General features: G+C 40.4%; 2 protein-coding genes and 1 long non-coding RNA gene across 4 annotated transcripts; 2 read left to right on the top strand and 1 right to left on the bottom strand.

Annotated features, from left to right (window-relative positions):
- The first annotated feature begins 284 nt into the window (after window positions 1–284).
- On the top strand, window positions 285–39,218 carry EPRS1 (glutamyl-prolyl-tRNA synthetase 1). 2 transcript variants are annotated; one of them, XM_075749286.1, is made up of 34 exons: window positions 285–454; window positions 3,081–3,165; window positions 7,288–7,387; window positions 9,250–9,406; window positions 10,541–10,680; window positions 11,325–11,419; window positions 12,725–12,851; window positions 13,401–13,593; window positions 13,983–14,154; window positions 15,120–15,353; window positions 16,850–16,934; window positions 17,274–17,333; window positions 19,713–19,823; window positions 21,427–21,563; window positions 22,291–22,498; window positions 22,934–23,046; window positions 23,646–23,763; window positions 23,877–24,245; window positions 25,148–25,378; window positions 26,117–26,365; window positions 27,152–27,382; window positions 27,730–27,995; window positions 29,258–29,309; window positions 30,213–30,422; window positions 30,584–30,656; window positions 31,443–31,522; window positions 31,851–31,952; window positions 32,606–32,761; window positions 32,881–33,078; window positions 33,438–33,611; window positions 35,403–35,563; window positions 36,549–36,627; window positions 38,512–38,576; window positions 38,848–39,218. In XM_075749286.1, the coding sequence occupies exons 1-34, from the start codon at window positions 409–411 to the stop codon at window positions 38,996–38,998; spliced, it is 5,028 nt and encodes a 1,675-aa protein (XP_075605401.1). In that variant the 5' UTR covers window positions 285–408; the 3' UTR covers window positions 38,999–39,218. The 2 variants fall into 2 exon arrangements, with proteins under 2 accessions (XP_075605401.1, XP_075605402.1); XM_075749287.1 differs by lacking the exons at window positions 25,148–25,378; window positions 26,117–26,365 and having other exon boundaries at window positions 287–454.
- On the bottom strand, window positions 33,607–50,547 carry LOC142601110 (uncharacterized). Its single transcript, XR_012834714.1, has 3 exons — window positions 50,277–50,547; window positions 41,176–41,262; window positions 33,607–34,708 (listed from the first exon to the last, which is right to left on the bottom strand). It is a non-coding gene; the product is annotated as an uncharacterized LOC142601110 (long non-coding RNA).
- Window positions 50,548–55,411: 4,864 nt separating this feature from the next.
- On the top strand, window positions 55,412–66,121 carry SLC30A10 (solute carrier family 30 member 10). The gene is made up of 4 exons (XM_075749294.1): window positions 55,412–56,060; window positions 56,490–56,573; window positions 60,156–60,392; window positions 61,136–66,121. Exons 1-4 carry the CDS (start codon window positions 55,562–55,564, stop codon window positions 61,609–61,611), a joined length of 1,296 nt encoding a protein of 431 aa, XP_075605409.1. The 5' UTR covers window positions 55,412–55,561; the 3' UTR covers window positions 61,612–66,121.
- Window positions 66,122–121,896: the final 55,775 nt, after the last annotated feature.

The raw sequence follows: 121,896 nt of genomic DNA, 5'->3' as shown, positions 1-121,896 counted from the left end.
TACCGAGCTCCCGTACAGGACGGCTTCCCCGGTGCCTCAACTAGCGCGGCCAGGACGGCCCAGCGCACCGCCCAGTAGTCATCTCCCCTCCGGCTTCAACCTCACCGCCTCCTCCCAGCGGAATTCGGGCCGCGGCTGCAAAGCGGAGCCCCACACCGGGCCACCGCAGCCCGCACAGACACCGCCCGGCACCGGCGACGCCACCGATAAGAGCGCCGGCCGCCTCACGCGCCGCCTCTATAGCCTCTCCCGCCGGAAGTGACGGACCTCGGCCCCGCCCCGCGGCGGCGGGCGGGGCGAGGGGCGGGCCGTGCCGAGCTGGCCCTCACCGAGCTGGCGCCGCCGCGCGCCGCGCCCCGCCCCACCCTCTCCTTTGGTTCCGGCGCGGCGCCGGCGGTGACGGCCGGGATGGCGGTGTTGAGCCTCACCGTCAACGCGGGCAGCCCCCCTCTCGGTAAGTGCGGGCCGGTCCTTGCTTTTTCCACCCCTTCCCCGCTCCCTCGGGGGGGGGGCCCGGCGGGACGCCGTCCCCTCACCGTCCGCCCGCCGGGCCGTGCGCGGGGCGCGTGGCCGCCGTGTTGCATCATGCGGCGCCGCGCGCCGGCTGTCCCCGCGTGCGGGGACGGGCGAGGCGGGGGGGGGGGGGGGGGCCGTGTCCGTCCTTCCCGCTGCGGCCCGGCCCTGCTGCAGGACAGGGCCGTGTGCCCGCTGCGGCCTGGGCGCGGGCGGCTGAGGCACCGGCGGGTCCCCGCGGCGCGGGGCGAACCCCCTCTCGCCGAGGGGGACGGTCCACGGCCAGTAGGCCGGTGCTGAGGGGGCCACCTCGCCGCCAGGGCCTGGGGTCCCGCTGGCACTTGAGGTGCTGAGGAGACGGCGGCCCGGGAGCTCGTCTGCTCCCGGCGGCCTCAGCCGCGTGTCGGGCTCCGCAGCGACTGCTCTGCCGCGTCTGGCCGGCCCCGGTCTGCGGGGATCGGGCAGGGCTGGTCCTGCCGCCCTCGGGGTGGCTGGTCTCCAGCAGGCTGCTTTTCAGGTAGCTCTTCGGGCAGTGGTGACTGCTGCCGGCAGTTAACATAATTTACGCTAAAGAAACTGAGTCATGGGTAGACTCCTTGAGTGACTTAGCACGTTGAAGCTAAGTTTTCAAGGCAGCCCTAATCCAGATTGCTTGTTTGTGAGCTCTGCCTAATTGCTGATATCTTTTGTTGTCAGTGCTAATCTACTAAAATTCGGCTCTACTCGGGAGCTGATTCAAAGTTGCACCGCAAAATCATGCGTTTGCAGTTGCTTGCTGTCCTTCGATGTTATTTTGCCTTTAAAAATGTGAGAACCTCCTTCATTACACTTTCTGCCATCTGGAAACAGCCTTTTACGTGTATTCCATACCATTTCTCTGTTGTGTTGCAAGTATTCACATAACATTTTCTTTCCATTCTTCATCTTAGTTTATTGATTGCTTTTTCATGCTGTTACTCCCAAACGTGTTTCAGAGTTGAATACAACTTGCATGACTACTGATTTAAGGTATAATAACATAAGTTTTAAATAACATTTCTCCTCATACTTGTTTATATTGATTTGCTAGAAAAGATATGATGCAGTATGAGCTATGATTAACGTGGGCTTAGGGGCTTTGGAGGATTTTTTTCTTTTGATAGCTGGTGAGTGGCACTAGAGATTTAATTCAGGAGATTGCATAATTGTGTCAGAAATATTACATATGACAAATGGAAACACTTTAGTAAACATTTCTTTTAATTCAAGCACACTCATCCTACTCATTCCTCCTTCATACTGTTCATCATGGCTGCGCACTGGGAAAAGTGCGGTAGCTTTTAGTGTCATTAGTATTAATTACATAGCTTGGTGTGCATAATGCTTGTTATTTTCAAAGCATTTCTGTGCATGTTATTAAAATGCTTACATGTCTTAAACAAACATATTGCATAAGCAATGTCATCCTGACTTTCACAGATGGATAGTTGAGGGATGAAAGAAGAACCTTGACTTACTGTTGATAAAAGCTTAATGCCAGAAGAAGAGTTGAGCACGGTGAGAGCTAGGGAATTCCTAGCTCTAGTGCTTTGTATTTAGGGCAGTGTATTAATAGCTTACAATATCATCTGCCTTGGGTAGTCTGTGCGTTGTTCCAGGGAAGATACAGTGCACGGCACGCTGTGAAGACTGTAACAGGTTAGATCCCTTTCAAGACCTACAGTCCATTGTCTAATTTCATTTAAGTAATATTTGCCTGTGCAAAAGCTTGCTGTCTTTGTATGTGCTTCTGAGCAGAGCAAAAGAACACTAGTTCCTCTACTTATGCTCAGCAGGCTAAACCGGGACCTGAGCCAATCCAGAAATACAGCCAAGTTAGCTCCGTGCTTTGTTTGAGCTACTGTGTCATGCTATAGAGCATTGAGATCAGAGCAGGTTTGCATCAAGCCACTTTCAATATGGGCAGAGCTGTCTTCCAGTTGATGATGTAGCCTAAAACCTTCAGTAATTCTTTTATTTCCAGAGACCATCTTTTACTGTCACTGGTGAACTACTTACTCTGAAAACCCTGTATAAGCTTCTTGCACTTTTACATGGATAGAGTTTCTTGGTTTTGAATGGCTAATCTTTTCATAAACATTAAATCAGGTTAAAAACAGTCTCATCCTTGTTCAGAAAGTACTGGTATATTCAGTAATTGATCTCCTTTGATGCATATCTCAGGACTGGGATGTAGTACATTACTGTTCAATAATCAAAAGTAGTTTGATTATGTTCTCTGTGTGGGGGGACAAGACTAATTTTTATGATACCCTTAGGAAGCAAAATGTATTGCTTCTGACACTTGCTGAGCTCACTGCAGGTTACTGTATGCTGGGCTTTATCAATTTGAAGCTGTAAGGATTGCCAAGAATAAGAAGCCTCTTGCATATGAGATTGAACATTGATTTCTTCCCTGGGCGATCTTACTTGGGAGCCAGTTCAGTCACTTGGTCCTATTTGAAAAGAAATATAACTATTTTGTTGCTATTTTGAAAAATACATTTACTGGAAGAAAGTTCATTATCTTTTTCTCTTGTTTTTTAAAGGAGCTTTGCTGACAGTGGAGCATGTGAAGAATGATGTTGAAATTTCAGTGGAAGAAGGCAAAGAAACCATCCTCCATGTGTCCGAGTAAGTGACTTTGCATCTCTCCTTCTGGCTTTGGGTCAGCAGTTTTAAAAATCACGTGGTAGTAACATTGACAGTAACCTTTTCAAGTAGGAGGAGGAGAAGAATACAGTTTTATTCGTCACTGCATTACCGATGTCTCTTTGTAGCACAAATAAAACGTTTACAATATATTCTAAACTTGATCTTTATGGAAAGAGCTCTGGTATTGTTATTTGTATGCACTTAGGTCTAATTGTTTATGCTGTGCTAGTCACTTTATTGTTTATGTATTTGCCTTTGTGAGGTGCCATGGATTATCAAAAGCAAGGCCATTTTATATTAGGCCAGATTGGTATAGAAGATTCCTCGGACTTGTACATGTGTGGTGCAATGAATTTTAAAGGTTTATATGACATTATTTTGGGTTCACTGCTGCATGTAAGTGAAGGCATGATGTTGTCTCAGAAAAGTGCTAATTAACTGTGTCATGGTATCCAGTGTATCTGCATCCTGTAGAAAGAATCTTAGCAATTTTTGTAGAAATCTATTGTCTGTCTTTCTAGAAATACTCTGCCATTGGAATAAATATTTTCAAGTTCGGGGCCTGAAACTGGTTTTTATGATCTGATATGCATATCAGAAATGCAGGGCTAATGCTGTTAGTTTTGGGAAGCTGCATTGTCATCTTAGGTTCCGTATCAGGTAAGACACCCAGATATATCAAGAGGAGATATCCTAATATCTTAAGTACCACTGAAATATCGGTGAGAATCTCAGATGTCTAGTATCTACAGTAAGGGGCATATTTTGACCCGTAAACATTGCAATCCTAACTTAAAGTATATTAACGCTATGATGAGTTTGGAATTAGTATGGTAAGTGTAGTCTTTGAATACTGATTGTTTTTGGAAGAACAGGGGACAAAAGCTATTGTTCATGGACTTGCTGACAAACTTGCATTTTGTGAGCCGTTTCAGTAGAAGATGCTGTTAAAGCCATCAGTGCATCATAAATTGGTATTTCTGCATGTCTGTAGAATGGTTATAAAAACAACACGTTATTTTTACGTTGTGTTGCGGAGATCCTGACTTGATCCTCATAAATTAACACTGACAGCTTTTCCACTGTCTTCTAACCTTAGGGAAGGAGCTTGTCACTATGTACATACTTCTGCAAAATATCAAGCACAGGATGATTCACAGTCTTCAGTCATAATGATTGTTTTACTGGTTGCAAATATTGCTTTCTGTTTAAAATGTTAGATTTGAACTCAGATATGAGTTCTTTCCTTACTGTAATCTCTGATTTTGCTTGTTGTCTTTTGCTGTGCCTAGCGATGGCATCAAATTTGTGATTTTTGAATTGAAGCAAATGTGGCAGGTTGTATTGGGACTTAATTGGTACAGCATTAATAATTTTCAGAGTGGGTTATGCACATGTGGGATATAGCATGTGTAACAGAGAGATAATTGGGTATTTTTTAGTTGCATGAGAGTTTTTCCATTAAGTAGTCCTAGTCAGGTTTTGGTTTCATTTTCCTTTCTCAGTTTAGGCAGTGTGTGTGTATGTGTATTCCAAAAGATATACATGCCCATATACACACCTGTGACACATGGGGATGAATAATATAAATTTATATACTTGACTTTGACATAATATTTTATTCTATTAAATAATTTATATTACCGTGCCTTCTTCCCACTGCATTGCAAAACCCACTCATTTTAGCTGTCATGGAAATTGTCAGAAATGTAAAGTAAAAGCTCTTCTTCTGCACTTTGGCCATGTGTGGGTAATGTCTAGAATCTGATGATCCATCAGATGGAATTTTTTGTGTGTTAGTGTCCTCTCATCCCTGGCATTGGATTTTGTTTAAGAAGTTATTCCAAACCTCAGTCTTGCATTAATTTTCTCTTGCTCGGTTCTACAACCATTTTAAAAATTGATTCTCTATTTTAAAGTCTGTTAAAAGTGTATCTGTAACTTGAGAACCATCAGCTGAACTCGTATCTCAACTAATGCTTTTGGTAAATGGATTTCATGGCATCAGTTCTGCTGCAGCTATCTTATTTTGGCATGACGTGAAATTCACTTGGGATATTTCAGACTTTGATTTTTATATTTTTTTTCAGGAAACCATTAGTTCTAATGACTTGACTTGAACAAGAGAGAACATTTTATTTGCTATTTTTCTGGGTTATATTTTGAAGTGCAATTAAAATGTGGTGATAAACTATTCAGCTAACTAGCTGAAACTTAGCTGTCGGCTAAGTGTTTTGTTTTGTGTTTATTTTCTTTCCTTCTCCCATCTTGTCTTTCGCTTCTTTAATATTTGTCCTTGTATTTAATTAAGTGGTATTTCATGTCACTTTTGAGAGACACTTACTCTTTGCCTGTAACATTATATTGTCCCTGGTTATTCTTCTTTACTTACTCCTGGAGTTAGCAGGCACTAGCTGCAAAGAACAGCCTTAATGTTTCGTAATTTTTTCAAAGAAAGGAGGCCAATTAACACTGTGTTTGGGTGGAAGTAGATCTTTTTTGCCAAAGAAAATAAGCAGCTTTTTAAGCACAAGTAGGATTTTACTTGGAGCGACATTGTCATATTTCATATATTTATTCAGTTTTGCTTGAGTAATCATGGGCATTTGTTGTAGTATGAACTAGTGAAAACAATAAAAACACGTCACAGACTTTCCGTAGATGCAAATGTATTGGAAATGTTTTGTTTTTCTCAGTTTGAAAAAGCTCTATTAAAATCTGATAGCAGTGTGTAATTACAATATGGCATATTTTGTGTATGTTAACCCGCACACACACTGGGGGCTTTTGTTTTTAGTTGTAGTTTATGGATCGTCTGTATACTGGATCCTAGAAGCTTGCAAAGCTAGGAGCAGAAAACCTACAAATGCACTAAAACCTAAGGAACATAGTTTAATTAACCTAATGAGATTGGCTGATATATTTGTACTAAAAATGGGACTCATTATAATTGTTAATATATCAAGAAGTCTTCTATATATTTTTCAGAACTTTCATTGATTTTTGCAAGGCTTTTTGAGGGCTATAAAATTCTTTTAATTTTCTAAAGGACACAATAGGTGTAACAAGAAGTACAGAACAGTGGCAGAACAGAAATGAAACCTTGTTTGAACAAATTGAAGTATAGCATTCATTCCATTAAATTGAGTGGAACGGAACAATTACAGGAACTCTTTTTGTTGATGTCAATGCTTGTCTAGAAGCAATTGGAGCTCTAATTTTGTAATCTACACCTATGTGGGACTATGGAGATAAGTATTATCTGGAGAATTGATGTTTATGCTGCATCTTTCTTCTAAAGCTCTTCAGTAAATGTTGATGAAAATGATCACATCTTGGATGAATTTGAAGCTAGATTTCTGACAGTATGCAGCTTTTTGTAATGCTGTATGTAAGGTAGAAAAGGGAGATTAAAACACAGAAAGAAGTATGCTCTTGGAGAGCCTTTCAAATACAGATCTATTGAGAATTTTCAACAGCAGAATGGGAAAAACAAATTCAAATTAGTCTTTTATCTGGAGAAGGCAAGGTAAAAACCAGAAATACAGGCAACCGAGTTTGTTCAACAGGGGATAGTCTCTATGAAGTATGAATTGAGTAAAGTGAGTAGCAAAAGAACATTTTTTTTTTCTCTGATGCTAGCCCTTAAAACCACAGTGGAGACCTTTTGATTTCTCTGTAGATTTGCTAGTAATCCTCCTCAAAGTTATCCTTCTGGTATGAAAAGAAAACAAATGTTGATTTAGCTTCTTATATTCTGGAAAATATGTAGCTCAGGTTATACTTAGGCATTCTGTCAGATGTGGGGAGAGAGTTTTATTCTTTGAAAGCATAATCAGAGGGTTTTTTTCTTAATTTCTCTCTATCTAAACAAAATTTTTTCATGTTTAGAAGCTTATTGTTCTATCTGGTGATAGAAAAGCAAGGACTGGAATATTCTTTTGCTAGGTATTTTTTTTATTATGGTGACCCGGTACCTATTGGTTCACCCAGAAATTATTTTGTGTTTACTTACACATGTTTCAACTATGTGTATACAATTATAATTGAACTGGAGGTAGTAATTTAATATACCTTTATTTTGCCTCTTTCTCTTTTTAGGCATGTTTCATTTACCGATGTGAATTCAATAGCTCGTTATTTGGCTAGAGTTGCTGCTTCTGCTGGGCTATATGGTTCAAATCTGTTAGAACACACTGAGGTGAGAAGGAATCATGCCTCTTTTTTTTTTTTCTTTTTTCCTTTTTCTCCTCTCTTTTGGCCTGCAATCAAAGTTTGGTTGGGGTTTTTTGTGGGTTTTTTATTTTAGGAACTTGCGTCTATTGTTCTGTATTTTATTATTAAACTGAAGTTCCAACTATGTAGGATGCTGAGGATTTTGTTTTCTTAATCTTGCTCTTTATATAGAAGAGTCATAAATCTGAGCATTGAAAGGGTTGCCCTTTCCCACCCCTGCAACAGCAACTCCTAATCTGAAAATTCACTAATACTGGGTAATTCACGTTGGAAGATGGTATCTGCAATTTTCCCTTTTCACTTTCCTCAGCTCTGTTGCCATCAGTTGCTACATTGTAATGCTTCAGTGTAACATCAAGAAACACTGTATGACATTGAAATACTGAATTAGTTTTTGCTGTATATGATGGACAAAACCCTGACCCCGATTTCATTCACTGAAATGTGGTGAGACATCGCCATATAGATGGGCTGTTCCCTCGTGCGAAGTTCTACATTCTGTAATGCTTCCCTAGTGATGCCATGAGGGCAAAGAGGGAACTTTTTTGTCTTCCTTGCTTACACAGATTACAAAAAGTTATTAGGAACTGTGGATGTGATGTGAAATGAGAGGGAATTCTTCCTGAGTCTGGGTCAGAATAATCATATGCTGAATTTTAAGTTGGTAGCTGAAACTAACAGATAAAATTGAAATTTATTTCCTCTGAAATTGGGGAGGGACTGAAGGACTGGATTCAACTCCTTTCTACAACTAGTTGAAGCTAGTAATAATCACTCTTCAGCCCTTATAGGTGCTCTCAGGAGAAGTTTTGTCTTATAAGGCATTTAAAAAATAGGTTATCTTGTGGCTATTTAAACTTTCTGACCAAATCCTTTTTTTTTTTTTTTTTTTTTTTAAGTTACCCCCCAAGACCTCTGCAAACACACTTTCAAGATTGGTATTTCTGATAAAATACTTCTTTTCATTTCTGCATCTTTCAAAAATAAAGTTGTACTTCAAGAAGTACAGTGACAGCTGCAGTTGTGGTGCAAATATTTTGGAGCATGACTGCAAATGACTGAACTGAATTCTGTGGTGGTGTAATTACATCTGTGCCTGCCACGTTGCCTCGAATATTGGAAGGATTCCTGGTGCAGTTTACAGAACACTTACACATGAACTAGGGACAGAGGACTAGAAGAGATGCTCAGTCTCTTACAGTATTGAGGGATTCGATTTATAGACAAGGCTACATTATTAACCAAAGGCCTGATTCTTAATTTTTTTGTTTGTTTATGTACCAAGGTACATTTCTTTTTATGGTAGAATGTTTTGCAGGAGAGGGGGGAGGGAAATGCGGTGGAGGAGGGATTTGATTTCTTCAAATCTAAAAGGAGATGAGGTAGAGAAGATAGGGACTGAGGGGAAAATGGTATACCAGCACCAGGAAGATCATATAGGACACAAATGTGGTATCTAAATAGTTGAAGGGTAATGATGATTATTATATACTATGTGTGATAAATAAATACCTAAGAACTGCTGATTATTTTTACCAAAGGGAATAGCTTCAGTAAAGTTGGTATTTTCAGCAGTTTGGACACATCCTTAAGCAAGAAATTAAATTTCATCATTTAGTATAGTTCTGGGTGAATGTTTCAGTATATTTTCTTTTGAACAGTCTATAAGCATATATTATGATTTATTGTCCAATATATTTAATGCTAATGTTCCAGTTAATATTTTCTCTTCAGCTATTAAATGGATTGTACTTTACTTCAGTTTTTTAATAAGCTTCTTTCTCATTCCTGTAGTAACTGTGACTGTCTTTTGTCCCTTAAAACTAGATTGACCATTGGCTGGAGTTTAGTGCTACAAAGTTATCTACTGCCAGCCAGTTTCATTCAGCCGTCCAAGAGCTCAACCACAGCCTGTCTCTAAGAACGTACTTGGTCGGAAACTCTCTGAGTCTTGCGGACTTGTGTGTCTGGGCTGTCCTAAAAGGTATCAGTATATAGTCTTGCTTTCATTGGCTTGCAATCGGTGTATACCAGGACTCCTCAAATTTCCTTTTTTGTGGATGCTAGTAGTGACTCTTAGCCATATGCCCAGACTGTATACTATTGCGCATGCTGCTTTGGCCTGTGCATTGATAGTGATGGGAGTAGTATAGCTTAGGAAACCAGAATTTTTTTAAATTGTTGTTATATTTGGAAATTTATCCGATGTAATTATAGATGGGAATTTTTTAACTTCTTTTGTGTTAACTGTAAAAGTGTCTTTTTATTGCCCAAATATGAAAATTTGCTGTGGCCCAAAATTTTGGATTAAATGTTTAAATTATTTTGTAATACAGAGTAGAATTATATACACAGACCTTTCCATGACGTTCTCTTAGTAGAGGAAATTTCTTTGGTGTTCAATTTGAATTGTTAAAAGAGGTATATGTTACCCTGTGAAATACCTTTCAAAGGTTAAAAGAAGCTTTGATGATATATTTTTATGGGTTTGGGTTTTATATTCTCTAAGATGTATGTCTAAAGTTGCTAGGTGTCAATCTACCATTCAGTGTAACCAAATTCATCTTGAAAGTAAAATGCGTATTCAAGATTAAAAGCTAACATCTTTCGGTATTTTTTCAAAGTTCCTGCTCTTGAGAGAAATCTGAAGGAAATACCTCTTTGATTTTTTTTTTTTTCTCATTTCCCTGTCAGAATCTTTCTAGTGAAGTTGTGTTCCTTGAAAATTAGACTGTGGGAATACAGCCCCTCAAAAATAACGGGTAGTATTGATAAATGCAGACACACTAGAGGAATACCCTATATTTCTGTACTGAAAAAAAAAAGAAAAGTTGTTATTAATTTTGAGGTGGGTGATACAAATAAAAATCTATGTTCCCCAGTCTCCCCCACCTTCTGCTTTGATGAATCCAAGAAAGAATGCAGTATGGTTTTGGGGGAGTTTGTTTAATTTGCTTTAGAATGACTTGTGCCCCCATGACTAAATGTCTTTTCAGAAGAGAGTGTAAGTAGATCTTTTTAAAATCATAATCTTTTTTTTTAGTCTTAAAAAATTGCTGTTGGTAATCATTCCACTTTTCTATTTTAATAGCTTGAAAAATGATTTGTTTTCTAACAGATAATAACATATGGCAAGAACAATTACAGCAAAACAAAGCTCCCGTCCATGCAAAGCGATGGTATGGCTTTCTTGAGGTACAGCGTGCTTTTCAGTCAGTAGGAGCCAAGTGGGCTTCTGGTACACCAAAGGTTAAAATGGTAAGATTTACTCAGATCCTCTGGAGAGAGTAGTTTTATTTGTGTGACTAGAGTATAAGAATTTTTTTTTAAGCTAGAGAATTAAGAGTTAAAAGGAATTAGTTGTACAGTAAATTAATTTTTTGTAAACTCTTGCTTAAAGATAAAGCTGTCACTTTCATATTTAGAAAAGCATTAGTGGTGTAGTCCAGTGCTTAAATGGAATCATGTAAAAATGGCACTTCTTAATCAGCACTGCTCTTTAGATATATTGCTTGCTTTTTCTAAAAAGGATTTTGAGATCCTGATAGATCTGCAAAGATTGCAGTCTTTGGTTGATTGAACTTGTTGGTCACATTCAGGTTAAAAACACCAAGATGTGGAAACTTGGCTAGCAACTATTTTCTTCTAAATTAAACAGCTTGGTGGGACTTGAGTCCTGGATCAAATTTGAAGACAGAATAACTTAAAACTTCAGAATTAATCTTGTTTTGGTGTACTATGAGTAATGTGAAAGTTGTGAAGAGATGCATTTGGGATCCAATATGACAGCTTTTTGTTGTCTGGTTTGAAAGGAGACCTTGGTGCAGAACATATTATCTGGAGTTTTATATCTGATTATACAGCTAATGCGATCTGTAATTATGTCTCTGTTAATTTTTAAGGCAACAGAAAAGAAAGCAGATGTTGGAAAGTTTGTTGAACTTCCTGGTGCAGAGATGGGAAAGGTCATTGTAAGGTTTCCTCCAGAAGCAAGTGGGTAAGAAACATAAATACTTTGAGAAGGTTCTATTTGTGGTTTGTTTTTTTTTTTCTTTCAAAAAAAAATCCTGTGTGCTTTGGTAAAGATGTTAATCAGCTTATTAGACAAGACTTTTAAGCCATAAGAGTGTTTAAGGCTTTGTCTGCATCTATTTTAGAGCTGTATGTTTACTTCTCTGCACCTCATTGCAGTGTTCCCTGAACTTGGAATAGGGAGGTTAGTTGCCATCAGGTGACGTGGTGCTGCTCAGCAGTGGGATGAGGAGAAGCAGAAGGACAGCGTTAGCATGGATAATGGAGGCATGTGCACTGACAGGAGCTATGATGTGTAAATACAGCCTTTATGAGTTGGCTGAAAGGATTCATAGTGCTTCTCAAGGAAGTTTAGATTTGAGAAGGGGAAGATGTATTGGGCAGCCTCCCTTTGTGAAGCTTGACACCAGATGTGCAATGGAGGCCTTTGGCCCAGGGGTCCAGGCTGTTTGTAGTCCTAAACCACAAACTCCTTAAAGATCATACAGTGGACGTGCGATGAGCCAATTTCATAAATACAATTTTCAGCCAGCTTTTAATTTTCTGTTTCTTTTTAGAATTGCCTGATGAGCTGTAAAATTTCCATGATTGCATTTCTTCATTAAACTGGCTGTTCAGCATCATGTGACTTTTGTAGTAGTGCTTCTACTCTAGTAGTCCAGTATAAACTCTTGCTCAAATATCATAAGTTATGTGTTATGTGCACGTATATATATATAACATATATTGTTCTCATGTTACTTCAGTAGCTTTCAGTGTTTTAATTCTGATGTTTTATTTAAAGCACTATTCTTTAGGGGTATGTATTTTTAACTTTCTTTGGAAGTGGTTTTCATTTTTGTGGATTTGGGGGTTTTTATACTTAGTTTAAATTGACTGTAGCTTTTTAGCTTATGTTAAAAATATACAGCAACCACTATTTCAGAAAATTCCACTCTTCTGAATGTGGTAGGTTCAGATTATCTGGTAGCCACTACTGAGTATCATCAACAGCTGGTTTAAGTTAGTCTGTATAACTGGAGATAATTGTGTCTTTATAGCCATAGTGACACTCTAATTTACAGATTTAGGTATTTTTAACAGTTAACTACTAAATTTGTGGTAGAAAAAACATAATCTACTTTAACAAATGTATAGTATTTGAACAAATATCCTGGGTTGTTGGTTGGGGTTTTTTTGTTAGACTTTCCATTCTTTCTTCTTCCTTCACAAAAAAAAGTCTAGCTGAAATAGTACTGGTGTATATATTTATTTTTTATTTCTTTTTAAGATATCTGCATATTGGTCATGCCAAAGCTGCTCTGCTAAATCAGCACTACCAAGTTAACTTTAAAGGAAAACTTATTATGAGATTTGATGACACAAATCCAGAAAAAGAGAAAGAAGACTTTGAAAAGGTATGATAAGAGAGCAGGGAAATCTATTCACTGTGTAGCTAATTCAAAGGTAAATGACATGCAGATTTGCTCTTGCACACTTTTTTTTTGCACTAGATTTTTAAGATATAAGTATTACACTTAAGTCATATGCTTGGAAGAAATTTCCATCATCTTTACCTTAAAAGATGAAAGCACTTTTATTGGTATCTTATTTCTTCCCTTTCTCCAATGTTTATTTTACAGTATGTAGATATACAACTCTTGCAATACACTGTTGTTTTCATTGTATAAATACTTAGTCTGTAACAAGTAATTTCAGCTTTCGTCTCCTTTACTTGTCCTACCTCTTCCTTGAAGTAGTCTTAAGTCTGATCTCATATAATTATAGTCTGTAAATGAATGATAAGTGCCTGCCTCTTTTTTCTTTCATGCATGTCATATGATACTTAGGGCTTATCCTTTGTGGACAATGGAGCATTAAAAACACCACATCTGGCATGAAGAGGATAAAGGTTTAAGAAAACTGGCTTTCCTGAATATTACAGTATACAATTTCACTCTTTGCAGGTTATTCTTGAAGATGTTGCAATGCTGAACATCAAACCAGATCAATTTACATATACCTCAGATCACTTTGAAACAATAATGAAATATGCTGAAAAGCTTATTCAAGAAGGGAAGGCATATGTAGATGATACTCCTGCAGAACAAATGAAAGCAGAGCGTGAGCAAAGAATGGAATCTAAACACAGAAATAACTGTAAGATATTTTAAGCTTCTGTCTTGCTTTCTGATCTTTTTAATTTGGCATCAAAATGTGTTTTTTATTAACAAAGATGGATGAGATGACTAATTGCATATCTGTAAGGTCTTTATAGGAACTTGGAAGTGTTTAGTGCCTTTTTTTTTTTTTTTTCCCCCTCAAGGCTGGAATAAGTTTACATTTAGACAGGTGGAGTAAACTTGTGTGTATGTGTGAATTCATCACCATTCATTACCACTTTTAAAAAGTTCAAAGTGTGAAATGTGTGAAAATGAATTCCAGTGTCTAAGGAGGGGGGGTGACATTGCTTTTTGTTACTGCAGTAATAAAACGTGGTTATCAACTTCATTATACCTTAGAAAATGATTTATTTGTATTGTTCTTAGGTGTTAATAAGAATCTGCAAATGTGGGAAGAAATGAAAAAGGGAACAGAATATGGACAAACTTGTTGTCTACGAGCAAAAATAGATATGAGTAGTAACAATGGATGTATGAGGGATCCAACTCTTTATCGTTGTAAAAACCAGCCTCACCCACGGACTGGAAGTACCTACAAGTATGTTCACTTCCTCCTTCTGTGGCCTGTGATTTTTGCTCTTTTCAGGGCATTTACCATTCCTTAGAAAACTTCTTTTAATTCTTGGAACCTGCTAGCATTTTTCAGTCAGAATATGTAATAAGTCTCTTAAATTTCTAAAACTTCTGCAAATGACTTTTAAAACCTGTGAGTTGGCCATCATGGTCAGCAGTGAATATTATTTCAGTTTTGGTCCATAAATACATTGTATGTCAAGACTTAATGACTGTATCTTGGACAACAAAGCTGTTTGCTTTAGCTCTTGGAGCTTAAACAGAACCATGACGCTTTTACATTGTGACAATTTTATATTGCTGCAAAACATTCTTGATCTACTTACCTGAGGAGCTGCTTCAATCTTCACAGCCACTGCTGTCTTTGTGCAGAATGAAGAATTACTATACTGTGCATTGAAGTAAGCCTACCCAGTTGTTCAAGGCTATGGTTCAGTGGTTATTTGAAACCTCTGTTTCCAGCTATACAGCTCCCTTTTTGGAAACATTGATTTAATGTGTGTATAATAGTATAGCTATCTCTGTCTGTGGGTAGGGGTTTATTTTTAAACATGAAAGCTTTGCTCATTATTTAGTCAACTAATGATTTGTTTTGATATTTAAGGGAAAAAACCTCTATAAATCAGCATTTTATGTCTTTGAAAAGAACAGTATCAGCGTATGATTTATTTTTTTTAGTCTTGAATATTAAGGCTATGATCAATTAATTTCTTGAAGGCTTTATTTGTTTTAAAAATATATTGCCCACTGGGTCTTTTTATGGACAATTTGTTGTGTATGTGCCATTTTAGTCTTGATCTGAAAGTTTTCAGGATCATTGATTATAAATATTTATAATATATAAATACAAATTATGCTTAGTTTAAATGCTTACATGTGAGGAAAGTAGTTTGTTCTTCTGCCCTGCTAATTGAAGGTCTTTATTCTCAGGGTTTATCCCACATATGACTTTGCTTGCCCCATTGTTGATAGTATCGAAGGTGTCACACATGCATTGAGAACAACTGAATACCATGACAGAGATGAACAATTCTATTGGATCATTGAGGCGTTGGGCATAAGGAAACCATATATATGGGAGTATAGTCGGCTAAACCTCAACAACACTGTGCTCTCTAAGAGAAAGCTTACGTGGTTTGTCAACGAAGGGCTTGTGGATGGATGGTACGTTACTTGGTTGTAGTTCAGCATTGTTCCTTAAGATACTCGTGACTGAGGCACACATTCTCTGTTTTGGACAGTGCTTAGGCATCAAAGCAGCATGAATGTTTAAACTTTATTTAAGAACATAGATTAATTAAAGTGGCTTCTACATGTACAATATGTCTGTTTACTGCTCTACAGTAACTGTTTACATACATATTCATACCCTGTAATAAACATGAGGTAGCTTATTTTTGGACTCTGGCTCTTGCTCAGTGCTACTTACACATTTGCCACTCTGAGTCATCAGTTACATTCCTGAGCAATGCCAGAAGGGGGCCTGAATTGAAGAACTTCTGGTCCTATTTATCTTGTCAAATCCATCCTACTTCCCTCCAAATTGGCCCCCTCCCCCCCCCCCCCCCGCCCCCGCTCCTTTCTGTTCTTTTTTTCATGTTAACTGGATTTCTGCAGATAGTGCTTGATGATCTAGCAGCCTAAATATTGTCCTAGAAAGGGTGAGCCATGGGTTTACACTTCTGCAAGTAGTTCGGAGTCTAGAGAGGCACCTTTGTTCATTCCCACAATGGGCTAGCTGTGGGACCACACCATGTGAAGGCTTCTCCTCATAGTACAGGAGTCTGAAGAAATCCACGGATAATGCTAAGTCAGACAACTGCTTGTAGTGTTTTTCCTGGGCTAGTTTTAGGTGATTCTGTGCTCAGTCTTATGGAAGCATCATTTTACATGAGTTCCTAAGCTGCCTGGTTGTATTGCTTAGGAATGCTTGTGCCAAGTGTGCTTTTTTTTGTTGGTTTTGTTTTTCGATTGTGTTGGAAGCCTAGATTCCCAGCTTATGAATGGAGCCACTCTGCTAGAACCAAAATTCTCTCTTTTTTTTTTTTTTTTTTTTTCTCCTCAGAGGTGTAGCTGATTTTATGATGACCTCTCCCTCCTTAAGCCTCCCTGCTAGGTCCTCGGCAAGATTTGATTTATGTTCCCACCAACACATATTTTACATTTCAGATTAGGCCTTTTTATTTTTTTCAAAAGAGAATAAAATCATAGAATTCTATCTCTTATGTCATTGGGAGATAACATTGTCTTTGTCACTCATCTCTTTCTGGTTTCTCTTGAGCAAAAAAGAATCAAGCCCCATTGTTTCAGGTTTCATGATTTAGGTGCCATTGAAAAAGAAGTAATGTGATAGGGACATAACTTTTGCCTTGCCAGTTTCTGAGAGACTTAAGATTGAATAGAGATAGGAAAAGAGCCACTTCACCAAGAGATGGCTTCCCTCCCTGGGGTGAAATAGAAGAAAGTCTACACCATAGATTTTGTATAGTTAACAGCTCGGTCTTTTCTGTTAAGTCTTCTCATCTAGCTCTTAATTCACACAAGCGAAATACGCTGAAGCTGAGCCTCTCATGTGTGGGACTATGAGTAAAGTTTTTGATCAGTCTGACTAATAGGTAGAACTTAGCATGTGATAATGATGAAACATCTTTTTCTACTAGGGATGACCCAAGATTTCCCACTGTGCGTGGTGTCCTGAGAAGAGGCATGACAGTTGAAGGGCTAAAACAGTTTATTGCTGCTCAGGTGGGTGTTGTTCTTCTGTTCTGATTCTTTGAATCTCACTGGGTAAGGACTTTTTTGTGAAGTTTCAGTTAGAGTACTTGTCACCGGGACTTTTCTTCTCTTGAAGGTTTGCTGCTTTCATGTGTACTTCTTCAACAATATTAACACCTACGAGCAGGTCCTGGCAAAATGGGGTAGCAGGTTTCTTACTTTAAAAAGTGTTTATTTTGCAAGCTCAAGATGCCATTCTAAACTGTTTTGATGAAAACAAACATAGAGGGTTTGTAGTCTTTTAAAGGTCTTTGTTTTAAATGGGTCTAACAGCTAGAATATTTAATGTGGTTTGTTTTTTTTCCCCAGGGCTCCTCTCGATCTGTTGTGAATATGGAGTGGGATAAAATTTGGTCCTTTAACAAAAAGGTATGTGTCTACTTGAATTTGATGCTATTCCTGATTATCCTCTTTCTGGGATATGTAGAGAATCCAGCGTTCATTGGAGTGCTTATCACAACAAGTAGCAGTTGCAATATGTTGCATCATTTGGCACACTTTCAGGAAAATGGAATGTCTCCCCCCTTTCTAACCTGAAGTAGCACTAATTCTATTGATTCTCCTACACCAGTACTTACTTGCCTTACTTAGTAGTATGGGGAAAGATAATGATATTTGCTGTAAATCTGTTATGAAAACTGCATTTCATTTTTCTGCTTTCAAGCTGCGAGCTATCTGTAAGAAGGTATTACTTAATGCTTTTTACCTTAGCATATAGCTTACAGTGCTGTAAGCATACATAGCATAAGCTATCATTTTGCAGCTTCATAGCACAGTCACATTTGCTTATATAACAGGAGCTCTACAAACCCACTGAAAATGCATTATTCCTAGTTTTAAAAGGCTGCCCATTTCTGGTTTGGCTTATTTGTTAATATAAACACAAATCTTATTCAATTTGATTCCTGTTGGCCGCTTTTCCTTTCTGTGGCAAAAGGACTAACGCGCTGGGTATGCTGCCTATGTAGATAAAGCCAGCACTGCTGATGTTTCCGACTGAATGTCAAATAAGGAATATTGCATCTTGACATGGTTACTTGCTTTCTGGCAGCGGATGCTTGGACACTATAATAAGGCGAATTGTTATAATGCTGACTGCATATTTTGTGTGATTGTGGAAACACCTGTTATTTTGCATTGGGATTCCTGCTTGGTTTTGCTTAGATAGTACCCAGATCTGTTCATTTAAGTAGTTTTTGCTTGTCTGGCATGTGTCATGTATTTCTTCATGTATTTTGCATTTGGTCTGCTACATACACAAAGGTTTATGAATTGGTTCTTTCTGTTGCTGCATAAATATATTTATGACTAAGAATTGGATTTTGGGGAAGAATCCACAGTGGACTGTCAGGACTTATTTTTTGAATTGGCTTTTAAACTGAGTTTCTTAGACCGCTGACTCAACTCCTTGGACAGCACCATATTTATTAGCCAATTTTATTTACATGTATCGGTGCAGATAGTTTGCAATGTGCAATATGAGCGAAACCAATTGGTTGCATGCAGGTAGTTCTGAGCTCAAAGACTCAATCAGTGTGAGAGCTCTTATTTTATATTTTATCCCGAAGTATGCTACTGACTTTTTAACACCTGTCATTTGAGGAAGGATTGTGAGTTTTAATGAGTAAAATAGCGAGCCTGGTAATAACACATTAAAATTCAGTCATTTAGTTATCAAAATTATGATACTAAGTTACATAATACTTCTATATTTTGGGATACATACACGAGTCTTTTATTTAAAGTGTGTGTGTAACATTTCGGAGTCTGACTTCAGTGATTATGAACTTAGAAATGTGTGACGACTTGGAAGTACATCATCATATCGCCTTATACTTGCTAATGTCAAGTAATTAGATGCTAATTTTTTGTTTTCTACAATTGCCATGTAATTTTTCACTTGAGCAGGAATAAACTAAGGAGAAAAAAAAAGCACTTTATGCTAGTAAAAGCAGGTGTTTTCCTTTGTGTTAATTTCCGGTAAACTGGTAGATCTCCGATGTTTCTTCTGGACATAGACAACTGTTTTACTTGTGTTATTTTTTAAGTGCCTCTGAACAGCTTGTCAAACCAGTATTTCAGGTATGAAAAATGCTGTGAAAAACTACATCAGCTGAATTTGAAAATGGGCGATAAAAATACAGGAAGGCATTTTAGTAGTATCTTTTTCTTGCCAAACTCATGTTGTAGATGAAGTCAATGTTGTAATGTTGCCTTATTATAGTATCTAATGTGTCTGTATTAAAATTGCAGACTTAATTGGTGCTTTCTCTGTAGCCAGGTCTGTCCCTGATCCTGCTGGAGTACTGACCTGGAAAATTAGTATGGGATCAGGTCTTGCACTGGAAAAAGAATGAACTGCACTAACAAATTATGGCTTTAAGTTCAGCTACCTAGAAAGCGGTCCAGATGTAATAGCCTATGTGCATAGTAAAACTATATCAAAGTACATTTTGCTGTCTTCCCTGTGAGGCATTAGCTCATAATTCTGGTTACTTCTGGTGTCAGTAGTACCCAATCCATAGTTTTTACTCAAAGTAGTAAAAGATGGGAAATTGTGAAGTATTACAACTGTTTTCTCACTTTTCTCTAGCTTGGGATTAAAGTAACATTAAAGAAAACATAAAAAAATGCAGTAACATAAAGAATACCAGTTAATATTCCTTTCTGGTGGTGGTCATTTTATACAGCACCTTATTTCTCTGTCAATGTCATATAATCATGATCCCCCTCATTTGTTTTCTGTAGGTTATAGACCCAGTAGCACCTCGGTACACTGCTTTACTGAAAGATGCAGTGGTCCCAGTAAATATTCCTGAAGCTCAAGAGGAGATGAAAGAAGTGGCTAAACATCCAAAGGTTCTCGCTTTACTCTCTTAATATCCTTGTATTGGAGATCAGTAAGGTTGGAAGTGCCTTGGCTTGGAACAGTCAGCAGGGAGAGTCCTGCTTTTAACTTGCTCAGACAGCATGAGATAAAACCAAGGTGTACTTTTTCACAGAACTGTCAAAAAGTGGGCAACTACTGAACATGTTCTGTTAAGAGGATGTAGGAAACTGCTTTTGTAAATATATAGAGTCATATAGACAGTGCATTGAAAGGCTTCTCTGGGAGTTTTCAGAAGAGATGTTACAAGTATGGAGTGATGCTCAGACAGTTTTTATTATTGCTTGATACTAACTTCCACAGAAAAGTTTAAGTATAAAATTTTATTCAAGCTTTATGGTTATAATACAGTAGATACTGCTTATCCATAAGAGTGCGGAATGCAGGAGATTTTTTTTTAAATAGTTTATAAAATTAGATTTATGTAGAGAAGTGATATATTAACCTTTTAATTCTGCTAATCTCTGGATTTTTTAGTATGGCTTTTAAATGTGGAGGGCAAATAGTTATTATCAAAAGTTGAGAACTTGCTAATGTGATACTCTTATTATCCAGTAAACAGAATAATAGCCTTTAAGAAGGGGGATGTGTTACTGATTCAATTCTTTTTTGGCACTACAATTAGGAAAGATGCTTTCCTTTGAGCGTGGCATCTCAAATTGTACTTAAGCTTCACTGAAAGCATCCCTTAGAAATCACACTTGGACTGAGAAACAAGTGAATATTGTTGAGCATTTGCTTCATTTATTTGTTTTTATTTTGTTGCTCTGAGTGTTTCTGTAGCCATTTCTTATAACAGAGAGGTGGACATCTAGTTTGCCGTTTTCCCCGTGACAGATAAACAAGGAAAGAGGTTTTGAGTAGATGCGAGAACTGTGACTCTTTGAGTCAAAAGGTCTGAAGTTTGGTCAGATGCAAGCCAGCATACTAAAACATTGATATTAAAAATGCTGCCTCCACTATATAATGAAGTGAGTAGTGATCAGAAGAAATAAATTTCAAACTCCTGACCAGTTGGAAAAGTCTGAACTCGTAGCTGTCTGCCTTTTTTTTTATCTCCTTTGTTGAGATGCTTTAAAGCTGAGTATTTTTAATGTTATGAGTGACGTATTTCCAATTTCTACCTTTAAAAATCTGTGCAGCTGAGACAAGCTCCATATTTATTTCCATACTAACTATATAAAAAAGCGAAAATGAGAGTTATGAAATTCTTTTTGAAGGAAATTTGCATAGCAAGATGGAAACTTAAGAAAAACTCTGTTAGTTTTTACTTGTAAGATCTTAAGATGTATGGGCCTTAAGGAAACGGGGTATGCTGTCAGTTGTGTTGGAGCTAGCATTTGATAGGAGGTAGGATTTTTTGAGTATACTATCAGAGGAATGCATGCAACACTTACGAACGAGAAAGCTGGGAGAGTTGTGGAAGAATACTATAACTTTGCATTGCTGTTATTGTCCATCTTCTATTTTCATCTATTTTCTATCATAAATAAAGCAGTGTTTTGGTACTGCATAAAATTTAGTCAGCTTATATAATAACAGTTTCTCCTTTGAAATTAAAATTGTTATTCACAGAATGCCGAAGTTGGGTTGAAACCAGTGTGGTACGGCTCCAGAGTCCTGATCGAGGGTGCAGATGCAGAGACCCTGTCAGAGGGAGAGGTGGTTACATTCATAAATTGGGGCAATGTTATCATCACCAAATTAAACAGGTAACCTGTTTACTAGGAGATTAAATTAATTTTTGCTTTTTCAGGGTTTTTTTTATTTTTCTTAATAGGTAGCTTGTAACAGTAAAATATTAATGGTTGTCCATATATGTCCATTCTATAATTATATATGTAGACATCTACTTTGAAATATGCCACAAAACTGCATTTTAGCATAGAGCATATTTTACAGGTCTGGAATCACCCATCAGTCCTGATACTGCATGTCTCTCTCATCCATCATTCTGTATGGTAATATTTCCACAGTGAAACAGTTTTTTCAGACAAAAAACCCCACCTGGAATTTTTACAACTTTCACCCTGTAATGAATACCTGCTTTTGCATACTAAAAAACTAAGCCTATCACAGTTTCAGTGGCAGATCTGTTGAGGTGGGGAAGGCGACCATTGATGTCATCATAGTATCTTTGAAATGGTTGTGTTGAGACAGTGACAGAATGGGGTGAGCTGGGATAGAGAATGTTAAAAAAAAAAAAAAAAAGTAGAGATTTTTTTTTCCGCGTGTTCTTTACTGTCTCTTGATATTTAAGAAACCAAAATTAAAGGAGAACTTCAGCAGGAGTGAATACACTCTTTCATTTCCAGCATCTCTGATGCTTCAAAAATGAACTCTGAACACTTGCTTTTCAGCAAGTCTATTGATGGTCTGTAGTATCAAATGAGAACTAATAATTTAGGCTTTGCTCTTATCATTTCTGTTTTCCTGTAGAAATTCAAGTGGAAAAATTGTATCCATCGATGCCAAGTTGAACTTGGAGAATAAGGACTTCAAAAAAACGACTAAGATCACTTGGTTAGCAGAAACTCCACGTGCACCACTCATCCCAACTGTTTGTGTTAATTATGAACATCTGATCACTAAGCCAGTTCTAGGTAAAGATGAAGATTTCAAGCAATATATCAACCGAAATAGCAAGGTGAGTTATCTTTTTGTCCCCTTTATTCCACAAAGCTTATAGTTTGAGGGGTTCTTTTGCCATCGCTATTTGTAATTAGTTTGTTTTTTTTTTAATATAAAGATTTCATTTGTCAAACAAGTAAATCATGTGCTGGTGTATCTAGTTTCCATGTTTTCTATTTAACTTCTCATAATTTCTAAATTAAAATTTGACTCATGTTTTTTCTCGGGTGTTACCTGGCTTTTACACATCCGGGACCAACAATTTGAGTTTTTTGTCTTGATACATTCTTATGATATGGCATCTTTTTGATACTACTTGTTCTGCTGCACCTGGAATTAACTAACATTCCAACACTTTCAAAATCAGAAAATCACCTCTATCCTACATCTCTACTGTATTTCTTGCTATTTCTTGTGCTCTGTTAATTTGAACTCATTTCTTTTGACACAGCAAGAAGAACTGATGTTAGGTGATCCTTGCCTTCAGGAGTTAAAAAAAGGGGACATCATACAACTTCAGAGAAGAGGATTTTTTATTTGTGATCAACCCTATGAGCCAGTGAGGTAAGCTACCTGAGAATGGCCTAAACAGACTTCACAAAATTTGCTTTAGCTTGCTTTGTTTTAATGTTTTCACACATGCATTGGCAAGAGTAATGTTGCCTGAAAATATTTTCCCCTTTAACATCACCTTTCTGTGGATTATTTTTGTGGACTGGCATGGCTTTTAGCTTGTATGGTCATACATCTTCAAACTGTCTAACTTTTGGTGCACCCCAACTAACTTAAAGTTCAAGTTAAGAGATCATGGGTTCCTTGTGATTCTAAGTATATAAATTAAGAAATAATGTTACAGAATAAAACAGGTGTTTGCCCAATTAGAGTATGCACAATACTATTTAATTGTTACAGTTCTTTAGCAAGCTACCAAATTACTAAATTACACTGCATTTTGGCATATTATAACATAAAGAAAACTTGTACGTAACAGGAATCAATGCATATCTCCAATTATGTAAATTGGGTAACTAGTTGTGTACAAAGATAAACTTGCCGTTGTGTGAGAGCATCTTATAGAAAGAGTAGAACGCTTGTTTCAAGAAACGTTTCATATGTATCTTGTGTTTCCTTTATTGTTGTGTTTTCTATAATTCTTTTTATAGTCCTTACAGCTGTAAAGATGCCCCATGCATTTTGATTTACATCCCTGATGGACACACTAAGGAAATGCCAACATCTGGGTCAAAAGAGAAGACCAAAGCTGAAACTGCAAAGAAAGAGGTAAACTTATGTTTTTAGAAAAGTGTTATAAAATGTGTTACTGTACATCTTTTACTGTACAAGGTTGTCATGCTAAATACTTGATGCTGCTTTTCTTTATTTTTTTTTTTAAGGCAAGTTCAGCTGTAAAAGGAAAACTTGCTTCACTTGATGATACCTCTACTCCAACCTGTACTGTATCTGAAGGGCACCTGGTCATGTACAACAGGGTGTCTGCACAGGGTGATATAGTTCGTGACTTGAAAGCTAAGAAGGCAGCAAAGGAAGATATTGATAAAGCTGTGAAACAGTTGCTCGCCTTGAAAGCAGAATACAAAGAGAAGACAGGCCAGGAGTATAAGCCTGGAAATCCTCCAGTATCTGTAACTGAACAGTCCTCAAAGCTTGAGACCTCTGGTACCCTGGACAGTAAAGCTCTGTATGATAAAGTAGCAGAGCAAGGAGAAGCGGTCCGAAAACTGAAAGCTGAGAAAGCACCTAAGGTGGTTGATTAGTATTTTTTTGTTTGGGGTTGCATAGCCCATTGTCCTCTGTCTGTGGAGGTGAATGGGTGCTTATGGTTCCATGTCTTTATAGTGATCATCATTTGGACTGGGCTCTGTTCTGTGAAGACTTGTGTTTTCCACTTTTTTCTATCTTTTAGCTAGATATGTATGACAAAGTCCATGTTAATATTCATAAAGATGCAGATAAATTCCTATATTTCTTAGACTGCTCTTCTGAAATGTGGACAGAGTTCACCCCACAGCATGCTGATTACAGTTGATTAAGTATCCAAATCTGGTCCTTGGGGTTAAAATGTCCTACAGTGTTTATTTATGTATTTATTTAACTAAATATGGTCAAATTATGTGACTTCATAGGATTGACTTGAAGTTATTTAGACCTTAAAAGCAAAACAAAACCCCAAAACCAGAAAGGAAAAAAGAAAATAAAGATGCAAATACTACAGATATTTCTGAGACATCTTCATGTCTGGAACTGAGCATAGAAAACGTAGCTACTAGTAGCTGTGTTCTTTCCCTTCTTTCAAATGCAGAGCAAGAAAAGATGGGAAATAACACACTTTGCTTCGTGGTTAAATACTGTTCATAATAGTGTCTTGGTGGCACCATAAAATCTAAATAAATGGGAAGATCTAAACTAATTTGTTGTTACGATTTTACGTATGACTGTTAGGGTTGTATATCCCTTAACAAGAGTTACTTTGCTAAAGCAGGAAAGTAGTAGAGAAAACTCTGAACAGCTCTACTAAATAGTTCAGAAAATTGAATAGGTGTGTCTAAACTCAAGTCTTTTCATAATGTATATAAGGTGCACTTCAGAGTCTTATGTCTGTCTGTCTTTGTTCTTCCCTCTTTCTGCTCCTTCCTCTCTCTTTCAGGATGAGATAGGTGCTGCTGTGGAAGTCCTTTTATCCCTAAAGGCAGAATATAAACAACAGACAGGCCAGGAGTACAAACCTGGAAGCCCACCGGTGGTTTTTGTCCCGCCTCAGTCTTCTTCTGTTTCTACTCTTCCATCCCCATGTCCAGTAGACAGCAAATCTCTATACAACAAAGTAGCTGAACAAGGCGAAGCGGTCCGCAAACTTAAATCGGAGAAAGCTTCAAAGGTGTAATAGCAGTGAATACTTCTGAGTGGAATAATATTTTCAGTTTAGACTAAAACCTAATTAGAAGTTTTGTGAAACTTGAGGAACAAAATATAAGCAAGTACTTTCTTTCAAAATTCATGAAGTACTTTCAAATTCCATGAAGTGCTCTCCCAAATTCTCTTAAGCTGATATGACTGACCTCATAAGTTGTGTGATAGTGCATGGAGAACCTGGAAAATAAATAACGTTCTGGTGTTTTGGTTTGTTTTTTTTTTTTTTTTAGTGGTACAAGATAAGTGAAGCAGAATACAGGCAGTAACTTGAAATAAGGATTGTAACTTCAAAGCTAGAATAGCAATAATAAATTTGGTAGTAGTTTGATAGTGGCCAGGGAATCATTCTTTATTCAGACTCTGAGTACTTGCTGCCATTCTCCAGTGTACAAAGTCATGGACTGCTGTAACTGGTGGGAACTAAGGCACCTAAATGGGAAGATTTCATGCCACAGAAATCATCCCTTACATATACTGTAAGCCTGAATAGCTGCTTTGATGTGCAACTCATAGATATTCTAACTAAAAAGTTTAACCACAGGGCTCAATATGATAACTTATACTAACAAGTTAGCTCTAGAAGTTTTATTATGACAGCTATGTTAGTGTCATTCTAGTAAAGGTTATGTTAGCTCAGCTATTGTGTTGCATCTCTGTTGTTTCTGTCTTTATCTGCAACTGCTTTTTTCCTTTCTTGCTTCAGGAACAAGTAGATGAGGCTGTGAAAATTCTTTTAAATCTAAAAGCAGAATATAAACAAAAGACAGGTCAAGAGTACAAGCCTGGAAATCCACCTTCAGCTCCTCCTTGTATACCTTCTACTACACTTCCATCTTCTGTATGCTGCAGTAACTTGGCACCCTGTAGCTTAGTGGATGGCAAAGCACTTTACGATAATGTAGCTGAACAAGGGGAAGTGGTACGCAGACTCAAAACAGAGAAAGCTTCCAAGGTATAATAGTAAACAGAGAATAAGCAATTGCAATTCTTACCACGTTTTGCCACTGGGGGGAAGTCTTTCACCAAATAATGATCAAACAATGTACTAAACTCTCTTGTGTCTTAGTCATAGCTTAGCCATCAAACTTGCATGGTCTGATAATGCCACGCAAGGCTACTCTGATGCTGGATACTTTCTTTACTCTGAGATATTGTAAATTCAACTGGTGTAGAAAGTCAAACTTAACTGCTCACATCTAGATAAATAGGCACAAGCATGGCAGGTGTCAACCCTGCAGAAGTTTTTATTTTGCTTTTTCTTGTTGTGTTTGGGATGAGTGAAGATAAAAGTATCCAGTGTGCTACAAAAATAGCAAGACTTTTCAAAACTTGACAAATTCAGTGATCATTGTGGAAAAGAACATGAGACAAACCTGTATGTTTTCAGGAGCTGCTGGTTTTTCCCGCTTATATTTCTACCTTGCAGAATTGGTTTTGGTGTTGGGTTGTGGGATTGGTGTTTGTTTGTTTTAAAAATCCCTTTTCTAAAACAATTTGTATTTTTCTGTGTAAATTCTGCTATTAACAGGTTGTAGCTAGGGCAACATTCTGGTGCAATGTGACAGCTCTCAAACATACTCCTGTTGCCTGGGGGAGCTATTACTTGAGTCTGCCCCTAATCATGAAGCACTGTTTATTGCTAGATGGAAATTTATTTTCTTAGCCTGAAAATCAATGCTTCTTGTCCATTCTCTCTTTAATTCTCATCAGTACATCTTGCTCTTTGTCCTCCATATAGGATGAAATAGATGAAGCAGTAAAACTCCTCCTTTCTCTAAAAGCTGAATACAAGGAAAAGACTGGGCAAGACTACAAGCCAGGACAACCACCAGTAGCTCAAGGTGCTTTGCCTCAAGCATCAAACACAGCACCCAGTGGTCCAGACACACCTGAAGCTAAAGCCCTGTTTAGCAAAGTAGCTCTGCAAGGAGATGAAGTTAGGAAATTGAAAGCAGAAAAAGCAGAAAAGGTAAAAATATACTGTAACATAAAAGTGTAAAGTATGTATTTAAATTTTAAAATCTATTTTAAATTGAGTGTGATTAGGGGAATTGGAAATGTACATTTAGAATAGGCAGCATTTGAATTCTGAGATCTGAAATGTACTATTAAAATTATTCCTGTCAGACACAGTCCTTAAAATCTTAACATGTTTAAGTTAAGTATTGGCTTTTGCAGGTTTTCCCCCCAACACTGTACAGATATCCACAATGCCATACATAGATCCATTTTATTTTTTTGATAGAGCCATTTTATTCCTGTGATTTCTGTATGAATTTATCTTTTTTTGTTTGGTTGGTTTTTTTGTTCTTTAAGGAAAAGATAGATGCAGCTGTTAAGGAACTTCTTCAATTGAAAGCCCAGTATAAGTCTGTTGCAGGAGTTGACTATAAACCAGTTTCTGCTAGTGGCACTGATGACAAGGACAAGAAGAAGAAAGAGAAAGAGAACAAGTCTGAAAAGCAGAGTAAGCAACAGAAGCAAAATGATGGCCCCAAAAAAGAACCTTTGCAAGGACAGAGCAGTAATGAACTCTCCTCAAATGGATCAGGAGAGGGTCAAGGCCCTAAGAAACAAACCAGGTAAAGATGCAATCTTTAATCCATCTGCTAGAAACCTCAACTGTTTATCTCTATTCAGATTCAGAGTTTTGCAGGTTTCTCATTTCACTTGAAAGCATGGACATTTGCAAAATAACTGTTCATTTTTAGGATCAAGCCAAAAACAAGTTACCAAAGTTTATTTAGTGTCAGTTGTACCTCAGCATCCTGCTGAGGAAAGTTCTACCTAGCCTGTGGAAAGCATAAAGCAGTGTGCACTGTTACTGTGGGTACTGTTACTGTCATTGAGAACTTGCTATGCTTCATTATTTGCTTCTGCAAGTGTGCTGCTATATCTTGCTCACTATAAACCCTGGAGGAAGAAACCTTATCCTTATTTCATTGTACCAGGGTTTCCAAAATATTTACTGGGAGTGCCATAAGATGTAGCCCTACCCAGAGCAAGACACTGCTATTGTTGATGGTGGAACTTTCCAGTGATGATTGCTGTGCATCCCCTCTTCTGCTCCCACCCTGAAAGTTTAGAAGTTTTTCTACAGCATGTGTTATGCAGCACTATTTATTTCCTGTTTCAGATACATAAATCTCATGTTAGAGACAGAGATGTGGTTATTTTGTATAGAAATTATGCCAGAAAAACACATTTTTCACTGTTAAAACTTCTCTATTTGTAGAAATATAAAAACTTTACTTTCGTCTATTGTCATTTGAGTCTGGTGAGTTTGGCCTTCTTTAGAATCTTGTAATTTTACTATTTATTTTTATTTTGGTGGTAGGGTCAGTTTTCTGTCTTGAACAGTGTGACTGACATTCACGTGAATGGTGCATTCAAGTTGCATGTGTTTCCTGGAATTGTAGCCACTGGCTAGGTAAAAAATTTTTAGAATGAAGAGTAAGACAGCTTACACACAGGTCTGGTTAGTCTTAGGTTGTTATTGGAGGTGCTTAAGGCTTTTAAATGCATCATTATGAGGTTCTTTGATGCAACCATGGTGAGAATTAGAAGGGTTCAAACAGTAGAAAAGAAACGGAGCTGGTTTTATGAAATACTCTTGTGTTAACCAACGGAAGGAAATGCTAGCAATTCCTACTAGCCAATGTATACTGACCTGTCAGAAAAAAAATTTGGGAAAAGTTGGCTTTATGAAGTTTAAAATACTCTGTTCCATGCCCCTCTTTTTCTGCCATTTTCTCTCAAGAAAAAAGAAATAAAAAAGGTTAGGGTAAATGTCACTGCTAAATTGTGTCACCAGCACAAATCTGGTTCTTTTATAATACCATAGGCTGGGTCTAGAAGCTAAAAAAGAAGAAAATCTTGCGGATTGGTTCTCTCAGGTAAGTGCACATGAGTTTGAATTAAATAATTATTTAATTCTCATATAAATCAAAATCTGTTTTGGTTTTATATCTTAACTTGTATTCTGAGTTGGGGTTTTTTTGGGTGGGTTTTTTTTTTTTAAGACAAAGAACTTGCTCTTTCTATTTCTTACATTGCTATCATGGTCTTTAATAGAAGTATCTGGATTGAAGAGCTGAATAAATTTAGGAAGCTGTAAGAAGGATGAGCATCAACCATTTCACCCTCCCCCTGCATCTATCCATATATATATGTATATATAGGATTTTCTTAATTCATATATGAATTCCCCTTTCATCAAGAGTGCAGAACTTCAGTGAAATTATAGGAATTTCATGGACTTGGGAGTTTTATTTCACCTCAAGATGATGTATAAGGAAAGTTAGCATCTGTTGATAGGGAATGAGGTTGCTGGCTCCTGAGGTTCAAAACAACCAGAGTAGAGATGATTAGTTTAGGTTAGCCTACTTATGAAAGACTGTGAAGAGGTATCAGTGGTGTACATTGCCTCTCGCTAGTATAATTTTTGCATATAACCTAAGGAATAAAAATCTTTTCTGACATGAGCTAGAGATATTTCTTACAAAAGTGCAATTTTTTGGTTCCTGGAAATTAGCTACTGTCTCTTACTTGGATTCATGAAACTCAGTTTTAGTTAAGTGTTTACATTATTGAGGTCTATTATTAAACTTAATGTTCCTGCTTAACTTTCTCTAACTATAGGTAATAAAAGTGATCTCAAAGCATATCTTTGCTAACTTTTTGAGCACAAAGATTTTTAAATAGGAGACTTTTCTTGAATTTCGTGCCACACGCTTGAATTACTGAATGTTCTGTATGTATGAAGTTGAAACTTCAGTATCTAAATAATCTTTTGAAAGGTGATCACAAAATCCGAGATGATTGAATACTATGATGTGAGTGGCTGTTATGTTCTTCGTCCTTGGGCTTATGCTATTTGGGAAGCTATCAAGACCTTCTTCGATGCAGAGATCAAGAAACTTGGAGTGGAAAACTGTTACTTCCCGATGTTTGTGTCCCAGGCTGCCCTAGAGAAAGAGAAGACTCATATTGCTGACTTTGCTCCTGAGGTACACTTCAAAACATTATTTTAATCTGAGTACAAGAAAACCCAAACACTTAATCTGCAGCTGACTATCAAAGGAAAGGTTTTTTCCAAACTTGTTTTGTTTGATTTTTTTTTTAAATCCCCACACACACCCTTTTTTTTTTTTTTTTTTCCTTCTTTTAGGTTGCTTGGGTCACAAGATCTGGGAAAACAGATCTGGCTGAACCGATTGCTGTACGTCCCACAAGTGAAACAGGTAGACCTCTTTTCATGCAGTTTGGTTGTAAAGAAAACAGTTACAGGTATAGTTTAACTGATAGACAAACATCCCTTTTGAAAAGTGGAAATTCATTTTTTAGAATGTTTTCTATAACTCCTTATCAAAATTTCCTAAATTTGCTGCTGCTTATAGCAAATGTCACAACATTATATGTTCCCTTAAATGGACTTTACTAGGAAATGTACACTCTAGGAATTTTTTCATTAATATCCTGAAGGGTGACTTGTTTTGACTGAAAAACATGTTTGGTTGGTTGTTTTATATAGTTTATGAGAAAATTTTTTCATCTCATAATTTGCTTCAGTTTTGCATATACTTAGACTATAGCTGTGAAACTAGCTTTTGCTAAAATTTCCTCTGAGTAATTTAAACAAACATTTTAAGGCCTAAGGCTGGATGAGTTTTTAACTGAATCAAGTGTGGTATAGCATCCTGAAATCTCTAGGTCAGTGAGTTTTTATTTGTGAACCTAGATGTATTTACATACTCTAAGCCAGTGACTCAAACATAGTGTCATTAGATACTAAGCTTTGGATTGTACTTTGACCAGCAGTGAGCAAGCTATTTTGCAGAGACACAGGACAAAGTGAAAGTACTCCTTTTAATGAAAATAGTTAAGACAAAAAAATGTGTTTTAAAGAGAATTAAACGTAAAAGCTAGTTCTCACAGCAGAGAATGTTAAGCTCATATGTAGCAAAAAGAAAGGTTTGCCATAAAATGGCTATATTGTGCAGAGACCCAAAGCTGCTTTCTCTTTACAGTCATGTATCCTGCCTATGCAAAGTGGGTGCAGTCACACAGGGATCTTCCTATCAAGCTCAATCAGTGGTGCAATGTTGTGGTATGTGTGTACACGATTTCTGAGTAACTGTTGTATCATAAGTGCAGTGCAGGACAATTATTCTACGTGGACATGGCATGACGAAACTGATCACAGCACATATTTTGTGGCAAAAGTATGAATGCAGTTTGTGATTTGTTTTTCTCGCTGTTTTTAGGAAAACAGACTTTATCAATGTATATTGTTGATTATATTGTTTAAGTAGAAATCTGTGAATAGCTGACTTTTTATTCAGAATTTTCTAATATTTATAAACATAATTTTTAACAATAATTTGACACTTTAGTGTTAATCATGGTATTCAATTTTTTTTATTTCCCACCTCCAGCGTTGGGAGTTCAAACATCCCCAGCCTTTCCTTCGCACTCGTGAGTTCCTTTGGCAAGAGGGTCACACAGCATTTGCAACATATGAAGAAGCAGCAGAGGAGGTAAAAAGCAAATGCACTGGTGCTTTTGCTTTCAGAAAGTTACCTTACTCCATAGCAACACAGACAAATCATTTTACTAGGACCTGGTAGAAATCTATCTCCTTTTCTTTGGTAGCCCTCATGAAAAATGCCAAGTGTACTAGAACCCATTTTTTTCTCAGATGTAACCCATGGCTGAGGCTTTTGTTGCTTCAAACAATATGAGGAGCTTGAAGAGTGTGATATATAAAGAATGCTTTCCTTAAAAATTATTTTCCTTAAAAATCTAAACAACGTGTTCACATGTTAACTGCTAGAAATGCTAACACTTCCTTTGCCCCAAAAGACAGATGTTTCATTGAGCGTCTTTATTTACTTAGCAGGTGTCCAGATTTTTAGCTGGAAACCAGATGTCCAGATTTTTAGGTGGAAACTAGTAGTCAATATAACCACTGGACTGGCATTTCTGCAGTGATGACTCTTGTTTTCTGTCATGGTTTGTAGTTGTTGCTATTTGATTCATAGAAAAAAACAGCCAGGTCTAAAGCAATTGAAGAAATCTTATTTTTTAATCACAATCTCAAGAAAGTGTTAAATTTTTAAGATTTCAGACTCTGGCATATAAAAATACTTCATGATTTAGCAATGACTGAGTAACAGTATGTTCATTGTAGGTGATGCAGATACTTGATCTGTATGCTCAAGTGTATGAAGATCTCCTAGCAATACCTGTTGTGAAAGGACGGAAGACAGAGAAGGAGAAATTTGCTGGGGGTGATTATACAACCACTGTAGAGGCATTTATATCTGCCAGTGGAAGAGCTATCCAGGTATTTATCTATTAGAAGAATATTTTTTTCAGTAAATACAGTAAGATGAAACCCTTATACTGATGCTTGATAGACTTAACTTTCCATTGAGTAGAATTTTCTGTGTACAACTTTTTCAGGGAGCAACATCACATCATCTAGGGCAGAATTTCTCAAAGATGTTTGAAATTGTATTTGAAGATCCCAAGAAACCAGGAGAAAAACAGTTTGCTTATCAGAATTCCTGGGGCCTTACAACTCGAACTATTGGTGTAATGACAATGATTCATGGAGATAACATGGGATTGGTGCTCCCACCTCGAGTAGCCTGTGTTCAGGTGTGTGAAAATACCTTAAATTACCATTTTGTTTCGTTTCCTGTCTTGGAATTCATGAGCATTTCATATCTGGCACCTGGAAGACTTCTCATAGGACAGAAGCTGTCTGATTACAGAGCATGCTGTATACAGTTAATACACATCATTAGAGTACTTGTGGTGGACAAGCTCCTTTTAATAATCCATCTGTTTAAAATAATTTCATCTGTATAATTTGGATGAAAAGGGAAAAGTACCCTTTACTTGGAGAATTTGAAAGAAATTACTGGGGTGTAGGGCCACAATATTGTTTTAAGTTTTTTTAATAACTAGGAGCTAATCTTCTTATAATGTAAAGTACATGTTATGTCATATTGCAGGTTGTAATTATTCCCTGTGGTATCACAAATTCTCTTTCTGAAGAGGACAAAGAGGCTTTATTGAAGAAATGTAATGAATATCGTAATAGGCTGCTTAGTGTTAATATCCGTGTACGGGCTGATTTAAGAGACAACTATTCACCTGGTTGGAAGTTCAACCACTGGGAACTTAAGGTACGTTTCTTTCCAGGAGGTGTTTTGAAGCTTTTATGTGGGATATGTATGAGGCATCTTATGTGTGCCTTGTATTCTGAAGGCAAACGTTTTCTCTAAATGAAGAATTGCTGCCTGATAATCAGTGATCACTTTCATTTACAAATGAAGAAAAGATGTTTTCTGAGACTTGCTCTATTTGCTACGATTTGCGTGTCATTAGTGATTTTTGAACTTCCAAGTCTCTAATTAACTAGAAAATTAAATTAATAGTACAAATTACTTGCATGCTTAAAAATTTGTACTAATATTTCAGTGTCTCCAGGGTCACAACAGTCCCTTCTTTGTACACAGTGGAATAGAGAATATAAATCTGCACAGCATCAATGAAGAAAGGAGCAATTTTTTTTTTGTTTCAAAATTACTATGTTCCCCTCATTAAGTAGTTGAGAGAAACAGTTCTGCTTCATCAAATATAAGAGGTTTTTGTAAAACAAAAATAATGAACAGATGAAACAATGGTAATTAGAAATTGAATAATGTACTGAGTGATGTTATGGGATCATATTTTTGTTTTGAATTTGAAATTAGTTTCAATATTTTAATCTTCAGTATGATAGAAGCTCCCTGAGTTGTTGAAAATTCCCATTGTGTCCAAGTTCTCTTGCCTTTGTGTAACCTTCTGTTTTGTTTTTTTGGGTTTTTTTTTTAAATGGAGCTCTAATACCATGAATCCATGTTGGGAGACCTTTTAAATAAAATTAAGTTTATCAAGGAGGCACAGCATGGGGCAAACTTGATGTTTTCTATAAAACCTACTAATGTGTCCAGCACAATACATAAACTGCATCTTCAGGCTAATTGCAGGCAAACTGCACTCATTTTATTGAGTACTGATAAGGAATTTCATAGGGTGAAAAATACAAGGGTACCAACGTAAGAAGTACAAGAATGAACTGGAAAGTATTTTGCCTTATGGACTTTTCAGCTTAGCAGATTTCTGATGTTACCTCCAAAAAGAGCCAAGTCATTGGTACTTGTTTTATAATGTCTGGTATTAGTTCCATTGCTCTTTCTTAGGAAGTCTTCCAACGTGACCATTAGGCATCCTTCTTTCACTGGAAAGTAATATTACAATTAGAAATACTAGATACTTCCCGCTGAGTTTTAATTATGGAGATCGCTTTTTTGTATGCCATAAACCAACAAAATGCATTCATACTTACTCTCTTCATTCCCTGTGAAAGAATATGTGCAGCTTGGGACACATATTAGTGGGATATAGAGAAAATAAGACTTGGTAGACTCTTACTTGACTAGTAAAATGGAAACTCTTTTTGTCTGATGGTATATTGGAGATGAGAAATTACATGGTTCTTCTCACCAAAGTTTATGAAGCATAAAAAAGCTTTACATAAATAAAGCAACTCTGTATTCAAATATTCTCTGCAATTAATGTTGATATTAGGGCTATATTTAACAGAACTTTTGCTATTTGCTGTTCATACAGTTGAAAGTGTTCTGTGAAAATAGATTTAAAAGGTATTATTGGATGAACTAGAACATTAAAACAACTATAGAAGTCTTAATCATTCAGACTTTAAAAATCTGATTTGCACTCTCTGGGATAACTGTCTTAATGTAGTTACAATTGTGCTTTAACTGTCTTAATATTACTTGTGTGTTGGGACAGATCTAGTCTCCAAGCTAGCAAAAAAAAAAAAAAAAAAAAAAAAAAAACGGAGAGAGAAAATGCACTCAGAATTCTGAGAATGACCTACTCATTATAACTTCTAACTTTTTTTAATGAAGGGTGTTCCGGTCAGGGTTGAAGTGGGACCACGAGACATGAAGAGCCAACAGTTTGTAGCTGTTAGAAGAGACACAGGACAGAAGCAGACCTTTTCTGAACACGAAGCAGAAGATAGACTGAAGCAGATTTTGGAGGAGATCCATGCTAACCTTTACAACAGGTAAACTGAGAGGTACAGTAAATAGCTGTGCTAATCACAGATGCACTTTACCCATCAGAGGAATTTCTCACATTATTAGTTCATCTGTGCAGAAAGACAGGTTAGGCCCATCTCTCTGTTTGTGACACTTCATTTTTCTGCCTCTGAAACTTGTTCCCACACAGTGACAGAAGTTTCCTATTGTGCTCATAAAACAGAATATTAAAGGTTATGAACTTATTTTAAAAAATACTTGTGTGAATTCATGTAAAGTATTGATAAGCAAAGACACCTTAAATAGTTCATGGGATAATAATACACAGGATTCATTCCTGAAAGATGCTTTTGGTAGGGAATTTTGAAAGATACAAAGTTGTCCAAGAAACTCCATTAGTTGAAGTTCTGTGTTCAGAAGTGTGTTTTAAGACCCTATGTCCTATTGACTTTCATAGCATTGTTTTCTTATAAGCATTCAAAAGCTTTTGTCGCTGTTACTTGCAGTTACTGCATACGCCAAATCCCTTGCACGTCTGTCATTGCAAATTGTTGTTTGTAAGGACACCGAGAAAGAACATGGTGCTGATCCAGCACCATGGCAGATGCGTTTTTCTGCTTTCTTCTGTGGTGACCAAAGTTGCTTACAAGCAAAATATTTTTACCTAGTTAAAAACCGTTTTGCTATTTAGATTTAGGAACATAATTAGAAAAATCTGCATCTATAGTACTTATCTGTCAGTGTTGAACTGACATACACAACAGTATGAATTAACACGGTGAAATGTGCAGCCACCTGAAGAGCACCCCATCGGCAATTAATCAAAATTTTATCTCTTTGAGGGACGAAGTGGTAGAAAGACATAACCTGATTAGGAAGATTTGAATGAGTATGTAGCTTCTCTTCTTGTAACTTTTTGTTTTGACTGAATCTGAAAACTTAGTCCATTTGGCCAGTGAGGTTATGTGCATAGATCTGCCCTGACTGATTTTTTTTTTTTCTTTTTCTTAGAGCTTCTGAGGACCTAAAAAGTCATATGGTGGTGGCCAATACTATGGAGGACTTTCAAAAAGAGCTTGATTCAGGAAAGGTAAGGAATTTACTTTGTTCTATCCTGGTAAGTGCCTTTGCACACTTTCTGTCCCTTACAAATAAGTAGGGGCTAGAAATTCCAAAGTTTGTATATAAATACTGTTGTGGTTTTTATGGAACTCTCCCCTCACAAGCAGATGAAGCCTCTCCTGTAGAGCTGCACAAAAATAAATTAGCTTTCCCAAAATTTGTGATACACGTTGCTTTCTTCTTTTGCTAAAATGCCATATTTACTAAATACAGTGTTTCAGGCCACCACCATTCAAAATGTAGTCGTGTGCCAGAGGTGACAGGGTGTCTCGAAGCAACTTAGCAATGCTGCAGTTCGGTAATTTGCATTTAAAGTGTTACATTTTTATCAGAAAAGTGCTTTTCAGAGAGATTAATGTAAATATTTTATTCAGATTAAGATAAACTTACTGTTATTATTCTAATGCAAACAGTGAAAAACACTTGTCAGATCTCATAATAGGGTCCAAGCAAGAGTTTAAAGTACATGCTGTTTACGTCAAAGAAGTTTTGCCTTTATGACCTGAGTAGAAGCCATTGGGTTCGTTGAGAATTACTGCAAGTCAGAAACCTCCTTGGGTTGATAGTAAGAATAACCCATAATGTGGATGATTGAGCTCTACTGATCTAGAGATCTGTGAAAAAGTTCTGGCAAGTATTTGAACTTTAGATGAGAGATTAAGTCTTCAGTAGACAATTGAGATCTGCTACTTTTTCAGAGATCCACTGACAGAAATTCTTAACGCTGAAATTCTGTCACAAACATCAGCTTGTGAAATTGTTCATATATTTAGATGAATGTGTTCAAGTAGTAGGATCCCCAGGATCAATTGTTAAGGCTGCGTATTTTGTAAAGAGAAGTTGGCGGGGGGAGGAGGGGTGTACTAATTAGATCTACTCTGAAAATTTCAAAATTTCTGATGGAAAATGCACAAGTGTGAAGCATTCATAGCACTTTTGTTAACTTCAAAATTAGTTTCAAGTTAGGCTTGACCTTCCATCACACTCTTTGCTTGCACTTCTATTGCACTTAAATTCAATTTATAACAAGATTTAAAGGAATAATTATGAACTTCAGAGGAGGGACTGATTTAGCACGCTTAGGAAGTTGAAGATCCAGAGTTTTTAGATGTTCTGTGCATAGGTGCTAGAATAGTAGTACAGACTTATTTTCCTTGACAAAACTAAATATAAATGTGAAAGATTCTGTTTCCAAACAGCTTTGGGCTCTTCCTACTGACTGCAAAGTATCACTTTGTTGCTGCAAGTGTCTCTTAAAGCATCTGAGGAATCTGGTGGTAGATTTAAAAAAAAAAAAAACAAACACAAAAAACTTCAGTCTTTGCTTAACAAATAATTGTGCTCTGCATAGATATTCAACTAGTACTACTGCTCTCTTGTATTGTGATTTCAAGATGTGCTATCATGCATCTTTCATTTCTGGATTCAACAAGCTCTCTGAAACTATGCTTGACTGTCTTCAAGACAAAGAAACAGTTGAGGAAGACATAAGCTCTTAAAAGATATAGTAAATTTGTATGTACAAATGAACTGAAATGGAGAGTCAAGCTCATTCCAAGAGCAGGAATGGAATGTGAAGCTAATTCTGTATTTGTACATGCACAGAAGTTATTATGCTTTAATTTTGATGAAATACTATAGAACCCCCTTCCTTCTCCTACTGCAGAGGTTCCAAATGGTACCTTTTGCCTATGGAGAGGGTAGCTTGCCTGGTCTTCAGTGTCCAACACTCACTTAAGATCTTAAGGTTTAGGAATCTTCCAGAGACAAGGATGATTTTTATTTTTTTTTAGATATATAACTGATTTTTTTTTTTTTTTTCTTCCTCCCCACCCCAACCTTCCCCCTTCAGATTGTACAAATCCCTTTTTGTGGGGAAATTGAATGCGAGGATTGGATCAAGAAGACCACCGCCAGGTAAAATATAACAAAACTGGAAGGTATCTACCAAGATCAAAATCAAAATGTTTTGAATATAGAACAGGAATGTAAGATGCCTCCAGGTATAACACTGATGTACAATCCTTACCCTTGATTCTTGCTGTCCTGCATAATTCAATATGTTTACTCCCTTACTTCTGAAACTTTTAGACTAATTTGTGTGCTTTTGAGATTTTATGTGCAATACACTTTATTGCACCTTTATTTTTAAATCATGTATTTATTTATGGATATGCTTTTATTTCAGGGATCAAGATCTTGAGCCTGGTGCCCCCTCCATGGGAGCAAAAAGCCTCTGCATACCTTTTCAGCCTCTCTGTGAACTACAGTGTGGGGCAAGATGTGTCTGCGGCAAAAACCCTGCCAAGTTTTACACCCTATTTGGTCGTAGTTACTAAATTACTAGTGAAAGCACCTTTTCCTTTATCTGTGAATTGAACTTTTTTTAATAAGACTGAAATAGCCCCAAACTTAATCAGTTTTGCGACTTTTTAAATGATTCAAAAAACAAAGCCATAAACCATAAACCGCCCCCCCAATTGTCAGTCTTAGGCTAGCAGTAATTCACAGACTTTTCTGTAAACATGTCTAATAATAAACATGTATTGTGAGCTGTAATGTGCTTTGGTTGTTTTTTCGGTGTTGCTCAATGGGGAGGATAGGTATTCTTTGCTCATGTCTTTTTTCCGTTTTGGTGCATATATTTTCTTGCACACTGAGAAAATGCCTGAAAGATGGGAGAGAACGTCATAAACGCTCTACAGTACAGTTTAGTGTGCTAACATAAACTTTATAGATAAAACATCAGCTTTGAATTCCACCTTCAAATTTTTCAATTTTCAGTACAGACTTGCTGCTGACTTGCAGGCAAGGTAAATGCTACCCTTTTTAAAAACTCCCTCTGGAGCCAGGTCTTTCAAGGAATATTTTCACCCCATCGTAAAGTTTGAAAGGCTATCGCTGATTAAATGCCACATGGTTAGCAAGATGCAGGCGAATGCCATTTCTTGCAGATATTTTGTAAAGCCCTGTTTCTCTTATCTTATAAACTGGCATTTTATAGCTGTCTCTCAGTGATACTGCAATAAGTAATGCAAAGGCCATCTGAAGACAGGTATTTTCAGTGCTAAAGATTTTAGGCTGTGGTTATATCTATATGCTCCCTAAAACCCCTTTGCTTTTTCTGCACTTACTATGTGTTGCTTTAGCAGAGAAGGCTGGATGTTGCAGAGTTATGAAATTACTTTACAAAAAATAAATTGCTTCCACTCTGAGCATAGGATTGATTTTAAAATAATATGAGATAATCCTGGCACAAACTAACTTGGATGATGCATGCTTAATTTGTTCCTTGTTTCTCCTGTTTGTTTGAAGGCCATCTACGTAAACCCCTGTCCCTGAAAAGAATTTAGTGAAAACTTGGCAATTACCAAGGTGGACCAGTAAGATCATCCCCAAACTCTTCCTGGGACAATATTACGTGGCTGCCTGTTTCCAAACCCCTATTTTTATCTAGCATCAATAGTCCAAAAGTCTTAAGCATACAAGAGACTTACAGCACTATTCCCAGATCTTCACACTTCTCTGCTTTTCAAAAGCATGTGTGACCCAGGTTCCTGTGGTCAGCCTTCCTAGTCAAAATTTTGAATTTTAAATTGAACCAGTGGCCTGCCCAGTTTAGGATCATGCACCTTGTGATAGTACCCTAGTTTTTTAGAGAAAAGTGCAAAAGTGATTAAGTATTTCAGATCAGCTTGCTCAGAATGCTCGAGCAAACCTGCAGTTGCATCTTAAAATATCTATCTTGCATTCATCTCTCTAGGTATTTTCTCACTATAAACACAAAGTCTTGGGGGTAGTAATGAGCAAAGGATTTGGGGAATGGCATGTCAGTGCATGCATTCATCTTTCATTTTCAGTTGACATACCAGAAGAGCGGCCCTAATGTCTTTCTCTCCTGGTGTGCTGTCTCTAACCCTGTCTGGAGTTATACTTTGAGAAAGAGCTAAGTAGTAAGACCAGAGGGATGTTCTCCCAGGCTCAAATCATGGGTAGCTAAGACTGGTCTTCAGACATCTTGCCTACTGCAGCGCTCTCATGCTGCAGGAAGGGGAGCGGCAGTAGCCAGCAGCTTCAATCTCCTCATGCATGAGAGACAGCAGTGCACCAAGATTTTTTTGGCAGAGCAAAACAGCTTATTAAGAATAGATGAGCACTCTCAGCTCCCGTTGAAACACTCTACAACATCTGTATTTTAAAAATGAGATGTGGAAGCACAGCGCAGAACAAAGGAAAGGCAAAATTAAATGCAGTCTCCGACGCTGCCGCAACCGTGTCAGTTTGAACAAACAGCCAACTTTCAACCAGCTGACTCAAATTCATGAGTAAACATATTGACAACGCTGTTCTTAGAAATGAGTTGCTCTCAACCTACAAATGAGTTGGTTTGAAGCCAGAGGTTTCACGGAAGCCCAGCCCTTTTATTTTGTTTGTTTGTTTTTTTAAATTCAGTTCCCCAGCATGTTTCTTCCTGATGATAGTAGGGCTTGAAGTGTATGGAACGTGGATGACTCACCTGCAGATCTCTCTGTGGTGATCTTCCTGTCTGGAAAAGACACATCCATCTTGAGTATCCTTCCACCAGAAGCACAGTCTGAGCTACCTGTAAAGCACAGAAACATCCATACTCTTAATTATACTGGTATAAAAAAATCTTTCAGAATCTTAATAAATTGTGTCTCTTGGAAAATAAGTATATGAATCAGAGTAACACACTACAGTTGATTAAATGATACTGCTTTGTGTTTATACTAGAACTGCAATGCTCTTAGTGTTCTTTAGTTCTTATAGTTGTGTACTGGTAAATCTGGGTTAAACAGCATAGTAAGGTGGGATGTGGAACGGCCTTAACGTGTGGCGTTACTCCTTATTGACAAAACGGAGCACACGAGCATTTTAGCTCTGCTGCAAAGGGAATGCTTCATCTAGCTCAATCTCATGTTTTGGTAATCGAAACTTTGTGTAAGGCAGGACTTCTGGGAGCTGTGAAGTTTGACCTTGGTCTGTTCCCATTGAAAGGAGAATAACTCTTGGAAAAAATTCTCACTTTTCATGCTCTTGTAGTTCAGATAATAAAATAATTAAGTAGTTGAACATTACTTTAATACAAGAAGGAAGAAAACACCGTTCGACTAGCTGGAATAGAAGTAGTAGCGCAGGTGGGAGAGAATGAGGAGGAAGAAGAGCAAGTATCAGTTTTGATGTTGTAATTAGTTCTGCTTATTCACCCTACCAGGGTTCTTAAAAGGGGGGAGGATGAATCTCAGGAGCTGCAGTGTGTAGGTAAACGAATGACCAAATGTTAAAAATTACATCTGTTGGCAGGCAAGGCTTCTAACAAACTGGACTTTGAACATAAATATTTTGGCTGTTGAAACCCTGTGAGCAAAAAAATAAATGAAAATTGGGGGTGGGTGTTTGCATTTTTGACCTAAAGTTAATTCACCTTGGGAAGTCTAAGGCCAGCAGGGACAGTTGGTCAGCTCAGGTTATCAGTACTATTATCTTATCACTCTATGGCTGTACTGCATGTAATTTCCTTCCGTTTTATCTTGTAACTAACTGTGTATATATGTACACAGATGGGCATTTCAAACAAAAACTAGATCATAAACTTTTCAAGGAAGGCACCTGGTCTGATCATCCATATTGCCTAGCGTGCTATTAGTAGCTACATTTCCTTCACCGGGCTTTGTGAGTGTGCACAAACTCCTATGCGTGCACTCAAAACCTCAACGAGTACTACAATGAGTGACAAAAAAAAGCAAAAAAAAGTTACTGCTTCAGGTTCTTACTCTGTTCTGGAAATGGCACCAAGTACAAGCTAGGGCTTCTGCAGCTCTTATTTCCCCCCTAACTTCTGGTTGTGCTTTCCCCAAATCTGACTCTTCCTGGCAACTGGATGAGGATTACTTTGGGATTTTGAGATAGGCAGGGTTTTCTAAATGGGAAATAAATGATGCGTTTTGGGTTTATTGTTAAAGCTCAGCTTCCGTGTCTACTGGTTGCGTATTTAGAAAACAGCCTCCAACTTCGCTCCATATCCATGGACAACTTTAAAACGCACCAAACATACAAGCAGTTGAGAACTCCAGGTTGCTAAAATGGATGATCAATTAAGTTGTCTTTGAAACTTGCTCTATGGACAACATGTTCGACTACCCTCGCAGGCAGCTTATGTTTACAGTGTTATTAAAAATAATGTCAACCCAACATGGATTTCAAATGTTTTCTTCCCCAGTATTTTCTCAGTACTAAAGTAACTGGCGACAGAAATAGCCAAAGCAGATGTTGGAGGAAGATTTTATGCAAGAGAAATGCCTTCTCTAACTGCTTAAAATTCTGAGCCACCTTCTCACACTCTCCTGTCTGGGCCTTACTCAGATTTTGGGAGAGTGCCATTGGATAGAGTAGGAAGTGCTGGTGTCCCTGGTAGTCTCCCTTGGTTTATTTTTGGTTTTGTAGAAAAAAAAAAAAAAAAAAAAGCTTCCTGAGGGTGGAACCCCTACAGGACTGGAGCCTTAGGCTGCCTTCACATGACGAATCTTGCTAAACTGCCCTTTAAACTGATTTATTGCTTTACTGCTTCCAATAAAAGTGGCTCCCGCATGTGAGCAGCGCTGACAGGTGAAGGGCAGAATCGCAGGCAGCGAGTTGCTCCTCGCACAGCTCTGTCTTGCAGAACCTCAGAGTAAGGGAAAAGGAGCAAGAGAAATGGGACGCTACTCGGGCAGGAGCAGCAGGCTCATCCTCATGTGTGTGGTGAGCCTTGTGCTTTTTGCTGTTGAGATCTCAGTAGCCTACGTTGGCAATTCTCTTTCCTTAGCTTCGGATGCCTTTGCTGTTCTCTCTCACTTGATCTCCATGATCATTGGTTTGTTTGGTGTTAGGTTCAGTCGCATCAGGTGGCACAAGGCTAGCACTTTCGGCTTCGGCCGGGCAGATGTGCTGGGAGCTTTTGGCAACTCTGTTTTTGCCACCGCTTTGATGTTTAGCATCTTTGTGGAGGCAATCAAGAGGTTTATCAATCCTCAGAAGACTGAGAAAGCACTGCTCGTCCTCATTGTTGGGATTGCAGGTCTGTTCTTCAATGTATTCAACTATGTTATCTTCATGGACTGCTGTTACTGTCGTGCACCCCAAGAAGACACCGAAACAGGTAAATAACCTCATGCGGTTGCTCAACGTTCCCAGATCTCTACACTTCTGCCTAATGACTTTTCTAGAGACTGTTTACTGCTTCTCTGAGATGGGCGAGTAAAACGTTGTCGTTTTCTTCATTCTTTTGTTAGCACAGGTGATAGATTTTATGTCTGAACCCAGACATGTTTCTTGATTATTCTGCAAGGCAGCTATCGCCACACGTGTTCCTCAGTAAATAATGTTTAAGCAGTGTTTGCGTTAACTTTCTAAAGAGTACAGTGATCTACAAGCGAATTTTTCTCCCTAGTCCGCTGGCTGGCCAAACACGGGACAAGGTGTGCTACCACCCTAAGGAGAAGCTTATTAGGAAATACCTAATCCTGAAATACCAGTTGTCCACAATCAGTAATTCTCTGTGCTTTAGTAATTCTGCTGTAATTTTTGTGTAGGACGTGGTTATCTTTTGAGAAGTGCTCACAGTTTGTAGGAGACAAAAGCATAGGTAAGGGCAAAAGGAGAGTCTCGGCTTTCCTTGATTTGGGGGTAGAAGACAACTGTTTTGAGAGTATTTGAACGCCGACCAAAAACTTGTGAATAGAGAGCTGAAGTACGCTTTGTTGATATTTGTTAACTGGGCTTTAGAGAGCAGCAGGGGAGAAACAGCGATACTCTGCTACATAAGTCTTTTGCCGGAGGTTCTGTTGATTGCACAGAGGTTTAGCTTTTTGGTTTGTTTTTCTTAGCGTAGGATTTTCAAATTTCTACATTTGGGAAGAGGGATGGGGACTGGTTTTTATTCCTGCAGAAAATATCTCACTTTATTTGACATAAGATACACATGCGGGTTCTCTCTCTCTCTGCATGTGTATTTGTACACACATACAAACATATTTCTTAAAAATAGAAATATTTCAGTTGGGTTAGGAACCAGACATTTGCAAAACATTAACTGGACATCTGTGGGGCGGGGGGGGGTGTGTGTAAAGCTAAGCTGAGAGAACCCCTCTGATAAAGCAGCCGCTGTTCCGTACCATTCTAGGTGGGGTAAGGTAAGTCTTATATTTGACTTCCAGGCTGGACAGCGCTTTGGAGCTAGAAATTAAAAGTTTGTTCGTTTACATTTCAGTGTTTAATCTGTTTTCTGTAGGACTTAAAGTGGAAGATATTTCTGTTCATTATTAAAGATACCTCCAGACAATACTGAAGCTTTAACACTCAAACCAGATGCACAATTTATTTTGTCTGCCTGTTTGTTTAGATACCCAACTGTTTAAAATTTGAGCTGCTCTTAGACAAAAGTTGTGGTGATATGTAATTAGCAGAGGGATTTAATGGGCTTTTATTTTAGGAACTGTCAGCAATTCCTCACAAAAGCTTAGTCTCTGTTTGTGACAGCTTCTTGGAAGAACGATGGTTTCATCCTAGCAGAAAATTGTGCCTCTGGATGAAGTCAGGGAGGAGGAACACCTCAGCACTTAAAACCAAAGGCGGAGAGTGTCAGACAATTAGGGAATTAACTGAAATTAATGGCAGCTACGTAGGTAAATGCCATTTTCACTGAATTTCCAGGATCCTGCTCCTAACAACGCTGCCATCCCTCTCCCTCCGATAGACTCACATCCAAATGTGTGGCAACTCCCCTTGGCTTTCAATTGAATGTCTAGAGGAAGGGGCCAGACTCTTTTCAGTGGTGCCCAGCGACAGGACAAGGGGCAATGGGCACAAACTGGAACACAGGAAGATCCATCTGAAAATGAGGAAAAACTACTTCCCTGTGAGGGTGACCGAGCACTGGGACAGGCTGCGCAGAGAGGTTGTGGAGCCTCCTTCTCTGGAGATATTCAAAAACCACCTGTGCAACCTGCGCTAGGTGACCCTGCTTTAGCAGGGGAGTTGGACTAGGTGATCTCCAGAGGTCCCTTCCAACTCCTACCACTCTGTGAATCTGTGACTCTGTGAATTTCAGTTGCAAGAGCCAGGGATTAATTTTGTACCATCCCATAAACACTGTGTAGGTTTGTCGGTGGTTTTGCCTCTCTGATACAGTGAATCTTCCCTGCTCATGGTAATGCCTACAGACAAAACAATGCCATTTTCTAGTGTAGAGGGAATGCTCCTTTCTTCTGGACTTGAATTTATAATCCCCACTTAGGTAAAATGTCACATTTATTTCCTCTAATTCTCACTATATTCAACTTGAGTGGGATTTTTATTACATTTCTTTTGAAAGAAATGTTATTCCCCAAACAGCTGTACTCTGAAAAGTATACCGATATGCTTTATATATATTTCATGTCTATATTAAAAAACGTGAAAAAAGAGGGATTCCATCTCTCTCTCGTCATCCTGTGTATGAGGAAAAGATACTCCTTCCTGGAGATGGAAGTCAAGACAAATTTTCTAGCGCGTCAGCAGAGCTTCAAGTGGATGAACATGGTCTCTGAATCCTGCTGGTGCAATCCAGCTGTCCTTGGTGACACCTGAGCAATCTCCTGACATCAGTGACGGTTTGCTGGAGGGTAAAGGTTTGTAGAGTAGCCCTCTGTCTCTCAGGCTTTTCTGGGAAGTGGGAGAGCTGCTTTCAAATCTCTGTTCCCCATGTAGGGAATGGATTTAAACAGCCCTCTCCTCTCTTGTATGTGATTGTTTGTATCGCTTTGAAAAATACAAAGCAAAAAAAAAAAAAAAAAAGAACAGTTCAGTCATCTAGTGCTGTATTGTGGGCCCTGAGGACACTGGGAACACCTAAATCCACTGAAGCAAATTCTTCCACCTGTATTAGTGCCACAACTAATTGCAACAGCCAGCGGTTCATCTCATTCCTCTGTTGCGTGGTCTACCATCAGGGGTGGAAAAACTAGCTGGTGGTTTTCCTGGATGCTGCTGACAGCAGGAGCAGAGCGAGCCGTGCCTACAGCGAGCGTTGCTAGCCGGGTCTGAGAGCCGGTGGACGCAGAGGGTGGTGTTTACAGGTGCCAACCCAGCTCTCCATCCTTTTCCCATGTTCTTCATCTGTACTCCTCATTTAGCTTATTGCAACACCCACGCCTCAGGTTCTCAATACAAGTATTCCTGCTGAGCAAGTATAAATGTGTTTTCCCAAGTTGCCATCCCTGCGTACCCAGGCAGACCCAATTTCCCTCCTCCGCCCATCGGCTCCTACCCTTTTGCTCTGTGTCCGACTCCCTAAGTCTTCATCTACTGCCTCCCCCCTTTGCCTCTCTAGATCGTTCAAATTCCCATCTTGTCCTCTCTGCCAGCTGTAAGCACCCATCTCTTCCCACGAGGTTAAATTAAGGTCTCTCTGGTCTCTAGGTCCATCTTTGCACTCGATTCAGACAGCGTAGTTCTCCACACTACGTTAGGACTAAGAGGAGAGGTCAGGAAGAGTACGGGGAGGACGTGCCCCTGGTCTTTCTTTTGATGCTGGCCCAGAGAAGCTATTACAGGTATAAAATATTTCTACACTCTCTAAAGGAACTGCTGTGTAGAGACACTTGGCCAGCTGGGCCATCCACAGCAGCACGGAGGGCAGCACAGACTCGTTATTGCTTTGACTTAAAATCCAGGAAATACTTGTTAAAACATAGAAGTATTAAAGCTTCCCTAAGAAACTTTTGCCAGAAGTTAACATTCACAAAATGCTTTTCTTACTGTTGCTGTTGGAAATGACAGAGCAGCTTTAGCCAGAGTTTTCTGACAATTTTGAGGTCTTGTATCTTACACAGAAAGTCTTGGCACACAAATGAAGAATATGGCAAAGTAATAAGAAGCTGAAAAAAAATAAAATCAGGCTTTTATAATAAATACCAGACAACTTTAATACTGGCCATACCATTTATAGTCAGTCAAAAAATACAGAAGCCTGCTTTACTGCACTGTACAGAGATCAGCTTACTCCTGTTTGCGTAGTTCAGTGTAATTGTCTCTTCTACTCATTTATCTACAGTTTTAAACTGTTGGAGGGGGCACAGTTTGAAAAGCACCACATTAGTCTGCTGATAGTATTTCTCTGATGTTTGTTCTGAGAAACCGAATAAAGATTTAACGTGGATAAAACATTTGTCCTGTCGTCTTGTGATCTGTACGGGGAGGCGGCGGGGGGGAAGCAGGAAATGAAGAAGATGTCACCAAGCCCAACCCGTGTTAAACTGAGCCACCCATAAAATGGCTGGGGCTGGCAGAAACAGCCCTAACCTTCTCATGAGAGACCTCGTGGTCTTCGCATAGTTCACAACTCATTAAATAAAACAGGGTCTGTGTTTGCAGCCAAGTGGCTTGCTTTTATATTATGGTAGGTGCAATTTAGCAGGCATGTGCATGAGCTTTTTACGTGATAACACTGTTGGGTCTTGATTCTCCTATCTCACTGTGCACCAGCAGCCTGCCTCCCAGATAAGAGGTGGCATGTAAGCTAGCAGTCACATAAATGGAAAACACACTTTCTTTCTCCTCCTGGACCTTGTATGCAAAGCGAGTTTGTTTGTGAGTTTGCTTGCTGGGAGGCGTATCTCTTTTTCCAGGCTTTTGTACGTAGGAGAGAGTTGGGGGTATATGTGTGGCAATGAAGCGAGGTGAGCAGAGATAATCTCTGACCAGGTTTCTCTCTCAAATGTACTGCCGAAAGGTTGCCAGACTATGCCAGTTCGATGGTTTTGGGACCTTTCTAAGGAATGGGAGGGAACCCTGGCTGTAACACCTGTAACAACAAACCTCTGGCTTACGGGGCTTTTCACACTTGAAAAGCCTGAAAGCTTTTCCTCCAGATCAGCATTACTACCTCTATTTTACCTCTCTTCTGAGTATATCTTCACCAGGTTGATACTGCTTTTCCCCGAAAGCAGCGACCCTTCAGTAAACACTTCATGCCCCTTCATCCCCGACTGCAGTCACAGACTGAACGCGCAGCACAGGAGTTTACTCGCAGGCAGTTGCTTCATCCACGCGCCACATCCTCATGGATTTATGCTGCCTCTGTAGCGCTGCAGCATCCAACTCCTAAACACTTGCCAGCGCTTGCCAGGTCTAAGTGAAGGGACCTGTGCCTTAGGCATTTATTTCCATAAGTCCCGGAGGTGTGCGTGCGTTGGCATGCAGGTAACCAAAGCCCACTCTAACCAAATATTTAGATTTTTCTGGCTTTGATTTCTACAGCATTACTGGAGGTAGTCCTCTCAAACAGAATTAAAAAGGTCAGGGGAAGGTCTCAAAGTAATTTTAAGTTTTTATCAGGTACCTAAGACTGAACACGTATCTTTTCTGCAGGTCTTCTTTGGTTTAATAGCGTGCCAAATAATCCTCACCAAATTCTTCCAAAGCTTTTCTGAGCAGCTACCCCAAAGGTAACTAGATCTGTGTTAATTTATATTAGCTGAAGTTCTAATCCAGAGTCCTTAAGAAAGACAAGACAGATAGATAGGAAGAGACCGAAAGTCTATTTAGCAACATGCTTCACTGAATTTTCTTCAGATTTTTTTTAAAATGCTTCGTTCTCTTAAAAGAAAACTCAGAAGCTAATCTAAGGGAGAGACCTTTTACTTTCCGCAATTGTTTTCAAGGAGAAAATTTTGCATCAAAACAAGTAAAAGCAAATGTTTCGGGGCTCCTTTTTGGCCAAAATGGAAAGTGCAGAATGAAAATTTTAAGTCTGCAAGGAAAGCAAGCAAAGCATCCCTGAATGGTTTATGCAACAGCATAAAGGTAAGATCAAGTCTTCTGAACTTAGATTCCAACAGTACTAGTGCCACTGAACTTTGGGTAACTGCATTCGCTCTCAACCTTGAACCAATTTCATAGTAAAGGCACAGACAGACTGTCTCAGTCACATCACAGTATCTGTGGTGAGCTGTAAGGAAATAAAAGGACTGTAAGATAACTGGGTTCAAAGTCATAAACAGTTTCAATACAATGAGGGATTTTAAAGCTGACATGTGGTATACGTTAATTGCAATTGTTTTATTTGGACGACTGTTCTGCAGAGAGTTTGCTACAGGCACAGGTTGGGTATCAGCTTCAGTCTAGAAATGTTGCTGGGATAGAAAATGAAGTTTTTGCAGTAGGACTCAATGTAATTTACAATGATGAAATCAGTGAGTGCCTTTTTCCTCTTCATGTTCTTTCTGACATGCTGCGCTACCTCCCGGTAGGAAAAGGTTATATGGGTATATGTATATATATGTACATATACGGGTATATGTATATACCCATATATGTATATGAAACTTAACAGAATTACAGTTTTTAAACAGTGAATTATCAATTAGTTGAAATAGGGAAGCACTTATCCAGATACGGAGTGGATATGTCTTAAAGTATGTAAAAGGTTTATGGTAGATATTAAGAACAGGGAATGGTGGCTTGTAACTAACAAACTGCACAACTATCTTAAACCAGAAAAAAAAATCTAACAAAAAGAAGACATTTCAGGTTAGGAACTAAATAATCACACAGGTTCATCATTTCAGATTGACCTACCAGCGTATTCAAGCCCTCTGTGGAAGGGCATGAAAAATCCATTCTCCATGCCTGGCCAGCCCATGGTCTCTCCCCGGGACAGTTTCAGGACTCTCATGAAGAGTCACAGCTGCAATTAAAAAAGCCAAGAATATTCACCTCTGTACTCTGCCAAGGACGTTGATAAAACTTTCACCCAGACCGCTGAACTCTTGCTGGAGGGCTAACATTTAGGCTTCTGCTCCCTGGATTGAAGCAGAGCTAATGAACTGATTTCCCAGCCCTCCTGCCCTTCGGCGTGTGCCAGCAAACCCCGGCGTCCTGTTTCGGGTATGGTTCTGAGCAGAATTACAGGGATATAAATACAATGAGCAAACAGCTAGGAAAAAGCCAACTGCAAACAGAACACTCTTGTACTAACTATCTTCCACAATGAGATCAGTTGATTGGTGTTTATTTTGTGATTTGTTTTTTGGTCAAATTTATCTGCGGCAGAAGCTGGCGACATTGTTTCAATTTAGGTTTGCTATGAATTTGGCCCCGCTTTCCTAATTTAAAGAAACAAGCTCCATGAGAGCCTTCAGGGCTGTCACCAGGTCCCGTTGGCATGAAGATGGTTTAGGCTCCTTACAAAAAGAGAAATACAAGCTTAAAGGTCCATTCTCACCCACCCATTGGATTTCAGGCTCTTACAGCTAGGGATGCTGCCTTTAAATATAATGTGCTTAGGGTCAGCCTCAGCTTTTTAGTGCAAATGTAGTGTTTTTCACCCCACAGTCTTAAGAGGCATGACTCCTTTATCATGTACAGTGGTGAGTGGGCATTCTCTAGTTTCTTCCAGCTCATTTCTGAAATATCTTTTGTAAATAATTTTTATGATGGGTTAAAAAGTAATCTCTGCCAGGACTTTGATAAGCAGGATGAAGAGTGATCTGTCTTAATTATAGTGTTCAGAATTATTTCTTTATTTTCAAGATTTTTTTTTTTTACTATCCGAATTCTACAGCACCACAAAGCTATGAGTGATCTTATTTTCATTCTTCATGCAGCAGTGGAAGAACATTACTGCTGTTACTGTTGTCTAATATTTCACAGTAATACAGAGATAGCCTATTTTCAAAGGCTGATAATGGCTTCTCTGCAAGGAACAACTAAGTAGATTTTCACCTGTGACATTGAAAATTGGTAACTTAAGGAGGGTGTGACAGAAGTCTGCAAACCCAAGAGTGGCACAGGGAATGTCAGTAGTCATTGACTGTTCTGTCTTCTAATACAAGAACTATATCAAATGAAACTAACTGGATCCAGGTTCAAAACAAAGAGAAAGAGATGATTCTTCACACCATGGGTAGATGACGTGTGGAGCTTGTTGCCAAGCAATGTTGAATTCTACATCAGTGAGTGAAAGGCTGGACAAGTACATGGAAGAGAAATCCATTGACAGCTACTAACTACAGAGATACCTAGCTCAGAAACTCACTTGAGCTGACAATACTTGAAGGATGGAAGAGTATTCTGGGAAAGTATCATATATACTTACCCTGCTCCTACTGCTACCTAAGCATCCCCTGATGGCCACAAGTGGGGATAGCCTCTGGGCTAGAGGGTCTGAATGCCAATGACTAAGTGTTAAAAAAATGGTGTGTAAAGAACCTTAAAAACGTGGCATACAGAAATCTTGAAGCTTACGGGAGTGCTTTGCATCTTTGGGGTTCAGAAGGAAAATTGTCTCGTTTGTAAGAATTTTACCAATTCATAAGAATGTTACCAATTCCTGCTCCCGATTAGGATGAGGAAACTGCAATAACAGCTTTTTTAGCAGTATTGTAGCTGAAACTAAAGTTGGCAAATAATTCAGAAATCTAAGGTGTTGGATGACCTTTTCTGTACCTCCTAAGAGTGACTTGTTCAACTCAGCATAGTTAGAAACAGGGAGACTGGGAAAGGTATGTTGATTGTTTTGTTTAACAGTACATAGCTCGCCCGAGCAATCTCAGTCCCGGATGAGTAAGTGGAACTGTAACATTATATTGTTGAATGTCCGCAGTCAGTGTAAAACACACAAGGATGCTAAGCACGCTGCAAAACAATCAGAAATACGGTTCCTTTCTAAAAGGATTCGAGATCAAACGTTCTGATACTGCAAGTGGATCGGTGCAAGCAGAACGATAGTGCCCGCACGGGGGGAAGAGCCGGAGTGAGAACGCTGGTAATGGGGTCGGTGCCTCCTGCGTGCAGGATGGAGACTTTCTTTTGGACTACATGGAAGAAGACCAAGGTGCAAAAGAGCTATGGGGATAGCACACACTTTATTCTGAAGATTGAGCTAAATTAATTATTCTTGTTATTGAAAGCGATGACTTACTGAGCAAGAATGATCAGTGTAGCTGTGTTCAGATGACGCTTTGAGGAGTCATTTGTCTTAACGTGATAGTGGTACCTGGATGAAGAGGGCCAGGGAGGCTTGTATGCACAGTGGGGTCAGCAAAAGCTTGGATTTCCTAGAGGCTTTCTGAGCAGCCGTAGCGTGAAGGGAAGGGCGCTTATGCGGGTAAAGAACTGGTCAGAAGAAGAGAAACAAAAAGCAGGAGAGAATGATCAGTTCCATAAAAATGTTTGCTAAATGTTCAGAAGACAGAAGTGATTCAAATGTGAGGCAGTCCTGGGAAAGGAGTAAAGGAGAGCGTCAGGACCTTTGCTGTGCCCCGGTACGAATCTGTGGCTGACCTGTGTTTTGAAGACTGTGCAGGTTTGGTTCCCTCATCTCAAAAGATGTAGATGGGAATTGGAAACAGTTCAGAGATGGAGCTCTGGTCTAACCCAGCACAGATATTGCTCTGTTCCTATGTCCGTGTGCGGCTTGCAGACTGACGCGGTGTCGGGAACGGCAGGTCGAGATGCGTGAGCTTGACAGGCAGGAGGAGGAGGGAGCTGAGGTTCTGACACGTACTGCTTCTGACTTCTTCAGTGAGTCATCTGCGATTGTGCTCCATGTAAGAGGACTTACTCATAGCCTTATTTGCTGAAAATAATATTTTTAGCAGTGTTTCTTCAAAATAACTGATACTTTTATGTTTTTGAAGTGAGTTCAGGGCTATGACATGTTTTCAGTTTTTTTGTTTGTTTGTTGGTTTTTTTCCTTTTCAAAGAGAATTAATGTATATTTTGCACAGGAGGATTAATGATGTTCCAGCTACTGTATTATACATCTTCCTAAAATAAGAACCCCTGGAAATTCTTTTCAGCTCTGTGCAGGTGCAGCTGGGCTTCAGTGAATGTTTTTGATTGCAAGTGAAGTGCCAGAGGCAGAATTTTCTATCATTAATCGTAGTAAGGAAGATACGGTTTTTATCAGTAGACTAGTTAAGCTTCCTATTACTCTCATATTTTTCTTCTTTTTGTCCTACCTATGTCACACTGCTTTTTATTTGGCACTATTGTTTAAAATCTCTCATCACGTGTTGGTAGATGTAATGCTAAAGCTCAAATGTGCGTTGATGTAGTTATGCCATCTGCTCTCACTATTGTGTTTGTCTTTATGGTAAGGTTCTTTTCAATACATTTATTTTTATGCCTTTGTTAATTTGAATATTGCTGGGTACTTTTCATTGCTTGGGCATTGAATGTGTGAAGGACATGTACGAGAATCTCCAGTTAGTTGGGATTTGTGTTTTTTAGTCCTCGTAGTTACGCAGGACATCATCCCCTCAATGGCTACTGAAGTCCACTCCAGAGCTTACGATACATCTTGGGTTATATGCAAGAAAGGCTTTAGTTGGGTACACATAATTTAGGTGGAATTGAGAGGCCTCATTTAAAAGATGTATTCAAGCAAGGGATCAAACTCAATTAACAGCAGTAACAATGCAATTGCTTCAGAGTTAGAATGAAGAGGAAATTCCCACAGTCTTTAATGAATTTCTGGTTGCAGAGGTAGGTAGGTGGTTTGTTATCTGATAGTGATGTATGCTTTGTCAAGCGTGGTGAAATGTCTGATGTGGCACTTCGGTGGGAATTGTAGTTGCTGAAGCAGTACCTCCAGTACTGGTGTGCCTCTCGCGTAACTGAAATACTCCAGACTCTCGCAGGATATCATCCCAACAAGTCTGGCCGCCTCAGCCCTTAACGCCGCCGCCTGCCGCGCCAGGCCCTGCCCGCTGCCCCGCCAGATGTAATTTTAAGGACATAATTTTCTTTTGGTCTTATGTCTTTGATTCAAGTTTATTATTCTTGGGCCCAGTTTGGATTTTCTTTTTTTACCTACTTCTAAAGTCAAAGATGAAAAAGAATGGTATGATGATCCCAAGTCCAGTCTGGAGCCACTGTAAATCTAGTGAGAACAGCAGTTGGTTTTGAGAATGCCTTAATTTCCCAGCACCTCCTTTGGTCATCCAGTGGCTCCCAACATCTTGAAACGCGGTATTAGTGTCGGGCTCTGTCCTTTTTCCATTTGCATGCAGGGGTGTCACTTTCCCAAGTCATAACGACAAAAAATATTCTACAAATACAAGACAGAGGTTTATGCATTTGTTATGCTTCTTCTAGATTATTCTGCAGGGTAAAAAAAAATGTGTGAAACTAATTTTCTCATAGGCTGACGACAGATTCACGCACACGCAGGTACGCGGCTAGCGGCAGGAAATTACCTGGTTCAGTAGATGGCACTCTACCCTTTGATTTGGCACTGAAGCCATCAATAAAGCACCGAAGGAGTATAATTACTGGATCCGTCACGGACGTTTCACCGTGTTTGGGTAGCGTGGTGGTACCTGGCATCCCGGGGAGCGCGCAGGACAGCCTTTTGGTTTTGTCTGCATGGCTCTGCCTGTCCAAGCGGGCCCTTTCCCAGCCAGCGTGCCAGGTTTGCGCCTTTCCACGGGCGTTTTATTTCCTATTTATTTCGTATTTTATTTATGTCGTATAACCCACGGTCGTTTCTAACGGGGGCTGCGCAGCGGCGGGGGGCGGGCGGGCTCGGGGCTCTCCCGCCGCCCTTCACCCGGGGACGCGGGCAGGGGGCGCCGCGCCGCTGCCGGTGGCGGTCCCGGTGGCGGTCCCGGCCCCGGTCGCGGTGGCGGTGTGGCGGCGGCGGTGGCGGTGGCAGGGCGGGGCGGGGCGGGCGGCCGGCGCCTTCCCCGCGGGGCAGGGCGGCGGGCGGGGCCTGGCGCGGCGGCCGGCGGCGTTAAGGGCTGGGGCGGCCGCACTTGTTGCGGGTTGGCGGCGCCGGCGGCTCGGTGGCCGGGTATGCCTCGGCGCTAGCGCGGAGAGGGGCGCCGGTGGGACCGGCTGCCGCCATTGCCGTCGCCATGGGGCGGTACTCGGGGAAGACGTGCCGCCTCATCTTCATGCTGGTGCTCACCGTCGGCTTTTTCGTAGCCGAGCTGGTGTCGGGCTACCTGGGCAACTCCATCGCGCTGGTGTCCGACTCCTTCAACATGCTGTCAGACCTCATCTCCCTCTGCGTGGGCCTCTCCACGGGGCGCATCGCCCGCCGCAGCCGCCGGGGCCCCCGCGCCACCTACGGCTACAGCCGCGCCGAGGCGGTGGGGGCCCTCAGCAACGCCGTCTTCCTCACCGCCCTGTGCTTCACCATCTTCGTGGAGGCCATCCTCCGCCTCGCCCGGCCCGAGCCCATCGACGACGCCCAGCTGGTGCTCATCGTCGGCACCCTCGGCCTCGCCGTCAACCTCGTGGGGCTCCTCGTCTTCCAGGACTGGGGCGCCTGCTGCCGCCGCCGCCCGCCCGCCCCACCACCTGCACCCGCCGTGCCTGGCGGCACCCCGTCGGGGGAGGTGGATGAAGCAGGTGCCTTTCGGCTGCATCCTCACCGTCCAGCCTTCCCCTCGTGTCCCGCACCTCTCCCCACCCCTCGCACCCTTCCCCATCCCTCCCCGTCCCCTCTATCTCTCCTCTTCGCTCTCGGACCCGCCGAGCTGCCAGACCCGTCCTCTGGGCCCTTTCGGAGCCCCAAACCCACCCGTGGGCCCCCGGGGAATTTCACTGAGCTCACTCAGACACCCACTACCTCTTTCACCTTGTAATTTACACCGGGCTGCTGGGCGTCCCCTCGGGATGGGGGAGGGAGGCATCGCTCAGAGAGCTGCATGGAAAATGATTTGGCTTGGGTTTTGTTTTTTCTCTTGTCATCTTTGAAATAAGTTGGTTTTGAGAAGGATGATGTTTTTTCTGTTTGTAGAACTTATACACAACACAGCGTTTCTTCTTTGAATGCAGGTGATTCACCAAATGACCAAAAAAGCCCTGAAGAGGGGCCTGAGAAGAAAAAAGAGAGAAAGTCTGAAGCCTTGAACATCAGAGGTACAGCATGGGAGTATAATGCTAATACTGTATTAACTTTAAACACTTTCTGGTTTCCATTTCAGGGTTCCCCCCCCCCCCCCCCCCCCCCCCCCCCCCCCCCCCCCCCCCCCCCCCCCCCCCCCCCCCCCCCCCCCCCCCCCAATATCAGTAAGAAAGGGAGCAAAAGCCCAGGACTCTTCTATATGTGTGGACCCATATGTGTATGTATGTTATCTTTAGCAGAAAGGGTTTGGTTGTGTGAAATAGCATGGATAATAATAGTGTGATGCTGATTTGGCTCCAAGTGTGTTTACATTTTGATTATAATTCTTCAGAAAGAGTGCGGCTGAACTTTTTGGAAAGGAGACAAAGCCTCTTGCACTAAGCTCCTGTCACTAGAGGCCTTATAGGAAGGTAAAGCAGGTATCTATGAGGCACTTCTTTGAGTGTCACTGCTATAGTAGTTGAGCAGTTTTCAACTTTAAAATGCTTTTGGGCAGAAAACAGAATTTCTTTAAATCCTGAGGTTAAAAATGCTTTGTAGTCAGCATGAGGAAAAAGGTGCTGAAACTGGTGCTTCAGCACAGTGTTTTTACAGGTCCTTGAACTGTGAACCTGTCCCTGAGACAGAGTCTGTGACAGTATCAACCCTTCTTACGTTGTAATTTGGCTGGCCTCTGGCTATCTGCAGAGTGAAACTGCGTAGCTGCTTCTAGGAATATATTAACCAAGCGTCTCACTCCCTCTCTGTGTAGGTGTTTATAGGCATACACATGTACATACCTATTCTGAGCAGAGCCAAGAGCAGTTATCTTTGAGTACATTAAACATTGAGTTTGTCCCTCAAAGAAAGGGCTGTCAGAAAGCTGAAACATGATGGTCGTTTCAGGCTTCTTATGGTCACCTATCAGCATCTAATACTCCTCCAAAGTCGTGTAAGTCGGCAGCACATGAATTCAACTTAAAGAGGTTGATGTTGCAGTCAGGCTCTTGGGTTTGTGTTTTTTTGGGGTTTTTTTGGTGTGTGTCTGTCTACGTGTCTTTCAAAAGCATTTTCAGAGTTACATGAATGTGTCTGTAAGGGAAGACACTTTGGAAACAAACCATGTGCTAGAGCCACAACACTTTCCTGAATGTCTAGAAATTGGTGTCACCGGATGTTATGGCATTATAGTGGTAAGATTATTGGAGCAGGAAAAGCAAGCTGTCACTTTCAGGGATGGAGGAGAGAAGGATAAGAAACCGATGACTGTATTTTAGAGAAAGCCTTACTTGCCTAAATGACAGTGCTTAGGCAGGATGGTGCTGGAAACTTTCAAAAAGGTCTGAAGGATAAAGAATTTTCTACTGGTCATTTTAAGATACCTGTCGTCTTTGATTATTAAAATGAGACTTTTTCTCTAAGTGCTACTTCAACTTTTATATGTCATCTTTGCAAAATCTGTTTTTATTGTCCTTACAAATATTCCTTGCTTCTTTCACCAGTGTTACAGATACGTGTCTTTAACATTCTGATTCAAAATCTATGTTTTTTCTTTGCTGCTGTAAGTTACATAGCTATACTTCATAATCACTTGGCAAAAAATTCTGTACATTGTAGAATTAGAGCCTCCCTGAAAAACGTGGCTGGACAAAAAGGATTGGTGGAGGAATTGGTTCCTTGATTTTTAAAAGTGGTAGGAACAGGAATCCGGACATTCTGCCTGATGAGGTTAATTATTGTCATGCAAAATTATTCCTTTTGTTTCTTGAGCATACGCAGAGTAGTTCAGACTTTCCAACACAAGCTGTTGGAAGCTATGCATTACCTATGGTCTTACCATACTGACTTTATTTATTAAAAATTAATTTTCGGTCCCATTTTATAACTGTAGCTTTTGGGGGTCTGTAGGGAAATGGGTTCATTTCTGTCTAGGCCCTCATTGTGTGATGCGTAACCAAGACGTACATATTAACAATGTTAATAATGTAAAATAAGCATTTTCCAAATTCCATATTCACAATTCACAATTTGTCATAATTCTGACATGCTTTTTTTTTTTTTTTTTTTTCTTCTTAATTCAAAAGAAGACTTTCTGGAACAGTTTCCTGTTCTTTTTAAGCTGTGCTCTCCAGTTAGCTGCCTTGGCAATTGCATGCTGCCTGTCCCTCTTGTTGGTGCAATAGCTGATAGCCCATGCTGAATCGGGATTATTTGTAAATGAAAAGGAAACACTGCAACACTGTTAGGAGGAGTAAAGCCCCGCTGGAGTCTGCCAAAGGGCGCAGAACATGCCTGACTCCAGCAGAAAGAGCTGCCCTCACTGAAAGTTCGTACTTTCTTATCTGACCCGAGTGATTCGGAGGAACTCCAGTGGTTATTGCCTTCATTTCTCACGCTGAAGATCAATGTTCACGCAAACAGCAGCACAGGCACCGCTCTAGGTCTAATCCAGTGTCCAGCATCACCAGAGACTCAAAACTCTTTGCTGTGTTGTTAATAAATTTCAGAGGCAGCCTTTTACAGCTTCTCCAGCCCAGAGGAAGTGATTAGATTGGAGTGAAGCTCTTGAAAGTGCTTGTGATAAGGACGTTAAAAGGAGATGGTCCATTTTATTCTCTCACAGGCTCCGAATAAAAAGTATTGACCAAGAAATTAACTTTGTATAGTTAGAGATGTTATGAATTAGGCATGGGTTGGAATGAAGTCTGCGTCTGAACAGTAAGGACTGACAAAACTGGAGTGCATTTGAGCAATGACAGGAAGAGGGAAGGCTATGTAAAGTAATTTGAAAAGAAAAAAATGGAAAAAAAATGAGTTTTTAGATTATTGTAACTTTATAGCAGGAAAGCCACTTTTGTTATTGTAGTTGAAAGGGCAGCTAAAAATGTTTTGTGTCTTTACCTTTTGTGTGAAATCTATGTATAGATGTAGAAAGTGGTACCCAGCGTTCCTCTCAATTTAGAGTAGTCCAGGCACACATTAAACCATGGTGTCCGTGTGACTAACTCTCCAACCAGATTCTGATTTTTTTGGGGGGGTCTGAGGGCTAGTAGTGTTGGTCGGGCAAGGTTTAATATGACTAGTAATCAAGCTTGATCCAAAACTTGGAGTTTGAGGCCATTTGGAGCCATGGGAATGGGCTTAGGTTTCACTTAGGTAATTTTTCAGATTTCAACAGTGTCATAGAAACTGATGGAGGAGAATAACTGTTACTGGGCTGAGGCTCTCCTAGCTTCCAGGGTACAACAGATACATTTAGTCATCAATTTTTAATTGAGAATTGAGATTTAATGTGCCAGGATCTGTTAATAATATGCAGGCATTTAAGCAAACGCATTTTACGTTGCCATGGCATTGCAGTTGGATTGCAGTTGCTAGCATACCCTACATATTTAATAATGCATCCCACTTAAGCAGCTGCGGTTCAGAGTCAGTATTTCCCTTGCTGTTTTGTTCTGAAAGCTGTTTTTGAAAACTTAAGTGATGACATTGGTGCTTGGAATATTGCGTTTTTCATGGGAAGTAGAACAGGCTTGAAAAATGCAGCTTTAGTCTCCTTCTCCTCCCAAAAAACCTCCACAACAACCCACTAATGGAAATTGTGCCATTTCTTTCAGGTGTTCTTTTGCATGTTATGGGAGATGCACTTGGATCTGTGGTCGTGGTAGTTGCTGCTACAATCTTCCATATACTTCCTTTGGGGAATGCTCCGTGTAATTGGCAGTGCTACATCGATCCAAGCCTGACAATAATTATGGTGTTCATCATCTTGTCTTCTGCATTCCCGCTTATCAAGGAGACCTCAACTATTTTGTTGCAGATGGTTCCCAAAGGTGTTAATATGCAAGTACTGAGTAAGTCAAATTTGTTGTTGAAATGCTATTAATTTTAATGATATATTTCAATGCATATGTTATTTCTGGAGTGACATGTTTGGATTATTTACTCATAATAGCTCTAAATTCTCAAGAACTGTGAGAAATAGTCACATGGCTGTGTCCTAGCAACATGACTCAAATCTCTCTGGATTAGTTAAAGCATGCATTTTGAGAATGTGGTATTCCAACAATACATCAAAAATACCAGGTCTTGAGCTGTTAATGCTTTGTGTGGGGTGTTTGTGAGAGAAACAACACTGAATTACAATATTTTCCAACCCTGCAGCGGCTTCTTCCAAAACACCTCAGAAATTTCCATTAAGGCTGGTAAATTTTCTAGCTCTGGCATTGTTCGCACTGGTTAATTGTGGGGTAGCACTGGTTATTTCCAGAATTCCAGCATGCTCAGGGCTAAAGGAACCAGGAGATGTGGGGTCTCGGCCGAGGAAGTGATGCTCTAATGTTTTTTCTGTGAACGGCTGGTAAATTGCCATTAGGGAGCCTGAGGGATGGGGGGAACCCTAAAGGAAAAGTGGCCTGCTCTTGTGGTCATCTGGAGGCTGAACTGAAGGCAGCTGGGAATAGACATGTTTTACCAAGTACAGCTCTTTTAAAAAGATAGTTTGGAGACTGCTGCTTTCAGATAGGGCTCTGAATGGGAAAGCTAGTAATTAGCCAGTACACCAAAACCTCTAATATCTTTCTCTTATGTCTTCCAGCTGACAGACTAGCTCGTGTACCAGGGGTTAGCAGCCTTCATGAGGTGCACGTTTGGGAGCTTGCAGGTGGGAAGAATATTGCTACTCTTCATATCAAGTGCCAAACCCCTACTGATTACCAAGATGCTGCTTATAAAATACGGAAGGTTTTCCACGAAGCAGGGATCCATTCTGTGACCATCCAGCCCGAGTACATTGACCACAAGACCTCCCAGCTACTGTGCAGCTCGCCCTGCATCTCAAAAGCTTGTGACTCTCAGCTGTGCTGCAGTCAGCGGGAGCCCCCCCTGGCTAAAACTAATGGCTATACTGAGAAAAACGATAGTTGCCTTTCTGCACTGCATAAAGACAATGGTTCAAGTAAAAATGATATCGAAATCCCTATCGAGTACCCACTGGCAGAGGATAGCGTTAAAAACGTGAAAAATTGTGGCGTGTCAGATAACAAATCACAGTTGAGTAGTACACGACTTTAGGCAATTCCCTCTACTCCGCGTCATGTTTTCATAGAACAAACATATCCTGGCTGGGAAGGGGGTCATCGGTGGTTGTAGCTGAAGTTGGTGTGGCAAAAAGATTTCTGTGCTTTAGCTGTAAACCAAAATACACCTAAACCCCCCTTGTATCTGAAATGAGGATTAATATTTCCACAAAGGGTGTTGCATTCATCTAAGATTTTTCTGATACAGCCTAACCCAGTTCCTTACCAAACTACGTGTGAGTTTCTGTCGTTAGAAATTTTGTATTGCTGTCTGCACTGATGCTTGCAGTTAATGGCCAGTGGCACTGGGAATGAAACTCTGGCCTTTTCTGCTGAAGTGAGCTGTTTCCTGAAAGCCCTGTGGCCAGTTCATGATTGTACTGGGCTGAAGTACTGTATATTTATAAAGGACTTCAGTAGAGATGCTTTACTGATCCTTAAAACCCATTTTTGCATAGACAGTTCATGTTTAACAGTAACGCTTGTGCTTCTGGCCAGTGGGGTTTTGTGAGTGAAATTGTGTCTGAGGGGCAGGGGAAGCACTCAGGAATTTTGACTTGCATTGTTTTCTTGATTGACTCCTGTATTGAGGGACAGAGCAGAAGCTGGTCTTGCTTCTCTGCTAGTAATACTGGAGTCTTAGCCTAATCACAGATAAGTATGCTAAAGAATGGACTTCTTGTCATGAAAGCAAAGAAATACTTACTAACGTTGTCTGTACTGATTTAGCAAATGGAAATGCAAGCAGTCATCCAGTTAACTTTTATCTTGTTCACTGTTGTGATTGTACAACTCCTTTTTTTTTTAAAATTTTTATTTTTATTTTTTGTCCTGGCAGCAGAAATTACAATAGCAACGGTCTTAATTCATCATTGTGTGGGATGATTGCAGTATCTTTAACACTGAGTATCTGTCATTATTCATGCTGAATAAATAAGCTAATGTGTTTGTTATGAACAGCTAAAATTCTGCAGTTCTATTATTAAGACACAATTTAATATTGTATTAATTAAGAAAGTCCCTTTAAAGTTTTATATGCAGTATTATCACTTGGAGGAAGCTTTAAAAAATATTACAGGGAATTTTTCCTTGTTTAGTCTTGATTATTGTTAATTTGTTTTAAAGGTCTAAGCCCTCTCCTCTGCCCTGCCCTTCCTCCCCCTGCCCAAAGGTGTATTTCAAAGTGTATTTAATGAAGCAGTTCCTTTATCTTTTTTGCTGCTTGCCTTTTTTTCAAGGCATGCAAGGGATGCTCTAAGGAAAACAAGATGACGTGCCCTGTCACCAGTGCTGGATTTAGGTCAGGTCTGTTCTCCAGGTTTCTCGTAGAGGAGACCCCACTACCTAATCCACGCGGAGTGTAGTGCTTAGCCTCACCGGCTATGCAGACCAGATCCAGAAGCTTTCAAATACATTTTGCTCACAACAGTAGCCTTTCAATGGTCTGTGTGGCCTGGGCAGGCTGTTTTATTCATTTATTTATGGGGACCTCTCTATAAAATAGCGGTGTCTTTACCTCAGGGACACCTTAATAGAAAGGGAAAATTGATTTCCTGCCTGGGCTGGGACCATACCTGGACCTCCTTGTATGGCTGGCTAGAAAGCAGCTGACTCCTTATTAATAAGGACGGTTACATTAAGTCAATGAATATTAAAACACACAGCAAGCTATTTCACTGCTTGAAAAATGGTATTTACTGAAGTAGCGATTGCAGTCTAAATAGCACATTTCTAGATTTGTAGGTACCCCTTTTGAACAGACTCTTGGGTGAATTAATCTATTTTATAGCATTCCATCATAAGTGTCTATTATATAAATTAAACTATGTGTTAGTATAATTAAAAGCTTGAGCCTCCAGTCTGTTTGAGTCTGTTGGCAGCAGCAGCAGCGGTGAAAGCAGCAGGATCTTGCTTGGCAGTTGTTGCACGAATTAATGTAAATCCGGAAACATTTTAAGAATTGCTCTGTCTTTTAAAAGCGTGTGGCGTAAAGTAAGACAGCCCTTTCTTCGGTTCTTTTTGTCCTTATTTTCATCTATGATGATGTTTCAATGTCAGGGTTTAGATGTAAATAACAAATATATTTATAGGTTTTTTTGAGAACTGGAATAGAAAGCTCCCAAAATAACTTGCTTCCCAGATATCCTCTAAACCAAGCACCCTTTCATAATTATGCATTTGTGTCTTAAATCAGGTAATCTTTTTATATGTACATTTTATTAAATGGTTGAAAGATGGAATGGCAGTATTGTTTATTCTGGAATTAGAGAAAACTAGTATGCGTAACGTTGAGGCATTTGACAAAATGGACCGTCTTTTTCTTTATCCTTCCAGTGTTTGTTAAAACTGTGATTATCTATTTTTTAAGTTTTTAAAAGTGTTGTAACCTGAAATTACAATGAAGTAACATTCTTAAAGATTTTTCTTGTCTGGTTGAAAGTACTGTAATTGTTGCCTGTGAATAAATAGGAAAATACCAGGGATTAAAGAAGTCTTCAGGTCTAGAAAACAAGCAGATTTAAAATTTGCTTTATTACTTAAGCAAGCAAAACCAACAGAGCTGTATTATTTATGAGGTGAACTTTGTTTTTTCTGTGTAGAGACTTTCAGGGTATCCAAATAAGGTTTCTGACCCAGCATCCTTGTTTTCCTTTGAGTCCAGGAAGAAAATATTTTTTTCTTCTGTTTGAAGTGTTTCACAACTCAGCTCTACTGGGTGACCCCTCTCTACTGCTGTAGACTTCATTCCCATCAGTGTGTGTTTTGTACTGGCTTATTTCCCTTCAGTTTTTGGCATATCTCTTCTAATTCTCTTGAAGTAAACTTACCTCATTTTGAAATAGAGTATATTTCAGTAGTTGCCCTTATCTATGGGCACTTGCTCTAAATTCAGTTTTTAGTGTATTGCACTGTTAAAAAATCTCTTTTCTGGCCTCTTCAGCTTAATTGCTTTTTCCCCCCTTCCAATTCAGTAATGTAAAATTTCTGACGATTGCAGGTTGATTGTGCTACCCTGTCCTCTTCAATTACTCCCTTCTGATTGCAACATTATGGCATTCCGTTTCTCTTGCAGTGGTTGCCCCGATCTGTCAATCGCTGCCTGATTTTCAACCGGATTTCCAGCCTCTGTGGCCCTCTGATCCATAGCCAGTCATACATGTGACCTAGTTGTATGACAACAAAACGTTTGCTAGCCTTGGCAGATAGTTTTGGAGCAAGAGTGAAATCATGAATGAATTAACCTGGCACTGAATGCAAAAGCAATTTACTGGCCTTCATCAGCCATCGCCCTTTTCTTAAAGTGAATTCAATTGTTTTGTCACCTTTCGTATGTTATCCTTTAACCAAACATGTCAATTTGGTAGTTAATTTTTCCTTCTTCTGTAACTCTCTAAATGCAGATCTTGCCTTTGCTTTTCTATGTAAAGAAAAATAACTGATGCTATTTTGGGGAGTATTGCCTTTGTTTTGCCAAATTTTCAGTTGACTTCCTTCTCCTTGTGTTCTGACTTTGACTTGTAGTGCAACCGTGGTTCTTTCCTCATAATGTTTTTCTTATTTTTTGTCTCTTCAATAAAAACAGTATGGTTTTGCTAGCCTTCTGGTCATGGTGATGTACCTATAATACAGTTTAGAAATACCTCTTTTATGCACCGGTTTAATTTTTGCACTCCATTTAATTTAAATTCACTCGCTTTCTGGTTTTGCTTTGTGATACATTTCACCATTGCAAACTGCTTTTTGATCTTGTTTAGTTCTTCCTAATCTTCCCCCCTGCCTGTACCTGATTACAGCACGCACTGTCCTGAATGCTCCCTTTTATTCTGAACTTTGAAGGGAATATGCTGGCATCCAAATTTTCCCCGAAGTGAAGTTCACCACCCAAGGTCTATGGATGGCTACTCCAAGGACTGTTTTATGTCCTGTGATCTGTGTCAAAGTGTTGTCTAAGTAGTCATCCTGAGAGATATATATTTAAATTCTTTATAAATACTCCACCGGAACCAACTTTTTAAAGAAAGTTGGTTTCTAAGCCTGAGAAGGTATAATGAAATCACTATGGTTCATTAGTCGTTCATTAACACCTTAGGGGGAAGCTTGGATCCCTAATTGGAAAGCAGATAAAAGGGACGTTTCTGAAAAGATAATCCAAACACTATGAAGATTTCTGTAGGTTCTGCTACTTGCTCTGCTGTACAGTGGAAGCACTTTCGGTGTTAAATACTTTATTTGAACAGTGATACCTTGATATGAGGATGCCACTGTATAAAGTTGTTACATTTATGGAGTTGTGTTGCTTAAAAGTTTCCTCCAGTTTTTCTGTTCATTATGTGATTTAAATAATGTGCCAAAATGTAATTTCCATGATTGCTGAATCAATGAATGGAAAATCTCACTGTGGTTTTATTAACTTAGTGAAAAATTACTTAAAGTTTTATGTACAGTTATATTTTTTTCAAAATGAAGTTTGAATGTCTTGTAAATAAAGTGTATTTTTAAATAAACCCGTTGTCCTGAGCTTGGTGTATGTTAGCAATAGGGAGCTTGTGTCAGTTTGGATAATTTGAAGACTTTTGTATGAGTAAAGTTTGCTTTTAACCTGTGAGCTTGTTAATGTCAGGATTAAAACAGCACACTCCAAATCTTTTTCTTCTTGTCCTAAAGCGGTGTTTTTCAACATTTATTAATCCAAGCATTACTTTCTCTCTTTGAAAAGAAATGCCAGCATCACCTGGGCAGCATTGCTGTGATGGTTTTCATGTGCAAGCAATAACAGGTTATGACCGTAATGCTTAAACAGGTTATAAACCATCAGCTCTCCAGAGAAGTCACTAGAGCAGCCCTGTAGGTTTGTGGCTGAGCTTCTCTCTGCTGAAGTGTGGTCAAAGTTTAACGCTTTTAAGCTTAAAGTGTGGTCCCTTGCTGTGATGGGTTTATCTTCTTCTTTCAGTGGGGTAGCTAACATGCTTGTGGTCAGTAGCAGGCATTTGAATAACCATGAAGCGATATCGACTACTTCTATATTATTAAATTAAATTTACCTGGGGATATTTCAGGGCATAGTGAACAACTTGAATAGAAGAGCTTGCATCTATGCTTGTCAAATGCCATCCACTTCAAAAGAGGGTGGCTCCGTGCTGATGGCTAAGCGAGATTGGGCCCTTGACTCTGGACTGTGCCCGGGAATGGCTTGGGGGAGCAGTAATTGCCACAGGCCATGAAACGCTTGAACAGCTTGCTAATACACATGATTATGGTTCATCTCCAGTCACTGTTTAATTTGCTAATATTAATGAGGCCTTTGGTCCTTGAGCCTCTGCGCTGTTTTGCAAGGTAACGTTACCTGCAGAGAGAAAAGGCGATGAAGCCGGTGGTGGTTTCTTGGGATCAGGGGTCGAAAGGTTTCCTCGCTTTCTGCACCTACGTGGTGCTGTATCAGTGTGCAGGGTGAGCTGGGAGGTGAAAGGCTGCCTGGATCAGCAGTGCAGTCAGCAGATAATGCTATCATCACGGCTGCTTGCATGGCTCTGGAAACAAAAGGTGCAAGGCAAATGGCACGTTTGATATGGCGTTGCACTTTGCTTTACCTCCTTCGAGTCCTAGTACGTTTATTTTTTTTCAGCATTCACCCATGTTTAATAAAGCTCTGTGTCTGTTTAACCACATACTGCTGACCACCCTGTTGTGAGGAGACGGAAACAGAACTACAGCACAAGGCTTTGGGGTACGTATGGGAAAATTAACCCATAAAGACATTATACAGGTCATTGAAATGGCACAGGAAGTCCATAGCTTAGTGTACAGAAAGTTTTGTAAGTAAGGGATTTCATAATTCAAGAGAGAAAACAACTCTTTTTTCAATATATACCTTAAAAATCAATCTTGTAAAAAGCATCTGATGTGGGTGAGATGATCCCCCAAGTTTTAAAACAGCAGTACAACAGGTGGTGGGACATGAGCACGAGTGCCATGACATCTTGCAGAACAGCGCTTGCTTTAATTAGCTATTTCTCTTTAAAATTGCCATATGAAGTAGGGATGGCAGTTTGTCTGCGTGCCCTGGTTTCCTTCGCTTGCCTGAATTGTTCACAGAAAGTGTTTTCCTACAGCACGGTCTGGCTTAAGAGCCCAGCAGCGTGCAGGGTCTACCCTGTGACGAAACATCCGCCGGCAGCGCAGCGCCTGCAGCTCTCGCGCTGCCGGTTGCACGCTTCAAGCATTTGCACCCAAATAGTTTTGGGGACATGGCCATCAGGGCATCACTTTTCTACTTGTGAACGTTTCTGGCATTGTGTAATTTCTAAGAGTGTAAGTAGGTGTTCGGTCAGCCCTGAATTGTCTGGGTGTACCTTGATACGTCACAGCAGAGGGAGATAATCAGGGCCCCCAAAATAACCGTGAACCTTTGCGTGGTCCCGAAAGGAGCCCCAGCCCTCACTGAGGAGCGAGAGGGTCCTGCTTCTCCTCCAGCTTGCAGTGGTGGAGCAGACCTGTCCCTGTGCTGCAGCAAAGGGACATCATGCATCCCCCAGCAGAAATCACTTCAGCCGCCCCCGGGGAAGGGTTCGCTGAGGCTTGCAGAGAGGGAAGAGTGGGAACCGGTGCAGCTCCCTCGGTGACCCCCAAAACCCTGTTCTCTGAGTACCAGCTGTGATTTCAAGCACAGTTTCTGAGGCCATCCAGAAGTGGGCAGTGGTGTATACATCTTCTTTCTGCCTCCTACTCCTGGGTGCTTTTCACGTGAGAGGAATGGACTTACTTGGAAAAGTGTTGAGGATTTTTTACAATTATTTCCCTTAATTCCCATTGTCTCCAGATGTGAGCTTCTTCATTTGTTTGCAATAACTCTAATTTGCCTCTGTGCTTTAGTATCTGAAATATGAAATCTCATCTTAACCGACCAGCTCCTTACATTCACAGTCACAGTAAGTCCATTTACCCCTGAAAAGTAACACTGGCTCATCTTTTATGCTAATGTGCTGGTGCTGTTGTGTCTGCACTGAAAAGAAAGGAAAAAACAAAGGCAGAGATCCCTAGGGCAATGAAGTTCTATAAATGATGAAATGGATTATGCTTCCTCCTGGTTGTAAGGCAGGGTACTGCTCCTCCAGGAAGCAAACTGATCATTTTGGGTTAGTGGTTGGGCTGAGGTGAAGGTTATTCCTAGAGCCTGCCTTCGGCAGACCGAGCATCACTGTCCTTGTGGTTCCTTCAGCTTTGCCAGCCCAAGAAGGAAGGGATTTAGCTCCTGATGCAGGAATACAGGAGCAAATTATCTGCTGGTGGAAGCAAGCACGAGTGTGTTGGCTAGAAGGAAGTTCTGGTTATTTTCACCAGCTGAAAATGTGGCACTGTGCTCTGCTCCTCGCCGTGCGGCAGGGAACTGGGCTGCCGGCACAGCAAGGAGGGGTTACACAGCGGCTCAGCGGTCACCTTAAGGGGATGAAAATTTATTTTTCTGGCTACAATGGGGATCTCCAGCGGCCATGGAGCAGTAAGGCAATGACCCCCCCCTCCTGCTGACAGTGACGCTCGTTCCTGTGCATAAAAAAATATATATATATATATATATAAAATTTCTGGCAGAAGTCAAAGGTTTCTGCTAATTATGTTATATTTGCAACCCCCAACTAACACTGATGTTAGGTTTCCTTCTGAAAGACAAATAGTGTCTCTCTTAAGCACTCTGTGTCCTGGCCAAAGAGTAATCATGTGAGGCAGCAGCAACGGGAGACCGAGGGGAACAAAGAGGAGCCTGGCTCACAGAGCTCTTTCAAAGTAGTCGTTCACTTGGCCGAGGGGTTCGGCAGCTTGCCCGTGCCTTCTTTGTATCCAGCATCTCTCGTACAGCCCCGTGCCCGCCGCTGTGTGGGTAAGGGTCACCTTCTTTGTATGGGACACACACACACACACAAAGCGAAAAACAGTCTGGGCAAATGTGGCCTCAGGACACGGAGCTGTAAGGAAGAGAGGGATGGAGCACGTCTCTCTCATAGGATGGAGGTTGTTTCCACAGCAAGCACCAGCAGAAAGGCAGTCAGCAGAGAGGGTCTGACAAAATGGAGAAATGTCTTATATTTGACATACACACACACACATACACGTATATGCCTGTATTTATTTTTGCACCCGCACACACGTGTATACGCACACACACACACATATACTGACATATATATGAGTGCATAATACTGACTATATATGACCGTATTTATTACCATTCAGCAAATGTGAGTTTTTGCTTTAGTGACAGTGCCGTACAAATACCGCTTGCTGGGTATCCCCGATACTGTCTATCTGGTATGCCCTTCCTGCTTGTCACCTTGAAATTGGACCTATTCGGTATGTCGGGATTGCATAGTTGCCCTTTAAATAGTTGTGTGTCTGCCTGGCAGAAACTGCCAGGGTTGTGCGGCAGGGTTTTGTGTGCATTTGGTGTATATTCTGTACCATTAATGAGCGCTGCTGTGTGGATCCCAGCTGTGCGAGGCAGCTTTCTGCTAGGTACTGAAGTTGTGTGAAGGGCAGAGGCATAATGAGTGGACTTTCCTGGTCGTGAGGTTCATGCTGATTTTCCCTGCTGTGGTTGATCTGGGCAGAGAGGAGCACAAAAGTGGTCTTTAAAAGTTAGCTAGGCATGCACAGGGAGAAAAGGAGAGGGCATGGGTGGCCAAATACAGCCAGTCTACCAGGGACAGTCCTCTTGCTGCTTCCTTCAGTGGGTAACTGCTACTGCAGTGTGGTTTTGGGCTGGCAATAATGGCCATAATCTGACCAGCTGTTATCGCCCCTCCTCAAGCGTGCCGGGTCCTGCTCCACCCTGACTCTATCTGGGGGCTCCAGACTCCATCCCCTGTGATCCCTTCGATTATTTTCCTTCCACTTGCTCTTCTCAGACGCTTTCTCCCTTGTCACCCAGCACCTCCCTAATCTTCCTTCTTCCTTGCCCATCCATCCAGGGCTGCCAATCTCTCCCTCACCGGCGTGCTGCTGGCCACCTTGCGCTTGTTGTCCTTCTGCTTGGAGTCCTCTTTAGCTTAATCCTGGAAAAGGTCAAAAAAGGGAGGTGTTCAGAGTGGCCATGTCTAGGGCTTGAAAGAGTAGCCAGCTCGAAAACTAAGTTGCTCTTTACAGAACTGCTGCTCAATTTTATATCTAGACCTGGAGGTTGAAAATACACTGCTGGCCAATTTTCTCTTTTTTATTGAAAACTATCAAATGGTGTGTTAGAGATTAGAAAGTTTGAAGATATGAAAACTCATCTCAGTTACTGTGGCTAAGTAGAAGTGATTTTTACTACTACTACTACTATCACACCATGACAAGGAAACTCTGTGGTGACTAGTTTCAAGCAATTTAGAGAAGGGGATCAATACAAACATAGCCTGCAATATTGATACTTAAGGAAATGTTTGTGAAACTTCAAAGCTTTTGTGGGAAACCATGTAAATTCAGGGGTAAGGGAAGAATTTGGCTAGACTATTTTCCGCAGCCTCCTTCAGGGTCACTCAGTGACTCCTGAGACAAAGCTCCCTCCAGCCGCTGGGTGCTCTCCCTTTGGCAAAGACCACAGATATCCTCAAGACCATCTTTGAGGTCCTGCCCATCCACAGCACTGCCGAGCCACCCCTTTTTTAAACTTGGTTTTCATCTTATTTGAGACCAGGCTGGCTAGATTGCAGCCGGATGGGGCTGCTGTGAGGCGGACCTGCGCTCAGCCCGTTCCTTTCTGCCTTTTGGTCCGCTGCCTCCCAACAGCAGCGCTCGGAAAAAACCCAGAGCATCCTTCTGATGTGTGATTTTTCTCAAGACATCAAAAGCATTTTAGAGAGCTTGAGGTGAATACATGATCAAGAAGGATGCACCTGCGTGTGTCTCTTGTTCTCAGTTTATTGTTTGGGTGGGGAAAGAAAGAGGGTGTTTTGGGTTCATTTACAATAGAGATTTATACGTGCTCTTTACTCAGCACTATGTGCTTTAGCATAAACCTCCTGACCCCTAAGGAACTGCTGCTGTCATGATAACAAGCAGACATTATGAGTTAATGCTTATAATAACATTTCATATGGTAAAAGATTTCCAGGGTTTACAACTTTGAACCTGTTATCCTATACCAGATTAATACAACTGTATTTACAAAAGTGATTACAAGGGCACTTGTCTTGAGATAGGCAACTTTTCTTGTATGAATGATTAAACAATTCTGACTGATTTGACTGCCGTTACGCTTTTTAAGGAAAGAAGTCTAACAGATCTTGAGCAAAGATTCCAGGCACTTAGCCTTTTAATTGGATTAATTTAAAATGAAGTTCTGCTGATTTGAAAGAGCGGTGATTCACAGAGACCATGGGTATAGCAAGAGATGTGGGACTGAACCTCATGAACCTCCACTATGACACTCATCACTGCTGCTTGCTTTGCCTCTGTCCTCTCAGATTTTTTTTAATTCCCCTCCCTCCCCCCCCCACCCCGTCCTCCGGGCTTTCAATGATAAGACTATGATAAGACTAATAAGGCTGTATTTTGTTTTCCCAGCTGAGCATTGTTAAGAAACCCTCTGAAGTCTTGTTTGACTATATACTAAGGAGTAAATGTTTAAAAGTTAATCTCTATAGAAATGTCCTAGAGTTTGTTGCTCTTTAATATTGCTAATTGTTTCTTTATTAGGAGAGCACCTGAGAACAGGTGAAGGCCAGAGCCCTGTTTTTCCAGACATACTAGAAACATAAAATGAATGGCACTTCTGAGTCCGAAGAGTTTAAAATGTAGACCAAGTTCTCGAACTTCCTGCTAATTTGGGGATTTTTTTGGTGGAGTTTTAGTTTTAGTGGGCTTTGGTGTGAGTGGCCAGTCTAGCTATGGTGAAAGGTGTGTCAGGAGCACGTGTAACTTTTTTGCTTCTTGGTTGCTTTGTCTTGACTTCAGATTTAGTGACGTTGAGTTCAGTTACGAGTTAGTACATCAGGATTTATGCACATAGATATATTTTAATCAGTGAACTCATTGATCAGTTGTTCTATAAATAGCTTAGGCTTAGTAAAGAGACTAAGAAGTTAATGTGTCCATTCTTCAGCTCTGACAGGAGAGCTCAGGCTGGCTTCCAGTCCTGCTGTCTATGTCAAGCTTCGTGCTTCACCTGTGGATTCAAAAAGGAAGTTCTTTGGTCCCTGGCCCCAGGCCTGTGGCAGTCAAGGGATGAGATACCCTTCTGTAGATTTTTGGGTTGTCAATAGAATTCAATTCATGCTTTTCAAGAAATATTTCATGAAGTCCTACATGAAAGGCAATCACAAAACAGCCAGGAAACAACCTTTACTTTTATGGAAATCGTGCTGAATTGGAGTGTCTGGGAGTATGGACTCTATACTATCAGGAATATATTATCTGCCTGAACCAGTTCTTTTTTTTCTTATCTGCTTACCGCACTGTGTAGCCAGAAATCTGCTTTGTGTGCTGTACACAGAACAACTTAGGCATTTATTTTAAACAATGTGGGTTTCTTAATGAGCTGTTTATGGGCTACTTAGTCTGCCTTTTGGAGGCACGCACCTCTTCTTTAACACTGCCCGGGGACCTTCTAGGTCTGACTTTGGGTTTTGGATTGCACACTTAGGGCTGGGAATCCCAGTGCTGCTGCTGGAAGTTTCTAATGAGCCTCGAGCTCTCTAATCATATAACGGGTTTCAGTAGGACAACAAAGAGCATCAGCAAGGTATGCAGCTATACCAAAGCTGGAGAGCTTCTTCAAGGGCGAGATGAAAGAAAAGCCTTAAAATGAAAAGCATGGCAATTCTTGATTACTTGTTTCTCTGCTTTAATGTCATTTGTTGAAGATGAGCCTGTTGAAACAAGTGGCAGCTTAGTCCTTGTGTGTCAGAGTAATGCTAGAAGGGTGTTTTGTGAAGACTGCAGGATTTCTAAACAATAAAAATCTTTGCTACTCCTCTTTTCAGTACAGGAAGGACTGGTACAGGGAGCCCTGTTGTGGAGTGGCCGCAAGGAGTCAGCAGGGCTCATCTGGTGTGCGTTGACTTGACTGACACGAGGACAGGCTGCTCTCTGGAAAGCTGAACGTCTTCACACCAAGAGAGATGTCGGGAGAGGGCAAGAAACAGCAGACTACTGGCATTTGACAGCTCCTGTTGAACTTGCGTTCCTGATCAGAAGCTGCTTAGTGGTGAGAGAAACATAAACTTTATGTGGTAATTCCCTGGCACTCTTCTGTGGTACTTAAAAGGCACAACCCTGATGGAGCTGCCCTGTTCCTGCTGTACACTTTCAGTCAGGCACTTGCATCTCAGGGTGAAATAAGCCAACTTTGTAAACTGACCACAGTTTAGTTTTCATTCAATGGAAAAAAATCAGAATGGTTTATGGTATCACTCTTATCTTAGTGGTGTATTTGGTTACACATGCATCTGTCTGGGCCTTGATGCAAATAAGCAGAAAATACACGATGGATCTGATGTATTTGTCCTTCTGCAGTTGATACAGTAGATCCTCCTTTATCCCTGCATACTCAAGCTTTCCTTCTTACTCATCTTTTCAAGCTCTTAAGTGTTGAATGCCTGTCTTTTTCTAACGCTTTTCTTCTTTCTAACACTAGCACTTCAGTAGGATGAAGGGTTTTTTTGATGGTGAGTTTCACAGACAGGCAATGAACATGCCTGTTGGAATGCACTCTTGCCAACAGTATCTCCATCCTTGTTTCGTTTTGTTTTTCTCTTTCTTTTCTTTCACATCTCCACTGTCATGAGTAGTCTTTATTCATCTGTTTTTCTTATGCCTGTTTGACCAGAAAGTCTTGTATGCTCTGCAGTCCCCACATCCCATTCCCAGTTACCTCCTCTCACCTTCTCTCTTCTAAGTTCATCTAGTCACAGTCTTCTGAGTGTTGGGTTCACAACCTTGACAGCCTTGAGTCAGTGTGAGCAGTATATACATGTTTTTAGATTTACAAATAAGCTCAAGGAACACGCTGGGATTGTAGGTGGGAATCGCACAGCTCCTGGCCAGGGAGCCAGACTTGTCATGCCACAGGTCCCAACAGCCTTGTTTAGGGTGCTAAATACGCTTCTGCTGAACAAGGAAGGAATCCATTTCACCACATGGCTCGCTGCCCTCCAGTGAAGGTCCAGTTTGGTGCTCACTTTAAGACATTTAAAGCAGCCTGCTTAGACTTTGGGTTTATTTCTGGGGAATGGAAGGTGACTAATATCCCTCCTCCCCATCCCACACCTATATACAAAATCCCCCAGGGGAAGGTGGGATGCCAGTAAAATAGAGAAATTAAATGGGAAGTCATATTAAATGGTGGGAAGATTGAGAACTGACATAAGCCAGAGATGCAAGCCTGATAAATATTGTACTGAGTCGAATCTTTCACTTGCACTGCCTTCGTATTTGTGTTGCAAATGGAATTAGTCTGGCTTCATGCTGGAATAAATCAGAGGAGAGCCTGTGTCATGGTATCTTGAAGTCTCAGTAAGAAGTCTAATCTGAAGTGCAGTAGATTTAAAATCCTAGTGAGCTTACTAGGTGCTGGATCATGGTCAAAGTTAAAGTTTATGATGACTAGTGTACCTTTGGTATCACCAGGGGGTTGGTTCTTGAGTCACTAATAATTAGTAATAATGATTCACAGAAGAGGCAGAAGGCGGTGGTCAAAGGTGAGATGAATCATGCTGCCAGTGAAGCTCCATTTTGCTACCGATCCATGTCTTCCCAAGCCTTGGGGCCTTCCTCTTTCAGAAGAAATAGGAGTCTCTGAAAAGCAGCCGTGAGAATGGCTTAAGGGAAGCCTAAATTTTTTAACTCCCCATGTTTTGCAAACAAAAGCATCCTGCTCTTGTTTAAACCCAGCATTTTCTCTCCTCATTGCCAGTCCAAAATATACTCATGGTTCTATATATTTATACGTTAACCTCACACAGAGCGAGACAGGCAATGCCACGCTGTTGACTACCAGGGCTGTTCCTCCAGCTGTGCACGGGAGGAGCTGCAGCATGGAGCAGGTTGTGAGGTACCTGGGACCATGCTAGCTGCTGTCCCTCTGCCAGGAGGGCCATAGCCTCATTATATTTCCTCCTTACTCTTCATTTTAATCTCTTTATTAAAGGTGCTGCAAGCTGAATTGTCACCTCCGTTGCATTGCCAACTGCAGTCCTTTCCCTCTGCAAAGGTGACGTCAGGTCTTTGCTAACATTAGTTGAATTCAAGTCTGTTGAAGATCCAGGTTCACTGAAGTCCTTACAGGGAGTCATACATCACTGTCCTGGGGATCAGGAGTCAGATATATGGGGTTTGGATGTGGGAGGGACCTCTTGCTGGACTCGTCGCTCATCCTTTAGTTCAACTCGGTATTTGAGGGAGCAGATACACTTGTTCAAAGCACAGGCAGGTTAATGTGTGCTAAAACCCCCTTCCAAAATAGCAGCACTTATGCGTGCTCATTACAAATAATCCCAGAGTAATAAATCAAATTCTTTCAAGATGTTGTTGGATAAAAGCAGATGAAACAGCATAGGGGAGAAGATATGACATGCTGGTTGACTGTAAGCTGACTGGCACATTATCTCAGACTATTCCTCATATGGTATTCTTCATACAAGGAAATTGTAATGAATAAACTAGTGACCTTACACCCAGCCTTCAGCTGAAGTATGCAGCAAGGCGTGAAGAAGTATGTAAAGGAAGATCTTTGCACAGTACTGGTCGTTCTTAACTTCCTTTTCCTCCAAAATATGATTTAAAAACCTGTTTAGTGAAATTTCTCCCACAGAAAGAATATCCTTTAGGGAGTTCATTTGCAGTATTATGAACTGCACACATGTTCATCTAGCAAGCAGAAGCATACAAGATTACTTAATAAAATATTTAATAAGCCACTGTGATTATTTAACACCACTGAAAACAGGTGGTGTTAAAACATTTCTTATTGAAAGGAAAGCAATGCTGCAATTCTCTCAGATGAACGTAACAAATTTCAGGTCTGAAAATCTTAAGAAATTGATCAGCCGGGGTAGTCTTTGTTAAATTAGATCTTTGTCTCAAAGAGATAGCCCGAGGGAATACATTTTATGTTTGCATTAGGAGACAGGTTTTTTTAGATATCTGTCCATTTACCACTGAACTCTGATGAAGTGTGGAGTTCAAAGCATTTTCAAGATACATTTCTACATGATGCTGTTAAAGTTTGGGAGATGTAAAGAGTCCTAGGAAGGCTATTTTAAATTCAATTGCAGCAGAGTAATGATCCTTGTTGACAGATGTAGGTTTTTTTCTTTACAGTCATTGCTTTCCTTATTCTAATTTCTGAGAAGACGGGAGGTTTTTATTCAGTCTCTACCTTGGAACACTAACAGTCTTCCCGAGGTGATTTGCTTGGCAAAGGATTGAACATGTCTGGTGGGACAGAGTTTGTGATGATGGAGGTGAGACCAATGTGCTGGGAAGACTGGATTTTAAGAAGGAGCTTCCAGAGGAACTTAGAGCTCTTCCACAGTAAAAGTGGTAAAATATTCCAAGCATACGAGTAAGTATTAGAAAGCAGGACAGAGCAGGGAAAAAAATATTTGAAAGTCTGGGAACTAGAAGGTATAAGAAATATTAGCTAAAGGCTATCCCATTTCCTTTTGTCTGAAACCTTTCCTCCAAAAACTTTTTGAAAATGGATTATTTTGAACATTCATTGTCTTTTGGCCTGTCTACCTCTGAGTTGGGAGAAAACTTGGCTGTTTCAAAAGGCCCAACACAATTATGAGTTAAAAAGTAAACCAGACCAATCCACCACCCCAAGTACAGTCCCTTTAATTAAAGGTACTTCAAAAATCTTTTCTTACAGTCTGTTGAAATTAATTTTTAACCATTTCTTCCCCAATGTGCGTGACAGTCCTCATTTCTTTTCTGTTCTGTAAACTAGAAAACAGTAGATTAGTTATCATCATTGCGTGCTACCACAGTTGGCACAAAGGTGGCGATGCCTGTGATGTGTGTGATCCACACACATTTTTGATGTTTGAGGCATTTTAAAAGAAAAAAGAGAGATATGGCAACTAAACACAAGATCACCTAGGGTAATTAACACAGTTTGAACTCGGTAACTCTCATAACTGTAATAGGCAAGAATTTTCCATTGCACTTTCTCCTCTACAATGGACATATCTGTTTTTCTTTAGAGATGGTTGAAGTATTGCTGGCCAGACGTAAGCTACGGCCTCTTTTACCTGCGAGGAGTGGGATGTCCTGGACACAAGTTATGTGCGTCTTCTGACTGCAGGACGAGCCAACACTGCTGAGTCTTCCATGGAGGCTGGGAGGTCAATCATTTAGCTACTCTTTCTGCCACTTTCCCTACATTAGATTTCTCTAGTGTAGTATCAGGGCCAGTTTCAAGTGGAAGTGATTTCTCTTGCAGAAAGCATTCCTTACTTGACTAGATAAATGCTGAGAAAGGATGGAAAATTACTTTACCATAGCCAGGGGATATGGTGTAGGGATCTGCAGCTAGAAGTCGATGTTGCAGGGTCTTTCAGAAAAAAAAAGAAAAAAAAAATACTGTTTGCTGAATAACAGCAATAAAACAGAGGAAGAATGAGACGCTTTCTTACCAAAACGCAAGACACCATGACAAAATCTCTGCCTACACAGCAGTTTTCAGATTCAGATGACGCAGATCCCGGAGCCCATTTGTGCAAGTTATCAGAGCAGTCTGGTGACAATGAGTTTGCTCCTCTGCTATCAGCCTTTCCTAGTAGCCGTTGGGTTCACCTTATGGTTTGAGTTCACATACGAGGTGGCTAACAACCCTTTAAGAATTTGCTCTTTGTATGTAAAGATGAATTGTATACCCTGAACTCTCTTAATCTCTGGATGCTATAAACGCTTGTATGTCCTTGGCGCGCACGTTGCTGTTGCAAACAAGGCCCATTCAGTGCTCACCTTGAGCGAAGGCATCAGCCCCTGGGGTATCTGCATCCACGGGCTCTTTTTGTCTTCCTAGAACAGAGGTCATCGCTGGGGCACGGTCAGCATCCACTCAGCCCATTCCTGCCTCCCGTTTGTGTCATTCCCCAGTGCCCTGAATGAGATCAACCTCTCACTGTACGGACAAACAAGAAATCATTTGCTCAAGGGTCAGTCTCAGTCCTCACAACCGGTCTATTTATCTCATTTACAGCTGCTTTCCACCAAAGCTTCTGAGCAGAGTTCCTGAAAAATCAGTAATGATAGCAAAGTTGATAGTAGATTTTTTGGAGTGTCTGGCGTTTCACACGTCTCAAAGAAAATCCGTTCTTTGGGATGAGTTTTTACCTCCCTTCAATTTCGTCTCGTGCATCCTTTTCACTGATCTCATTTTTGAAGGTATTTTTTTGTCTTGAGAGGATTCATGCTTCTTTGCTAGCAGTTTGGAGTGTTGCATGCTCGGGTATATTGTGAGTGTGGTTCTGAGGGGATACAGGCCACCACCTTGCGTTAGAAAGCGAACAGACGGAGAGGAGAAAGACAGGGCTCCTACCCTGTGGATGGATAAGGAGCCTGGTGCCCAGCGAGCTCGTGCTTTGCTAAAGACCCCAGCTGCACGAACTGCTCCGCTGGCAGGAGGGGCTCTCAGCTCCCTCCTCCACCCGGGACCTCTCAGGGTGGGCTGCGGGCAGGGAAGGGATGCACGGGATGTGTAGAAGGACCATTGCCTCTTGGCGCCGGCAAGGGTACGTAGTCACAGAGGAGGGGGGAAGGATCCCTTAGCCTCCAGGATGTGCTTGCTTCAGCTTTTTCAGTTGCTTTTGTCCCCCACCAGTAACATGAGAAGCCTCCTTTCTCCCAACTGAAAGCTGAAGGCACCAAGGATTTCATCAGGTGGGTGGCTTAATAAACCCAAGCAATGACGTGAGACTTGCCATCATTTTATGCCTGCTGGTGGCACTATGGCTTGTGCAAGCTCACAAGCCAGCCCAGCTCCGTCGGCAGAGCTGCGCAGGGCAGGCGATGGGTGCGTGGTCTGAGGGCACAGTGCTGCCTGCTGCAACTCTGTCACCTGGTCCTGCTCTGGGCTGTCGTGGCATCTCCTGTCAATGGGAGCAGCAGCCAGTTTGCAAGCTTCTGAGATTCAGGTGTCATTCCTTATGAATTAGTGTGGCTGCGAGGAGGGCAAGCTCCTTAAGGGTAGTTTGATCTCCAGAAAGCAGAAGGTCTTGTGCGATGGATGCTCAGGCAGCGAGACTAATTTTTGTGTTTCACACTTCTTGAAGGAGACTGGAAATTTTACAGGATGAAGAATTACTGCCAGTTTAGTGAATTTTCACTCCTGTCTCAATCTTAACTACGTCTCATTTTGTCAGAAAAGCCTTCCATTTATTTCAGCGGGCTTTAGACACATATATTTGTATGCCACCTTGTCTTCCCCCCACCCTCCATTTAACTCTGCTTTATTACTGGGTTGTATCAATCTTTTACTCTGAGGTTAATTTTAATTGTAAAAGACCATGAAGAACTGAGTCGAATAATTCACACCCATAACTCATGCAATAAATATGCATCGGGTAACTGATCTGTTGCTGAATCATTAATACTCCACAACAGCAGAAAGGCGTATGTGTGTTGTAATGGCATGGTTTGACTGACAGGGAATCGGATGCTTATAAAGAGATTTGCCGTCTGTGCAGCTGTAGCCCTATGGAAACGAGTCCTCTAGTGGGCACTTGAAAAATTAACCGATGTTGCTGCTTTGCAATGTGAGGAGCCTAATGAAAGAATGAATGAATGAACAAATTGCTCAATATGGGGGGGAAAGAAAAAAAGAACAACAACAAAAAAAGACAGACACATTTTCTTAAACTTTACCACTGAAAAAAGATTTTAAGATGATTGCTATGAGAAGTGATAAATATCACCAAAATGCTTATTCAGTGACTTTTGAAAAACTCTTTAAAGCACTTTTACTTAGATTTTTTTTCTCATTGAAATAATGAGATTGTTTTATGTGTTATCATAAGTATCATCTCCTTGGGAGAGAAAAAGATTTGAATATTTATGATGTACCTTCTGAATGTTCAGGGGAAAAAAAAATCTGTTGTGATTTCTTCCTCAAGGAGAAAGCATAAATATTTTATTGAAATGAGTTTCTAATTTTTCAATCTTTTTCAAAGGATTTCAAGGAATTTTTCAAGAGATTCAAACAATTTACAACCAAGAAACAAAGTCAGCCTTTATGCTCTAACAAGCATTGCAGGCACCACCTGCATCTGGGCCAGAGACATCATGTGCCTTTCATTACTATCATTACTCATTGTTAGCACATCTTGTTAAGAGAAAAGCATAAAAGATCAAGCTTGTTGACTCCTCTAACATAGAGGTGTGTACTGAACCTGCTGTGTGTTCTGCTTGTGTGTGGAAATGCCTAGACAGTGTGTGATGGAGCTCTGAGGTGTCAGCTGTCTTTAGCTGCCTTGAAGAAATAATTTGTAATTAACATTTTTGTATTGCTATGACAAATCTTTGCAGGATAGCCTGTGGCAGCCCCTATAGCAAGTTCCTCTCTGTGTGACCTGGTGGTGCATCGCTCCATGCTTTCCTATAGGATCAACAGTGTCACTCTGTGTTGCAAGATGTGCTCCCTTGTGTAAGTATAAGCCTGACAGCTTTTGGGTGAATCTCCAGGTGACCCTACACCACCCCTGGAGCATAGCTCCTGTTGCCAGCCCCTTTCACAGCTTACTGGTAGAAGGGGTGGCCTTAGACAGGAGTTATGCTACTGAAATCTGGTTCCTTATGGGTTTGTGCTGTATCTGCAGTATTTCCCTCCACAGGTCCTCTACCCCACAGCTGCTCTGTGCCTCACACTCACCGTGGTGCTCCCAGGAAACAGTGGAGCCTGCTCCACCAAGCAAGCCATGAAAACCTACCCCATTCCTGACCCAGTGTAAGCTCCTTCTTCAACCCATCTAGGTGCCTGGCCAAGGGTAGACCTCTTGGAGCTGTTCTTCTCCAAGCCATGCAGCCACATCACTAACAGCTCTTTTCAAGGTAAGAGTTTCAAATGTTGTTTTTTTTCAAATATGTCTGTTTTCAGACTTTTGAGATGTGAGAAGAAAAGGCAAGACCCCGAAAGGAGGTGTTAATGCACCAGTTGAGCAGACAGTGGCAATTTTGTTCCCTTTTGTGTGGCTTCACAGGTCTGTGCTGATAAGCTGTGCCACTCATGAATTCTGCTTGTCCATGCTGCTGCTCCATAAAGCTTTAGTGGAGAGGATCCATCCTTAGATCTATACTGCAGCTTCCATGTATAACCTATACCTATTTTTGTTCTCCAGACATGTCCCTGTGCTCTGTTATTGGAAGGTCTCCTCTTTACCTTGTGAGACTAAATCTGTGTGATTTGGAGGTTAATATAGCAATGGTTTATACTCCCAAAACATAAGCTCCAGATGACAATTTGTGTGTGTTGGGGGCAGGAAGAGAGAAGAAAGAGCTGAGGGGTGGAAAAGAAAGGCAGTGGCTTGACATCAGCCTGAGGCTGAGTGATGACTTGATATCACTACGGAGTCTCATGTTCCCTGGAATTACAAAGCAATTTCTAAGATGGAGTGGAGTAACATGGTTTTAAGTCACAGGGAAACTGGTCCTACCCTTGACAGACAATAGAGAACTCTACTGTTAGACATTGCATATTAAATGTTTCAGAATAGAGATGTTTGAAGCTTTGACAACAGTTGTAACTTTCCTTGATGTCACACACACAAAGTTATTATCTTGTGGCATTTTAGTTTGGATTTAACTCATGACTGAACTATAGGAGTGTGTTGCGTTCATGGTTTGCTTGACAAAAGTATGAAATCACTGAAATGCATGGAATCGGCTCTTTCTGGGTATTGATTGCAGAATAAGTGTTTGGATCACTTAATCTTACCAGTCTTGCATTACATAAGTGTCTGTGGAAATCTGTTTGGTTTGCTAAGAACTATTAAAATATTTGATCAAGCTTTGACTTCAACATACCAGTAAGATTAAGGAGTGAAGTTCCAGTGAGTGGTGCTGGTGGAGTTCCCTGCTTGCTTCTCTCTGTGGAGAGGATGCTTTTTTAAAAATAGTTGAGATTTCTTCTCTCCTAGTCTGTGGATTTTTCCCAAGGCGCAAGGGAAGCAAAGGGCTTTTCATGACTGTTTTGACTGTACTTCATGAGAACCATTTTCCCAGAGATTGTGCTGAATTCAGCTGCTCATAGAAATCCTATAAAAGGGTAGTCCATGTCATGGAGTGCAAAAGAACGTGAGTTCAGGCAGCAGTGAGTCTTACAGTAGGGCAGGATCGCAGCTGACCTCTTCTCTCCATCTCTGATCAGGGGCATCTTGCAGTGATTCTTTCAAGTAGAACATGGTTTGCCGGCAGAGCAGGTTGTTGGTTTTGTAGATGCTCCTTTGTGGTGTGTGGAGACCTTATTGTTTTGTCTATATTTGGCTGTATGTGGTTGTTCTATTAATAAATGTGCAAATTTAGTAGCAACCTTTTCATCTTTGCTAGAAGAACTGCATCAGGTTCTGATGGAATTGAACCCATCTGTTGAAGCTGTATGCAGGTAGCTCTGTTATTTTCCTTAGAAGTATCAGTTCCAGAAATTAGTTCTGTGTTTGGGATTTGGATTCAGGGAAATCAAAGCCTAACACCCTGTCTTGGACAAGTAAAGGGAATGTCAGTGAAGCTTACAATGCATTGCCCGCTTATCTTAAGACCTGCAAAATTTGACTTCCATACAATCTATTTTTTTTGCAAACTTTTATAGTAGTATTAATTGCCCTACTGTACTACGCAATGCTAAGTAATCAACATGAATATGTTAATTAATGTAATGACATGTTTGCACTAAGGAATAGGGTCTATGGGCTAATAATGCCCAATCTCTCCTCTTTCAACATTTGAGTTGTATACAGTGTACAGGAAGTGAAGGCAATTTATGCAATTATGTAGATCATCTAAGCGATCAGACTTGACAGACCATGGGTTTTGGGGGAGCGCTGTTATGTGCCTCAAATGTACTCTAAGGCAGGCAGTTGACTCCAGCAACCTAAAGAATCCATAGGCCACCCCAACATAATCACCCACAGGGTTTCCCTGCTGTTGAGAGTGTTTATTGGTGGTTGTTTTTTTTTAAATTAGAGGTTATACCCTTGCAGTGAACTAGGAGTGCAATGCAACCTTGTAATTGGCAATCACAAAGCTCTGTGCCCTGCTTTCTAAAATCATGTCAACAATGTAAATGTCAGATGCTCCCAAGGTTGCCATAAAGTGAACCTGATGTGAGGATTTTGAAGCACTGGTAAAATTTTTCACTGTAGGTACAAAAATCAACTTAGTTCCACATTATTTTCTTTTAGAAGTCCTGGAAAATATTATCACTGAAGAAGAGTGTTCGCTTGTAAGGTCGAGGATGAAAAACTAATAAATTTCTGAGCATGGGTGACAATCCAGTCTTTGATGGGTTCACAGCACTTGGATGACTGGGGTATTGGAAGAACTAGATTTGAAAACAGCAGGCTCAAGACAGGGCAGTTTGGAAGAGAAGCCATGTAGGCAGCTGAAAGAACTCAAAGGAACAGACTAAATTTGGGCTAAGTTTTAGCTGAGTAAGGCATGACTAATAGGATTTTTAACAGAGCATTTTTAGAGTCTATTGAAAGCATCTATTTCCCTTGAAGGAAATCAAACAAATGCTTGCAAATTTTTCACTAATTCTAAAGTTCACTGTCTCACATTTAGCTTGTGTGGTGAGAAACTGCAAGCAATTCACTTTGGAAACCTTGCTAGGATTTAATCATCAGTGAATTGAACTAGTTAAGTCATTAAGCATTCAGCTGTTCTGCCATCTCAGTGTAAAACTGGGTGCCTGCTTTTCATGTCAGCTGGGGTGAGAATGTTGGAGAGCAGAATACAGAATTAATAGGAAAATTAGCAAAGATTGAATTACACTTGTGGAAGCTGTAAGTGACTTGGATAGGAAGGCTGGAAGCATTTACTGGGGGATGCAGCAGTGTGGAGAGTAGCCATGGGTTATAAATGCACAGGGGCAGGACGATGTTTTGGGATGTGATAGCTCTTGAGCTGGAGAACAGGTGGAATTCATGCCATGGGGTTACATGCCATTATTAAAGCTGAACAGTCCCATTGTCGTCCCCCCGAGGCTTTGTGTTTTGGGGCAAGGCCTAAAATAGAGGATGACTTTCACTGACAGCAAGTGTGCCTCAGCTGACTATTGATTAAGGGTGTGATTGTCTCTAGTTTACTTGGGGACAGTGTTTAGTAGGGTCTGTAGCAATAGGACAAGTGGTAATGGTTTTGAACTAAAAGAAGGTAGATTAAGACTAGATAAAAGACACTTTTCACAAGAAGGGTGGCTTATTTTTAGTCTTCATGTGAGAATATAGATATTCTCACTTCAAGTCTGCAGGTCTACCCACAACACAGTAACTCTCTGCCTGTTGCCCATGGAGACTGTTACTCTGCACTTATGCTTTGACAAAAAGATAAGTGGAGAGCATTCCTGGGTCACTTAAACGCTACAGACACATAACTCTGCAAGGTGATGGGCATTTTGATGTTTATGGTGCTAAAGTGATCACATGTTGGTGTTTTTATGGGTTTTGGGACAGTCTAAGTATGATATGAGTGTTAGCAATACTGAACATTATTTATAAGGCAGACCCTGGATCATGTGAGGTCTCTGCATTTGGTTGGGTATGACTGATGTGAGTAGACTTGTACTAGAGTGGGCTGTGTCTCTGTAGAATCTTTTCATGTAGCATTTGCCTGAGGTGACTGCAAGTGTGTTTCTTGGAAACAGTTTTATGTCTATTTTCTCTTTCAGATTCTGGTAACTTTTGTGCTATGTAAGTTGCATAAGATAGTATGTTCTTCAGTTGTTTTTGGGAGAGAACATCAACATCTTAGCTAACATCCTGATACCTCCACATTTTGGATGTGGAGGATTGAAGACAGCTGTGAATGCAATGGCTTCAAAGATTCAGCATGGAAATTAAAAAACAAACTTCTGTCCTATTTGCTATTTAGTTTGGTGTTGCCAGGTTAGCTTAATTTCTAAGTTGGAAACATCTGAGCAAATAAAAATAATTTTGAAAGAGGAGAATGGTTTATAAGTTTCACTTATACATATCTCTGTGTGACTGAATTTTTAGTGATTTTTTTTAATCTATAGATGGAGTTGATATGCAGGTATGCTAAAACAGTTTAAGATTGCACATGCCTTTTTTTTGAGAACTGCAGAGTTTGGTGTGTAGTGGTAAGGGATGATATTGACCTAAACAGAGTGGATGACTAAGTTGCTGGGGTGATACTTCAGGATCTTCACTGGTGTTAAGGTAAATCACAGCGCTCCCCAGCCTGGATTTGTCAGGATGCTTGGAGAACAGTGTCCAGTCTTCCAGACTTCCAACAGTTTGGCTGGGCACCCTCACTTGGTATTTCTGGTTTCAGCCTCCAAAGGCACAAATGGAATTTCTAAGACTGTACTGAGCTGACCTTGGCTTCTGGCAGCACTTTAGTTTTGGGGATCTATCTTGAGTAGCTCTCCCTGGAGTTCTCTGAGGAAATGGGGTGAGAGGAAAAAAAGGCTAATTGCTTCTCATACACAAAACAATTACTTTTTTTGTAAACAAATGATACTGGAAATTTCTATTCTTTAGAAAAACCTCAAATACTTCAACTTTTTATTCCATATTGGAATTGGGTTGTCCTCAATTTAAGGCATTTTCCAATGAGTTCCGACTGGCTGTAAGCATAGAAGGGCTGGGAAAAGTTAGGTTACATGTCTTATGTATTCATAAGATCAGTTTCTGCTGTTTACTTTTAAACTACACACTTCAGATCTTAATATATTTTAAGAGAAGGAATGATTTACTATGCAAGTGATCATAGTGATTTGCTAGGTATGATCACGCTGGCCTTTTATGTGGCAGGGTAACATAGATGTCCAGTTCACTGCTAATGCTTGTGCCTGTAGCACGATGTTACTCTGCATACTGCACAACACGAGGCGCATGCATTCCAAGAGACACATGATGAGATTTTAATGGGGGGAAAAAGTTAATTGCCAATTGAAGTGTGAACATAGCTTTCCTAGAAATATGACTGGATGGAGTACAGTTCAGGAAACTGGGATGTCTTGTATATTTTTATAGGACAATTGGGTGCAGTTGTGACTAGCATCAAGTTAAAGATTCAGCCTTCTTGGCGTTTGCATGGGAAGCCGTACGTGACTCCCTGTCTCTGATTCTGCAGCTTCATCCGTGTCACAGCTGAGCAACATTATTCTGCGCTGTTTAATATTGCCTGCGTAACACAGAAAGAACCTGTAATGCACTCTCAGTAGAAGCAGGCTTTGGGTCTGCTTTAGTCAGGTGAGGTATAGCATCTTCATTCATGTCATGCCAGTGTAAGTTGAGAGATGCAGTGCATGGTCTAGTCTGCTGTTGCACTAAAGAACAATTGTAACAATTTTTGCTGTCCCTATTACAGGTAAAGAAATGTACAGTTTTGACTTGAGCAATAAAAGAATAAATTTTGAACGTTGAGCATGGTAGTGCAAGGAAAAAAGGTGTAAAAAATTGTAATAAATTGTTAATGGGAGTGTGACAGCTATGGAAAACTTCTCTGGAAACTGGAGAAATTGCTTGTAGGAGCTTCTGTTAGGATTTGGAGAAATCAGGAGTGTAGTAAGTGTATATAAAAATATTTCCTCACAGTTTTGAGGGGAAGAAGTAGGAAAAAAATCAAAGTGAACCAGAAATGGATAGGGTTATTACAGAAATGAGAAGTTTCCTATGCTGGTTTGTTCTGAGCAAGTGAAATGCATTTTCACGCTTTTGTGGTGTTTGGAACAATTTGTATCTTCACACTTTCATTTTTAAGTAGCTGATATTTATGACATGATTTTGCTATTCATTTTATAAAATGTATATTTAAAGTATACTTCAGTAAAAATGGAAATGTATTTAAAACATAAGTATGCATATAAAGTTCATGTAAAATGTAGGTGTTGACTATTTTATTCAGGTTGCTGGTTTTGTCCACATATGAATATGTGTATACATACATATGTAAAAGGTTAATGGATAGTCTGGATTTTCCAATATCACACTGTACATTTTCAAGCATATTTTAAGGCTCAGCACGTCTCTCACATTCTGTCCCAAAGCCATAGAGATGTCTTTGTCCAATGATGTGTATACATTTATGGAGGGTGTGAAGTTTTTTACAATTTCCTTGGCAACCTAACAATATTTACACCACCACAATTTTCTTATGCAATAAACATTTGCTGTTCAGCTGGCTAGGGCATCCCTGTTCTTCTTTTTGAGCTGTGTGACTGGGTTTCCCAGATAACACTTTTGAATTGTCATTTACTGGGCAAATGCATGGACAAGGGACCTGTTTGGTCTCTAAACTTTGTTTCATGGAAATGCAAGCAAGAATTCTTTGTGGTCCCATAAAAATTATGTCAGGGTGCTTATAGGAAACAGAGAAGACTTCCCTGGCAAAATACTAATTCTGTGGCTTTTCTTGTTGCTATTTCATATTTCCTACATGAAGTCTTCCCAAGTCCTTTGAAGTCTCTCCTCATTTGCTGAGGGCTACTTCAGTTCTTCATTCATGCAGCTTTTCTTCTTTTCAGAGTGGACTCCTTAAAATCCAGAAGACTTAAGTACATAATCAAAGGACATGATCAAATAGATGTAGGAGGGTGTTCTTCAGCTCACACAGATATGCATGGATTCAGAAGAGCCTTTCAGGAGTGGGTGTACTAAGGCTGTAAAGGTTTCTCTTCCATCTCACTTGGGATCCAGGCTGGATAGCTAGCAGAAGTCACCTTCTTCCTCTGCAGGATGGTGCTTCTATTTTGAGTCCCCAGTGGAAATTTGAGACACTGGGCAGGTCTGGAAATATAAGTAATAATAAAAAAGATTAGTTTAGAAATTGGAAAATTCCCAGTCCGTGGAGAACTTACTTTTGAGTTACCTAACAGTTAACCCTTCTCCTCTGGCCTGAGAAAGCTATGTTACCATGCAGGCTTACATTAACCATTTTAAATAAACAGCTAACAGCTCCAGAAGTTCATGGTTCTGCTGTGGGTGTTGGTTTGTCCGTGTGTCAATATGTATCATTGACCACAGACTATCAACATGGCCCAAACTTCTCTGCCCTTTTTCTTCATGATCACTTTATGCTCTGAAGGAAACAGCAACAAATTATACTTTCTGGAGGGGAAATATTTCATTGAGGCACACAAAAGGTGAGGGCTACCTCAGCCGGTAGAGGAATGATAACGGCAATGGCAGGATGCCACACAAACATAAATACCAAATAACATTCATAAACAGAAGGTCCCGTTGGTCAGTGCCGGATGGACAGAAGGAGTGGCCGCAGGAGGGCACCAGAACCTCAGTGATGGAGATGCGCTGCTGCCTCCGCCCTCACGGGCTGCCGGGGCGCCGTGTGCGCCACGCGTTTGGAAAGCGGATCGGGCAGTAACACTGGGTAGTCAGAGGGGTAAACATGTCCTACAGTCACAATAGCAGATGAACTCAAATTCGACCTGCTTCTGCTCTTCTACGGGTCATTCTTTAATTATCTATACTGTGTCCATCCAGATTAGACTGTAAGGTCCTTGGGGTAGGGACTTGTCTAAATGATGTATTGCTATGCACACCTATGACACTGTGCAAATAATTAACTGCTGTAATTATTGTGCCTGTAAAGCACCCTCACTTGACATTGCTACTGGGCAGATACTATCGTCTGAATGTGACTGTGCCAGCCACACTAGGACCTTGAATCTAAAACTGGAAGAGGCTAAGCCCTTGGTCACTAACATGTTCTATTGCTTTTAAGCGTTTGTAGATAGAAACAAAAATTGTACCCATTAAACTTTTCCTTAAATGCTTCCTGGGTGAGAATAACCAAACAGTTGTGGACCAACACTACCCAGTGGTGAGCATCTGGGAGAACAAGGTTCTAGCCCATGCCCTACTAAATATTAAAAACACTTTAGTATGAGACAGAAGGAAACGCAGCAGCAAGGGCTGTTGTGAGACCTTGGCAGGTTTTTCACCGTCTTCCAAAGTTCTCATCAGTAGAAAATGAAGTTTTTAGGGGCCTTGGCCTCCCACAGATGCTGACTTCCCTCAGCATACTGTTGTGATGCTTAATGTGTTGAATTGGACATGTTGGCTCTTGGGACCAATCCAAATCAGAAGCTGCGGGCAATCCCTGTCTCTCTCGACTCTAGAAGAGCTGCCTGGGATGTTCTCCATCCCTTTTCTTGGCTCCCAGGGTTATGCTCCTAAAGTGATGGAGTACCTTGAATACATGCTGACCGTCCCCACGCTATACGCTTGCTGCCAGACAGAGTTAACATGTGAGGAACAAATACTTTTCATAGACAAAACCAGGTAAAAGATCACAAAGCCTTAAGGAAGAGAGGATAGAGCAGTCAAAAAGCACTGCCAAAGCTTTGCTCTTACTACCTGAGCTTTTGGAGTATGCTTGGGAGCTTCTTCAGTATGTTTCCTTCCCAGTATTCCTAGCAGCTCTGCAGAGGAGCCAGCTTTTGTGCAAAGGTGTTATTTTTGCAGTACAGGAGTCCTGGGCCTTTACAAAAGCGTAACAGGGAACTGCTGGTTCATAAAAGTGGCTGTCAACAGAGGAAATGTGCGAAAGTAACTTCGTATGTAAATGTGCAGAGATCAAACAGGATTAATGTTGCAGAAAACCAACACAGGCATGTGTGTGCTTGTGTGTGTGCAGCTTCATCCCGTGGTTTCAGGGAAAGGGTGGTGTTTGCTGCAGAAAGCACCCTGGTGCCAGCAGCAGCTGGCCTGGCTGTGTCAGGGCTGCAGCAAAGAGCTTGAAACCAGCACCTAGAGCAGTGGTCAACTACTCAGCTGGAAGGGGTAATTTGGGGCTGCTGGTCACTGCCACCTGGGTTATTTCCTTATCTCCAGTGGCCAGTGCAATATCTCAACAGCCCCCTAAAAGGAGGAAGCAGCCCCTGTTGCCCTCTTCCCAGCTGCGCACCTCAGCTGCCAAACTATAGGATCAGGGTCCTTTCACTTTTTCCCCTCATGAGTTTTATCTTGTTGGCTGTCCACTTAGGTACCTTCAAGAAGGGGAATGGACCAGGATCTCATCTGGTTTATGTGCAGCTTGGGAGGGGGGATGCCATGGATTCATGCCCCTCTTGGGCTAAAGAGTCCCTAGGCATATGTGTTAGTGCCCTTTGACCACCCCGGGGCTCGGCATGGACATCTTTTCACACCGCAGGTCCAGGCAGAGGGGTTTATTCTGGCACCGTGGAGACCATGCCCTAGACTTCAGATATGGGCTCGGATGCTGCATCTCACCAGTTGTCCTGCAGCTACACAATGCTGTACTGACAATTTTGGTCTGAAAGAGTCATGTGTATGTATAAACACTTAATTGAAAAAGGCCAGCGAGCCTGTTATTGCAAATTCATACCAAACAGGCTTTGTCACATGGATGTGCTTTAGTTTTACAGCTCTCCTGGGAAGCAGGTTGATGTTGCTTCCATTTTTAAAAATCAGGGCTAATTGACTTTCTCCTAAGGGCTACAGCGGAGCATAGCTATGCACAGAACAGAGTTGTGTTCTGTCCTCTGTGCTGCCCAGTTTCGGTGTCTTCTCTGTGTCAAGGCCAGAGACCAAGCACATCTGCAGCTCTATTGAATTCAATGGGATCAAACACTTAGGAGAGCAGAATTTGGTCCTAAATATGCAAAAGATTTAAATGGGTGATTTGAGACACCAGGACAAGAGAGGGATTTCTGAAAAGTAACAAAAGGTTGTGAAATTGCTAAGGGATTAAGTTGTTTGAATCATTGTTCCAGCTCTATTAAAAAAGGTATAAATTCATTTCAATTCTTAGCGGATTTCAAGCTGCCAATTTCTGAGCTTTCACAGCCTTTGATGTGATTCCAGCTTTCTGTGATGTAAGTGGATTATTTTTTCCTTAATTCTGAAGAGGCCATTTCCCTCCCAGCCCCCTCCAGAAAAACATTGCAGCAATCAGACTTTAACCAAACACTGATTTTTGGCTCATTGTAGGTATTAACCCACCCTCTGCAATGGTCTATTTTTTGTATACTTTCAAGACTTGAGTGTAAGATGAAGATACCAGTGGTAAACTGCTATTTTAAATAACAATGATCCTAAAACACACAATGGACCACGCACTCCAGTTCCAAACTGCATACATAAAGAACAGTTAATCCATCCTTTAAATGCAGCCAAGCTTGGGGTGGAATATGGCAGCTTTTTAGCATGCAGAGCAGCAGAACACAATTTAGGCTGCAGCATGAGGAATAGTTTATCCAACTGAAAGCAAAAGGGAAATGTAGACAGGAAGAATGCAATTATGTACCTGGACTTAATCCAAGGCACCTGAGCTGATATTTCTGCTCCAGCTGAAACAGCCCTGGAACCCTTAGATGAGGGCAAACAGACAAGAGTGTCCACCTTGTGCAGTGGCAGGGACCTCCAGTGGTACTGGGGTCCTTCCTGCTGATGTGGATAAGCTGGATCACTGCAGGTTCAGAGGAAGACATCTGCCTATTGAATTATCAGTGTTACAGCCTGTACATTTCTAGCATAGTAATGCCTCTGATGAGAATAATACACCATGTGAGAATGACTGAAATCACAGGTCAGACAAGTGTGGCTGAAGATATTGATGTATGTTTGGGACCAAAAAAAAAAAATAATATTCAGCTTGCAACAGAGTTGCAAGGACAAAGTTTGTATTTTCTCAATTTTGGATGCGTTGTGCTTCCTTATGAGGCATCCAGCACCTTTTAAATTACGCTGTTGCCCAATATCCCAAAGTGTTTGGTGGAGCATCTGGGAGGAAGGAGGTGCGGAAAGCTTCCTATGGGCACTAAGGAAGAATGATGATTCTGTGCTGAGGCTATGAGGGGTCGGACCTCCCTTTTCTGTGACTGACACACACTGCAACGTCTTGTACTGTGAGCAGGAACTTGGCTATTGTCCAATCTAAAGAGTGGTTTAATTTTGCAGATTTAGCTCTTGGAGTAGACTGTCTCCTTTGCCTTGCATAGCATTAAGCGTGTACTATCATGGTCAGAGACATGGAGAATTTGGGCAAACCCTCCTCTGGTGTGAGCTCGCTCTCAGGTGTGCTGAGGATCACCCAGTGCTACTCTGGCAGTTTTTATTTTTAAATGAGAGTTCTGTGCTACAAGCAACATCCTTTAGGCTTTCTGTATTAATTGCAAATGTTGCTCTCATGAGAAAAATAGTGGTTTTTAAATTTAGATGTTTAGCTCTTATAAATGCCATATCAGAAGGTTTTAATGAGCAATCATTACCAGTTTCATTACTCGAGACTCACTAGTGATTCTTCTTTGCTTTACTCTTCTTTAGGAGAATTCAGTACACAGACTGTGGAACTGATACTGCTGTGATAAATATATGCTTAATTCTGGGGGTGGGTAGGAATTTGTTGCTTGTTGTAAGGAAAATGTTTTCTTTACATAAACATTTAATGAAAGAACTTGAATGTTGAACAGATAAGACTGATTTGCATTAGTCCAGACCTAACTTTTACAAACAATTGAAATCTGAAATTTTGTGCTACAGACGTGTCAAGCAGATACCTTCAGGATGTTTTTTCTTGGGAGAAAGCTTGTTTAATCTAACATCTAGCATGCACTAGATGGCACTAGTTTATAGCACGTGTACCTGTCGTTTGTCCTGCAACCGAGTTTATTACTCTGTGGGGAAAGTTAGTGCTCGGATAGTTGTCACATTTGAAATATTGGTAAACGAAATCAACATCTTGCACAAGATCTGATTATTGTCATTTAACATACAAATTGGCTCAAAGCAAAATACTGAAACAACTCTTGGTTAGGGATTTTGGCCTGGAATCTGGAAACAAAGTCCACAGCTGAAGCTTTAAATCACACCAACTAAACCAAAATCAACTAATGTTTTTGGGAGGTTTATATGAACTGTGAACCTTCGCGACCCTCCTTAGCTCCTGGTCTGAGCAGTCCTGGTAAACTGTGCAGGAGCACACCACCAGAGACAAGATACCCCTATAGACATGCACGTATAGCTGGTATACCCTCAGACACTGGCTCACTGTCATCACTGGGCCTTGGATTTGGCCTAAAATATACAGCATAAACATACCCTGCCTGACTTTGTAACTTCAGCGCTCTCAGTTGTGAAATCAGGATTTCTTTCTATTTTCCTTCGTATGGGATTAGGCTGTAAACTGTAGCTATGCTCAAGTTTCCCTCTTTTTGGCTGGGGCCTCATGCCTGCTATTACTATGAATAATGCTACGTCTTCATAATGTATTATGATCCCAAAATAGCAATGAGCTATATAGGAAACTGTGTCCCAGGATAATACTGGTGTGTTTTTTACAGCCGAAGTAGATATTCATTTTAATATCATCAAGATTCCCCTTGCAGAATAGCAGGCAGTTGTCTAAATTTAGGTATTATACCCTATATACCTGAACACAGCATGACGTTGAGTTGCTCTATTGCACGCATTTACTGCTAATGTCACTTCTGGGGCCGAGAGAGGATGAGAGTTAGACCCAGCTAGTTGTTTTTTCCCCCTGTGACACAGAAAAGCTTTTGGTGGCTCTGGATTACCAGGTCACATTCATTTGCAGTCCTTCTAGGGTTTGAAACTGGCGATCCATTGGTGATGGACAAAAGCAGAAACCTAGTGAACCACCAAAGCACTCCGAAAGACTGCAAGCGTTTCTGAAGAGGCCAAGATCTGTCTTTCCTCTCACAAAAACATTTCAACTTGTTTTTGTTCACTAGGTGGCACAAATGCATAAGAGATTGATTTGGAAAAGTTTTCTCTGCAATTTTACGGTTGATGTTGTAAATGTGTCCAGGGTAACTCTGAATGCATTTCAAGAATGATTTGGGCTCTAAAGTTCATTTTTGAATAAAGACCCATACTGATATGTTCGCTGGGGACAAGCCAGTGCACCAAGCCTTAATCATCTGAGCAATGCTTCTTCCAGTGCTTTGATACGACCAGCTGCATTCATGTCATTCGTGTTCATCACCACCCTTCTTCCCTTCTTGGTCTTCTCCCAGTACTGAAAAAGATCACATTAATTCCAGTCACGGAGGGGAAAAAAGTGAAGAAAGCTCCTAATTGGGTAGCAGGAACAGTGTAAACTGGACAGTGTTAAAAGAAATACCAGTAAATACAACAGATGGTAGCCATGTCATTCCTCACCCAAGGTTTGGCTGGAGGGAGGGAGTGGAGGCAAAGCCAGTGGCACAACGATGGGGGCTGACATGCCTCCCGCCTGCCCGCCAGCCATGCTGCTTCTCTCGGAGCTGGAAGGATTAGGCTGGAGATGGGAACTTTAAAAATTAATTCATTGTTTGAAGCTGCTTTTCTGGCTTGGCAATACAGGTTGGCTTTGTACATGTGCTTTTAGAAAGTGCTAGCATAAATCCCGAAAGGTCTGTGTCCTTTACTCCTTTCTCTAAGGGATCTAATTTACTGCTAAGGACTTGCACGGTTTCACCAAAATGGTATTTTCCAAATATGACTTTTTTGTTTGACGTATATTTATATACATATGTATGTTTTATTTTCTGTCTTGATAAATTATTTCTGTTAAGGGATAACGAGCTGTTGGGTTTCTCCCCCTACCTCGGCTGCTTAGATCTGAGGATAATAGAAGTGATGTGATTTCAAAGTTGAGGGTGAGTGCAAGACCTGCCGACTCATGAGGTTTGTGCTATGAATAAGGAGGGAGCAGGCGGTGGCAGAAAGCCACCACAACCATTAAAATGCAAGTGCAATACTGAAGATAGGGAGGGCTCAGGCTTTGAAAGCAAGTAACTTAAACATTTTCTTTCCAAACATCTGTAAATTGTTAGTCCGATTTATTTTGAATTAAAAATTCTCTTTTAGCAGACTGACAGCTTATTTTAATTTTCAGCCGTTAGACTTTTCAGCCATTTGAATTAAATGCTGCATCATTGCCTTTGGTGTTGCAGAAAGGTGCTGCTGCTCATCAGATATACTTTGGTCCTTTACCAGAGAGTACTGTTTTTTTCCTTCTTCTGTGGGCAATACCCTTTTAGCAGTGTTTAATCCTGTCTGGTCAAGTCCTTGAGACTCTGATATGGTTTTCAGTCCTACTGAAAATGGCATTAGCTTGCTTCCTAGGCCAGTCAGATGAAGCAGTGTCTTGGTTTAAAGTGATGATGCTAAACACTATAGCTGTCTCTCTGCATGGAAGCAGCCAACAAAAAAAATTTGAGGACTTAAAGCACCCCTTTCCCCATTGTTCCCCCTCCGCTGCTGGCATTTTGCTTTTGTTACAGTGATTATTGTTTGTTCAGTGAAATTACTTTCTCTTTCTGGAAATCAACTCGTATAAGCATTTTCACCTCTTAATTTCAAAAAGATTTATGGAAGAAAGGAAATGTGTTGGATTATGTCTCCCCCATTCACTTCAGTAGCCAATACTGTCTGGAGTTCAACTAATGCCTGTGATACTGAGTTTGGTGCTCTGACAACTGAAATAGCTGGACTTGATTTTTTTGTTTTTTTTTTTGGATCTGCAGCTGAGCAAGGACTTCAGGTAGTTCAGATCTGTGCCTTGCTGTGACCTATCTAGCAAATGCAACTAACTCTTAAACTTGGTAAAAGTTTTAATCTGAATTTAATTTTATTCATTTCTACCTGAGATCATATGAGGTAAAAGAAGAGTTAAATGTTTCTATAGATGATCATGTTCAGCATCAGATGATCCACCTATGCATAATATTATTTTATCCCAACCTATGAAATTCTTCCTTGGCATCTGAAAACCTTCACATTTTGCTTGAAAGCAGTAGCAAGCTCAGCAGATCTTTGGATGAATGAGTTATTTTGGCAGGTCCCAGAATTTACTCATCTCTAATACAAGCCTGACCACCCTAGAACTGAACCCAATATAGGTTGTGGCAATGACACCGCTGGATGTTTCACGTTTTATGATTACTCTTTTTAATATCACAGAGGTCTTTATGGCCAAGACAAGTTTTCTGTTGACCGTGGCCAGCAGATAGTAAACATATGTTCTCATAGATGACTTGATCTCTGAGTGTTGTTAGGTTTGGACAGTATAGTAACAAGCATCCATTAATGTTTCTAGATTCAGGCCTCCATCCTGCAGACTTCCCTAGATACTTGAACTTGTAAGCAATACGGGCACCATGGTTACATGGATTTCATCAGGATTAGTGCGATAAGCATCTTACTGGGTCTGGGGAAGTATTTGGTTAATGTGTAAGAGAGCAAAAAAATCTCCCTCCATCTCTGCCCATGTCCTTTAAATGTTTGACAAAATATACACTGACAGATTCCTGAGCAGTCCTCCAAGGCAATGGGTATCTCAACGCCTTCCCAGACCTTCCCCTGTTCTCCTGTGTTGTGACAGGTCCTAAGCTGTAGAGCTAACGAACTACTTCCTCCTACTACAGATATGACAAGTACAGGATAAACCCAATTGAAATCCATGCAAAAAAATTCAGTGACAAAAATACGCAAACATAGTTTGAAAAAGCATCTCCTTGTTTAAGTTCTTAATACTTTGCCATTTGTATAGTGTTTTGGGGGTCCTCAATATTGAGGAATTCTGACAAATTACTTTTCATGGGAAGTGTTTAGTGACTATGCATAAAACAAATGTATTGGAAGCACTTGTCCAGCCTGAAAAGTTTAGGTCTGGGTAACTTTAGTCACCTCTTTTATAGAAGTTGGACTGAATATTTTGCGAGATCAGGTTTTGCTGTGTTATTTAAATTATATCCCACCATGTGTCCCCTCTTCAGCCAGGATATTTCAGTAGCTTTTCTTTCTTGTATCTTTTCAGCTTGCTCTTTTTCTTTCTAACAAACCTTTCTGGAAACTCAGAGTTTGATTTATGCACAATTATGAGTGAAGTGTGATACAGGTATGAATCAGGTAATACAGCTCTACAAGCTACTAAGTGTTCTATGATGTTATACTGAGAAACTACCTTCGCAGTAAGCGCTGGGTAAAAAGTACCTTGTCAAATCAGGGGGGATCTGAAGTTTTGCAGGGAGTGTGAGTGACTTTCCCACATCTTAAGTGGCTGGCTCTTCCTTCCTATCAGCCTCCCGTTAGCCATGCCAGCAGTAATGACCTTGCTGGCCTCTGATGCACTGACGATCGTATAACTTAAGAGCTTAGGGAAAGCCACAGTAGTTGCTGCAATTTATTCTTCCAGCTTAACTAATGGCTTGTGAAGTTGGAAATCCATGCCCTGAGTGTGATGGATTTTGTTTGGAAATTGATCCCAGTGGATAATTTGTTTAAAAGAGTTCCTAGAGATCAGACATGTCCAGGGAAACCTATTTAAAGCAAGCTCATCTCAACGTATAGGGCCAGCAGAGATGTGAGAAAGAATCCTAGAAAGACTCATGTATATTTAGTGTGTGCACAGTCATGCTGAATGATTTTCAAAGCTGACTTCTTCCTCTCTTTTTTTATATATAAAAAAAATAATCATACGTTGTTCTTTGAGCTGTCTTTGCCTGCTGACTTTCCCGTGGCACTTGACCAAGAAAGAGGACATAGGGCTACCCTATAATGGGAATCCAAGAGGAAAAGGTCAGTCATTCTCAGCTCACAAAAGAAGACTTATCAATCAGTTGTCAGACCATGGGGCCAGAGCGTCCTACGTTAAAGTAGTCTGAAATAGATCATCATAAACACCTCATAGCTCTTCTGTAGCAAGTGTGCAAGGACGTGGAAGGGAACTGAGCTAGCTGTTTCTTCAGGTCTGAGAGAAAGTGTCATCCTTCAAAAACTGTCTTGCAGTTCCAGCAAAAACAGTAGACAAAGACAACTATCTGCAGCATTCGGAATTTTGGATCAGTAAAGGGAAGAGATGCATGGGGACGGTGGAAAGTAAGGAACGCAGCTAAAGGGTTTTAGAAGACCTATTCCTAGTGCCCTCTGTGCTGCTAATTGTTTAAATAACTGCTCTTCTGGTAGAAGATTTTTTTCCCATGTTATGTGTTCACAATCTCACCACCAATCACACAAACGAAAAAGTGTCTGGGAATGTACGTACGGAGCAGTGGTTGCAACCAGCAGTTCTCAATAGGTATTGGTGCACCAAAACTAGTGCATAGTATGTAGGACTTTAATACAAGCTGGGTAACTCAAATCGAAGATGCAAACAATAATGTGAATAATTAACTCTGGGGAGGTTCACATCTGTATCTGAAATGTTCCAGCTGCCCTCTCCATGTGTACAAAAGGCTGAACCATAATGCTGGATCCAAGCAGACATAATCTGGGAAAATTCAAGGCAGCATGTAATCTTCCTTACTGGCAGCCATCTCCTTAAAAAGAACAAAGAAAACTGCAGATGTGAACTCTAGGAGCACTATGGACATTCGTGAGTTTAATATGGACTGCTACGTGTATGGTTCTTTTTAAAGAAAATAATTAGAGAGCTGAGAAAAATGTTACAATTAAGTCAGAGGGAGACTTGAAATCCATTTAGGTAGGTTCCCTAATATAGATTGCTCTATTAAGGGCAGTTGACCCTAAATTTATTTATATATATTTATTTACATTTAGAGTGGCCGCCTGTTGGCTGGAGTCAGGCCTTGCATGACTTCATCCAGGATGCCATTTCCTGGGTTTATTAGGGATCGTTTTAGTCTTGTAACACCTAATATTAATTTGGGTTTAGGCAGCAAATATAAAGCTGAGGCTAACTTAGAGTCTGGTCTCATTTTGTTGAAGTATCAGTTAATGGCTTAAGGAGAAGCGTTTGGGTCAATCCAGAGATGGACTCAAGATGCTGCCAGTCTTGAATCTGGACACACATTTAAAAGCTCCAGTGTGGGGTGGGTGGAGGGCTACTTGGACCATTATAAATATTTCAAGATGATGAATAAACAAAGGATAGATATTTTGATTTCATTCCATTTCTGTTATCAGCTGCCAATTCTTTACTGTCCCCACCCTAACTCTTAAGGCTAAAGCCAGACTGCAGAACTGTTGTAAACCTCCTCCTGACACTCTCAGCTATGACAATTATTAGACTGAATCAGTTTGCGTTGCTGAGCCATGTCTGCCTCTTTGGCTACAGCTGGAAGTGTTCATGAGTCGCTGCTCATCCAGGTAACATCTTTAATGTACTCTTGAAGTGAACAATAGATCTGATTGCCTCTTGTAGCCAATAAGCATTGCCCTATATGGGAATATTGGTGATGGAGAGGGAAATCCACTTGAGGACCGTGTTGTGCTGAGGTGCGCTTCTTGTTCAGCTCCAGTGCTGCTTTGGGATGACCAACCATGGCTGTCTTCTCACAGGAGACTCTGCATAATATTTCTTTCTGGTATAGTCACTGCCTAAGCCACTAGTGAAATTGTGGGCAGTGTTTCTTGCTAATAAACCATTCAGATGCCCCCCTGGAGAGGAGCCACACCCAAAAAGTTGAAACAAAAAAAAAAGGAAAAAAAAAGAAATGAAAGAAAAATAGAAAAGAAGGAGTGGGGAATATGAGAAGTTTTCATGAGTGTTTTGGGTTTCTGGACTGTATCTTCAAGTATGTCTCAGTTGATTTGCAGGCAGAGAGAAGCCTGTGCACTGAAGCAGCCAGATGTGAGCCAGCTGTAAACTGAGAGTGCTGTGGCTGTGTTAGGGCAGTGTTGAACCTGGGGTAGTCTAAACGTGGCTCTCATCAGGGCTTGTCTTCACTGCTGGGCTAACATTGATGGTATGATTTCACGTTTGGAGCTGGCAAGCTTGGAGAGCGCAAGCAGAGTCACCTTACTTCAGCCCACAAAACATGATGCAGATATGCCCTTGTGTTGGTGAGAAACACTGGAAATCTTTCTCCCGCTGGCAGTGCTGAATTTATTGCCCAGAGTCATCCACTAATGCATATAGACATGCCATGCTCTCTTACGTCCATGGGTTCCAGGACATGTATGGAGACTATCCATGAGTGAAAGGTAGTGTTACATCCAATCTTGTTCTGCAGTAAGAAAACTTACCACATACGTAGTGTCAAATATTATTTGTGTAACTGAATTGCTATCAGTATAATTAATGAATAATTATTAGTCCAGATCTAAATATCAGAGAAAAGGAAAATAGAGTACAACTCTAGAAAATACTTCAATAACGATGCAGTTAAAACGGCTGTATACATATATAGTCCCTCATACCTATCCTTTCTCTGCTGTTATGCACACTCTTCCACTGCCCTTTGGGTCCTGACCTCACTGGCTTCAGACCGGAAGAGGACACTAATGTCGCATCAGTGTCCTAAGCCCTACATATGGAGGGCTATGGTGTTGGTGTTGAAAGCTTTTTCCTCTTACTCTGAAGTACATTTGGGACTATTTTTAGACTTTTATTTTCTAACGTACTTTAACACTTTTCTTTGTTAGTCTGCACCTCCACATTACACCCAGATTTGCTGTTTGGAGTGTCTGACACCTATTAGATATTTTTTTGTTGTTCACTTTATTCCCCCTAATACCAGTTCTATACGTTTCCCGAGTATGCAGTTCTTTGGTGAGATGTTGACATCCTCAGGGCCTCCGGTGCTGTTTTATGCCCTCTCTCCCATCATCCCACCCCTGTACTCTTCTACACCATGACCTGTTCTCACTTTCAAGCCTTCTGCTGCCATACCTTGCCTTTGTTCACCTAAACTATATTGTTATTCTAGACAATATTTCATTCTACTTCATTCATTACTACCTAAGAGCTACTTGTTACAACTGCCTCTATAAAAATTATGATTGTACAACATAATTAAAGAGAAGCAAAATAAAACAGATAAAGCAATTACCACCTGGTCATTAAAAAAAAAAAAAAAAATTATGAGGGAGTAAAGCTGAAAGCAGGCTGAGACAAGTCCAGACAAGGCTTGTAGAATTAGTGTGAGGACTGTAGCAGCAATACTGTGTTTACTGAATTTCGATGGAGAGGAGTATGAGTGACACTTAGTAGTGTTAACTGCACCTCGCAAGGTCTTAGCCCATCTTTGATGAAGCAGGAGCTTCAGCTGTTTGATAGCTGACCCTTCCGCTTTTTTCTGAAGGGTCCTTGCATTTCCAGGAGAGTCTTGCAGCTCTCCATAACCTTGCGGGTTATGAGGCATGAGATGCTGCTGCTCACTTTCGTGGCTTAGAGCAATGTGGGAATTCAGGTTTTCTTGCTCTGAAACATTCACTTCTTGTGAATCGTAATGAATCAATTGATATTTGCTGTTAGCAGCAAAAGGCTTTTGACAGACTCCTCATTGTATAAGTTAAGGGACATTTTTCAGACACAGGCACGCATGTAATTGGCATAAAGCTCTGGAGAATTGTATCCAGGTTGTGTACAGATCTATAAATGTGCGGGAATCAGGTTTTCTATCTCAAGGTACGTGTTACTTCATTATGCAGGAAAACAGCAGGATTTGTGGCTTTTTTAAATTTCCAGATGTTATGAGAGGACACTTAATTAGTTTGTGCAATCCCTAGGAAATATCCAACTTGCACAGGTAAAGGGTAATTCGTGACAGCCTCTGCTTGCTCCAGTTGGGAGGGCAGTAATTTTCTCCTTTCCCTCTTTTCTTTCTCAGGTGTGTGGCTATTTTTCATACGCAGGACAGTTCCATTTCTCTGCTCAGGCACTCAACCATTTTGCCTAATTATATCTGATGCTTTAGTCATAGTATTATGCTCTTCTTCAGAGGAAATGGAAAGCAGATTGTCTCCTTGGCAGCGAAGAATAACAAATGTGCTGTATCGAATAACTGCTAGATGAAAAAGGGCCACAACTTGCCTCCATGCCAACCAGTGCTAAAGACACTCTGACAGGCAGGAGGCTGCTCTTAAAGATACTCCCTGCTCCCTCGATGTATAAAAATACTCTGAAGTAAAGTTAAGGTTACTTTCCAAGATGGGATTGTGGCTATCTGAGTAGGCAGAGAGTGTTGGAAAAAATTTCCAGTGGATTTTAAAAATTTCGGTGAATTGTCATTAAAAATAATGATTAAAAAAACCCAAAACCACAAACCTGTGCTGCAGTAAGGTTGAAAGACAGTATTTCCTTAACTGGATGCACATTTGTATTTTGGCTTTTTTTTTTGGAGACAAATTTTATTTATATATTGGACTTGTTGTAATTAAAAAGTAATGAATCTCTCCCTATGAAAGCAAAAATATATATGGAAATTAAAATATATTAAAAAAGAAAAATCAAATTAAATATTTTGCCTTTCAAGGCAGGATATCTTAGCGGACCTGAATTTATTACTTTTTTTGTTGGAAGTTTTGCCTCACAGAAACATTGTGGGTTCTGTCTTTTTTTTTTTTTTTTTCTTCCATACTTGGTACAATTCCCCTTACCCTTCTGAAGTAAGACTCTAGAATTTGGCTGCTTTTGTGATTATAATGGTGCCTATGCCATCTATATGTGTTACTTAGACATTGAATAAGGTATTTCATATTCCTTTTATCCATATTACTGAGAAGCTTTTTATTAAGACTGTGAATCAAAGTAGGTGCATGTTCATGACTCTTTATAGAGGAGACACAAGTCCAACATTTGATTTGTTTCCTTTAACATTTGTAGATACTGACTATTAGGGTTACAAAGATGGAAGAGTAAGCAGAAAAACCTGTAACAAAAAGTACTTACGTCGACTTTTGTAATTCCATCCTCTTCCGTTCCGTCCTGTACTGTCAGGGTCTCTGTCCAGCACTGTGTCTTATCACCTCTGGGGACTTCCAGTGCTTTTTCTTGGGGAGGATCAAACCACAGGAATCCAGAAGTCCTTCACTGGTGCCCAGTGCAGACAATTCTGCTCTAAAGATCCTTTGGTGGACTGGATTTGACAAAATCCTTTGTCCAACTCTCGTCGTGATGTGCATTAGTCAACTTATCTTTTCTGACATCACTACTGTTCTTCTTGCAGCGTTACCTGATTTCAGTGAGAAACGTGAAATGTGAAAGTCATGATTGCATGTTTTGCTGGTTATGCTGGTGAAACTGATAGTTTTCATGTGACTTGACATACAGTTCTGCTTGCAACAGGCTCTGTTTGATACCTTCATAGCACATGTTGGGAACTGTGTTTCATATTTCAAGGAATTTGCAATGATAGTCTGGAGTGGGCAACCCCAAACAGAAGAGCCTGTGGAATTAGCCTTATCACCCCAGGAGAGGTGGTGGTGGAGGTCTCTAGTCCATTCCATTCCAAATGATTTCTCATTAACTTGATGAAAGGGAACAGAAAATAATTATTTTTCTTACTTTGCTAGTAAGCTCTCCAAATATTTTGTTAAAACAAGTTTGTAAGTCTGAATGTCATCACTGCAACCATGCTGAGTTTCAAGAATATGTAGGTCTTGGTTGTTTCATCTGTGATGGAGGCTTTTTTTGGGTTTTGCTGCTTTGTGTTAAGCATCTTCATTAATTTCACCTGCTATGCCAGCTCACTACTCAAGACAGGATTGTTCATACCTATCTGATTTTCCCATCTGATTTTCTAACACAAATGCTTGCTTTCTTGTATTTACTGAGCTGTTTCATTACTGCATCTGTGTAGACAGACTTTCTTCTGCTTTTTTGCTGGAGGTCAGACATCTTGGATCTTACCTTTCACTTAGATGAATCCTAGCCTTCCATCATTACATTCTAGCACTGTGCAAATGAGAGGCTCATAAACATTGTCTGTTCTTCCCTTACCAGCTAGAAAGCCTCATCAAATATATCTTGTTCATGTTCATTATCAGTCTCTAGCTAGATCATGAATGTCAGCTTTGAATCATCATTACTATTCAGTCTTATTAGAAATATGAGGGAGAAATGCATTTTTTGTTTGTATGCACGAAAAAAATGCTGTTTTTTTGGCTGGAAATGGAAAACAGGAAACGTATTACCCTGCAGATTCTCAAAGCCTTACATCAGCATCCTTTTGGTTGTGGCATGCTGCTGCAGTGGTTGGGTTATCTCTGAGCCAGGCTCCTCTGACCTGGGATATCTCATCAAGACAAATGCCGATGAGAGCACACTGTGACTGCCTATCTCACCTCTGAGAGGTGGACACCAAGGTGCGTCATGGCAAGGTGAAGTCTGGCTTAAACTCTGTCCTGGAGCAGGATGGACAGCTATGACTGTATGGCCCTTAAGGGACTGCTACAGTAGCTCAGAATCAGGATAATTTTTTGTTCCTAATACTTTTATTGAAAAGTGTCTTCTGTGGCTTCCTCTTCCATTTTCTGCCTTGCTCTGCTTCTGATGTTTCCGCTTTGGAGACCTAGCAGGTTGCCCTTGCAGAATAAGGGGTTTATATTCCCATTTCTTCATATCTGCTGGGTTTTCTAGGTGAGTTGCCAACTTATGTGAAAAGACCTGAGACTGTGGCAATGCTGTTAGCTCCTGTTCCCCTCCAGCTGCTCTGCTCCCACTCCATCTCCAGCACTGTGAAGGCACACAGGCTGGCTGAGCACCAGAAGGACCTGCCAGGACAGGGCTAGGTTTCACCACTACTCTGTAGTATGGTAAAGGTAAGGAGAACAGCCTTCTGTAATGTTGGAGAGAGTAGCTGTGTTGTGGAAAGAAAAGAAACATTGGCTACATCTGGAAACTTTACAGAATAGAGATTATATCCTATAAGCAGTGCTCGCTGCTTCTCTACAAAGTCTGCTCTAAGACCAGCTTGGGACAGCTGGGGAGACTTTCCAACTTGTAAACAAAGCATATGGAATGGAAAGAAAATTAAGATAACACTGAAATCTTAATTACAAATTAACAAAGTGTACAACATTCCAGACTTTTTTGTGTGCTTGTAATTGCTAACCTTGTTTTAAAGGGCAGCAGTAGGGATTCATTCTTAATTTCTGCTTCAGTTTTCCTTTTTTTGGATGTTACCTTTTAAAATTATTTTTTAAATGCAGTTAATCCATTTTAGAAAACAGCTTTTTAAAAAGTGTTTTTATTGTTCCATACAGTCCCCGCCTCCTTACCAGCTCAAATCATGTTGACATATTCACACAGTTGAAGTTGGCATTTTGACACGTGTACACATCGTTTTCATCTGCTTCCTGGGGATGACTCCAATGCCTGAGGTTTCTTTTAACACTCTGAAAAGTCTCTGGCTTTGTGCAAGGCTGCATTCCTAAACAGTATACCAACTTTGAGGTTCAGCCAATGTTTACTTTGCGAGAGAACTTTTTAATATCAAAAGGAAAACTGTCCTCCTACATTCCATATAGGTAGATGCTATTTGCTGTTTAAAAAATATAATGTAGTAATAATGATAATGATAGATGAAACTGCTATTTCAGGGGAAGAGTCATAATTACAGTTGAATGATGGCTGTGGGCTGAAGAAAAGATAAGCGCAACGTGTTTTGCCGAGTCAGGCATGTGATTAAGAATACATCTTCTTACTTTGCCCTTTATGAAAACAGGAGTGACTGGTGGTGAGGATATATTTCATTTTTATTGGAGAACTACTTAGTATATTCAGCTTCAGGGGAGACTGGCTATAGTAGGACAAATTGCTAGCTGGTTTAAGTCCAGATCTCTTCAGTGATCTAACTTTGTTGCCTTATCAGCAAAGGATGCGGCCCAGTACATCTGAAAGATGTATTTCTTGTCGATGGCCCTCCATGGCTGAGCTGATTTCAAGCTATAGGAGACGTGACTATTTCACTCGTGACACTGCATCCAACCCGGTGCTCGTGCCCATCCCTTGCTTTGGCAATAGCGATCACACAGCAAGCTGATCTGGCTAAAAAAAAGTTCTGGTATTCTGCCATTCAGCTGATTGATCTGGCTGTTTGCAGGGCCACACTGTTGCTGGAATTTGTATATGGAAGGCAATGAGAATGTGCATGGGGTAAAGGCAAGGCACCTCACAGATTGGTTTAAGACATCTGTGAAAATGCTCCGTTAGATGTACAGTTGCAGGCTGGGACCTTGCTCTTGCTGAAGTGAGCAGTAAAACTCCCATGTGTTAGGACTGGGCTCTTACTGAATCAATCTAATGATGCTACAGAAGAAACGTCTTTGTCGTTTGTGTAAAATGCATGTATCATAGGGATGAGGAGAACAAGAAACAGACACAATCCATTTATTTTATTATACAGTTATGATTCCCAATGCTGAGGGATTAAATCAATTATGGATAATATACATTCTGGAAATTGAAGCATGTGGCATATGGAGCATGTGGAATGCCTTCATAAGCTAGGGAACCAGGAGTCAGGACGGAACGGGGGAAATGTCTTTCAGTATTTGTTGAATTCAGATCTTCAAAAGCATGTGTTTTGAGTGGCATGCTCTAGCAAGAACGGTGATTGCTGGAAAAATGGTGCCATTAAAGATGATTTTAAGTTCAGGGTTTAATGTGTTATTTTTCCTAAACTTAGAAATATGCTTTTATTTTTAAAGATTGCTCTCATGGACTGTCAACTGTTCATTTTGGGAACCAAGAAGAAATCTTTCCAAAGTCATATGAGGATATATTAGTTTTACCCAGGGTGAACGTGACACGAGCACGCTTCCCTGCAAGAATGACCCTACTTATTTGTCTTCTGCTCAGCAGTTTATCTGTTTTTACAATGATCCAAATAGATTCAAAGGGGAGGAGGGCTGATCCATTTGTTTTCTTCCCACACAAGATGCATTTCAAATGTTTTGCACTTTTGCAAATGTTGTGCAATCAATCTCATTCAAAGACGTGCAGCCCACAATATTTAGTCCTGACGACTGTGCCGACATGAAGAAAGAAGGTGCAGCTTTGTTGTTCTGAATCACTTCATGAAGACCAGCCAATCCAAACAGATTTTATTTGGGTGTAAGGCTTTTTTTGGTATTATTGCCAAGATGGCTTCATGCTCAATTAAAAACAAAACATGCTGAAGCCCTAAACCTTTTAGCAATTCCAGATCTGCTAATGATGTCAGATTGGGCAGTTCCCCACCAAGGAGACATCATTTATTACAGAGGCTGACATCAGTAAGAGACGATGGTCTGCTGTCAAAGCTTTTTACTGGGACATGGGAGAACTAAACTCAGTTTTCACTTTCCCCATGCAACCTTTGTGTGACCTTGATGAAACCACTCCTCTCTTTGACTTGACATCATGGTACTTAATGAGTTTATGACATACTCATATGCTGGATGGTAGCTTCTGAAAAGAGTGGTTAAAGAGCTGCGCGAGAAGCTTGTCATCGTTAGTAATGTGCTTTTGCAATTTAGAAGGTAGTTTAATTCTGGGTTATACTTTTGGGTAACATTTCACCGGCTGTCATGTACTGAAATGTATCAAGTTCCGCACAACACAGTAAATGTGCAAGACCACCAGGATCATGCCTCTTTCCTGGAGTCTTCCATTTCTTCTCTAGCACTAGTTTGCCTTCATTTAGGTAATTTGAACAAAAAATACCAAAAGTGTGTCTTCATGCCAAATCGTCATTTTGGCTGTCATCTAGTAATGGTCTCTGACATTAATTACAACTTTTCAGGTGCTTCAAATATTAAAATTGCAAAAATTAAGTTGATGGCAACGAAAATCAATAAGAAGGACAGGCTATACCTTTTCTGAATTTCTTAGGTCACCCTAGAGAGTGCAGTTCCTACCAAATTTCATGGTTTTAAGGTACCTGTTATCTCAGTGGGTGTCTGTCCCACCAGGAGTACTTGCTTCCACAACTGTTTTTGATAACCAAGTGAATTTTTTCCTTCAAAATGGCAAAGCCTTCTGCCAAATGGCTGTCTGAACAATTACATTTGAACTGGAAAATGGAAGGAAAAAACATTGTGTCAGGTCAACCTGAAATGAAAGACTTGCAGTTTTCTTGGTGAGATCAGTTCTCATCCATCACATTTTTGTAATTAAATATTTTTTCTATTCAAAATAAAATGCATCAAGAGAAATATTGTTTCAGTGAAAATAAATGTAGGTAAATTTGGTGTCAAAATGTTGCTTCAATATGGAAAATGGATTCATTCCACTTTTGTCTTTTCCAAAATTGTTACTTTTTTGGCTGTTCTTGTGACAGTAAGGAAAACTCAGAAATTTTAGGAGACAGCCTCTTGTGAAATCATAGTCTAACTTCCAAAGAAGGAGTGAAAGAGCAAAACCACATGATAACAGCAGGGAAGTTGCGCTCTCCCAAAGTTTATGGGCATCATGCACTAGGTGAATACCTGTATTCATATTCAGCAGTAATTTTTTTACAGAGGAAGTCCCACTGAAATCAGTGGGAACAGTATTTTATATGAGAATGAGAACTGCTGAAGGGTAGGAAATATGGGGAGTTAGTCCTAGTTCCAGGGAAAATATGTGAGGCTGCCTTTTGCTTAATGGCAGAGCTCAGATTTAGTTGGAGCTCTCTGGATACCTTTTTTCCCCCCAAACTGTTATTTAGATTTTTCCCCTTTTGAAAAGCTTCTCCTAGATTTCCAGACTGCTGCCAGCATCCGGCAGTGGCCAACCTACTGCAGTGCACACAGGCCCGTGATGTTAGTGGGATGCACAAATGGATGCGTGCTTTTTGTCCATGTTTACTTCCTGGCTTGTGAGGAAGAGCAGCAAGCAACCACCTACCATGTGTAGTCTCCCTTCCTTGCCACTCAATGAGCAGGTCTTCCCACCATTTCAGATAATATCTTTATGCTCCTGACAGAGGAAATTATCAAAGTCAGTAGATGACAAGCCTAAAAATAGCAACCCAGAAGGTCAGTATGGGAGCCCAACTCATAATTTCTACTTTGTTTAGATTGCAAAGCATCCTGAGTTATTCGCAATAGTGATAAAAGGAAACATTGTCTTCCTATTAGAAGATAGAGGTGTGTTGTATTTGACAAAGGAGGGAGCTTTTTACATGGATTATTTCTGTCATTGTTTAGATATGATATGTTGAACCTAAGAATTTGTATAAATGCTGTCTTTCTAAGACAAGTGCCTGATGGTAGAATAGCCTGCTATTCACTCTTCTTGCTCTGCATAATGTTGATGTTAAGTTCCAGCTGGGGAAACAGGCAAAAGAGCATCTCAGAGCTTCACAGCAGGTTATATACTCTTTCACATTATAATTTAGTTGGTAAATCATGCTGGCACTGATTGTTGCACACACTTGTGGCATGGATTTAATGGGCTCTGTTTAGCTATCAACATTCATGTCCTAGAGATCATGGCTAAGCTGGGCAGTGAGACTCATGCTTGCTAGCAGTCCTGTGGCGTGACTGAAGAGCAGACACTACATTATGCTCTGCTTTGGAGGTGCTCGGTCAGAGCCACAGACATGCAACATTAGCTAGACAAGTGAGGGATGCTTGCAGAGCCACAGCTTGCTGTAATCACTCTGTATTTCACTGTGCAGGATGATTGTTCTGGCACCCTTTCTTAGCCAAGAATTCTGAAGGACTGAACGGTGCTTCTGTACTGGTGTTATGGTCTGGATCAGAAGAGTGTTACTAGCCATCACCTCTTACTGAGCTTTGATTTGCAGCAGCACAAGGTTGTGATGCTCACGAGCTGGATTCCTTTTGTATGAAACCAGACTGGAAGACGTGCCTATAAAACCCTGCGGCTGGAGATGAACACTCAGTACCTGGGATCAGGCTAGACTTCGCACGAGGAAACTGTGGATGCTTTGCCCTCTAGAGCTGCTCCTATTGATTTGCATTACCTGCTATGAAAGCTGGGTGTCCAACTCCGATTGAATTCAAATGGGACTAGAAAAACCTAACTCCTATGAGTTACCCTTAAGCAGCCTCTGATGGGCGAGGAGGGGGAGAGTGGAACTGGAAGACTTAGTACTGCAGGTGTGAATGAATAAAATAAAGAAAACACAACTTGCTCTTGCTTAGCCTCATTCAGTGCAATGTTTGCCACAGGTTCTGCTTCAACTCCAGCAAAATCATGTATTTGCAAAAATGAATGTGGGTCAGAGGATGAGAAAGATAAGTGAACCTAGTGACACATGGTGGGGAAGAAATTGGATGCAAAGTAGGAATGTAGTGTTTGGACAAGAAATGTTACTGTACCGAGCCAAAGGAAAAGGCTCAAGATCAATCAGCCAGAAGACGAAAAGCTTTAAAGGCAGAAGAAATGCTAAAGTTAGCATGTGTGGCTTACTATAAATTGGGGTAATCTGAAACAGATATTCTCTGAAGAATACTTCCAATGTTTCCTGGCCCTGCTCCAGCTACTTCAAAGCCCTGTTATCAGTGAATTGTGGTCCCAGTGTTAGGAAAGCTGGGCGATGTTCTAAGGAAATGTCAGCTTCAGATCACAGTTTCCTCTTATTTCTGTGAAAAGAGGTCGAATTAGCAAAAGCACTGCCCACATGCCATCTCTGTCACAGCTCTCCGTGGCCCACTTTGTTAATGCTTGAGCTAATCCTTAGGACAGGGAACAAAATTGCTTTGAAACAGTAGGCTATTTGATTTAGGAAGCAAAGTTTAAAATAATACCCCAGCAGTATGTGTTGCCAAAAAAATCTGCTAGGCTGTAATGTTCGTTAGAGATATGCAGAACAATTAAGGGAAGTTTTTAATTCCCCTCCACCACTTTAGGATCCTTCCAACCCTGTGGGATCTCTTAGGACATTGGGTAAATCGGTACCTTGCTATCTGGGTGCTAATTCATTCAAGGTTTGATCAGGTAATTGGGGTGAATAGAAATCTTACTTTTGTTGTGTTCTCTATAGACACCTGCATATGAAATTCTCTTTTATCTAAACAGTACTCATGCTGCTCTTCACTGCTTACTTCTCAGTGGTCTGAAGGGCAGAGTTAGAAGGTTTATTGTTTTATGTAATGTGTCTGTTTCACAAATCCAGGTGTTACATTAAAATACTGAGATTGCTTGGTCTGCCAGGATTCGATCTTGTTACTTCAGAAACAGCTTTGCTAGCATAGCAGGTCACGTGTAAAAGACCTTTTAGAGGTTAGATATTGCAGTCAACAAACTGAGATCATTAAACTGAATCACTTTAGTGTGGCTGTTGAATTTCAGTGGAGCTTGATCCGACATTTGTAGTGAAGATGGTTTACATTGTAAGACTTTAGATTTATTCCCGATAACCCTCATACTTCATCGACCCAGGCCAGGAATATGCCGAATCTGTGCATTGACGTGGCACAACTCAGTGTATCAGCTAAGGATCCACAGAGGCGTCTATGTAGCTATTGCTAGCCACCTGAATGAGGAATCCCGTAGTCCTCACTGTAGGGTGCAGACTCATCTCTGACATGTGAATCTATGGATACATTCCCTCTCCTCTACACCAAAAACTTTGCAGTGTTGGATAGGTAAATGCAATGCCAACCCCAGAGCTGAATCGAACTGAATGGGACAGGAGCTGGATTTCCATGATTCCGCATATTATGAAAGCAGAGAAGAGCAAAGCTAAGCCTTGCTCAAAATCTCTATATGTATCATGCCTAGTAAGTTCTTTTTAATACTATATCCTGTGGCAGAAGCAGAAGGAAATATATAATTAATATCTATTCAATATGTTGGTCTAAAATCAACTCCAAAACCACAGGCTTTTAAGACATGTGATGAAAGGTAATCAAAAGATGTCAGTGTTTTGGATGTGTTTATTTTTGCTAGCTCTGTGAGGACTAATAACTGACAGACAGAATCATTCACTTCGCCGATCATAGATGTAGCTGTAGTAATAATACAGGTGACCCTTACAAAACCTTCAGTGAACTTCCACGCCCACAACAGTCTAGATATTTAATGGTGTCTTCTTCCACACCACCAGATGAGTACAGGCCATCCTTGGGCAGGGACGCACACACATGTGCAGTTTAGGTACAGTATTGTATCTATCACAAACAGTTTACCTTCATTATATAGTTCTAGTCTGAAAAATTGCTCCCTATAAAAAATATGAAAATTGTAACACCATTATTCACCAATAATTCTTCAGAATCACAGGCTAGGTTCAGATGAGATATGAAAGACCATTTTGGTAGCAAAACATCAGAAGAGGCATGCGAGAGATGCAGAAAAAGATAGCTATGTATTACTCAGTTGGAAACATGAATTGTGTCAAGAGTGTCTCAAATATTCAATTTGGATGTACTGTTTTTCTGGGGGAAAGGACAGATGAAATAATATATATTGAAAGAGATGTTTAGACATTTTGTTTACTGCACTAATAAGAAATACCCAGATGCTCAGCTGAATATGCCTTATAGACCTATATGGAGCCAGGTAGAATAAGAGTAAGAAAGCTGAAGTAATTGGCAGAGACAGACCCCTGTGGATTTGGAAATGCCTAGTTAAAGCAGCCTCTTTACATTTTTTTTACTGCTTGTGGCAAGTTGGTGCTGGTTCTGACCTGGTTTCTTTCTTTCGGCTCACGGTCCCACCTCTTGTAGATCTGCGCAAAGTAATTGCTGCACCAAGCCAGCAATGCTGTTTCATGCATGATCTAAAGATTCATCTCTCGGAGATTAGACTGCTTGTCTTTCAGGGCTTGCTTTGCTTTTTTGATCACTTTTGTTATTTTAAAAGACAAAAAAAGAGGTCATGCCCACCTATGAGTACTAAATGAGTTTCCAAAGGTTAACCTTCGCTCTCTTTGTAAGTCATTTATGAATAGCCGGCTATTCAGTTTGTTCAGTTATTGTGAGTCACTTCATTTCAGATTTGGAAGTTTGTCATGAGCTATTTGCTCTGTGTTCAGGTAGTCTGACTAGTGGGGTATGACTAGTCTGCAATTTTGCTGACTGGAATGCTAATAAATGGGAGGAAAGAATCCAGTGTTTTCAGGATGACTGCTTTAACTCTCACATGCAAAACCTTTTCTGAGCAAACAGCCACAAAAGTATTCACCACACTTTCACTTCCAGAAAATAGTCTAATGCACTACAAGTCACTTATTTATAGATGTAGAAAACTGCTAAAATGGTTTCTGACTGCTGTAGAAGTGGTACACTTTGAACCAGTGTTCAAACAGCTCATTTGGTGAGTGAGCCATCGTCACGTTTCACTGGGGGCAGAAGTTGTTCCTTTTGTTTAATGTATAGTGGTTGCAGTCTCATGAATATCTGATCCCTAGGGATTTGAGCTTCTTAGAAGTAGAACTTCCTCCAAATCCATGCTCTCCTATTCCCAGAAACTCATCCAAAGAAATAGAGCTCGTGTAATTGGATAAATAACTATGTCTATGGAGCAGATTCATTTCAGGCCAGGTCTCAAATTTATCATAACAATTCTCCCCTGAGGTACAGCAGCAGAAAAGAAAATTCAGGGCTCCACTGATGGAAACAATTTTCGAAGAGAAGGAGACCCACTGTCACAATGAGTGAAGGTAGACTAGTTGTTAGATTAAAAGTATACAAGAGAGTAGCCTCATGATTTTTCTGTCTTTCTGATTATTTTCCATTTAACCCAAACAAAAGTGTAGCAGACAATAGGCTGTTAAATTTTTCCAGGTTTGATATGAAAATAAAAAAAAGACTTTTTGATTCTGGAAGAATTCAGATTTCAGGAGCGGCACACGTATCTTTTCTTGGGACTTTGCTGTGGGCTTGCTCCTTCCTAGAGGCAACCCTGTTTGGCCCCATTTAAATGTTCAAAGACTCACTTTTTAAAAATGCTTCTTCATTACAAAGTTAAGGGACTTGCCATCTTCCATGTCAGGGAGGAGAATCGGGGCTAATACTGCTATGTGTTCTATCCTGTGAAGTACTCTCTGCAACTGAAGACAAATAATTTTGGGACCACGCAGCAGGGCTATTGCCTTAGGCTGACCTAGGAATTAGTTGGACGTGGGCTGAGAGCAGTCAGTTGCTGATTCCAGCAGGACCCAGCCGTATGGTAACTGATTAACGATTGCAGTGCTCACTGTTTAGTTCTTAACAGTAACAGAGTACATCTTCCCTTGTTGTTACTGCAAAGGAGGCCCTGGGTACAATTGTGCTGCTGCAGGCAGTTATTAAAAGAAGAAAGTCTGAGAAGCAACGTATATGTTATCTCCTCAAGAAGCAGGGGCATCTCCCCTTGCCTCTCCCATCCCGGGGTCTGACCTTCCTTCCTCAGACCTGTCTTTAATGTCACTTACTGAGAGTTACAAAGTGCAGTGCTGCTGAGAAAGGTCTGGCTAGCGAAGCCTGCCTCTCATCAAGGATGGGTCCTGAGAGCCACCAAAGGACCCCGACTTCCTCTCTAATCTTTCAAAAAAGATTATGTGAAGAGGAGATGGTGGCTGTGTGTACGTGTTCAGGGAGGGGAGAGGAGAAACACTTCCAAGAAAAGAGTTAAGTAATTCTATTCGCCTGATACATCCTTCCACTAGCTGGCTGGTTAGCTGGAAAGATCCCTGCACGCCCCGAAAGAGACAATTTCCAAATGAATTCTCACAACCTCTCTGGTATATTGCAGACACCTTTCTTTCTCTTTTTCATTGTCTTGATATTTAGGGGTATTTACACAAAACTGGTTTGCTCCAGATGATGCGAAGTTAAAGTTGTGAAGAAAAAAAAGATTAAAAGCAATGAAATTCTGAATACTGGAATTATTCCAGCAACTATAAGTGCGCAGTCTTTGATCTTCTACATATTTGATGGTTTGTATCACCAATGCAAAATTATCTTTATGTTCAGATTTAAGCAGAGAGAAGTAAATTAAAGAAATACATCATCCCAGTTTTACCCTTAAGATGATCAGAGGTTCTGTCTGTCAGAGACAGCAGGTGGGGCCAAATTAGCTGAAGATATGAACTTTTAAGTAAGGGAACAGTAACACTGAGGAATTCTCATGGCTCCTTTTATTGCTAAATAAGCAAGATTCATCTTACTGGCACGATTTGCTTTGCATATCCCCTGCATGATGGGAGGTTAGCATTTCACAGTGGACAGAGCATTGCTGGGTAGGCTATGAGATGTAGAAGCTCTTACTGCTAGCATCACTCTGTTTGTGACCTTTGGCAAGCAGCTCCTTTCCATAGGTTCCTCCAGTTTCCCCGTCCTAAAATGGGGGGAAAATAGCATTTTATCTGATTTTAAGAGCACTTTGAAACTTAGTATGGGGTGTTTTGTTCATCGGTTTCTTTGATTTAGGAAAAAACATACAGCAGAAAGCCACTTTGTCCCTCAAACCTTGCAGTTTTTGCCCTCTTCTGAGAATGCCAACGACTGAGACCAACCGTGACGATGCTTTTTGAAGTGAGAAACCTTGTGCCTGTCATATCAGCTGACAATCCCAAACACACTTAATATGCTTTGGACTCCTGCGTAACCTAATGGAGCCAAACACAATGTTGCTGTTATGGTAAGGCCAAGATTTTTGTGCACACTTTTTTCTTTAAATAGGACTGGAAAAACTGCATGAAGAGCCTTTTCTTCTTTTGTCTCCTTTTCCAGTTCCAGACCAAGCCAGAGTCAGACCTTCTTGAAAGTCCAGACACTTTTAAAAAAGTAATTGTTTGATTCTGTGTATATTTTTGTGTGTGGGGTTACAGTACATACAATTAATGTGACTCAGGCTCAGGGTCAAAAGTCTGGTTTGACTATGACTGGACTTCTAATTTCCTCCATACTAAGTCACCCATCCTTTCTCTGAGTCATTCTTCAGCAGACAGCTTCAAGTTTAAAATTGGAAAGTAGAAACATATACCAAGAGAAAAGACTGGTGAGAATGTTGCAGGCACAGCTTGTTTGAGTTTCATGAGCTGATGTAGCAGCAGCTATCGCAAGGGAACTCCATTCTAATGTCTACAACAGATGCCCCTTAAGTGAAGATATACATAAATAATTCAGGCTGTAGAACACCTGCAAACATGTGGCATGAATGCATTGCGAGCTGGTAAACATACCCATTGTTGGTGTCAAACAATCCCTGTGTGCACACTTGCTACAGATGTCCTTTGTAGAAAGTCTTCCACAGTGCACCCTGGTCATGCAAGGCCCTGGGAGGATGAGTAAGGGCTACCAAGCAACAGCAGTGGTATTTGTTATGCACACAGGCCTTTTCAGAGAGTACAGCTCCCTTGCTAGAGGTCTTTGGCAGTCACAAGCAGCCAAAGGTTGCAAATGAGACTCTCACCAGATGCTTTTGAAAGGAAAGCTGAAGACCTGAAGCATACAGAAGTGGTACAATAAGTCACACTCTTGACTCTCTCTAGTCCTTATAGCAGTACGCTGAATCTCTTTCAAAGACAGATCTGGGAAGATGTTTATCAAAAACTAGATCATTTATCAGACTAGCAAGCTACCTACTCCTCTCAGTTATTTAAAATTGATGCAGTTAAAATACTGGCACTCAAAAGGCAGAGCTGAATAAAGCTGAGATCACTGTGTGCATGAACAAAAAGAGCATACAATCTATCATCAATGCATTTGGAAGGAGTTGAGAGAGTCTATTCAGATTGCATAGATCTCTCCCTTGTCCAATTCCCTTTGCACTCCAGTCTGAGGCTCATGGTGTCCACACCCTGCACACTCTTAATGGCCACCAGACTCATAAATGTGTTTTATACTATTTATGTTATCTTAGTGTATGAAAGACTACATAATAGAAAGGGACAAACAGATTGGATTGTAATGTAGAAAGGAATGAGATGATTGTCTACTGAAGTTAATATAGAATCTCAGTCTGGATCTTCCACCTGTTTTGTTGACTAGGTCTTCAGTTTTAAGCAAAATCTTTAACTAAAACAAAGTTGAATATGAGTTCATCGAGATATCTAGCAGTGACATTCTTGGAATTCACTTTTGCCATCCAACAAATAAAGGGAAGTTATTGCCGAGAGAGGGATTCCTCTATCTGAAAGACACAACATCAATTCACTAAAAGCAAAAAGGAAATAAAAACACTTGAAGTGTTTATTAAGTGTTTAAGTCCTTAGCATTTAAAATTGAAGATGTAGCCTCTCTACATCTCATTTTCCATCCCTGTAAAAAGGAATGACATTAGTGCCGATTAATGGAAATTATAATAATCTGTTGTGATCCCCAAAGATGCTCATGTGTTATGGTAACAGATACAAGAGAAGATCCTCAAACGTCCCATTGAAGTCAGCTAATGTTTTGTGTTTAACTTTATGAAGACAGTATTTCTCCTAGAGGACAAGAGGCCAATAGAAATTGTTCTCTGTATGCTAAATGCCACCATAAATGCTCCAGATATTAAGCTGAAGTAGCCAATGTTACTCAGTAAAAGGAAAATGGGTAATGCTTTCTGATGAGGCCAGGTAACAAACAGTTGCAGTTTCCCCTTAAAGATAGCTTTCCCTCAGCCACCAACTGGTCTGATTAATGTGTCTGAAAATAGCTTGAGTTTTCATAAGGAAGAGCGTATAAAAGCTATGCAGAAACTTCCCTGGAATCACCACTACATGAAGCTGTTTTCTGTAAGTGTCAGCATTGGGGTTTGCTCCTAGTAAGGATCCCAAATTAAGGATGGTTTTCTGAACTCTTATATGACCTGTTTAAAATGCAGCATCTCAAAAACTGGTTTAGATAAGTTGTGTTAGGCCAGGAAAGGAGATAAATCCTAGATTAGGCTCAACCAGATCAACCTGATGAATTGATGTTTTTATGGAGGAATTGAGTTGTCCTGAAAAGATGTAGTCTTGGTTGGTTTGTTCCCCCCCCCCTCTCCCCGCCCCTCGGAACTGCAAACTAAAGACACTTGTTCCATTCGGATTTCCTATTTCAGCAACACCATTTAAACAACCTATTGCTGTACAGAGTATTTTCCAATAATGCTAATCATCAGCTAACAAAAATGATTTGTAGGGAAAAAGCATGCAATTAAGAGTGTACCTACTGTATTTTCTTTGAAAACTTCTATAGTTGTATTATAAAACTGCTGGGAGCATTTGGCAGCATAAATTATTTGTGAAGGAAGCAGTGCAACAGAATGAAATATGAAACAATGAGATTGTGTAACTTTCACACATGAAAACAGTGGCTCGTTTTGTCCTCATAAGGAGGATCGATGTTTTGTGTTTCACTCAATGTCACTTACAGTTGCTCTTAGGTCAAATAGCTCATACAGCATATACAATGACAAAGCCAAAAATATTTTATGCCTTTGCATCTGATTTTTTTTTTGCTATAATTCTATGATAAATAAGATGGAACACTGGAGCCAAGGAAGAAATTTTCAAGCCCTAATATTTCATTAAAGTAATTGTGGTTTGGGAGTGCATTAGGTGCTATCCAGAATATCTTTCTGTCTCTTTCTGATAAAGATCTACTATTTATGTTTCATTGAGCAGAAAAAGCTTTTTAGAGAAAAGGAAAGAAAAATACGACAAAGAAATGAAAATATGCTTCTAAAACCCACAGCTAAGGCATCTCTGTGACAATCTTGGTATGAAAACCTGACTGAGCAGCCCGTCAAGTATGGGTAATTTTTTAGTTATGGAAGTGTTTTTATAAAGTGCTTAAACCTAAGGTTCTTGCAACAATATTGGCTGACTTTGCTGAAATGTCACAGGTTAACTTTCATGATCATGATTTTTTATATACAGCATAGTAATAAATATAAATTAAGCTTTAAAGCATTATGATGAAGCAGGAAATAATGTGACAACTTCCCAAAGTCCTCAACTGAAGACACTTAAGATAAAGACAAAGAGTAGTTTCACAGAGAAAAGCAATTTGTGCAGAAAAATAATATTTCCAGCCAAAACTCTATGAAAGGGGAGATTTTGTATTATCCAGGCTGGAATTGCTAGGATACCCTGAAATTAAAATCCTGTCATTTGCTAGAAAGTTAGGTAGCGGTTCTCATGGCCACAGGAACAACCTCTGTTTGGCTCTTTCTCTGGAAAAAAGAGCCCATGCTCTCCGTACAGCAATGCCTCCCAACACTGTGTTGAGTTACTCATTTAATAAAAATTCACATGGAAGACTGACGTTGACTCAATAAACCTCCCTACTTCCTAAAATACCAAGATAGTTCTTGGACGTCCAGTAGAACTAGCTTGATTATTATTTTGTGAAATCTGATGGCGAGCGTCTTTGAAAGGCACGGAGCGCGATTTGTAATGGTGTTCACTGCTGCACTGTGCTTGCCTCAGTGTGCAGCGATGCAATCCCCTGGGGCAGGCGCAGCCCCTGGGGTGATGCTCAGGTTGACTTGCAGCCTTGCGAGACTCCGGAAGGGTGTTTGATGTAGTTGCAACTGGTCTCCATCCGCACTGGAGGGCAGGGGCAGCAGCCTTTCATTGACACTCGGGAGCATCCAGCCTCTTAACTGCATCTGCTACTGTATCTGAGGTTCGTGATACGGATGCCTCTTGTATCTGGCTGCGTAAGAGTTGTAACACATTCAGGACTTAATAATCAGCATTTGGCCGGTTGTTATGAGTTTGTACTTGCTCCTTATAACGCAGCACCTTTCATCAAGCTTTTCTGTGTTTTAAGAAGTTGAAGCCTTAGAAGAACCTCACACTAGATATCTCCATCTGTTGCTGCTTTTACTCATCTAAACAGTACAGGGTTTTTTTGCTTGCACGTTGCTGGAATGGCATCACAGAGCCTGTTTTGAGCCAAAAGGATTAGTGTAGAGGCAAAATTTTCAGCATGTATTTTCACACTGAAGTTAAATATGAATAATGTATGACCTGCAATACTGTTTAAATAAGCTTAGGTAACATTTTCATTTTTCTTACGTGATTTTATTTAGTGACAGAGGAACTATAAGCTGCTTTACGCTACAGATGTAGCTTGTCTTATTTCCTTTTGTTAGCCTTCATTTCACTGGAGGAAGAACTTGTAAGCTAATGTGAAACAAAATTGTAGTGAAACCAGTAAGAATTTATATATATATATTTTTAAATGCTATTTGTCTGATAAAAAAACTTTCTCACTATTTGTACATTACCTGTTAATTTGGATTTTATAATATGTTATGCCATTTCTCCCCATGAAATAGCAGTCTTTGAACAGTCAGAAGGCGGCTCAAGAGTCTTTGTCCTGAACAAGTCCATGGGCAAGTTTCTTCCGATCCTTTCATGTAGTGTTGGTGTAGAAAGTGGAAGATGCAAATTTTAATTGATTTCTTCTGGTTTTTTTATTATATATGTAGAATTAAGTTGGGCTTGGACATACTCGCTCCTGGCTGTTGTGTAGTATAAAAAATGTGTTTAATGAAAACTAAAGTTATGAAGCCATCTAAAATAAAAAGAAAGGAAACTGATAGCCTTTGGGCATGAGTATGTATTCTGCAGCCAGTACTGTCAATGTGAGCTGTTATCAATGACATTTCACATGCATCATGTACTCAGTCAGAATACTGTAGGAACCTGAGACTGCTACACTGAGGACAGTAAGACCCAAGATAAAAGAAAAAAGACTTCATTGCAGTAGTTTTTCTCATAGTTTTCTCAACTCTTAGAAAAATAGACTTACTGTAAATATATAAAAATATATAAATTATATATGTGTGTCTGTACGTATGCGCTTGATAAATATTTATTTCAAATTGAAGAGATAGACATGTATTTCTTTTGTAAAGGGAAAAAAAAAGAAAAAGGAGAACCCTTTCTGTAAAGGATTTTATGCTGCTGTTTCCAGCAGTACATCTAGGGACATTCTGAAGATAATTTTTATGTATGATCTTTTGAAAAATGAATGAATAAACTTTGTCATATATCTGTGCAACGAACCAAGAAAAGACAACTTTGTGTAATTCGGCGCCAAAAAAATGATTGGAGGATGCGGTCAGTGCAGTTTTATGGCTTCTAGGCCATAGCACTTCTTTCATTTCATGCTGTTCCAACAACTCAACGCAAGCACTGTCCATGCCCTGGATGGCTTTATTCAATTAAAGCTGCTTCCCAAGGTCTTGGGTCCCTACGGTTGAATCACACAGTGCAGACATGTGCATCCGCTGAACTCAAGCTGTATCTGCTGCCAGCTCAGCAGCTTAAGGTCACTTAAGTACTTTCTAAGAGGAAGAAATCACTCCAAAGAATTATCTGTTGGCCTGGCTCCTTCAGACAGGAAAGCTGCTAACTTTCTCAACACCCATGCTTCTGCCAGCGCTTTTGTACTCATTGCTTTATCTTGTGTTTACAAGTTGCTTCCTGCTGGGTACAAGCTACAACTGATATCTGCATTCTGCCAGCAGATCTTAAGATGGCAAAGCTCTAGGTCTGAGTGTCTCACCTCACCTGTGTGAGCACCTGGTGAGCAATAAAGCTGTG

Source organism: Balearica regulorum, chromosome 3, assembly GCF_011004875.1.
Source record: "Balearica regulorum gibbericeps isolate bBalReg1 chromosome 3, bBalReg1.pri, whole genome shotgun sequence".
In the NCBI taxonomy this organism is placed as follows: Eukaryota; Metazoa; Chordata; class Aves; order Gruiformes; family Gruidae; genus Balearica; species Balearica regulorum.
Note: the sequence above shows the minus strand (reverse complement) of the source record. Positions and strands in the feature narration are given on the sequence as shown.

What these genes read in the sequence shown, in the direction of transcription:
- EPRS1 (XM_075749286.1), top strand. Translation starts at nt 409, where the DNA reads ATGGCGGTGTTGAGCCTCACCGTCAACGCGGGCAGCCCCCCTCTCG. An exon ending in GAAGGGCTTGTGGATGGATG is followed by an intron (nt 15,354 to 16,849) that starts GTACGTTACTTG and finishes TTTTTCTACTAG; the next exon opens with GGATGACCCAAGATTTCCCA. An exon ending in CCAGTGGAAGAGCTATCCAG is followed by an intron (nt 32,762 to 32,880) that starts GTATTTATCTAT and finishes CAACTTTTTCAG; the next exon opens with GGAGCAACATCACATCATCT.
- SLC30A10 (XM_075749294.1), top strand. Translation starts at nt 55,562, where the DNA reads ATGGGGCGGTACTCGGGGAAGACGTGCCGCCTCATCTTCATGCTGGTG. An exon ending in TGAAGCCTTGAACATCAGAG is followed by an intron (nt 56,574 to 60,155) that starts GTACAGCATGGG and finishes CATTTCTTTCAG; the next exon opens with GTGTTCTTTTGCATGTTATG. An exon ending in TGTTAATATGCAAGTACTGA is followed by an intron (nt 60,393 to 61,135) that starts GTAAGTCAAATT and finishes TATGTCTTCCAG; the next exon opens with CTGACAGACTAGCTCGTGTA.